The 101332-nt window shown below is 51.4% G+C and overlaps 3 protein-coding genes across 3 annotated transcripts in view; 2 read left to right on the forward strand and 1 right to left on the reverse strand.

Annotated features, from left to right (window-relative positions):
* PRR14L (proline rich 14 like) overlaps nt 1-852 on the reverse strand; it is a 19860-nt gene extending 19008 nt beyond the window's left edge. Inside the window, exon 1 of the mRNA XM_008142814.3 lies at nt 254-852. Coding sequence (XP_008141036.2) covers nt 254-724 — 471 coding nt within the window. The 5' untranslated portion in view covers nt 725-852. The remainder of the gene's footprint in view (nt 1-253) is intronic.
* A 10404-nt stretch (nt 853-11256) lies between these two features.
* Nucleotides 11257-77675, forward strand: DEPDC5 (DEP domain containing 5, GATOR1 subcomplex subunit). Its single transcript, XM_054712697.1, has 42 exons — nt 11257-11277; nt 12150-12267; nt 15878-15965; nt 16909-16955; nt 18050-18135; nt 19004-19087; nt 20423-20472; nt 22782-22851; nt 24488-24566; nt 25792-25853; nt 27692-27761; nt 28076-28148; nt 29229-29332; nt 29828-29902; nt 30879-31013; nt 32050-32111; nt 32374-32447; nt 33164-33233; nt 34718-34754; nt 35459-35579; nt 36267-36490; nt 37117-37320; nt 39018-39153; nt 40123-40220; nt 43870-43935; nt 46298-46454; nt 47136-47296; nt 49365-49482; nt 49903-50070; nt 51203-51422; nt 52016-52149; nt 56197-56305; nt 63170-63324; nt 64680-64757; nt 65267-65399; nt 66123-66231; nt 67366-67590; nt 70379-70548; nt 72368-72539; nt 74429-74489; nt 76292-76374; nt 76530-77675. Exons 2-42 carry the CDS (start codon nt 12210-12212, stop codon nt 76820-76822), a joined length of 4719 nt encoding a protein of 1572 aa, XP_054568672.1. The 5' UTR covers nt 11257-11277; nt 12150-12209; the 3' UTR covers nt 76823-77675.
* Nucleotides 77676-89469: 11794 nt separating this feature from the next.
* Nucleotides 89470-101077, forward strand: YWHAH (tyrosine 3-monooxygenase/tryptophan 5-monooxygenase activation protein eta). Its single transcript, XM_054712474.1, has 2 exons — nt 89470-89748; nt 99632-101077. Exons 1-2 carry the CDS (start codon nt 89662-89664, stop codon nt 100283-100285), a joined length of 741 nt encoding a protein of 246 aa, XP_054568449.1. The 5' UTR covers nt 89470-89661; the 3' UTR covers nt 100286-101077.
* Nucleotides 101078-101332: the final 255 nt, after the last annotated feature.

Genomic DNA, 101332 nt, shown 5'->3' on the forward strand with positions numbered 1-101332 from the left:
GACTCAGTATTTCATATACAATAGCTGCTTCAGAGAAGTGACACTTTTTCATTAAATAAACACTTCCTCTCTTCAAGGGTCTAACATCTTAAAAGATCATCCAAAAAAGTTAACACCAAAGTCAACATTTTGGAAATGTTTCAAGAATAAATCATAAGCTACCTGTCAGCACCTATACTTTAGCCTGGGAAATATGACTCTGGAAAACTGTCATTCATATTCAACTCATCTGAATCAAGATCTCATTTCTTACCTGACTTGGGCTGATCTTTTCGTCAGAGGCTGTGGAATGTTGACATGGGTCTTCCTTTGCTCCCTTACAGGGGTCTCTTATAATTTCCACCTGGTCCCCTCGATCTCTGAAGACCTTTAGCTCCATGCTCTTGGTTTTCTCTTCCCTATCCAAGATTCCAGAAGCCACAGAACCTCCTGTTGTGGAGTCCACCAGCCCACACCGCCCAGGCTCTCCCCCATGATCCAAGGTCTCAGAGGTTTCTTCACAACTTTCCGCATGAGTCCTCTGCAGCTCCAAGGGCACTGCCCTACTCTGACTTATAAGAGAGCTTGAGGCTCCAGGTTTTACATCTGGAATCACACTTGGCTCAGGGTCAGCATGAAGCTCTTTGGAGACGCTTACTGGGAGTTCAGAGTATAATTCCTGTACCACGGCAGACATGGAGGAATCAAGTGGAACTGGCTGAGTCTCTATTCCGGATGACAGCATTAGGGCAGATGTAGATTATGGAGTCAAGTCTTACATCAAATGTTTCACCCTGACACAAATCAAAGGAAGGGATAAAAGTTTAAAACTTTGCAGGGTTGAAGAAAGCTGTCTCAGCTCAAACTGGCAAAAATAAGGACAATAAATTCTAACTCAAATGCCAGCATTATCTGGCATAAAAAATTGTCCTTAATAGACAGAATTTGTGGAAAACAAATGATATAAATTAAAAGATCAAAACAGGCCTGGCTTGTGGGTCTCAGTGGTTGAGCATCGACCTTATGAACCAGGCAGTCATGGTTTAATTCCCGGTCAAGGAACATGCCTTGTTGTGGGCGTGCAGGAGGCAGCCAATCAATGATTCTCTCTTATCACTGATGTTTCGATCTCCCTCCCTCTCTGAAATCAATAAAAAAAAATATATTTTACAAAAAAAGGATCAAAAGTTTTGTACTTTGTTTTAAAGACATGAACTTTGCTCATTTTGTTCACTGCTATATCCCCACTGCTTGGAATACATACTTGACACAGAGTAGGTACTCAGTAAATATTTGCTGAATATATACCGAAGGACTCTGAAGAATATGAATCACTCACTGGTTTTTCTTTATTAAGATACAGGGTGTCCCAAAAAATGTACATACACTTTGAATAATTATTAATCCCAATGGGTTAAATATGAAAAAAAAAAAAGAAACATCAATTGAGCTATCAGCTGTTAAGTGTATATACATTTTTTGGGACACCCTGTACTTTCTGAAAGAAGATATAGAGAAAATGGAATTCTGTTCCTTCACTGCTTACCAAACACTTGAGCTGTACCTACCCAGGCTGGCACGCAAATGCTCTTTTTTTGGCACGAAATTTGACATTTTTAAGTGTAAAAATATCTATGATATTAACACCTTCAGCAAATTTGACATTTGAAGTTTTGAAGCTTACTGTCAATACAACAAAATAGCATACATATCAAATCACATATATATCAACTCCACCTATTGAGAAAAGTCCGCATTATTAACTGGTGCACCTAGTACATGGTTATCTGAAAGGAAGGAGGGGGATACCCAGGGGACTTCATTTGAAATGGGAATGTTTAATTTTTTGCATTGGGTAATGGAAACACAGTTTATTTGCTGAAATAATATTTATATCTATGTAGGTCATAATATTATATCATTAAAGTAGTCAACACACACACACACACACACACACACACACACACACACACACGTGTACACTCACAACCAGGGTTTCCTGATCGGTAAGTTTTCCATTTAGTCTACCAATAATGTGTGTAGTTTCCACAAAATCCACTGTGACCTGACCAACATAGAAACTGATTAACCAAATAAGATACTGCATGCTTTCCCTAACCCTAAACAAGGAGAGGAAAGATGAGAAATATTTGGCAACTCAGAGCTCGTTACAAGGATTTATTAGAGGTACTGATGGCACATCCCTTTGGCCCAAATGCACATGGGAAGAAGGGATGTTTAGAAAGCCAGCAATTTCTCCTCCCCACTTCCTAACGTCCAGCTTCCCCCCAAATAAACATACTACACACCCGTAAACTCCAGTGCTGGCTATTGAACTGTCTCACCTTCTCTTCACTGGCCATAACCAGGTTTCTGAGCAGCAGGGACTCCCAGCACACCATGTGAATCTGTACAGCTGCCTTTCCTTGGTCCCTGTCTCTACTCCCACCTTGACTATCTGGGGAGCCCACTGATGTCACTCAACAGACGTCCGTGCTCTGCCTCCACGGGAAGAAGCGCCCACTGGGAATACTCCTGTGCGGACAATCTTTCCTCCTGGCACAGAAGATCCCATCCTCCCCGCTGCGCTATCTGGACCGAAGCTGGGGGCTGAGGAAGGACAGAAGACGGTCCTCTCATTCTGGACCTTTCTGCCTTTCTCTTGGTTTCCTAAACTGGTGGATATTTTATTCATATTCCTGTGATTTCATCCACTGGGTGCTCTTAGTTGTTTTTTTTTTTGTGTGTGTTTTTTTTTTAATAACCCAGCATCTCAGTAACGACATCCCCGTTATCCTAGAGCTCAGACTTGAGCTTTATCAGACCTTCCACGTGCCTTCATGGACTCAGAGCCAGCGGTGTCTCTAACAAATGCCACTCCTTTCAACCCCCATGGTCCTAATTCAAGATTTTCTTCTGAACACAAACTTATCAAAAAAACATCTTTATCACAGAGAGGCAATATTGATTATCACATAAAATGGCTCAAAATATTCCTCAGAGAAAAGGGTATCTTTCCCTTTCTTATGGCTCCATATACACTGTAAGCTCGCATTGGCCAAAACTCAATTTTAAATGCTCTGGTCACCAAAAGATAATTTCCAATTTACAAAAACCAAACACTACATCATCATTTCTTGATGCTCTTATTTGGCAGAGACAAAATTCTTAGAATTTTCAGTCTGTAAAACAATGAGGCGCATTGGCTGTGGAAGCAAAAGACAATCCCTCCTTTCTCTCCTCGCCCAATTCTGGTCCTCCCCTTTCTCAGCAGTATTTGCAACCGAGTCACCAAGAACAGCTGAGTGCCTTGGCTGGAACCCTCAGAGATGGAGTAATATTTAGATGCAAGCCTAGAGTAGCAGTACAAAATTATTCTCAGCTCACTAGCTTGCATCACTAAACTCTTCTCTCAAATTTTGCCATCTATTAAGTTATTGGTAATGCCGCAAGACTGTGGGAAAGACCCCAAATTTTACCATTCAAGTTTTTAAAAATGAAATCTCTGAATACAATGGAGCAATTAAAAATGGTAAAGAAATATAGTTCTACACAGAAAGTTGCTTGAAATATTTTATCAAACTACATAAACATCAGGACTCCTTTATTTAGGGGAAATATATATGCATATAGGAAATGTTTGAAAGAATATAAGCCCAAGAGTGATGGAATGATGGGCGTTGGAATGATGGACGATGGAAACAGTGATGGGTGACGGAATCATGAATGACTTCATTATATGTTGTACTTTCTCCCTTTTTTACAATGAGTATGTATTACATATGTTGAATTTTTTCAACATTACTTCTCAAGACCCAAATATGTAGCAATAAATAACTGTAACTGTATTATGCCTTTAATTTATTAGTATCACCCCAAATGTCAGCTCTCTACTTCAACCATAAAAGTTTTTATATTAAATGTTCAATCAACTTCAAGTAAGAGGAAAGAATGTAGGTAGGGATTTAGGGTTTACCAACCTACTAGGTAAGGATACCAGATAATTACCTAATTTGAGGTATAAGCAAAAAATAACCTAGAGAATCAGGAACAACTCTTACCAGCTGCTACTGGCTTCGTCTTTACCATAACATAAATAAGATTTAGATTGTTTAAAGAATCGATTTTTTCCTAAAGGGGAAAAAAATGACTGATATTTATAGGGAGTATGCAGTAGAATTCTTCCAATAAAAGAAGAAATCCTTTTGAATTGAGAACAAATGCGCCCGGATCTTTGCGTTTCAAACGCAGCCGCAGTGCTGGGCGCAGTCTAGATGCCGGTTTTCCTGGGGGGCGACCAGGGGCCCTATCCTGCCATGCACTTGCTAGCAGCGAGGCTTGGAGTGAGTCCCTAACTTCCTTAGGCTGGTCTTTCACATGTAAAATTAACCAACTAAACAGCACGATCTCCAAGGTCCTGCCACCCATACCAAGCCCCTAACTCTAAATAAACTGCTCTATTTCACTGCTTCAGCAAAGCACACCCCAGGCATCCACAGCGGTGGTACAGGGCTCAGACGGATCCCCAGGCACCACTGGAGAGCACACAGAGGTAACTTAAGAGCGCTTGACTGCAAAAAGGATGAAGGCCTGTAAGGTGTCTCCGGGCAACCTGGCAGTGTTCATTCCTGTCCCACCAAATAACAACAGCTCGTGGTGGGGGGAAGACAACCGGGGAAAGGCAGCGTTGCCTCTCTCATTCCCAATACGTTCTATGGCACTAAAGACCTGACAAAGGGGCAATTTTTACTTCAGTCGTTCAGACAGTCCCCAAAACAAAAGTTCGGGGAGTACCAAGTTTGTAGCACTAAGAAAAGAAATGGGGGTGGGGAGGGGGAGAGATGGAATCTCACAAAGAAAACAGCAGAACAGAACACCATGTGCCCCAATAACCCCAAGTCTGAAGGTCTCCCCTCTCTCTATTTCCAGATGTGAAGGGGCTGCTCTGAAGGGAGAGAAGAGCAGTGAGTCACACGGGCACTCACACTGCCACAGTGACCAGGCCCTCCCCTCCCAAGTGCCCCAGCCTCCTCGCACCCTGAGAAACGGGCTTTCTCTGCCCAAGATCAGACACTGCAGCTAACCCCTTCCACCAGGAAATGCGGAGAAGCGGCCTCTGCTTGAGGGGTCAGAGAAAGAAGAAGCTTTTAACCAGATCTCCAGACACGCTGAGCAGTGGGGCAGGGAAGCCCACACGCCTGCCGAACAGGGCCCAGCTCTCCCGCACGGAGTGGGCAGGAACTCTCAAAAGCATCCAACACTGCTCCCCTTTTCCTCCCCTGATTAGCATGCAGAAAAAGAGCCCCCGTCTCCGCGCGGGGAGGGAAGGAGCGAAAAACGCTGCTGATCTCCAAAGGACAGACTCTCTGCATAAAAGACTGGGGTTTCTTTTTCAGGGGAAGAGAAAAGAAGCCACCACCCGTCGGTGCTGCTTTAAATAGACAGCAGAAAAGGGTCCTGCTCTCAGAGGTATTTATTTTCCTTGGAAGAGCAAGAGAAACAAGTTGGACTCTCCTTTTTTTTTTGGGGGGGGGGGGTGGGCACATAGCTAGAAGGAAGCTTTTTCTCACTAGAGCAAGTACAGGGAGTGGGAGAGGACATCTCCAACCAGGGAGGGAGGGATAGCTTCTGGGAACAAAGAAAAGGCTGGCCTCTGGACCAGGTCTCCCTGCCTCCCGGAGGACAGACTTGCTTCCAAAAACAAAGTCTCTTTTCCAGATCATTCTAACGGAGGCCCTCTCTGTTCCCTGGGGGGGAATAGAGCAGGATCTAAAAGGATTAGAAGCGCCTCTCTCTCCACCCCAGGGGGGGGGGAAAGCCTCCTTTCACGTGAGAAAGAGTGGGTTGAACATTTGCGATGGAGGGTGGGGGTGGGGGGCTGGGGCTGGGGAGGGATGGGTTGGGGGTGATGAGAGGAAAAATCCGTTTCTCTGTAGAGGAGATTAGTTTCCTTTTTAAAAGCAAGTTAAGTAACAGTTAATAGCAACAATGGACCCAAAAGGTTACAACTACCGTACTCAGCACTCACACACGGTCTCCTGGAGCCCTTGGGACAAGTCGACCCAAACCCGAGGTGGGCTGGGTGAGAAAGGTGAAGCCATCGGTCAAGGTCACGAGGATGGGAGGTGGCAGACAGGGGCTTGCAACTCTCTCACTCCAGACGCCAACTGTGCAAATGGAAGCAGCTCCGTGCACACCAGGAGCCGTGGGGGGTAGGGAAGCGAGGCGCCGAGCCTCCGTGGGCATGATCGGGGGAGGGGGGGAAAGGCTGGCTTCGAACACCATACGTTCTGGGTTCTCCTCCCTCTATGCCAGGGTAAAGGTGAGAAATAAAGGCGTAAAGTCTATCTTCCCCAGGGAAGGGAGATGCCCTCTGTCACTTTCAGGCAAGTTGAGGCTCGCTCTTCACTTGAGGGGCTGGCGCTGACCAAATCGGAGGAGTGTGTGTGTGGGGGGGAAGGTCTATTTTTTTGGGGGGGGGGTATCTTTTAAATACCCTCCTTAAAATAAATTCAGAATCGCCCTCCCGCACCCCGGGAGCGGGGCTTAGCTCCGCTGATAGACGCACTGGAGCCGGGGGAGAGCGTCCGCCTATGACCCGGGGCGTCGCTCTCCCTGAAGGAAGTTGGGGGGTCTCCGGCCGCAGCGAGGTCGAAGAGCAGTGTCTCTCCCCCGTCGGAGCCATGACTCGGGGAGGCCGTTTCCCCCTCGCGACGCGGGGGCCTGGTCTCCTCCCTCTCCCCGGGGCGTTCCGCCGCCCCGCAGCGCAGCTCCGGTTCCCTTCGGTACCCCGAGAGAGCGGGGGGCCGGGCTCCCCCTCCACCTGCACCTCACGGCGGAAGGTCCTCTCCGGGTGGAGTGGGGCGGGGCGGCTGCGCCCGAAGCCTTCCCGCCCCCGCCTCTTACCCTGAGGCCTGCTCCGCGGCCCGCACTCGCCCCGCCGGCCGGGCCTCGGCAGCCGCAGCCCCGCCGCCGCCAAGTCTACCTGAGCCTGCGGAGTGCCGAGAGCCCGGGGCGCTCCGGCCGCCGCCACCTCTTCGTCTCTATGATCCTCGCCCTCCTTTCCCGACCGCCCCCCCCCTCCCCGCCCCTCCTCGTACTTCCTCATCCGGGGCCGGAGACAGCCATGCGGGCTCGCCCAAGTCCCGCCCCCGCACGGTGCGCGCGCACGCCGAGGGGCGGCCCTTCCAGCGTCGGCCTCCCGCCCTCGGCTGACCCCCGTCGCTTTAGGCCCCGCCCCTGCGGCCTGTGCTCTTAAAGCGGAACGCGCCGTTTTACGCTACTTCTGCTGAGCCCCCCCCACCCCAGGGTCCAGTGTCTGTCTCGACTGAAAATACCCTGGTCCAGTCCACCATTTCTCTGGCCTGGCGCTGCAATACCAGGGACTTCCTGCCTTCCACTATGGCAGTCCTAGAGCTCTTTATAACTGGAATCAGTGTTTTAGGTCATGACACTCGCCTCCTCCTTCTAATTATGTTGATCGCTAAATCTAAATAGCACCTCTCTGCCTCCTCTCTGCAAGGCTTGTTTTAATTTATTCATACGTTTAACACCAGCTGAAATGGCCCCTTTTCATCTCTCTATTCACTATCATCTGTCCCTTCCCTCCCTTGTGTATTCTGTTCATCATTCTTTGCTGGGTACCTAATGGTGTCCGCTCAATAGATATTTGAAGGACGGTTTCAAGGTTTGGGGGAGACTTTATTTTCCCCTTTTCTGACCAAGATATCTTTGAGCCAGCCAACATGGCGGAGATAATAGTTTTCCCAGCTTTAGTTGGGGCTAGAGATAAATCCAAATCCAAATGCTGTGACAGGCTAGTAAGCCAGGACAAGTGGAATAGGGGAACAGTTAAATGGCCAAGCAGTTTACAGCCATCTAGTAAATTACAAAATCGTATTTTCTGTAACCAAGGACACTTAAGAGTAAATGGTTTGCCTGGCTGGTGTGGCTCAGTGGTTGAGCATCAATCAACCCATGAACCAGGAGCTCACGAGTTGATTCCTGGTCAGGGCACATGCCCAGGTTGCATGCTTGATGCCAATAGGGGGCATGCAGGAGGCAGCTGATAGATGTTTCTCTCTCAGCGATGTTTCTATCTCTCTTTCTCTCTCTCTCTCTAAATCAATAAATACATATATATTTTTAAAAGAGTAAATGGTTTAATTCTCCCCAACCAGAGGGTAAATAGCTTAAATCAGCCCTAACGGTTTGGCTCAGTGGATGGAGCTTCGGCCTGTGGACTGAAGGGTCCAGGTTCCATTCCGGTCAAGGGCATGTACCTTGGTTGCAGGCACATCCCCAGTAGGGGGTGTGCAGGAGGCAGCTGGTCGATGTTTCTCTCTCATCGATGTTTCTAATTCTATCCCTCTCCCTTCCTCTCTGTTAAAAAAATCAATAAAATATATATTTAAAAAAATAAAATAAAATAGCTTAAATCATCCTACTCGGGGAGATAGGTAGCAGAAATGCAATTAGTGCCATTTGCCAGCTACGTGGAAGGATAGATGAAGTTAGGGGAATAAATCTCATCTTAGCACATCAACATAAAACGGATGGATATTCTATTGAGATCCTTCCCTAAGACTTTCCCTAAAGTTGCTGCCTTTAAAAACCCTCAAAATGAAGGTTCCAGCGTGCTCTCTCCATCCCAGGAGCATGCCCATGCCTTTCCCTCCCCCCACTTCTTCCCCTGCAGGCAGGAATCTAAACTCTAAGGGACCCCATGAGACTTGCATCCAGGGTGAACCCCCCTGAACCCGTCTCCAAGGTGCCCTTTTCTCTGACTTCTTAGTGAGCCAAAGCAGTCCAGCCTGGGCTCATGCCCCTACCTAGTCTCTCTCCTGATGCTGCTTCTACTCTAGGCCCTTCCTTGTTTCACTGCCCCCAGCTGTAATAAACATCCTCTAAATTCCACCTGGATGTGCTGTCGTGAAATTGTTCCTGCAAGAACCCACACTGCTAGCTGGCCGTAGTCACACCCCCCTCAGGGCCAGATTCCCTTTCCCATAACAATGCCAACCCTATCGTTTATAGCCTGTGAGTCCACGTATCGTCTATATACATGTACAGTTCATGTATAGGCTACTATAGACGCTGTTGGGATGAATTAACTAGAAATTCGCTTTAAAACATTTCTACTTGTACAGAATCTGCTTCCTCAAGTACTTCCTCAGGCAACTATTCACCTATAGAAGGGGATCTGAGAAACCCGGAATTACTGGTTTGTCTGCCTCAGGCTCTAATACGACTCTGCAGAGCATCATTATTGATCTCATCTTTATGTAAATATGCGATTATTCTGTACATAATGAAATTTTGTATTAATTTTGACTTGGAAATATTGCACTAAAAATAATATTTATCTTGCTCACTGAATTTCTGGGTACATCCTGTAGGTGGTTGTAGCACAATGGTGGTAGAACCGAGGCAGTTGGATTCCCAGTCTGGGAGCGCCAGCCTCCCCTTACCTTGACCAGCTTTAGACAAGTGTTTTGTTTTCCCCAAAATATATTTTTATTGATTTCAGAGAGGAAGGAGAGGGAGAGATAGAAACATCAGTGATGAGAATCATTGATCGGCAGCCTCCTGCTCGCCCCCTACTGGGGACAGAGCCTGCAACCCAGGCATGTGCCCTTGAGCAGAATCGAACCCAGGACCCTTCAGTCCATAAGCCGATGCTCTATCCACTGAGCCAAACCGGCTAAGGCTAGACAAGTCTTTTAAAATCTCAAAACTTAAGGTGTGCCCTAACTGGCTTGGCTCAGTGGATAGAGCTTTGGCCTGCGGACTGAAGGGTCCCAGGTTCAATCCCAGTCAAGGGCATGTACCTTGGTCGCGGGCACATCCCCGGTGGGGGGTGTGCAGGAGGCAGCTGATTGATGTTTCTCTCTCATCGATGTTTCTAATTCTCCCTCTCCCTTCCTCTCTGTAAAAAATCAATAAAATGTATTTTAAAAAAACTTAAGGTGTTACCCAAGTTTATGCCAAATTAAAAAGTGGGATATTTTCATTTCTAAGATATGATACCAACCATGGACAGCTCTCAGGCGGTGGAATCAAATTCCCCCGAGAGCAAGGGAAAGAATCCCATTAGCCACCTCAGGGGAAGGACTTCCCATCAGCCATTGCTGTGAAGGATGGAAAACAGCCTGGGGGGTCTGGTGTGTCTCTGAATTGGCAACATAAAAAGTCTTCAACGTGTAACATTTTGTCCCTGAAAATTTTTGGAACTGTTGCAGTTCCCTTGGTTATATGTTTCCCTTAAATATATAAAAAAACAATTACAATGATTTAATATTTAACTTCTGAATCCTAAAGTAAAAGCATGGATGCTTAAGGAAGCTTACTTGTCTTGCTACTCCCAAGTCCCCTTGCAGGATGCAATGCTTTTTTTTTTTCTTTCAGCCTTCCGAATTCCCCCGAATATTATCATAGTCAATCAGAGAGAGCTGGCAACGTGTCCGGAGCCTTGGCCAGTTTCATGAGTTCAGATTTGCTCGTCGGGAGAGAACATGCTTTGAGCCCTTGGGTGTGACATGAAGAGGCTGGCTAAACGTTTGGCCTTCGGAGCCAAGTTGGACTCCACGGGGGTCAGGATGCGTCCTTGCTTTCTTCCGGGGCGTTTCGGGTCCCCAGCCTGTTTCCTGGGGCCTGAAACACGGTAGTATTTGCCACCTAATAAGGGATGTGACAATCAAGCAAGGGTGTCTGTGGAAGCCATGGCAGCTATCATTCATAACCAGACCAGGACACACGTTATTTGGGGTTTGGAAGAGGCTTTGAAAAGCCCCTCAAGACGGGTACTCTCCAGCAGGGGCGATCGCACCCTTTGTATTTTACGTAAGTTCCCCCAGAAACGATTTTCGGCCTCTCAGTAGCCCCCGGTGAGGCCAGAGGAGGGTCCCATACATTACATTCCCCTTAGAGATCCGGGAGACTCTGCTGAATTTGCCTTGTTGGGGGGGAATCACTACGTTGGAAACGAAGATCTCGGGCTGGTATTTGTTTAGAAATGACCAGAAGGTAAAGGCATTTCTCTCTAAGGGGCTTACTGAGCTCTTCAGGCCTGCAAAGCGGGAAGCGCGTGGGGCAGCGGGAGCAGGAGGCCGCGCGCGAGGCCCCGCCCCCCGGCGCGACGCCCCGCCTCCCCCGGCGCGAGGCCCGGATGAGGAAGTCGCGCGGACACCGAGAGGAGCGGAGGCTGGGCCGGAGCGGGCCAGAGCGGCCCGGGGCGGGTGGGCGGGAAGGGGGGCGTGGCCACGGGGGCGGAGCCACCGGCGCGGCGCGGGTTCTCAGGTGAGCGCTCCTCCGCTGGGGCGGGCGGGCCGGTCGGCGGCTGGAGCTCGGGCACGAAAGCTGCGCGGGGGGCGATCGAGGCGTAGGCAGGGGCGTCCCGAGGAGGCGCGAGGGACCTGGCGAAGGTCCGGTCCTCGGGGCCCCCCGGGCTGAAGCGGGAAGGGGGGGTCCGGCGCTGCGGGTGAGTGGAGCTGCCAGCCGGGGCCCGGGTTTGGGGAACAAGAGGGAGGCCCCACCCCCAACCCGCTGTGTGACCTTAGACCAGACTCTGTACCTCTCTGAATCTCAGCGGGCCTCCGCTGTGGAATGGGTGAACGTGCGGGGGACCCGCTGAGAGTTTGTACGGATGGAGAGGTTCGGGGAATGAACCCTTGCCTTCCTCCCATTTATACTCTTTTATTTGCCCAAGACATGGATGGCCAAACAGGAACTGTGGCAATGCCTCTCAGCCTCTGAGTGATTTTTGGCCAAGTCAGCTCGCCGCTCCGGCCCACGCTTCCCTCCCACGGAAGGAGTGTGCTTACCTTTTTTTAAAAGCTCTTTATTTTTGGGGTGTTATTGGTGGAGATCGAGACAAGGTAATGAGTGCCCCCTTCTCACTCCCAAGTTCCCCCTGTAGGAGTGTGATAGAGAGAGTGTCTTCTTCTTCTTGGAGGCAGGACGAGAGCGTGGCCCGGATTCTCTCGTTCCCCAAATTCTCTGGTTCTCCTTGCCCTCCATCCCTCCTTGTCCTTGGAGGCGTTCCTTTTTCATCCAGAGGTTCGGTGCCCCCTCTGAGCTGAGCAGCAGCAGCAGTGGGTGCCCGAGGTTCCAACCAAAGTGCCGTTTGCAAGGGCAAGTCTGACAGCCTTGTTTGTGTTTCTCCGTGGCAGGGAGGCAAGATGTCTTCTCTGCCCCAAGCCTGGAACAGCTGAAGGAAACCACCGCGCAAGATGAGAACAACCAAGGTCTACAAACTGGTCATCCACAAGAAGGGCTTTGGGGGCAGTGGTCAGTATCCACGGGGAGCTGTGTGAGTTGGCCGAGGTTCTGGTGTGTCCAGTGCCTTGAAAAGGACCCACGGGCTCGTGTGACTATGAAGGCGAGACAGGCGACTTGTCTGAGTAAAGCCGCAAGTCTAATGCAGTAGTGGAAGGGCAGTAGGAGCAGAGAGTACAGACCTTCTCTTTCTTTCTTTTCTTTCTTTAAAAAAATATTTTTGTTGATTTCAGAGAGGAAGGGAGAGAGAGAGAGATAGAAACATCAATGATGACAGGGAATCATTGATTGGCTGCCTCTTGCACGCCCCCTACTGGGGATCGAGCCCGAAACCCTGTCATGTGCCCTTGACCGGAATCAAACCTGGGGCCCTTCAGTCCGCAGGCAGGCGCTCTATCCACTGAGCCACACCAGCCAGGGCTCTTTCTTTGTTGTTGTTGTTAATCCTCACCTGAGGATATTTTTCCATTGATTTTTTTTAGGGGGAGTGGAAGAGAGAGGGAAAGACAGAGAGACACATCAATGTGAGAGAAACACATTAATTGGTTGCCTCCTGCAAGAGCCCCGACCCAGGAGAAGCCTGCAATCAAGGTACATGCCCTTGACCGGAATCAAACCTGGGACCCTTTGGTTCACAGGCCAGTGCTTTATCCACTGAGCCAAACCGGCTACGGCCAGGCCTTTTCTAAAAGCATTTGCACTCTTTTTTTAAAAAGTATTTTTTAAATTGATTTCAGAGAGGAAGGGAGTGAGAGCCAGATACATCCATGATGAGAGAGAATCAGTCATCAGCTGCCTCCTTCACGCCCCCTACTGGGGATGGAGCCCACAGCCAGGCTGACCGGGAATCGAACTGTGACCTACTGGTTTGTAGGTTAGTGCTCAACCACTGAGCCATCCCAGCCAGGCTGCACTCTGATTTTTAAGGAGCATTGTGAATATTGCCAGTTTAACACCCTTCATTTGTTTGTGGTTCTTATTACACATTTACTGTCTACGTTCCATACACTTCCAGTCTGCACTGGTTTGGCAGAAAAGAGAAACTTACATTCAATGAGAGAAATAGCAGATGTGCATGAGACAGGTATGATCCAAGCATGAAGCTTTGCATGGCTCTGAGGCCATGCGAGAAGGGGCAGGAAGACAGAGTGTTGCCCTGCGCTAACCAGAATCCAGAGTGTCCGCTCTGCCTCTGGCTTTCCCTGTGGCCCCTGGCTTATCTTATCTGCACATCCACGGGCCGGATGTCGCTTCTCTGAGCACTTGAGTCTATAAATCTGCAGCAGAGGATGATACTTCGTAATAGGATTTTTTTGCTAAATAAATAATTTTCTGTTTTAACAACCTTATTTGTTTCAGCAATTGGAATTAATAACACAATGAGTTGTTTTAAAATTGCATTTTAGTATGCATGTGCTCCAAAAGCAAGGACTGCCAAAAAGGAAAAACAAACTTTTTTTTTTAGTATAATTTTTATTGATTTCAGAGAGGAAGGGAGAGAGAGAGAGAGATAGATAGAAACACCAATGATGAGAGAGAACTATTGATCGCCTGCCTCCGGCACACTCCACACTGAGGATCAAGCCTGCAACCCTGGCATGTGCCCTGACCGGGAATCGAGTCATGACCTCCTGATTCACAGGTTGATGCTCAACCAATGAGCCACGTTGGCCGGGTGGAAAGACATTCGTTTCTCTGTCATAAGGTGTGGGGATCAAGTTAGGTGACGTATATAAAGTATTTAGCAAAACAGCAGGCTTGTTAGTGCAATTCCATAAACGCAGCCACTATCATGACCAGGACCAGGATATACCAGGCATTGCTATACTTAAAACAGGGTCTGCTAAAACTCACCCTCTGTGGTTAACATTATCCTTGGTTTGCAGCTGATGCTGCCTAAACATGGGTGAAGTAGAATTGAATAGCCAACACAAATCACTGTTGGTAGAGGGAAGGATACAACAGGGTGGGGCAAAAGTAGGTTTCTGGTCGTGAGTACACGAAACACAGAGTTTATGCTTGTATTATTATTTATTAATTATTGTACTATTTTCCATACGAACAACTGGAAACCTACTTTTGCCCCACCCTATGTAGTAGTAGATATGATGTGTACAAATCTGCCTTTTCATGTCGACGAGGCCAAGGTAGCTACGTGCTGTACCGTGTTTCCTGTAGGACTATCTACACTAATAAAAGAGTAAGATGCAAATTGACCATACCTTCGTGACACCCACAAGCCAATCAGGGGTGAGTATGCAAATGAACCCAACAAAGATGGCAGGTTAATTTGCATACACAGGCAGCAAGCTGCCAGGAGCAGGGTGGGACACTTGTGTCATCGCCATGGCGATGACGCAGGTGTTCCACATCGCCCCAGCCACTCTGGGCCTCTGGGCAGCGTGGGAAGGCGGAAAGGCAAAAAGGTGGCTCCGGCTGTAACGAAGGTGGTGCCAGCAGCCAGGGGAAGGAAGGCCCGTTCTTGCACGAATCTTCATGCATCGGGCCTCTAGTAAATAAATAAAAACAACCATTCTTAGGTGCATCCCTGTGCCAAACATAAAGGTTATGAGCATGATAAGGTCCTTTGTCTCTAAGGGGCATTCAGCTTGAAGAGACAGACGAGCAAAAAGGAAATGATAACATGAAGCAGAAGGAATATATGCTCAGGGAGCTTCATTCAGTCTGTGGAAGTTGGGATAAAACAGGATTTGGCATAAAACTATCAATGGAAACAATATGCCAAAGAAGCCCTGGCCGGTGTACTCAGTTGGTTGAGCATTGTCCCATGCACTGAAGGGCTGCTGGTTTGATTCCCCACCTGGGCACCTGCCCAGGTTGTGGGCTTGATGCCCCTGGTTGGGATGCATGTGGGAGGCGGCCAGTCGATGATTCTCTCTCACATAGATGTTTCTTCCTCTCTCAAATCAATAAAAAAATAACATATAAAAATATATATACATATATATGAAATAAAATTTGGGATTAACCCAGTGCTTTGGGTTCCCAGGCCAAATTTTGACTGGGTCTGATTATGTTTGCAATTTAGATATACTTATTTGTCATGATTTTAGCTTAGTTAAAGGCCATGTCTTTCCCGAAATACCAGAAGAGGAAAAAAAAAAATCACTCCCATCTTTATAGCTCTGAGTATGTTGTATTTGAAAGAATTCTCTCCCAAACAAAGCATGAAACCATGTCCTCCCTTTATTTTAAGGGTCTCTTTGGATCCTAATGTGAATGGTATCTGAAGTTTTTTCCCCTGATCAGATGCTGACCTGCAAAGCCCATTTTATTTGGCTTGATTTTAATGACCTATGAGAGGTGGTGGGCTTTAGGTAGAAGGAGCTCTGGGCTCGGCAGTCATCAGTCCAGGCTGTGCTGTTACTAGCTGTGTACCCTTAACCTATTCTAGGTTATATCCTCATGTCTGCTAGATCCAAAGATTTACTGTGAGGGTCGTATGAAGACAGTATCTTCGGGTCATTTTGGATAAATACAAGGGATTGTCCTGTCATTCCCGCCCGAGGGGGTGGCAAGGACCCAGTGTGAGAACACGCACCACGCCTGTCACCCACGTGTGTGTGTGTTTCCTGCTTGGGACTGCCGAATTGTCTTTCAGATGATGAGCTGGTCATGAACCCCAAAGTGTTTCCTCACATCAAGCTCGGAGACATTGTGGAGATTGCTCACCCCAACGATGAATACAGGTGAGTGCCTGGCTGGGGTCGAGGGAGCTAACTGGCGGCTGTTTCCAGATGAGATTTTGTTTAAGGGGCTTGACGGGCAGACAGCTCTTTGCCTTGGGATAAAAATGCTCCTGCCCTCTAGGATTCGGTAAGCCAATAATCTTTTAAAAAGTGGTGCATTCTTTCTTTTTATTTTATTTTAAATATATTTTTACTGATTTCAGAGAGGAAGGGATACAGAGAGAGAGAGATAGAAACATCAGTGATGAGAGAGAATCATCGATCAGCTGCCTCCTGCACACTCCCTACTGGGGATCATGCCCACAACCCCGGCATGTGCCGTTGACTGGAATCGAACCTGGGACCCTTCACTCCGCAGGCCGATGCTCTATCCACTGAGCCAAACCAGCTAGGGCTCTGTTTGTATTTTTTATTAATCCTCACCCGAGGACATTTTTTTACATTGATTTTTAGAGAGAGTGGAAGGGAAGAAGGGGTAGAGAGAGGCAGGCATTGATTGGTTATTGGTTACCTCCCGCACAAGCCCCAACTAGGACCAGGGATTGAACCTGCAACTCAGGTATGTGTCCTTAACTGGGAATTGAACCCTCGACACTTGGGAGCGCCAGCCAACATTCTAACCACTGAGCACACTGGCCAGAACCATTCTTTCTGTTTTTGAAGCCGGGTTGACAACTCTATGAAAAGTTCTGGCAGGCTGAAAAAGATTACTGGGGGGAGGACCTATGTAATACTTTCAACAATAAAGATTTTAAAAGGAGAGAGAAAAATTCTGTAGCGTTTTCCCATTTCCTTGAGCGCAGGTGCAGGATTACTTTGTTGTGCTGCAAGTTACAATATGTCCAGAGTGGTTAGTTTGCCTTTTGGAGGGGGGTTGCATGAAGAAAGCTAATTAGTTACTGCTTATAGCATCCCATCTTTTTCTTGCTTTTTTTCCCCCCAGCCCTCTGCTTTTGCAAGTCAAGTCACTAAAGGAAGATTTACAGAAAGGTAAGAAAAAATTCCATTTCTGTTCTCTAAGATTTTTATATTTTACTGTCCCAGAAACTGCAGGAAACTTTCTCTCTCTTTTTGTTAATTCTCACCAGAGGTTATTTTTTCCATTGATTTTTTTTTTTTTAGAGTGTAAGGGAGGGGGAGAGACCGAGAGAGAGAGAGAGAGAGAGAGAGAGAGAGAGAGAGAGAGAGAGAAAACATCAATGTGAAAGAGACACATTGATTGGTTGCCTCCCGCACCTGTCCTGAGGATTGAGCCTGCAACCCAGGTACACGCCCTTGACTGGAATCGAACCCTCAACCCTTCAGTCCCCGGGGCCAACGCTCTGAACACTGAGCCAAACCGGTTAGGGCAAGAAACCTCTCTTTACAACCTCAGGAGTGAGGGCACAGCACTTCTCTCCTTATTGCGTTATCTCTGAAGGAATGGTCCACTGTCAAAGCTGTCAGTGAATCTCACTTGTCTGCATCCGGCACGGAAGAAACTATCTTAATTTAGTGTCAGGAGGAAAATTAATCTGAAGAGGTGAAGCTTTACACTTAACTCCAAAGTAATTGCTGGCAAAGCATGCTTTCTTTTTTCTCTTTTAGTTTTTTAAAATATATTTTTTATTGATTTCAGAGAGGAAGGGAGAGAGAGAGAGAGAGAGAGAAACATCAATGATGGGAGAGAACCATTGATCGGCTGCCTCCTGCTCGCCCCAGGACTCATTGTAGAGTTGGTTCTTTCTACCATCACTACTTCTTCTTCTGAATTTTCATAGCTCTTTGAACTTCTTTTTTGTGTGTTTGTTTGTTTGTTTTTGAACTTTTTTATGTTGCTTCTTAAATTATTTTCTCTTTCTCTGTGTGTCTTGTCTTTTTCTCTCTCATTTTTTAATTGCTTGGGCTCAGGTCTTACTTTACCTGCTTGTGTCACCTGAAAAGCAGAGAATTCTAAATTTTAAGCCCCTGGAAGGCAGAGAACATGGCTCGTCCATGGCAAAGGGTCAGTTGTGTTGCTTCTTGAATGTCTGAGTATTTATAGATGAGAATATAGGTACCTGCTTTTTTTCAGACTGTATTATTAGATTTCTTTTTTGTTTCAGAAACTATCAGCGTGGACCAGACCGTGACCCAAGTGTTTCGTCTGAGACCTTATCAAGATGTCTATGTGAATGTCGTAGACCCTAAGGTATATCTTTGTTCTGGACTTGAATATATTTCAGAGACGATTAGCACCCTTCCTCAAGACTAGGCTTCTGAGGAAATAATGAGTTACTTACATATAGTGGTAGACTATGAAATATGCAGTCACATGTAGGATATTTAGATTATAGGTAGTATGTAAGTTGCATTTAAAATCCCCCCCCCTTTTTTTGCCCCTATTTCTATAAGGATGGAGTCTTTTAAATACACATTTATGTATGTATAGATATATTTTTGCTCCCCCCTTTTTAAAGAATTTGTGTATAGATATCTGTGTGTGTGTGTGTGTGTGTGTGTTTGTGAAGCTACAAGTAAAATTTTCTATTAAAATGCTCAATTTTCTTTATAGCCTCGCACTTCTAGAAACAATGCTATAACAGGTAAAAATCTTCTAGAAGATACTATTGACAATATCTAGGGAAATAAAGCACACACCTCAATGTCATATTTGTGTGTCAGAATTAAGACTAAAACAACGCAATAGAGTATGCAGGTGATGTATTGTGGAATTGTGCATCTGAAACCTGTGAAATTTTGTTGAGCAGTGTCACCCCAGTGCAGTCAATAAAAAGAGGAAAAGAACGAAACAAAAAGACTGAAGCCCAGAACCAGTACTCTGGTGCTCTTTGAACTTAACCATGACTCAGCTGCTATAGCCTCTGTTACAGACTCATCACCTGTTCCCAGAAACCGTTGTTGGCAGGATAAGCTCTGTTTGTCACGGTTCTGCTATTGGATGGTCCTCCCATAGTTTCTTTTTGGCCAAGAGGTGTCTCCATGTGACCGGGCATTACCTTATGCCAATGAAGTGAGGCAGAATGATGCAGAGGGATGTGTTTGATTGTCTTTTTTAGGATGTGACCCTGGATCTAGTGGAGTTAACCTTTAAGGATCAATATATTGGCCGTGGGGATATGTGGAGACTAAAGAAAAGTTTGGTAAGATATGATTTTTTTAAAAGTCTGTGCCTTTTTATATTTTATTAATAATCCATGTTCTCATAGAGATGAGAGGATCCAGTAAGGGAGAAGAGCTTACAGTCATTTCAAATTGCAGCATCACAGACAATGATTGGGAACATTTTCTGTATCTTCCTCCATTACTTTCATAGTGTTTTTTTTTTTTTTCTTCTTCTTCTGGGAATTGAATCTGCGACCTTCCAGTGCTGGGAAGAAGCTCCAACTAATGGAGCCACACCAGCCAGGGCTTTTTTCATAGTTCTTTTTTTTTTTTTTTTTCTTTTACTCTGCATTTTTGGTTTGAATGGGAAATTGTAATATTACTTGACATTTGAATAAAACTCTAGTTTTCAAATCTCCCCTTGATTTCATTTGCTCCTCACATGCCCTCCTTGTGGACAGGTGTTTATTACCGCTGATTGATAGATGTGAACACTGAGGTGGAGACGTTAGTGATTGGCCAGGACTAGGGGGCTAGGAAGCAGTCAGCGTGGAGCTAAAATCCAGACCTTACTGCTTCCGGGTTAGACTGCTTTTGCCGAACCCTCCTCCCATTTTCCTTATTTTATCTTTAATTTACGTTCTCCCCTTAAAATGATGAGTTCATCAAAATTGTGAGCTGGAGCTGAAAATTCTCCTTATTGAATTTTTTTTTAGTATTATGAAACAACAAATTATAGGTAGCATTTCCAGGCAGTGCATATTTTCAGAAAAAAAAATCTTTGCTCCTTTTATTTTTATTTTTTGTTTTGGTTAATCCTCACCTGAGGATATTTTTTCATTGATTTTCAGAGAGAGTGGAAGGGAGGGGGAGAGACAGAGAGAGAGAAACATCCATGTGAGAGAGACACAGCGATTGGTTGCCTCCTGCACATGCTCCAACCAGGGCCAGGGATCGAGCGTGCAACCAAGGTACTTGCCCTTGACCGGGATCGAACTGAACCAAACTGGCTAGGGCTCTTGGCTCATTTTCAATGAGAGAAGGAGGGTACTATTTTCCGAAGTAAGAGCTCACGTGAGAACGAAATGTTCTATCTTGAAGTGAGTATGTAAATTTAGGTATTCTTACAAATGTGAGGGTAAGTATATCAGTGAAGCTGGCTTCTTATCCACCTGGTCTTTACTATTGTCTATACTTGCCAAACTCTTAAGACCCTACTGTTAAACCTGCCCAGCAGGCTTTCCTATAAAGCTATCACTCCCACGTTAATTGAACTTGGGGTTGTTAGGAGAGATTAGACAGCCAGGAGCCTTTCTTTATGACCTTTCATGGCCTGGATGTATTGTTAAATCTCTCTCTCTCTCTTCCCTTAGGTCAGCACATGCGCCTACATCACTCAAAAGGTGGAATTTGCTGGCATCAGGTAGATAATACATGACTCTTGACTTCCCCGCTGGTCAGTGGGAGTAGGCTCTAAAGCAGCGAGGGGGCCGCAAACAGCATCTGGGGCATGTGGATGTCCCTGTAATAAAATGCACAATAGTTTAAAATGTTAGATTCTCTTCTGGCTAAACAAACCAAAAAACCCCAAAATGCACCAGAGTCCTGGCAGTTGCTGAAGCTACCTGGTGTTCTGTAACAAAGGAAGTCTAGAGTCGTAACTTTAGAATTGGAAGAACATACTTAAACCTTTTTTTAAAAAAAATACATATGTTTATTGATTTCAGAGAGGAAGGGAGAGGGAGAGAGAGAGAGATAGAAACATTAATGATGAGAGAGAATCATGGATCGGCTGCCTCCTGCACGCCCCACACTAGGGAATGAGCCCGCAACCCAGGCATATGCCCTTGACCGGAATCAAACTCGGAACCCTTCAGTCCACAGGCCAACGCTCTATCCACTGAGCCACACCGGCGAAGGCAAACTTTCTTGTTTTATAGATTGGGAAGCAAGTTTGGAGACGTAAAATGACTAGCACAATAGTTCTGCCTGTTTTTCTTAATATATTTTTATTGATTTCAGAGAGGAAGGGAGAGGGAGAGAGAGAGAAAAAAACACATCAATGATGAGAGAGAATCATTGATCAGCTGCCTCCTGTACGCCCCCTCCTGAGGGTTGAGCCTACAACCCGGGCATGTGCCCTGGATCAGAATCACACTCGGGACCCTTCAGTCTGCAGGCCAATGCTCTCTTCACTGAGCCAAACTGGCTAGGGCTAGTTCTGCCTTTTTAACTGTATTGAATTACTCTTGACTTATTAAAGTTATTTCTATATTTCAGTTTATTAAGAAGAGACCCACCCCCTTTAAATTAAAAAAGCATACTTCTACATAGTAAAGCTGTTGGTACAAAGATGTGTGCAATGAAATATGTAAATCCTTTTCTTTAGAAGACACTGTGTCTTTCCTGAAACTTGTTGCACATATACAACAAATTTGCATCGGTTGGCTCACTTAATGATGCTAAGATTGACAGGTGGGCTCCGGGGATGCAGTCTGAAGTTCCCCATCAGCTTTGTACCTAACGGTTTTATCCATTGACGATTGTAAGATGGTGGTCTTCTAATTCAGTCATTCTTTCTACTTTCATTAGCCAGGATCATTTTGAAAAGAACTTACACCAGCAACTGGAGTTGTTTGATTAGTCTGAACTACTTAATTGGGAAAGAAAAAAAGGATGAAGGAATTATTTTTTCCAAAAAGGGATGTTTTATGATTCATCCATGAAATGGATGCTCAACCACTGAGCACACTGGCTGGGCTGTCCTGGGTTTGTTTTGACTCATAAGACCTGAGGATATTTTCCACTGAATATTTTTTGAGAGAGAGAGAGAGAGAGAGAGAGAGAGAGAGAGAGAGAGAGAAGCATCGATGTGGGAGAGAAACATCGATTGGTTGCCCGCCGGGCTGGTCAGCTCCAAAGGCCTGTTTTCACTGTACTATCCATTTTACAACCTTAAGTTGCAGAGGAGAAAACAGCCAGCCCCCAAAACACAATAGCAAGTTGCCATGAAAATTACCCACTAGAATGACCCCCATTGAATAGGGCCTCTGTCCCTTCTGGCCTCCTAACTGCCAGTCTTCTAATCCCGACATGAACGTGGATTTTGTTTCTGTGGAGACTGACGGTGTTAAAACTGGGATTAGCAGAGTGGCTCATCCGTGCTTCTTAGTTGTTCTTTGTGACATGGACCCTTTTAAGATTTGACAAAAGCTGCATACTCTGCCCAGAAAAAAATGTGCATCACTTCAGAGGGTTCCTGGCTTCCCTGCAGCCCTTTCCTTAGACCCACGTGCTGTCTGTGGACGCTCCGATGAAGAGTTCCTGCCCTATCCGATTTGGCTCAGTGGATAGAGCGTCGGCCTGAAGACTGAAGGGTCCCAGGTTCCATGCCGGTCAGGGGCTCGATCCCCAGTGTGGGGCGTTGCAGGAGGCAACCGATCAATGATTCTCTCTCATCATTGATGTTTCTTTCTCTTCCCCCTCTCCCTTCCTCTCTGAAATCAATAAAAATCATATAAAAAAAAAGAGTTCCCGTTGTGCATATACTACATGCTCTAGGAATTCTTCACGTGGCGTAATCTGTCCACGGCACTATCTCTGGAAGTCTGCACCTGGCCAGGTCATTTGGGTAGAAGTGACAGGGTAGAGTGAGCCGCCCTGAAGTCCCCTCTGCGTCTTCACGGTTCATGTAAGACTTGCACTAACTCATGTGTGTGTTTCTTCTTTCAGAGCACAGGCCGGTGAGCTGTGGGTCAAGAATGAGAAGGTCATGTGTGGTTACATCAGTGAAGACACCAGGGTAAGATGCAGAAAATGCTTTTTTTAGTTGTTAGTTTCGTTTCCCCATATCATGATGTCTAAGTCCTGAAATAAGAAACAAAAACAGAGAAACAAGCAAAAACTTGATCATGAATGGCACAAGGCCCTCTGATGTTAGATAAGCTTTATAACCAGTTCAGGTACCTGGTTTTCCAGCCTCCAAATTTTTAGAAGCAGCAAACATAAAAAGAGAGGGAGTGTTAATGTCTGTAATTTATTTTTATGAAGAAAAAATCAGGTGGACTGATTGATAGATGGCGAGGCATGGCTAGATGGTGATAGGTGGTATGCTCAGTATAGCACTTAGGTGGTGGGTATGTGGGTGGTTGCTGTATGAGTTTAAAAAAACTTTTTTGTACGTTTGAAACTTTTAATAATAAAATAATAAAAAACACCCCAAATTCTAGATTAAGAATGGCAACGTTAATATGGCTACATTTCTACATAAATATTAAAATATGATAGAAAAAGTTATAATCGACATTAACTAGAATTTTTCTAAGTATCTTTGAAAGAGACTCAAATATAGTAAATGATTAATTCACTTTAAAAAAGGAAGCCAAACAGCCCAGTTGACCAATGAACACATGAGAAGATGCTCTATATCATTAGTCATAAGGGAAATGTCAATCGAAACCATACTGAGATACCACCTCAAACTCACTAGGACGGCGACGATAAAAATAAAGATGTTTAAAAAGGAAAATGACACGTGTTGGAGAGGATGTGGAGAAATTAGAACCTGCATACACTCCCGTGGTGAATTTACACGGTGCAGCCACTGTGGAACCATTCAGTGGTTCCTCAAAAGGTTAAATGTAGAATCACCAAATGACCCAGCCATTACACTCGTAGGTACATGCCTGATAGAATTGAAAATGTGTGTTCACACAAAAACTTGCATACAAATGTTTGTAGCAGAATTATTCACGTAGCAAAAAGTGGAACCAAGCAGGAATGCCCATCAGCTGATGAGTAGATAAACACAATGTGGTATAGCCATGCAATAGAAGGTTATTCAATAAAAAAAGAACGAGCCCTGGCCGGTTTGGCTCTAGGCTCAGTGGATAGAGCATTGGCCTGTGGACCAAAGGGTCCCGGGTTCGATCCCAGTCAAGAGCACGTACCTCAGTTGCAGGCTCTTCCCCAGCCTGGGCCCTGGTCAGGGCTCCTGCAGGAGGCAACCCATGGTGTGTTTCTCTCACATCGATGTTTCTCTCTGTCTCTCCCTCTCTCTTCCACTCTCTAAAAAATCAATGGAACAATATCCTCTAGTGAGAATTAAAAAAAAAAATAATGAAGTGATGATTCATGCTGAACCTTGAAAACATTATGCTAAGTGAGAGAAACCAGTTAGAAAAGGCCACAGATTGTATGATTCCATTTATGCGACGTGTTCACAAGAGACAAATCCATAGAGACACAGAAGAGGGTGGGAGGGAGTAACTGCTAGGGGGTATGTGTTTCTTTTCGGAGTGATAAAAATGTCCTGGCCTTAGTGCTGATGGTTGCATAACATCGTGACTCTGCTAAAAACCACTGAGTTCACGAAGAATGGTGAGCTGAAAGTCTACATCGTTGCTTTTTTAATGCGGTCATGCTTTCGTTTATTTCAGGTGGTGTTCCGCTCTACGTCGGCTATGGTTTACATATTTATTCAGATGAGCTGTGAAATGTGGGATTTTGATATTTATGGTACTGTTCCTAAATGCTGGCTGTCACTGCTCATGGGGAGAAGTTTCTGGTTTCTCCCAAGTTGTTGTCATTTACAGTAAGCCCTTGACCTTCTCTAACGATGTGTCCCTGGGATTTTTACAAATCCTCAAATGCTGAAACAGACAGACAGTTTGTACACTGAGTGGCCAGATTATGGTGATCTCTGAACGCATAATAATCTGGCCACTCAGTGTATAGCCAATATAATAAAAGGCTAATATGCAAATTGTCCCCTCGACCAGGAGTTCGACCAGCAGGCAGGCCAGCCAACCACCCATGTCCCCTCCCCCTGGCCAGGCTGGCCGGACCCCACCCATGCACGAATTCATGCACCGGGCCTCTAATACACACACACACACACACACACACACACACACACACACTGAGTGGCCAGATTATTATGCGTTCAGAGATCATAATAATCTGGCCACTCAGTGTATATTTTCCATATACTGAATGACATGACCTGTGGCAAAGCGTTAAAAGGTAAACAAAAAGATAAACTAAAGCACAAACACTCATAATGCCGATAGATCTTTAATTGTCCTTGACTACAGGGTCAAAATCAGAGAGAGAGAGACTCTGTGGAACCAACACTGTCTTTGCTATCTTTCATTTCTCGTCCTATCATCCCGGAAATCTCATTTTATTAGAATGACGACACAGTAAGTAGAGAACAGTGAAGGTGCTAGGCGGTGTGGATACTGTGTCCAACACACCAGCTTCATGGCGCACGCAATTTGGATTTGTGCTTTATAAAATGATCAGTTGCTTTTTTGCTGCGGGTCATCAAAATCCCTCAAAAACAGCAGGAACTGAAAATGGCAATGTAGCGGATGCCCAGGGTCCACCCGATCATCTTCTAACGAACTGCAAGCCTCGCTATGAAAAGGATCGTGTTTGGAAATTAGATGGTTCTCTCATTTTGAAGACCCACCGTGTTCTCCAGGGGCCAAAGCTCTTTCAATCTTGCATTTTGCCCCGAAGCCATGGCCTCTTACTGAGCGAGGTGAATGCTGAACTTGACCCCGTAGAAGGTCTAGGCTGAAACCCCTTTTGTATATCGGGCTGTTATGATCTCGTTTGAGGACACAGCCGAACCCACCTTCTCTCTGACTAGCCCCACTCCTGTGACTTTACTGAGGGAAGAAATTGTCCGCAGGGGTTACAGCTTGTCCTCACCCTCTTTTTTTTTCCCTTTCAGGGGATCTGTATTTTGAGAAAGCTGTGAATGGTTTCCTTGCCGATCTCTTTACCAAGTGGAAGGTATGTTTCCTCTTAGGCACTCAATCTCATCGGGCAACCGTGATGCAATGCAGATTTTAAAAAACCCACTGTTTCTAATAAGCTGCATTTCATTGAGGTATCTTAGCTACAGCCTAAGTTGATGAGACTCGACTTAAATTACTTCAATCACCTCAACATAGTAAAAAGCATTTATGAAAAACCCATAGTTAATATCAGACCCGACGTGGAAAGACGGATAACTTTCCCCCTTAAGATCAGGAACAGTACAAGGATGCCTGCTGTCACCACCAGTACCCAACATTGTCCTTCAAGTTCTAGCCAGAGCAGCAACGTAAGAAAAAGAAATAGTGGCCCTGGCCGGTAGCTGGGTTGGTTAGAGCGTCATCCCGAGATGCCATGGTTGTGGGCTTGATCACCGGTCAGGGCACATCCACGAAGAAACCAGTGAATGCACAACTAAGTGGAGCAACAAATCTACGTTTCTCTCTCTCTCTCTCTCTCTCTCTCTCTCTCTCTCTCTCTCAAATCAATAAATTAAAAAAATAGTTAAGTATTTGAGATCACACATGTGGCAGCAAGAGCATGGAGTCTAGATTCAAATAGACTGGGTTTCAAATTATGGTTCTGCTCTGATTAGCTTTTTTATATTTGAGAATGCAGTCTCTCTGAGCCTCCGCTTTCTTATCTATAGAATGGAGATACTAGTAGTCACTAACTCACAAGGTGTTTTAAATGACCTGCACATAGCCAGGTCTTAGTAGGGTCTGGGTCTCAAGTCTCATTCTCTTTCCTCAGCAACATAGGGAGAATGACCTCCCTCGGAAGGTTAAAGAAAACAGAAATAGGATGCTTGCCCTCAGAGAACTTACGGATCTGCTGGGGAGATCGGATATACGTATTTGAAACAACAGCTAACCATACATTTATTATTATTATTATTATTATTATTATTATTTTAACTACACATTTTAGGGGCTAGGATGTTATTTACTTTTGAGTTTGGACCTGGAAGGCGGGCTCCCTGTTGCAAGCCAAATGTCACGCCATCCGTAAACACTCCACTTCCAGAACATTGATCTCCAGGCTCCATGGGAGTGTTTCTTCTCACTAGGCCCTAGCCCAGTCCAAAGGGAATGCATCGCCTTGGCTTCACCCCCTGCCTCTCCAGCAGCCCCCAGTCCTCATCCTATGACAGTGATAGGATGTGGGAGTGTCTGTGAGTCTGACATCCACCACCTAGCAGTTCTGTTCCCGTTCCCTAAACTGCACGTATGTAGAAATTAGAAAACACTGCCTGGCCGGCGTGGCTCAGTGGTTGAGCATTGATCTATGAACCAGGAGGTCACGGTTCGATTCCAGGTCAGGGCACAGGCCCGGGTTGCGGGCTCGATCACCAGTAGGGGGCCTGCAGGAGGCAGCCGATGAATGAATCTCTCTTCTCATTGATGTTTCTCTCTCTTCCTCCCTGAAGTCAATAAAAATTATTTTTTAAAAAACAACAAGAACACTGACACAGATACAAACACCATGATCCTTAGACACCGGGCTGGTCTATTTCATGCCAAATCAAGAGCTTGGGAGACCTATACTTTTTTCGGTGATGTGCAGTTTTCAAAGCATTTACCACATGCCTGGAACTTTAAGTAACTTGCCCACGTAGCGGTAAGTTTCAGAGCCAGGACTGAATCCAGCAGTGCTCTCGTCATTGCCTTATGCAACCTGTGATTACCTGATGTTATCTGAGACTGCTACCCACCATGCCTCCTAGAACGGAGAATGCTGCCTTCATGCAGGCGGCTTCATGTGGAAGGAACTGGAATAAACTTGAGCCTTCTTTTTCCTCTACTCATGCCTAGGAGAAGAACTGTAGTCATGAAGTGACAGTGGTCCTATTTTCTAGAACTTTCTATGATGCAAAATCTCTTGGTGAGTACGTCTTTCTCCTAGTGCTTTTTTGTTAAGCTTCTCCCACCCCTACCCCATTCGTTCCTTACTATCTTCTTTCCCTTTGCACGGCTCCATCCTTCTCACCTGTCCTGTTCTGTGGACGGTACAGTAGCAGATAGCACGGTCCCTTAGCGGGCGCAAGAAGTCCGTGGGCTGTGATTCATCTTAAACCAACTTCATAGACACGTCACGCTATTTCTTTATTTTTGTGATGCCAGTGTTCAACCCAGAAGCGTGGGAGCAGAGAAACTGAGCCTCTCTTTTCAATCTGATGTTTGTTTTCTCTGTTGCAGATGAATTTCCCGAGGTAAACCGAGCCTCAATTCGTCAGGACCACAAGGGGCGATTCTATGAAGACTTCTATAAGTATGTTTTGGGTCCTTCACTAGAACCCCCTCTCCTTGTTTTTTGGTGGTTTTCTTTCCTAACTGTTTTTTTTTTAATTAACCTTTGTATTTTGGAATAATTTTAGGTTTACAGAGAAGTTGCAAACATAATCTAGAGAGTTCCCATAGACCCTTCACCCAGTTTTCCCTGTTAACATTTCATAACCAAGGTACATTTGTCAGAACTGCAGAAACATTACTATTCACTAAGTTTCAGGCTTTTCTCAGATTTCACCGGTTTTTCCATTTATGTACCCTGTTGTTCCAGGGTCCAGTCTAGGATACTACGTCACCTTACGACTTCCCAAGCTTTTCGTGGGAAATATTTCAAGCTTGCAGAAAAGAATGAGCAATATAATGAACCCATATACTAATGCCTGGTTTTAACAGTTGTTACCATGCCATATTTGCTTCATCTGTTCTTTTTGTGGCTAAATTATGATTGAGAGTAAATTATAGATATTATAACATTTTGCTCCTCTGCATAGCTCTAGAGTAAGGGCATTTCCATGTATAATCACAGTGTAATTACATACTTACCCACAATTTCTTTTTTTACCGTAATCACCTTCAACAAGATTAATAATAATTCTATAATATTGTTCAATATCTAGTACATATTCAGATTTCCTTAATTGTCTCCAAAACAACTTTTTTGTTTGGTCTGCTTAAGCAATTTCCCCTTTCTTCCCTCTCCTCCCCCACCACGTGTTGACTTCATGGAGAATCTGAGTCAGTAGTCAGGTACATGCCCTTGACTGGGAATCAAACCCACAGCCCTTAGGTGTGCGGGCTGACGCTGTAACCACTGAGCCACACCGGCCAGGGCAGGGCAATTTTAAAATACCTTCTTCGTTTCCGTCTATGTGACTATTGGTGTGGTTACATTTCTTCGTTAATATTTGTTAAATGGTCTTGACTTTATCACTTGTAACTGTGTGGTAAAGCTCCCCCTAACTTTGGGAATCCCTTCTATCTACTCCTTGCCACCCTCTGAGGGACCTGCTGTCCTTTGCGTAGTAGTTGACTGACACCCGTTTCATGATGACGCTCCTTTCAGAGTGGTGGTGCAGAATGAGAGGAGAGAAGAGTGGACTTCGCTCCTGGTGACCATTAAAAAACTCTTCATCCAGTACCCAGTGTTGGTGCGACTGGAACAGGCAGGTACTGCATCCACGGGCCAGAAGGTGCAGCAGGGAAGAGGTGTGGGACGAGGCTGGGAGAAGAAGAGGCTCATGCTTATTCCCCTTCCAGTGCTGTGTGTAGTTTCTGCTTCCATCAGCTTTCTTATCTTAAAAAAATATATTTTTTATTGATTTCAGAGAGGTAGGAAAAGGGAGAGAGAGATAGAAACACCAACGATGAGAAAGAATCATGGATCGGCTGCCTCTCACACGCCTCACCCTGGGGATCGAGCCCGCAACCCGGGCACGTGCCCTGACCGGGAATCGAACCGTGACCTCCTGGTTCCTAGGTTGACGCTCAACCACTGAGCCACACTGGCTGGGCTCAGGTTTCTGTTTCTGGTTGGGTCCAGGGGTTCATTACCTATGCAGTAATTTCCATAATGTCCCCACCACAGGGGAGCCAGGCCCCTTCCACTTGCTTCACAAGAGTTTCTCATGCGCTGTCTTCCTTCTCTTGTGTCTTTTGCTTCAGAGGGCTTTCCTCCAGGAGACAACTCTACCTCAGCACAAGGGAACTACCTAGAGGCCATCAACCTGTCGTTCAATGGTGAGTGAGGACAGCGGCCGCCAAGAGCAGGCATCCTGCTGACGGCCTGACTCTGGCCTTCCCTGTACCGATGCCGAAGACCCAGGCCTGGTTGGTGGTGGTCACACCCACCTCCCCCGCAAATGAACTGAGAGCATTAACTCCTGATGGCCAGAGTGTAGCTCTTAGGTCTTCTGTTGGGAACTTCACTTGCTGTTCTCATGTTTCTCAGGGTGACCTCAGAGTAAAGCGCTGGGGGGGGGGACGGGGTCCCCCTTGGGCTCTTGGTTTTACTAAACTGTATTCTTACTCTTTTTCATCCCAGCCCTCAGCTGCTCCTAGGCAATTTTTTCAATCAACTTTTTAAAAATATATATATTTTATTGAATTTTTACAGAGAGGAAGGGAGAGGGATAGAGAGCTAGAAACATCGATGAGAGAGAAACATCGACCAGCTGCCTCCTGCACACCCCCTACTGGGGACGTGCCCGCAACCAAGGTACATGCCCTTGACTGAAATTAGTATTTGATTCTTTTTAAAAAATATATATTTTTATTGATGTCAGAGAGGAAGGGAGAGGGAGAGAGAGAGAAACATCAATGATGGGAGAGAATCACTGACCGGCTGCCTCCTGCATGCCCCCTATTGGGAATCGAGCCTGCAACCCCCGGCATGTGCCCTTGACTGGAATCGAACCCTGGACCCTTCAGTCCTCAGGCTGACGCTCTATCCACTGAGCCACACCAGCTAGGGCAGTATTTTATTCCTACAAGTTTTAGTACCGCCTCATTTGTGGAAACTAATGGCATGACGTTTGAGCCTATAAGGCTGGCTGCACAAGGCAAGTATCAATGGAGAGAGATGAGCAAAGGCGACGCGGTGACATAGTCTTGTGTGAGGCAGTTCTTCATGTAAAAGGGGAAAGGCAGGCATCTGTGGCTGGTTTCTGAAAAGCTGCAACATCTCCATTGGAGGTTTTTTTTGCTTCGTTTCCAGTGTTTGACAAGCACTATATCAACCGCAACTTTGACCGAACTGGGCAGATGTCCGTGGTGATCACGCCTGGGGTGGGTGTGTTCGAAGTGGACCGTCTGCTCATGATCCTGACCAAGCAGCGGATGATAGATAACGGTAACGCTCCCTGGGTCCTGCTCACTTCCCCTGCTCTGTGCACCGGAGGTCGGGGAGTGTGGGTGATGTCAGGGGACAAAAAGTGGTTTGGGAGAAGTTGGGTCATACACAGTTAAGCCCTTTCCCTAATTTCAGATTTTTTTTTTAACTGTACATTTTTTTAAAATTGATTTCAGAGAGGAAGGGAGAGGGAGAGAGATAGAAATATCAATGATGAGGGAGAATCATTGATCAGCTGCCTCCTGCACGCCCCCTACTGGGGATGGAGCCCACAATCTGGGCGTGTGTCCTTGACTGTAATCGAACCTGGGACCATTCAGTCCGCAGGCCGATGCTGTATCCATTGAGCCAAACCAGACAGGGCCCTAATTTCAGATTTTAATATGTTAGTGTACCCTGCTTATCTCTGAAGGGCATAACTGGTACTCTGAGTTCCCCAAACATATTTGACACTGGGGAACCCTTTTGGGGGTGATGGTTTCAAGGAACCAGTGTCCATCAGCCCACACTGGGAAGTCCCATCGTATCGCCTAGTGCAGCCCTCCCTCTGTGGGGTGCCATGCTTCCCCAGCTCGCACCCCGGGCCCGCATTTAATCTGTGCTTCCACAACAGGATGGGCTGGGAAAGTAAATCCCAATTGCCAGGAAAGCCCTGCTAAGTGACGTGGATCTTTTGGCTTTTTACGGAGATGACAGGTTCCTTTCCCTGTCTGGCCTCGACCCTGGTCATGGAGGCCTGACTGTCTGTGTGACAAATCATGATCTGCAAGGCAGGCAGAGGCTGACTGTCGAGCACCGAGTAGTGGCAGGTGTGACAGACTTGGTCACAGGACAGAGAAAACAAAATACATCTGTGTTCTTCTTTGCTGCGTAGGCAGCACCGGCAGGCGTGGGGGGGTTGTAAATCGTAGCACGGGAAGTTGGCTCTGCCTCAGACCCTCACCCAGTGAGATAACCTCAATAGTAGATTGGCGCACTGATCTCCGCCTCTCCCTGCCTCACCTCTATCCATCCTCTTCTTGTCTTTTTTTTTTAGGGATTGGTGTAGACTTGGTGTGCATGGGGGAGCAGCCGTTACACGCTGTCCCGCTGTTCAAGGTAATTCGGCTTTGGATTGCTTACCGAAGGCCAGTTTCCAGGGCCGGGGCGGTCTTGATTATAGTTTTTATTAAAAACAAAAGTTGGGCTGGGGGGTGGGGGGAGGATGGGAGCAGGCTGGAGAGCCAATGGGGGGAAAAGGAGGGCCTAGGTAATACTTTCAGCAATGAAGACTAAGAGAAGGAAAAAAAGAAAGAGAAGGGGAGCAGTCGCCTGGCCTGCTTGTTTTCGTAGCTGATCTGCGCTGACCTCTCCCTTGCAGCTGCACAACCGGAGTGCTCCTTGCGATTCCCGTCTGGGCGACGACTATAATATTCCTCACTGGATAAACCACAGGTGGGCGTGGCGTGTGACAAGAATGTCAAATAACTTCCTTGCCATTTTCTCTATAAAGTCTCTTGTCAAGATGTGGAAACCAAAGTCTAACATTTGCTTAAAGCTTCTCTGTGTACATGCCCGACCGGCGTGGCTCCGTGGTTGAGCATCGACCTCTGAACCAGGCGGTCACAGTTTGATGCCCAGTCAGGGCCCAGCACCATGCCAAGCATCCGGGTGAAAAATTATTATGGTATAAATAGGTTTATCTCTGCCAAAAGAAGGAGAGTCTAGTCCAGTTAGGAATCAGAACTAGCACGAACACGATTGAAAGCATAATTAATGTTTGATAGTAATTACAAAAGAAGTCAGCATTGGCGAGACCAGGTAAGACTGAGACAGAGGCATTCAGGAGGCGGCTGATCCAGGGCCGCGATTTCAGCTGTGTCTTGAGGTTTAAAAAAGAAGGGGGTGTATGCCCTGGCCGGTGTGGCTCAGTAGATAGAGCGTCGGCTTGCAGACTGAAGGGTCCCGGGATCAATTCCAGTCAAGGGCACAGGCCCAGGTTGCGGGCTCGATCCCCAGTAGGGGGTGTGCAGGACGCAGCCGATCAATGATTCTCTGTCATCATCGATGTTTCTATCTCTCTCTCCCTCTCCCTTCCTCTCTGAAATCAATAGAATATATATTTTTAAAAAGGGTATTTGGATTGATGACCCTGTTTGTTTCTTCCACAGTTTCTACACCTCCAAAAGCCAGCTCTTTTGTAACAGTTTCACCCCCCGGATAAAACTGGCCGGAAAGAAGGTAGGTGTCACCCACCAGCAGAGCCTTGGGGACTGGCACACACCCGGGCGGTTATTTTGGTCCTGAGCTGCCCCCTTCCCCCAGGGGAATAAACAAGTTTAAGAAATTGCTTTTAGAACTTTTTACAATTTCCCACGTTAAATAAATAACAAGACTGATCCCCGTATGTAAGAAATATCTTTGGCAAAAATATGGCCAAAAACTATTTTTAGTTTTTAGTAATAAAAAGAATGATTTTTGTTATGATGCGACGGGTGTGTTCACCCACTGAGACCTCTCAGGTACTGGCAGGGACAACGACAGGGACACATGTTGCCGCAAAGGGGAAATATGTTAAAAAGATCACATCTTAGCAGGGCATTAAAGAAAGACACTTTCAGACAGGAGTGGGGACTCATCATTTTGCTTACCAAACCAAAGAGGTTTAAAACCTGTTAATAGCCGAAACCGGTTTGGCTCAGTGGATAGAGCGTCAGCCTGTGGACTCAAGGGTCCCGGGTTCGATTCCGGTCAAGGGCATGTGCCTTGGTTGCGGGTACATCCCCAGTGGGGGGTGTGCAGGAGGCAGCTGATCGATGTTTCTAACTCTCTATCCCTCTCTCTTCCTCTCTGTAAAAAAATCAATAAAATATATTTAAAAAACAAAACACCTGTTAATAATTATACCCAAAGCCTGTGAAATTGGTGCTTGAGTATCTGGTTCGTGTCCGATTCTTATGAGAAGCAGTTCAGCGTGTGTATGAAGAGCGGTGCAAAAGGTCATGCCATTTGACCACATCATTTTATTTCCGGCCACGTGGTCTAAGGAAATAATTGAGGACATTGTATCTGAAGAGACCTTGGTCTAGTGTTGTTGTTTTTTAAAAAATATATATTTTTATTGATTTCAGAGAGGAAGGGAGAGGGAGAGAGAGATAGAAACACCAGTGATGAGAGAGCATCATTGATCGGCTGCTTCTTGCACACCCCCTACTATGAACCGTGGTTCGTAGGTTGACGCTCAACCAGTGAGCCATGCCGGCAGGGCTAGTTTTATTCATAATAGTGACAAGTTGAAAAATAATAAGGAAATGGCTAAATAAACCATGAAATATCCACTCTATGGAATATATTTGCAGCCAATAAATGCCATTCTTAAGAGTCTGAAGAGCTGGTCTTGGACTTTGGCTCTGCCACCTGCCAATTGTGTGCCTTTGAACAAGTCCCTTATTCTTTCGAGAATTAAATAGCCTCTCCTGTGAAGTGGGGTCCGGGGGCCCACTGGGTGGAGTTGTGAGAGCAAACAGGATGTGAGGTGGGAGGAAAGGGCCTGGCAGGGCTGGAGGCCACGGTAGGTAGACGCCTGGCGTGCGCTCCTGCCTTTCCCTCAGTGTGAGAGGCGTGAGACGGCCTCCGCCCTGGGGAGCAGCCGCCGGCGTGCTGTGCCTTGTGGTCAGTCCTATTCCAGCGGGGAAGGGAGCGACTAATTCTCTCTATTTCCTCAGCCTGCCTCTGAGAGAGCGAAGAACGGCCGTGACACGTGTGAGTATTTTCCTCCTTTCATCTCTTTTAGAAAGAGTCAGCACCAAGAGGATGTGCGCTCACATAAAAAGTTCACAGCCAAGCTGGGAGGCCTGGGTTCCTAAGCCACCTTGTATATTTTTGTCCTGTCAACTGCAAGATGGATGATAATGCTAGGTCCATGGTAGGGGTCAGGGAGAACATTTGAAAGTACGAAACGTACACATGAAGATGATATTTTAAGAGTGGGATTACAGAAGAATGTGGTTCTGCCATCACCTTGCCTTTACTTAGCGTTATACTCTTTCCGCATCCTTTGACATATAAGTCATGTATCTCAACAACCTGATGAATGGTTATCATCCTTTTTAAAAACATATTTTTGTTAATTTTTAGAGAGAGAGAGGAAAGGAGAGGGAGAGAGAAAAACTTTGATGTGAGAGCAGAATATCTACCGGCTGCCTGCTGCCTGCCGAGGATCGAGCCTGCAACCCGGGCATGTGCCCTGACCGGGAATCGAACCAGCCACCTTTTGGTGCACAGCAGGATGCCCATCCAACTGACCCTCACCAGTCAGGGCCTCTCTCTCTTTTTTTTTTCTCCAGGGGGAGATGATGATGATGATCATCATCATCATTATGTCTTGCAGATTTTGATGAAGAGCCTCGGAAGGCATCTGGTTGAGAGGAGTTTTGACGACAGTTCATGTTATTTGTGTGTTTCAGCTCTTGGGACTCCGAAAGAAGCTGAGAATGCCCTTCCCATCCAAGTAGACTACGATGCCTACGACGCTCAGGTGTTCAGGCTGCCAGGCCCCTCCCGGGCTCAGCGCCTCGCCACCTGCAGGTCTTCTGCCCGATTCACTTGGGGGTGGATATAAAAACGGCTTGGGAAAATGGGAGGTCCGACGGGGACCTCTATGAGAGCAACCTCGAAAATGTTTTCAATTCAAATAGCGGGGGGCGGGCTGGAGGGCGTCAGTGGGGGAGAAAAGGAGACACATGTAATACTTTCAACAATAAAGAATTATTTTTTTAAAAATTAGCCAAATAGGAGGCATACCATAGAGATCATCAGGATTTTGTTTTCAGGTTCTCTGGGTCAGCCATGTGTTAGCTCTGTTTGCTGTGACATATTGTCCCTAATCGGAGCGCATTCTTCTGCTGTTTACTAGACACGCGGACATCTCATTGGGGATTTTTTAATATATATTTTTATTGATTTCCGAGAGGAAGGGAGGGGGGAGAGAGAGAGAGAGAAACATCCATGATGAGAGAGAATCATCGATCAGCTGCCTCCTGCAGGCCCCCCACTGGGGATCGAGCCCGCAACCCGGGCCTGTGCCCTGACCGGGAATCGAGCCGTGACCTCCTGGTTCATAGGTCGTCGCTCAACCCCTGAGCCACGCCGGCCACCGGCCAGGCTCATTGGGGATTGTTGTTATTGGCTTCCCAAGTGGCTTGGGCTAGTGACAGGTTTGAGGGCAGCGAGCGTCCCTTCCTTGGCGGTAACTTGTCCTCTCTCCCGGGCCAGGTCTGTGCGCGAGCAGGAGAGTCACAGTCGAAAGAGCGCCAGCTCCTGCGACGTCTCCTCCAGCCCTTCCGCACCCGGCCGGGCGCCGCCGCCCGCGGAGGAAGTGCGGAGCCAGGCCTCGGACGACAGCTCCCCGGGCAGGAGCGCCAACATCCTCATGGTCCCTCTCCCCCACCTGCACCAGTATGAAGTCAGCAGCTCCTTGGGCTACACCAGCACGCGAGGTCAGAGCCGAAGCCCGGGCCGAGCTGGGCCGAGCCGGGCACAGCTTCCTTCCTGCAGGGAGGGGTGGAGGAGTGGGGGGTCGTGGCCAGATGTGAGGCCACGTTTTAATGATTTTCATGCCAGTGCGATGAGTACAAACCACCTGAGCCGTCCGTGTGTGTGCCTACGAGGAAAAGCAAGCAGGTTTAGCGAACACCTTGACTCTCTGCCAGGGTCTGGCCCTCTGATCATCCATATACATATGTCTTATTGTTCCTCTCACATGCAGAACATACCCACCCCCATCTCCACGGGAGGCAATTCAAGTCCTGCCTTGGACGTATACCGGCTTCAAGGCCCGGGTCTGTCAGTCTAGGCGATGTGTGGTCCTCCCCATCGCAGTGTGGATGTGGCTTCACTGGGCCAGTCGTTTGGGGACCAAGACGAAGCATTTAAAGAGTAAACACGCCCACATCCAAGTAGACTTTCATTTCTCCCTGGTTTGGTGATTTCACGCGTTTCCCTCACTGCTTGGCAAGCATAACGTCCCAGATTCTTGTCAGCCTCGGCAGATCGGACTGCCTGGTTCTGGTTCCGTGTGGCTCTGTGCTCTGTCTCCGTGTCTCATCTCTACCATCACCGGCAGATGTCCTGGAGAACATGATGGAGCCGCCGCAGCGGGACTCCAGCGCGCCAGGGCGGTTCCACGTGGGGAGCGCGGAATCCATGCTGCACGTCCGACCTGGGGGCTACACGCCCCAGCGGGCGCTGATCAACCCCTTCGCCCCCTCACGGATGCCCATGAAGCTCACGTCCAACAGGAGGCGCTGGATGCACACCTTTCCTGTGGGTGAGTCGGTGGCTCAGGAGAGAGCCGTGGGCCGGGCCCTCCCAGGCCTGGTCCGCAGCACCAACCAACCCCGTGGCCTCGGTCAAGTATCCAAACTCCTCTGCGTCCCTCGCGCCCCGCCCGTAAGATGGGGTAGCCACGCCCACACTGCCTACCCCGAGGGTTCTTGGATAGACCCCGAGGGCACACCTGGGAATGGGCTTTGTCACTGTAGTGAGCCGTGTCGGGCTGAGGGCTTCTGTTCTGTTGGAAAGAGACTGTGCTTTGCCACCTGCTTTCTTTCCTAAGACTGATGGCCCTCGTTCTCGTTCATTCCTTCCTCCCTGCCTTTCTCTGGGTATTGATATTACTGTTGGTTGGTTTGTTTAAAGATTTTTTTAATTGATTTTTAGAGAGAGAGGAAGGGATAGAGAGAGGGAGAGAGAAACATCGATGTGTAAAGCAACACGTAGGTCGGCTGACTCTTGCAGGCCCCCCACCAGGGATTGAGCCTGCACCCCAGGCATGTGCCCCGATTGGAACTCAAACCAGCAACCCCTTGGTGACCAGGACGACGCTCAACCAACTGAGCCACACTGGCCAGGGCGCTATTACTGTTTTGGTTACTTAGTTATGTTCCCTTGTTGTTGTTTTTCCTTTGGGATCTCTGACAACTGCAAAACGAAATGTTTTTCCTCCAAATTCAGTTCTTCCGAGTCTGTCCTGTTCGATGTGTGCCTGTCCTGAAGGTGACCGTAGGTTTTAGGCAGCTGTGGCTGGAACGCACCTGCGGCTTCCTGGGCACGTGCCGGGCTGGGAAGGGACAGGTGCACGGAACGCCAGGGTTTCTCATGGGAGCCATCCTGCTGAGTGCCTAGAAATGCCTGGTTATTATTACTTATTATTATTATTTCCTTGCTTTAGTGTTACATAAGCCAGCAATGGCTCTGGTTGCTCCGGCTGTAATTGGGAGTCATTCTTTGCCCTCCTGTTCGCTGTCATAATCAGTCACGTGACCTGTTTCTTCCTGGGTCTCTTTCTTCCCATTGCTACCCCCGCTGGCTCCCTTCGCGTTCTCTTGGGAGAACTATTGGTGTTTCTCCCGTGACTCTTCGCTCTTCTTGCTTCGGTGCTTTTGCTCCAAACACGCGACCCGCAGCCCTTGACCGAAACAGTATCTCCAAAGCTGCATCCTCCTGCCCGCCCGGGCCTCTCATCGCCCAGGCGCCCCCTGGCCGGGCTCCCCAACCGTCGCCATCCTCGGAGGTTCCTTTCTTTCCCACGCTCGTCTGGCGGTCTCCTGCAACTGTCTTGCCTCTTGCACGCCTGGGGTCTCACACGGATCCCCTCTTCCACCCAGACATCCTCTCCTGCGGCCCCTGCTGACTTGAATGCTCTGAAACTTCTTTCTCTAGGAAGAATTTTTTAGCCGACTTGACTAATTCTGATGATCTCCTACTCGTCTTTATTGCGCTTATGTATCTTCTGCTTCTTCGAGTCACAGCTGTTGCTATCTTATATCTTAGTCAAGTCGTTGGTGTTTCTTTTTAAAAAATACGTTTTTATTGATTTCAGAGAGGAAGGGAGAGGGGGAGAGAGAGAAACATCAATGATGAGAGAGAACCATTGATTGGCTGCCTCCTGCACACCCCACACTGGGGATCGAGCCCACGAGCTGTCAGGTGGGGATGATGCTCAGTGGGTCTTTGTCTGGGTAGGACCATCCGGAGAGGCCATCCAGATCCATCACCAGACCCGACAGAATATGGCGGAGCTGCAGGGCAGCAGGCAGAGGGACCCCGCCCACTCCTCTGCAGAGCTGCTGGAGTTAGCCTATCATGAAGCTGCCGGAAGGTGAGAACGTGCGCAGGGCTCCGGACGGTACCCCGAGACCACCCTTCGGCATCCAAGATGCGCAGAACAGACCGCTGGCACAGCGTCACGTTGATGAGACTGGAAGAGCCAGTGTGAGATCGGGGTCAGCGTCACTCCCTTCAGCGGGCCACGTTCAAAGCAAACAGCCTGACGTTTTTGCCAGAAACGTTGCCCAGGCCCTGCTTTAGCTGGAGGTGTAATTCAGAGCACCGTTTGTAAACCTCAGACGTGAATGTCTTCTCGTCCTCGGTCAAGAGTGACAGGAGGTGCCGAGACCGGTGGTGCTTGCTGTGTGTGTTGGGCGGGCAGGCTCTGACTTTTGTCATTTTGGTCACTGAGAAATTTCCCTGCCGAGTTTAGGATAAATCAATGCTGAAAACAGTGGAAATCGAGGTCTGTGCTTTTTAAAAACAAGCCTTTTTGAACCAGAATTCTGAACGTGTTACAGGTGCCCAAAGAGACTCGGTCCAGGAAGAAAGCCATTTCAGCCTTGGCAAGCTTGAGTCCGGGGTACGCCTGGACTCACTGTGGTGCTTTAGGCAACACTTTGCAAAGAGCGGAGTTCGACCCCATTCACTCACCTCAGCATCCCCCGGGGTGGATGAGGGATGCAGATGGGATGTGACCATCTCTACCAGATCAGCTGGCTGCCCCACGTCCTCCTGTTGGTGTGAGCAGGGGAGGCTTAGAGCAGAAGGGGCAGGCGGTCTAGCCTGGCAACAGCAGGGAAGGTGCCTGGGCAGGAGGGGCTGGTCACAGGAGGCGGGACCTGGCACACAGGCCACGCGCCGCGGCCTGGGAGCCTGGGATACGGATCCCAGCGGTTGCCAGCCTGTGTGGCTGAGTACCCAGTCCTGCTTTTGATGACGACCCCGGGATGCAGGGTGAGCAGGATACAGGAGGCCGCGATGTGCACTAAGCCCGGTGGCTGGGCTCTGTTCCCTGCAGGCACAGCTCCTCCCGCCAGCCTGGCGACGGCACGTCCTTCTTGAACTTCAGCGGGACGGAAGCGCTGGCTGCCAGCCTGCTTAGCAGCGGCGGTGCAGGTAACCAACCGAGGCGGCGCCAGAGCCGGGGTGCTCGGAGCGGGCTCACCCGGGGACCAGAAAGGAAGGGCCGCGTCTATTTTGGGATCATGTCAGCCGCCATTTGGGGTGACCTATTTGGAAGCAGTGCTTTAGAATGCATGGAATTATAAATGGGCCGCACGTTACATTTTTAGCCGGGAACAGGCTGGTCAAGCCGCATTTATCACCGGTCTGTCAGTGCGTCGTGACCGAGGACGACTTACGAGCTTGGCGTTAAGGGCGGCACCAGGGCCGGGGCAAGAGAGAGCTCTGCTCCCGAGAGAGCTTTCCATTGTGTGTGTGTGTGTGTTGGGGGGCTGGGGGCGAGCCCCCCTCCATAAAAACAACTGGGAGAGGCCCCGAGGGGAACAGTGTGGTGTATTTTGTCCTCTTACTTCTTTGCATTTCTCGTGCGGCCCGTGTGGCACGGTGGTTGAACGTCGACCCCTGAACCAGGAGGTCGCGGTTCAATCCTGGGTCAGGGCCCATGCCCAGGGGGTGGGCTTGCCTCTGTCCGGAACATGCTTTTTCTCTTCCTTCAACCCTTGGTTCTGCTTGGGAAATGGCAGCTTCGTCTTGACGAATCAGCTCCAGCAACGCCCCTCCCGTTGCAGCCCTCTGGTGCCCCTGCCTCCTCCCCAGGCCTTCCCCGGAGCTGTGAGGCATGTTCCCACAGCGCTTCACACGCATGACCCCGTCGTCCCACTTGGCGCGTTCTGATCCCATCGCTTCCGTGTTTGTCTCTCTACTAGCCCGGAAGAGCTTGTCTCTGCTCGTCCCCACGTTGTCCCCACACCCGCACACGTATCGACAGGTGAACGTACACTTCCAAGGCCAAGCTGCCATATGTGAGAAGCATCTGAATGACCCACAGAGTCATTCACATTTGTCTGCGAGTGTTCAATTACCTAAATGTGTTCTAGAATGTTTAGCGTCATAGAGAAGGCGTGGGCACCTCGGCGGGTAATATAGTCTGGGTGATGTATGGGTAATGTAGTGAAGTAGGGTCATCCTTACTCTTGCCCTGTCCCTTTATGTCCAATAGCATGTGTTTTCAAAGGGGTCAGGGGTCAACAGGAGGTGGTCTGTAGCAATGGCCTCACATGGGACTTGAACTCCCACCTTTGATTTTGTGTTTCCCGGTCAATCGTGTCAGCCAGCCACGGAAAGGAATGCGATAAAATCGTTCTGTGTTGCCATGTGCAATAACCAGTTCATGTCAGATTTACCTTCAGGATTGATCTAGAATCTCACCATCTCTCATCACCTCCACCACTCCTCGCTCGGTCCAACGTACCCCCCATCATCTTTCGCCTGAATTAGCTCAGAAGCCTGCTCACTGCCCTTCCATATAGAAACGTCAATGATGAGAGCGAGTCATGGATCGGCTCCCTCCTGTACAACCCACATGGGGGATCGAGCCCGCAACCCGGGCATGTGCCAACCCCGGGAATCGAAGCGTGACATAGGTCGACGCTCAGCCTATGAGCCACGCCGCTGGGCTGGATCTTTCCTTTTTGGTGTTGTTTATGATTGTATCTCTAGAGTGTAAAACGGTTCCTGGCACATATCCGGTAGCTGAATGAAGGCTGAAAGCCTTCTGAGGTCAGCTTTCTCTCTACTGAAGGTTTTTCTTCTCTCTCTTAAAACCTTTAGCATTCGTTCTGGAACAATGAACTGGATTCCTCTCCTCACAGCATCGGACAGCCTTTTTCTGCCTTGCTTGGTTTGGAATCGACTCCTTTCAGCCATCCTCAATCCCCATAGATTGCTCTCTTCATACCCACTAAACTCTCACCCGTTCCAGAAGTGTTTCTTGAACGCTAGGCACTATGCTAAGGCCTGAGAAGAAGCCAAATGATTCGGGCACCGATTCTTCTCCCCTCAGGGAGCTCTGGCTTGGGATTCTGTTTGAAGCAGTTCCATGGGGGGTAGCAATCATGAAAGTAAAGCCCTCGTCCTGGGCAGTTTGGCTCCGTGAATAGAGTGTCAGCCCATGGGCTGAAAGGTCCTGGGTTCGATTCGGGTCAAGGGCACATATCTCAGTTGCAGACTCGATCCCCGGCCCTGGTCAGGGCGCATTTGGAAGACAACCAATCGATGTGTCTCTCACATCAATGTTTCTCTCTCTCTGTCTCTCCCCCTCCCTTCCACACTCTAAAAAAAAAGAGAAATTAAAGCCTTCTTCCTTATCTCTGCTCATCCCCACATTGTCCCCACACCCGCACGAGTGGTTCCAGTGGTACCGTGTGGTTTGAACACGTGACCTACGACCAGAACCAAGTTCCCAGCCCGACTCCTCATGGCCTTTGGCGTTTGGCCCTCAGCCTGGGCTGAGCCTCACCTGTGTAATGGGCATAAAGGCTTTCGCCTCCTCCCCGCCTGCCCACCTGCCTCGCCAAGTTGCAGCGATCAAAAGTAGATCAGGTTCCTTGAAGGCAAAATGTCACATTGGGTTCTCTTTTGGGGACAAGGTGGGGTCTCAACAAACCGCTAGTTAACATTTCATTCATTAAAACACAGACGACCTCATCTGTGACCTCCCCCTCCCCCGCTGGGCTTGACAGTCTGCACCACCTGCAGGCACGCAGGCGTGACTCAGATTTTCTCCGGCACTTGGACTGAATTCCTAGCGAGTCATGGTTCCCAGGAGGTGTCTCTGTGGGTCTCCCTCCCGGCCCCGTCGGGTTTCATTCTGAGCTTTGCTGGCTGGAGCCTGGCACCTGGGCCATTCCTTTGTTTTTCACACGCGGCCCAGCAGGGACCATGTTGGTGGGACTGGGCAGATAGTTTTCAGCTCTCTGCTTCCTTTTTTTTAAATATATTTGCCCTGGCCGGTTTGGCTCAGTGGATAGAGGGTCGGCCTGCAAACTGAAAGGTCCCAGGTTCGATTCCGGCCAAGGGCACATGCTCGGGTTGTGGGCTCGATCCCCAGTGGGGGACTTGCAGGAGGCAGCCGATCCATGATTCTCTCTCATCATGGATGTTTCTATCTCTCTCCCCTCTTCCTTCCTCTCTGAAATCAATAAAAGTATATTTTAACTATATTTTTTTATTGATTTCATGTTTTTAAAGGGACATTTAAATATTTACATGTGTGTCTTAAAATGAGTTCTATTACATTTCAGTTGAAATGCAAATAAGTTGCATTCAAAGAATCTGTTTTTCTTTCAGCCTGGTTATAGGTGAAATCATGTGTGTTTTCTCCTCAGGTAGTAAGCTTTGATGTCTTACTTCAAACAGCCATGATTTGGGGAAGGACGAAATTTAAATAGGTCATTTTATGCTTGCTAAAGATTACTTTTATGCTTGCTAAAGATGGCTTTACTTCGTTTAAAATGACTTTGAAATACGTCCCTTTTCTTACTATAAGTGGTAAACTGCCTTTTGCAAGGTCTCAGTGGGCAAAGAATAGTATTGATGACCTCAGAGCCGCGTTCTGGCTCATTCCCAGGTTTTAGAGTGATCCTTTTCCTTCGATTGACTCCTTTGTGCTGTTGGAAATCCTCAGCACTTGGTTTACATCTTTATTTTTAGCTCTAGTTTTGGGCTTTTAAAACCACGACTGGTGAGAACTTTTTTGGAAGAATGAGCCTCATTGAAACCAGCTGTTTTCCTCTTTCCATAGGGATGAACCCCAGGACCCAGAATAAGGATTCTCTGGAGGACAGTGTCTCTACCTCTCCAGACCCAAGTAAGAGGGGCGGCTGGCTGGGGAAGGTGGAAAGGAGGTGGGGCTGTGGGGTGGCCGGGGCACGAGGAAGCAAGAGGGGGCCCTGTGGGAAGAGAATGGCCTGGAACCCCACATGGCTCCTGGGTACCAGGAGGCAGTGTGGTGAGGGAGGACTCTGTAGCCTCTCGGATGGAAAGTGGGAAGGGCGTGGCCAAACGACCTGTTCTGAAAGGTGGTTCAGAGGAACGTGGGAAGGTAACAGAACTTTCATGAGGCTGTTGGGCCGGTCTAGAGCTGGCCTTAGCCCTTAGGTACCTAGTGATGGCTTGGGGGGAGAGCTGGGACTCTGTACACACCTGGAGCTGGAAACGTCTGACTGGGTTGCATTTGTTCTGATCATCCTTTTCTCCTGAAGTAGCTGAACCACTTACCATAGCCGACCCTTGACCACCATGGGGCTTGGGGCCCTGACCCCTGTGTGCTGACAATCCACATATAACTTAAACAGTTTTTTTATTGAGTGATTGATTTTAGAGAGAGGAAGAGAGGGAGGGAGAAAGAAAAAGAGAAGAGAGAGCGAGTGAGCGAGAGAGAGAGAGAGAGAGAAACATTGATCTGTTATTCCACCCGTCCCACAACCTTGGTGGATCTGGGCAGCCCTCCAGCCAACTGAGCTACCCGGCCAGGGCTCTGTTTTGAATTCTTGAAATGTGAACGAGTTAACAAGATTGTGCATAGTCCAACTCGTAGACTCAGAGAGTGGCATGGTAGTTACCAGGCGCTTAGGCAGGAGGTGGAAATGGGGTGTTGCTAGTCCGTGGACATGGAAGTTTCAGTCACGCAAGATGAGTAAGTTCTAGAGCTCCGCAGTACGGCATTGTGCCCAGTTACTAATACTGTGTGGTACACTTAAAAATGCATAAGAGGGTGAATCTCGTGTTAAGTGTTCTTACCATAATAATAAAGTAAAATTGAAACAAACAAGCTACACATCAGCCCGAGACCTGTGTGGCTCATGGAGTTGGGCCGATTGTAGGTCAGATGCGATTCCCCAAGGCAGCGGTGCTGCGTGGGGCATGTTTCCTGCTCGGACTGAGCACGCGGCCCTCCTGTCCTGCAGCCCCGGGGTCAGTGGGATCCCCTGCGCTGGTCAGGGTGTGTCTGCATGCTGGAAAGGCGCCTGAGCAGAGGGTTGTGGTCCTGTCGCCGCTGGGAGGTCAGGCTTGGCCAGCTGTGTAAAGGGGTTGGTGGACACGTCCAGCTGCCCCGAGGAGGCAGGGTGAGGGCTGCTCAGGAGCAGGTAAACCGCGCCGAAGGACACGGTACCGTGCAAAGAAGCTGGATTAGGGTCTCGCCCGGGGTTCAGGGGCAAAGGCGTGGGGTGTTTCTGTTTCATATCGCTCCTTCGTACAGAGACTTGGAAGATAGTCTTCACTTCAGTGACTTAAAGAAATAGCCACTCTGTTCACCTTAACTCACTGATGCTCCACTGGGGGAGGGGGATGCTGTCCTGGGGGGACACGTGGCCATGTCTGCAGACATGTTTGGTTTTCACAACCAGGAGATGCCATTGGCGTCTAGTGAGTAGCGTCCATGGTGCTGCTCCACATCCCACAATGCACAGGGCAGCCCCCCCCCCTCCCCCGATCCCCGCAACACAGAATTATCCAATGTGAACACCTCAGTCGTGCCGAGGTGGAGAAACCCCGCTTTAACAAAGAGCAGGCAATTTGGGGGCAGACCCCTGTGGTCAGGCCCACGCTACCTACCCATTGAAGCTTTCCTTTCTAGGTTGTTCAGCTCAGTCTCGTACACTTCCGGCCTTATAACGGTCCCAAGCACCCTTGACTTCTCTTCCTGCCCTTTTGGATCTGTGACTTATTTTTGCAATTCCGAAAGAATTCCTAAATTCTGCTACCGTGTGCCGCTTGCTCCCAAACCCAGCTGAGCTCTCCTCCTCGCTCCGCCAGCCCCTCTGCCGGCTCAGGAGGCTCGGCCTCGAGCCCTCTCCTGCTCTGGGGACGCGATTCGCTTGGTTCGATGTGGCCCCCCTGCCTGCCCCGCAGTAACCTCCTTGCCATCACAGCTTAGAGCTCACAATCAGCAGAAAACGAAGAATCAGCTCTGAATCCCATTTGCATGAGGGGATTGAAGAAGCAGCACGCGCACTGCATTGTCTAACAAACTGTTTCTCTCTTTCTCTTTCTCCCTCCCCATCCCCATGCCTGGAAATTTTGTCACCTTTCACCGTGAACTCCCCTCCTCCCCTCCCCGCTCCTCTGGCTCCCCTCCCTGCCCGCCACTGTCCACGCTTGCCGTGGCGACCACACGTGCCTCCCCCGTTGACACGAGGCAGTTCTGACGCTGTCTGCCCCCCCTGTAGTGCCAGGCTTCTGTTGCACAGTTGGAGTGGACTGGAAGTCTCTCACGACTCCGGCGTGCCTCCCCCTCACCACCGACTACTTCCCCGACCGCCAGGGCCTGCAGAACGACTACACCGAGGGCTGCTACGACCTCCTCCCGGAGGCCGACATGGACAGGTGCGTGTCAGGGGCGGGTGTTGGCGGGCAGTCCGGGCATGGCCAGGTGTGCGTCAAAACACTGAAGTTTCAAACCCGTGTCATCTTACACTTAGGAAACGTTACGATGCAAGAACTGTTCATTTTTCTTTTTTAAAAGAAAATACTTTTATTGATTTCAGAGAGGAAGGGAGAGGGAGAGAGAGAGAGAAACATCCATGATGAGAGAGAATCACGGATCGGCTGCCTCCTGCACGCCCCCCTACTGGGGATCAAGCCCACAACCCGGGCAAGTGCCCGGACCAGGAATTGAATGAACCCTGACCTCCTGGTTCATAGGTCGATGCTCAACCACTGAGCCACACCAGCTGGGCTCTTTTTCTTTGGAGTTCTGTTGACCCGCCTCCTTTAACCATTTCCCCTCATTGATCCCTTCTCATGTTTTCTGTGACAGTTGTTGTGATTTTCTTTTCTAAGATTACTCACTTGGGCATCCAATTACCTGCCTTCTTCTTCCACCTCTGGAACTGATCGTTTCTCCCAGAACGGCTTTATAGACTGTTGGTTTTCGGAACCACCGTGGACTGGTTATCGGGGCTGGCTTGTGGGGCTGAAGCGGAGGAGCGGATGGGAGTGTGGACTCCGAGCGTCGCTCCGCCCTGGGCTAAGCATAGGCGTGCGAGCAAGCGTTTGCTTTTTCAGGAGGGACGAGGAGGGTGTGCAGATGACGGCCCAGCAGGTGTTTGAGGAGTTCATTTGCCAGCGACTCATGCAGGGCTACCAGATCATCGTGCAGCCCAAGGCGCCGAAACCCACCCCCGCCGCCCCACCCCCACTGAGCAGCAGCCCCCTGTACAGCCGAGGTGAGTTCTTCTCCTGGGACTTACATTTTTTCTTTTTCTTAAAAAAACACACACACATGCCAAAACCGGTTTGGCTCAGTGGATAGAGCGTCGGCCTGCGGACTGAAAGGTCCCAGGTTCGATTCCGGTCAAGGGCATGTATCTCGGTTGCGGGCACATCCCCGGTAGGGGGTGTGCAGGAGGCAGCTGGTCGATGTTTCTCTATCATCGATGTTTCTAGCTCTCTATCCCTCTCCCTTCCTCTCTGTAAAAAATCAATAAAATATATTTTTAAAAAAATAAAAAAAAAAACACACACACACAAAAAATTATATATATATACTAGTATGTAAATTTTTTTTAATACATTTTTATTGGAGGGTCCAGGACTCTTTAGTTCACAGACCGATGCTCTATCCACTGAGCCAGACCGGCTAGGGCTGTATTTTTCCTTTTCTACTAAATTTGTGCAAGTAGACTCTCAAGATGGTAGGGAATAGATACATTTAGGAGTAATTATTTTTCTTTTCTCTTTTTCAAATATATCTTTATTGATTTCAGAGAGGAAGGAAGAGGAAGAGAGAGATACAAACAGCAGTGATGAGAGAGAATCATGGATGGGCTGCCTCCTGCTCGCCCCACACTGGGGATGGAGCCTGCAACCCGGGCATGTGCCCTTGACCAGGAATTGAACAGTAACCTCCGGGTTCATAGGTTAACGCTCAACCCCTGAGCCACACCAGCAGGGCTAGGAGTAATTGTTTTTCAACACAAAAATATTTCCCCTAAATTTTACTTAACAGGGGGAATAGAGTCTCCACTAGGCACAGACTTACCCTAAAACTCTCATCTATAGCTCTCCTTTGAAGGACGAGAATGGCCAAGTTCAGGAAGGGCACAGCCTGGCTCGCGCAGCACCTCAGCTGAGCCGTGACCGAGATGGCCAAGTGCGCAGTGACTATTCTAGACCCAGACACTTGCATTTGTTTCTGACACGGGCCCTGACACACAGCAGGTTCTCAAATGTCACCTAACCCTGAAGTTTATACTTCCTTTTTTTTTTTTCTCTTCTGGATTCATATCTTGTTTATCACTGATGCTTACTGACTTGGAGCAAGAATGGGAGGGCCATCCGTGAGTGACAGGGGCTAATCAGTGGCAGAGACTGGGTGACGCCGGCCGAGTTGGAGCCAGGCGCTGGAGGGCCCTTCTAAAGTAACACAGGCAGAGAAGATCAGTGCGGGTGCCGGAATCAGAAAGCAGCGGTCACTTCCTGGAACAATCGATGAGCAGCCATTAATCTTCTGCTCCCTCCGGAGAGCTAATGAGACCCCCTGTTCCCCGAACCACCAGCTCAAAATCTCCGCCCGTCTTTGGCTCCATTAAGCCGCCCCTGGCCAGAGGATCAGAGAAGTGTGGTTTGGTTAGAGGGGGCTCAGAGGTCACCCGGGCCAGGCCCCGTTGTTGATGGCGAAGCCTCAGACTCCCTCTGGATTTTCCTTGCAAGCCCCCTGTGATATCTATCACGTGGTGCCTTCTTTTCCTATTCTGGACTCTGCTGAATAGGAACCTTTCTGAGTGCCGGGACTATTTTACCTTCATTTCTTAAAAAATATAGGTTTTTATTGATTACAGAGAGGAAGGGAGGGGGAGAGATAGAAACACCAGTGGTGAGAGAGAATCATGGATCAGATGCCTCCTGCAGGCCCCACACTGGGGATCAAGCCCCGAACCCAGGCATGTGCCCTGACCGGGAATCGAACCCTGACCTCCTTGGTTCCTAGGTTGATGCTCAGCCACTGAGCTACACCAGCTGTTCGGCTTTGAGTGTGTCATCCAGGTGCTATCAGCAGCCCCAGGCTCTCATCTGCAGCGGGTTGGTTCATAACAGAAAAATCTGCTAACTTCAGGACTTTAAATGTATTTTTTTTTTTTTACCAAAGGATAACGCTTTTCCATGAAACTCCCCCTCCAAAGAAAGTGTCTCTTTTGTCTCTCCTTTTCTGAATCTCTACGGGAGAGAAGCAATTGCCTGTTAATGGGATGACCTGCATCCGAATGTAGAGAATGATTTCTCCCCCCCTCTCAGGCCTGGTGTCCCGGAACCACCCTGAGGAGGAGGACCAGTACTGGCTGAGCATGGGCCGCACGTTCCACAAAGTGACCCTGAAGGACAAGATGATCACAGTGACGCGCTACCTGCCCAAGTGAGTGCTGGGACGGGTCAGGCTTCCGGCTCCCGTCCTGCATTGCGCCCCCCTGCTGCCCGCGTGCTCAGTTACGTGTGTCACACGCGGTGCACACGGAGGCGTCGGAGCGAGTGTCGTTGTCTTCTTCTGGAGCTGCTGTTTCGTTTCCCAGGCTTATGTTAGGGTTTTAGCTCCCAGACTCCCAAAAGGGATTGGATTCCGCTTATAACGTTTCGCCTGATTCTTAACAAGCCCAGTGAAAATGAAGAACGTGAGGAGAGAGGAAGGAGAACGTGGAGATCTGAGAAATCTCCTCCACCAGCCCCCGGGGATGAGGTGGTTGAATACCGAGGGGGGTGCTAAGTGTTTTGGAAAAGGTAGGGAGGAATCGGGGAGGGTTCTCTTTTGGACTTGCGGCCGTGCCTGGTTTTTTTTCAGGTACCCGTACGAATCGGCCCAGATCCACTACACCTACAGCCTGTGCCCCTCGCACTCAGACTCGGAGTTCGTGTCCTGCTGGGTGGAATTCTCCCACGAGCGGCTGGAGGAGTACAAGTGGAACTACTTAGATCAGTACATCTGCTCCGCCGGCTCGGAGGACTTCAGGTCGGAGGGCGCTTCGGCTCTCCATTGGGCCGCCTTGGGCGTAGCCATATGTTTTTGTTTGTTTTTTGTCTAAACAATATTTATTCGTTTATTATTTGATTATTATTATTATTTTTAAAATCTTTATTGTTGAAAGTGTTACATATGTCCCCCTTCTTCCCCCCATTGAGCCTTCCAGTCTGCCCCCGCCCCCCACCCCAGGCCTTCACCACGTATTGTCTGTGTCCGTGGGTTAGGCACGTGTGCAGACAAGTTCTGTGGGTGTGTCCATATTTGAGCGCTTCCGGCCTTTGATTACAACATGATGTCAGTTTTAGAAGAAGCTGGAAGAACAAAAGCACATCTGCATTTGGGTTAAAAACGCACCGATGGGGTGGATGGTGGTGATGGCTGCACCACGGCGGCAGTGTGCTGATGCCACTGACATGTACACCTAACCATCGTTAAAGTGGTCAACTTGGCTACGTCGATTTTGCCACCTAAAAACAAACAGCCAGAAAACTTGGGGGCGGGATGTCGGGGCAGGCCATGTTCGCTTAACGTTTTCCTGACGGCTCGTGGTGCTTCGCTGTTAATTTTTCTGGGTGATTTATGACTGCGGGGGTTAAAAAGCCACCACGCCCCGGGGCCGGGCACACAGAAGCGTTCTGGCATCTCTGGGATAGAAAGCAAATGCAACCTTCCAGTCCTTCCTTCTGAGCTTGTGTTTTTGTGTCTTTTTTTAACATTTTTATTTTGTTATTATTTTAAAATATATTTTCATGGGTTTCAGAGAGGAAGGGGGAGGGAGAGAGAGATAGAAACATCAATGATGAGAGAGATTCATTGATCGGCTGCCTCCTGCACACTCCACACTGGGGGTGGAGCCCGCTACCCCGGCATGTGCCCTGACCAGGAATCGAACTGTGACCTTAAGGTAGATTTTTTTGTGTTTTTTTTTCCCCCCAGAATTTATTTTTTAATTATCTTCAGCATACAATGAGCTTGTGTTGTGAGTGAAGCCCCCTGAATGGTGGCACATCATAGGGAGAGGGACCCTCACTCCCCTACATCAGGGAGAGGGTTGAGACGGTGCTTTCCTGATCCACGCTTTCTCACCACCACCCCCCGCTCTTCGTTGGCTCCTCCACAGCTTAATCGAGTCTCTGAAGTTCTGGAGGACCCGCTTCCTGCTGCTGCCCGCCTGTGTCACCGCCACCAAGCGCATCACGGAGGGCGAGGCCCACTGCGACATCTACGGGGACCGGCCCCGGGCCGACGAGGAGGAGTGGCAGCTGCTGGACGGCTTTATCCGCTTCGTGGAGGGCCTGAACCGCATCCGCAGGCGCCACCGCTCAGATCGCATGATGCGGGTGAGGGCTCCTCGGCCCGCTTGGGGACGGCGCTTGGTCTGGGATTCGGGAACCGTCTCCTCCTATCTCAGGGACCGCTCCAGGAGATTCCAGGAGATGGAATAGTTTCCATCACTCAAAAAAAAAATCTCCCTCGTGCCACCCTGTGTAACGGGTGGGGAACGTCCGGCCCACGGGCAGTATAAGGCCCTCGAAACCATTTGGTCTGGCCCTGCCCAGGCGTTAGAAGCTCATTAAATGTTCGGCCAAACAGAGCGGGCTAATTTTTAAGTTGCTCCTTTTGTGTGGCCCTCGAATGAGGTTATAAATATCCACATGGCCCTCAGCAGAAGAAAGGTCCCCCAGCCTGCCTTACAGCCACCTTCTCCCCTCATCTCTCCCCCCTGCCAGCCAGTGGCCTGTTCTCCGTCCTTCCCAAATGTCATAGGAATGGCATCCTCCCCTATGTGACCTTTCGGGGCTGCCTGCTCTCACTCAGCATCAGGCCTCCGCTGAGGGGCTCCCGGGGCAGGCTGACGGGGAGCAAAGGAGAGGAAGGGAGTGGGGGTAGGCTGGGCTCCTGACTGAGGGGTCCTCTCCTTTCTCTGCCTCAGAAAGGGGCCGCCATGAAAGGCTTACAGATGACGGGGCCCATTTCCACGCACTCCCTCGAGGCGTCCGGCCCCCCGGTTGGGAAGAAGGGGACGTCGGCCCTGTCTGCCCTGTTGGAGATGGAGGCCAGCCAGAAGTAAGTGCCTGGGCGGAGAGAGGCCGCAGCGACATGTAGTGGCCCAGAGAGTGGTTTTTGTTTTGTTTTATTGGTTGGTTGTGTTTTGTTTGTTTGTTTGTTTTTGTTTTGTTTTTAGTAGAATTTATTTTGTAAGAACAGTTTTAGGTTCAAAGCCAAATTGAGTGCAAGGTACAGGGATTTCCCATACACACAAATGAGACATCTCTGTACCCACATGTACATATCTTCCCCCATGTATCAGCATCCCCCACCAGAGTGGTACAGTTATTACAACTGATGAAGCTACAAGGACACATAGTCACCCAAAGCCCATAGTTCATTGACCCCAGGGTTCTCTCTTGGTGGTGTACCTTCTGTGGGTTTAGACAGATGCAGGCTTACATGTCATCGCCATAGCAGAGTCGTTTCTGTGCTGCCCTTGACTCTCCCAGCCACGCCCGGGAGCCTCGGTGCTCCCCGGCGGCCTGGGCCTGTGTCCGTCAGTGTTCTTCCAGGCCGCACGCGGTTAGCTCATCTTCTCCCGACTTGTCTGTGCGCTGAGGACAGAGGCTGTGTGCTGTGCCTGGCACGTAGTAGGTGGACGATAGACGTGAAAGATGGAGAAAGGGATGCCAGGGTCCCTGGACGAGATGTTATAGGGGACTGGACCGTGCGTGTCGGTGTGAGGGTCCCAGCAGGAGCCTGCATCCATTCAGCGTTCAGAAAGTGATACGGAGTAAGGAGGAGGCCGAGGGGGAGATGCCACTACAGAGACTGCGTGGGAAGCTGGGTTCAGGCTGTCCTTACCTTAGCAAGAGCGATCCTTGGAAAGGCCTTTTCTTTTCATGGAAAATTCCCATCAGATTAAAGAAGTAGACAGGCTGGTATAATATCTCCCCACTTACCCATCACCCAGCGTCACTGGTTATCACCTCATGGCCAATCTCGTTTCTTTTATATCCCACTTGTTCTCATCTTCCAGTTTTATTTCTTTTTTTTTCTTTAATATATTTATTGATTCTTCACAGAGAGGAAGGGGGAGAGAGAGAGAGTTAGAAAATCGATGAGAGAGAAACATCGATCAGCTGCCTTCTGCACACCTCCCACTGGGGATGTGCCCGCAACCAAGGTACATGCCCCCGACCGGAATCGAACCCGGGACCTTTCAGTCCGCAGGCCGACACTCCATCCACCGAGCCAAACCGGCCAGGGCCTTTTTTTATTTCTTATTCAATCCCACACATGTATCCCCTCCTCTGTAACATTTCAGTATGTCTCTGAAAAATAAGTACTCTTTCCTAAACAAAGCAAAACGAAACCACGATACCATCATTTACCTAGAAAGTTACAGCAATCCCTTAACATCACGAAATAGCCCTTCCGTGTCTCTGCCAGAAGTGGTGTTTTCAGAGCCGAGCCCCACGTGCAGGAAGGCCCGGTGGGTGGGCCCAGGAGGCAGGGGCCCCCGGGTGGGCTCTCGCTGGTGCAGGGGAGAATGCAGAGGTGGAGGGAGGGCGATGGTGACACGGGAAGGAAGGGACCCAGGTGGGGACACGGAGAGCATAGCAGGCTGACGGGGAGCAAATGAGAGGAAGAGAGTGGGATAGGCTGGGTTCATGACTGAGGGGTCCTCTTCCAAAAATACTCCTGTGCTCGAGGAGAGACCCCAGGACCCGCCTGGCAGGTTCTCCCTGTAACTAGTCCCGGGCCTTCCCTGCTGGAAAAAAGCACAAGGAGCATATGTTGCTGGGAAGGGTGTGAAGCTGGGGGTGGGGGGATCTTATTTTAATTCATCGGTGAGTCATCATTCAGGATGCTCCGAAGAGCCTGCTGCTGCTCAGCCTGGAAGAGGAGGGATGGCTTGGGGTGGGGGTCCCCGTGTGAGGGGCGAGACTCAGCTAGCCCCAGAGCAAGAGGCAGGACAGAGAGGCGAGATCCGCACTCCCTGGGGGACTGTTCCGTGACATGGTGCGTTCTCTCAGTGCTGGAGGCAGAGCAGAGGGAACAGACCTTCGTATAGTGTTTGCTCACACAGCGGTTTCCATTTGTGTGCTTTTTAATTATATTAAAAGAATTTTTTAATATAATTTTTAAATTGATTTCAGAGAGGAAGGGAGAGGGAGAGAGAGACAGAAACACCAATAATGAGAGAGAACCATGGATCTGCAGCCTCCTGCACACCCCACACTGGGGATGGAGCCCACAACCCGGGCATGTGCCCTGACCGGGAATGGAACCATGACCTCCTGGTTCATAGGTCGATGCTCAATCACTGAGCCACCACGGCCAGGCATGAAAATTAACTTTTATTTATTTATTTTTTAAAATATATTTTATTGATTTTTTTACAGAGAGGAAGGGAGAGGGATAAAGAGCTGGAAACATCGATGAGAGAGAAACATCGATCAGCTGCCTCTTGCACACCCCCTACTGGGGATGTGCCCGAAACCAAGGTACATGCCCTTGACCGGAATCGAACCTGAGACCCTTCACTCCGCAGGCCGACGCTCTATCCACTGAGCCACACCGGCCAGGCATGAAAATTAACTTTTAAATGTCCCCTGTAGTCCTGCCATCCCAGCATAACTGTTTATTTCTTCCACTTCGCTCCCGTCTTTCTTGGAGGCGTGTCGTTCAGTCAGGCCCTCCTGGAGGGCGGCGGCCCCTGGGATCTGGGCCTTGGGCCGATGAGCAGCGTGGCCGTGAGCTGTCTGGGCAGCAGGTACCAAGCAGCAGGCTTTGCTGCTCCTGGTAGATGAGGACCATGATGACAGCTGAGTCCGAGCAGAGACCCCCCGCCCCCCCGCCCCATGGCGGCTGTTACTGCCTTGGTGCCACCCTCCCAGCAGAAGGCCGTGTGCCCCTGTGCATGTTCTCACGTGTGTACGTGTACCATACGTATGACTGGTCATTTTGTGGCAGCCCCATCCCCTGAGCCTTAGACAAGGGTCCCTGGATCCCCGATGGCTAGTCCACGGGCCGGACGGCAGCTCAGTAGGTGGGGGTTGACGTGGGCATCAGTGAGGCCGCTGGGGGTAGCCAGGCCTTCCTGGCCCTGCTCTCCGGCCGCGGCCACCCAAGGGAATGGCACGGTGTGCGACCGAGCGTGAGGCTCAGAGGAAACACACGGCGAGGGGGGCGGGGGGAGGCAGACAGTGATGCGAGGGGACAAGGGAAGGAACCAGCCCTGGCTCCGCGTTTCCCGCATGAACTGCACCCCAGAGCAGCCAAGTCGCTGGTGGGGGAACGTTCCTTTCCTCGGTGTTCCAGCGAATAGGTGGGGACGACGATAGAACATCGCTGTGCATGGGCTCTGATGACGCGTAGACCCGGCAGAGATGATCAGCGGCAGCTGCCGTCGCCAGAGAGGGGCCGAGGGGCCTCCAGACATAGATCTGCGCCGCTCAGCATCCTCTCCGGCCGCAGGCAGCGCAGGCCCCGAGGAGCGGGATGGCAGGGAAGGGACGCCGTCGGCTCTCCCAGGCTGTCCGTTCACAGGACACACAGCTGCTTTCAGCAGATCAACTGCAGGGATCAGGAGCGATACGAAGGCGTTTATAGCTTAAAGAGACTTAAGAGGCACAACGTATTGCAATGTAGGGACCTTAGTTGAATCCTGTTTTGAACAAACAAACTGCCAAGAAATGTTTGAAGGTGATTGGCGAAATATTTGATATTAGAAAACTTTAAAGAAAGGTTTTTGAGCCCTGACTGGTGTTGCTCAGTGGTTAGAGCATCGGCCTGCGCACCAGAGGGTCACGGGATCGATTCCTGGTCAAGGGCGCGTACCTGGGTTGAAGGTTTGATCACCTCAGTCGGGGTGTGTCGGGGAGGCAACCAGTCGATGTGTCTATCTCACATCGATGTTTCTCTCTGTCTCTCCCTCTCTCTTCCACTCCCTCTAAAAATCAATGGAAAAAATATCCTCGGGTGAGGATTAAAAAAACAACAACAACAAAGATGACAGCAACAGCTCTGTCTTCACGTCACCTTGTCTACCGCGGGGCCTTCCTGGGGGTGGGGGGGGACTCCGCACGAGCCACGGGCATGTGTGTGTCCTTCCAGGTGCCTGGGAGAGCAGCAGGCAGCCGTGCACGGGGCCAAGAGCTCCGCCCAGCCAGCCGACAGCAGCAGCGTTGCCATGACTCCCACCTACGTGGACAGCCCGAGAAAGGTAAAGGGGGCCACTCCAGCGGGGACCGGGGAACGTGCCCCCAGGGGCCCGATGGGGAGGGCGGGGTCTAGGACCGGCGTGCTGAGGATTCGGAGGAGTTCTGCCCTGCGCCCTTTGCAGCGTGACTACTGTTACTGAGGGACTTGCCTACTCTGAACTGTCAGGAGGCTGACTGCTCGGTAGATGCAGATAGAAAGCAGCCGGGCTAAACGGTATTGGGCAAGGCCCAGGATCTGGTTTGAGCCTTGGCATTGGCCATCTGGTTGTCCTTTAGCCACATCTCTGGCTCTCCTGAAGCATCTGCCATGAGAGTTCACTTTTTTCCTTTTTCTTTGTGTTTAATGATCTACAAGCAAAAGTCCAGGGTCAGAGAGCTCTCTCTTTGCTAATGAAATTCCCGTCTGTTTGCTTAGACTTCTGAAAACGACAACAACCACAAAAATCACAGCCCTGAGGCTGGGGGCCTCTGTGCAGAATAGGAGGGACAGCAGAGGGGCGGGAGCTGTAGGTCAGGCTTCTTACACCTTTAAGACCAGTGGCCTGGGCTCTGTCAGCGCCTCTGGGAAATCCAGAACCTGAGATCGTCCTGGCGGTAGTTGAGCTGATCAGATGTCCTTTTATCTGATCTCTATTAAGAAGAAACGAAGGAGATTTAATAGATGTATTTTCTTTTCAAAATTGTGGTCAAATTGTCTATCCACCTTGGTATTTATTTCTTTTACTTTCATGTCATGAACATTTGCCCATATATCATTATTTTTCAATAGAATGACTTTTAAAAATAATGATATAATATTTCATCATATGGATGGCCCTTCATTTATAATTTATAAATTATAATTCTTTCATCTGGTTTTATGAACAACTTTGGAAAATTCTTCCATAAATCTTTCCTAGTATAATTATCCTACAGTGATCGATAATACTGCCAATAACATCTTTGCAGATAATTATTTGACCACATCGCTGGTTATTTTTTCAGGATAAGTTACTAGCATTAGACTACAAGGATGGAGGGATTAAAATCTGCGGGAAAGTATCACTGAGGCTGTAGGCAGCTTGTGTAATCTGCAGGTCAGGGGTTGGCAAACCTTGAGGAATACAGGCTTTGTGGGCCAAGAGGCAAGATCAAGGCTTTTGTGCAGGGACTTCCATACGCAGTTACAGCCCTCTCCTCGCTCCACAGGCCGTGATAGGCCAGTGGCTGGATTTGGCCTGCAGGCTGTAGTTTGCTGTGGCTTCAGGTGCGGTTCTAAGGACAGTCTGTGCGTAAGGAATGATCTGTTGGTCAAGGAAGAGGCTCTTCACCCATCCTCACTTGCATGCACATACATCTCAGCAGTATCAGCGCCTCTGCTTCTGTCTGTTCTGGCAGAGAAGGGACCCGGATGGAACAATGAGAATCCCTATGTACCCTCACTTTGACCTCTGCTCATTGCCATCTGTGAGGATTAGAAACAGGGCCAGGGCCAGGCCTGAAAAGCAGAGAAATTACAGAGCCACAAGCATCCTGGCTAAAATGTGGCCACAACCAGATATTCGATTGCCATTCAGAACACTCTCCTAATCTTCCCACTGAACACTAACATCCAGATGGATGGCCGTCCGCCGTGCCGGGTGTGGATTCCCGTGGAGGCAAGGAGAATGAAAGGTGTGATGCGATGGCCAGCGTGAAGAACCCTGGCTAACATGCTCAGAACCGCCTGGCGATGTCTCCAGGCAACATCTGGGCTGGGATGCGTGGAAGGGTACCCGAGTTTGCATCCCCACAGCCGCGCGTTTTCATGGTTGGTTACCCGAGTGTCCAGTGGCTTGTGGGAAATGGCAGCAGTATTGATCAAACACACAGCCAAGCGGTTCAGTGATTCTGCGGACAGGATTGAAGGAAGGGGGTAGGAAAGCAGAGGCCTTCAGATCTATCGAGTGTCGGTTCTGAATTTCAGTGATAATGCATCCAAAGTAAAATCATTTTGACAGAACAAGGGAGGCCTTCTGAGCTACAAGAAAGGTGGAAGGAGAGGTCATTGGAAAAGTCCTCTATGCCATTTTTAAAAAATATATTTTTATTGATTTCAGAGAGGGAGGAGAGATAGAAACATCAATGATGAGAGAGAACCATTGGTTGGCTGCCTCCTGTACGCCCCGCACTAGGGATGGAGCCCGCAACCCGGGCATGTGCCCTGCCCGGGAACTGAACCGTGACCTCCTGGTTCATAGGTTGATGCTCAACCACTGAGCCACACTGCCTGGGCTTCTATGTCATTTTTGTTTCAAATACATGGCAACTTGAGGCCCACAGGACAGGCTGGGAGAGGAAGGCAGTTTCAGAAGCTCCCACCAGGGCCTGTGCGTCCGACATTCTGACATTGTCACACAGACTGTGGAGGAGAAGGGATCGCTGCCTCTTTATCCCCCGTTTGCTCAGAACATAGAGCAAGAACTTGTCCTGCATGGAACCCTCTTCTCCCGTCTGGCTGCCATGCTTAGGGACCGACAGAATTGAAAGCCGCTGGGCATCTCTCCGAGAGGCCTGCTGGTCACCCAGGCTGGTGGGAGGCCAGGCAGTGACCTCGGAAGCATCTTCCCTACCACCCCCTCCAAGCTGCTCTCCGGCTCTCCCTCCCCCTTGGCACAGGCCTGGGAGGGCACGAGCATCCGAGCCGGGCTCCGAGGAGGCCCGGGGGAGCTTGGACCCGCCTTCTACGCCCGGTGCTCCCTCCCACGCCATGGGGTGCTTTGCCCACGAAGGTGCGAGTCCTGCCTGTGCTTTGCGTTTGGATGTTGTCTCCCCTGTGGCTCTCTCTTCCCCCATCCTCTTCATGAGCCATTGTTTCTCTCCTTCCCTCCCTGTTTTTGTTTTTTTGTTTTTCTTTCGTGCCCTCCCTCGGCCCCCTGATGGCTCACCACCGGCCCACATTCCGTTCCTTCGCTCTCTTGCACCTGCCGCCGCCACTGCCTCCTCCTCCTCCTCCTCTGACTCCAGGACGGGGCCTTCTCTATGGAGTCTGTCCGCAGTCCCCGCACAGCGTCGTCTGCCTTCTACTCGCAGGTCAGTCAAACCCTGCAGCCCACGCACGCCTGCCCGGTCCGCAGGAGCCTTCTGCTCGGCTTGGGACAGATGGGATGGGACCTCGGCTGAGACTCAAGGGCAGCTGACATTGACTTTGGTATCCGAGGCGTCCGTTCCCGCCCGTGGTTTTGGCCGTGGCAGAGGGGGATGGAAATGATGGATGCGAGAGACCAAATGGTCGCATCAGTGCGGACTCGCGCTTCCTGTCTCTGCCTCGGAGTTGCCGCTGGTTCTTCGCCAAGTGGCAGCATCTTCCCTTTTCGGTGTTTTTGTCCACGTAATACAAGCAGCACGGAGGAGGCCCGCTTAAGGATTGAATGCTTCCTTTTCCCCCCTCCTAATACAACCAGAGAAGTTTGTAACCGTGGGGTGAGAAGCGGGAAGTGGTAGAAACCAGCACACGTTTACTAACGGGCATGTGCTGTCGGAGGCTAACGTGTGCGGCCCCGGGCAGCTCGTACGGCCACTGGACATCCCTGAACACATGTGTCAAAGGAAGGGTTTGGGCCAGATCACCAAGGGCCTTGCACGCCTTGCCATCCTTCAGTTGCTGTCTGCCGCGCACGTAGTACCGTCTCACTCTGTCCTCACGCCGTCACCTGTGCGTTAGGTGGGAGTGTTAGGGCCAGTTGACAAATGGAAAAATTGAGAGGCAAAGAAGCTGTGCTTTACACAGCGTGGTGCCCGCCTGGGGTTTAAATCCAGGACCAACAGGCTTGACCTGTGACCCCCCCCTGCTCTGTAGTCAACATTAGCAATGACTGTCCCGACAGGTCCTAGTGGACGATAAACGGGACTTCCAGTCCTTTACCAAGGCCCCTGAGTGCGTGACATTGGCCTTGTTACAGGGACTTGGGAGAGCTGAGGTTTATGCGGAGCAGGGCAAGCTAAGGAGGATGGGACTTGGGAGTTTAAGGGTGGGGTTAAGGGACCCTTACTGGGTAGAAGTCAGAAAACCAGCGTTCAGTACCTCTCTGCCACCCACTATGCAGTGGGCTCTGCAAGTATGATCTTCCCAGCAGGGTGTGAGGGGGAGGGATTATCGCCCCACTTTCCAGATGAGGAAACTGAGGCTTGAAGATGTTAGCTGGTCAAGTGGCATCCAGCTGGCGAGGGGCTGAGCCCCTGCACCATTCTGCCCACCTGTCTGTGCGGCCCGCACCTACCTCTTCCCAGGGAGCTGCTCGACTCGGGGCGGATCCCTGCTGGGGCCTCTGAGTCCAAGCCAAACCTGTGATCTCTGAGTGGGGGCGGCGCGCTGCATCTTTGGTTTAAAACGGACTCAGGTCGGACTTTTTAAACTTTTGCTTTCTAACAAGAGAGACCCCCTTGGACTTAGATTAGAATTTAACATAAGGAAAAACAATCCCTAGCCTGTTTGGCTCCGTGGCTAGAGCGTCGGCCTTCGGACTGAAGGGTCCCGGGTTTGATTCCCGTCAAGGGCACATGCCTGGGTTGCAGGCTTGATCCCCAGTGGGGGGCGTGCAGGAGGCAGCCGATCAATGGTTCTCTCTCGTCATTGATGTTTATCTCTCCCTCTCCCTCTCCATTCCTCTCTGAAATCAATAAAAAAAATATTTTAAAAAGATCAACAGATCTGGAATAAGAGAATTGTGTTAAATATCCCGTAATAGTCCATTCACGTGGTAGAATTCACCAGTAGAACTAAAGTGAATGAGTTCCCACAATTGGAAATAACAGTTGAGATCTTAGGAGGACACGTGAAAATATTTATATCTCCCACGAGGTGTGTTGTTAAGAAGACATATAACATTTTAGAAAATTAACTCTACTCAAATCAGATACAGTAAGGGAGTTCCCTATACTCACACAAAATGAAATTGCACTTTATTTCTATGTTAAATATGCATAACATTAAATCTGCTTGCTTTGTTTTCTTTAGAAATTTGTTATTTTTATTGATTTCAGAGAGAAAGGGAGAGGAGAGAGAGAGAGATAGAAACATCAATGCTGAGAGAGAATCATGGATCAGCTGCCTCCTGCATGCCCTCACCTCCCCGGGGATCGAGCCCACAATCCGGGCATGGGCCCTGACCAGGAATCAAACCGTGATCTCCTGGTTATAGGTCGATGCTCAACCACTGAGCCTCGCCGGCTGGGCTGCTTGCTTTGTTTTTTGACACATAGCGTGGAGAGGGGCCACAGGGCCCATACATCACTGGTGACAGAAGTCATCACGCGGTGATGTCGCATCTGCCAGCTGTCTCCTCTGTGACGTTACGGTTTCCCTTTCCATGCTCATCCAGCCCACTCGGAAGAGGATGGGGAGATGAAACTCCACCTCCTGGGAGAGGGAGTGCCTGCAGTCCTCTGCGACGAAGACTGCACACGGTTTCTAAGAAGAAATGCCTTCTAGACCAGCGGTCACCAACCCTTTGGGACCTCACGGACCACCAGTGGTCTGCGGACCACCGGTTGGCGACCGCTGCCCTAGACCCAGCACCCCGTCCGCGAGGCCCTTTCCAGGCCTCTGTGCGAGAAGACAGCCATTCTGTCCATCGTCGGTTTTCCACTGGCCTTGGTCCAAAAAACTACTTCCGGTGGACAATGGAAATAAACATACCTCCAGAATAAACACGTGACTGCATTTTCAGATTTGGGGGAAGTTCAGGAAAAGGAAAAGTCCGATAGGACATCGTGTGAGGTCTTCTAAAGTCCCTCGAGTTTCTTGCTACGTTCAGCCCCGACCCTCCTGGCAGCCAGAGAACGGTGGTTGTGAGATGAAGGCAAGCCAGTTTCCCGGGGGAAGCATGGCTTTTCCTGGAATGAAGAGCTGAGCAACACGCCTTTCTGTGCAGCCTCTTGAAAGATGAACGTAGAGCAGGGGTCAGGGAATGGGCAAACCTGGCCCACCGTCTGCTCTTATGAATAAAGTTTTATTGGAACAAAGCCATGTCCATTTGTTTACATTGTCTACGGCTGCTTCTGTGGCTCTCCGTGCAGAGTTGAGTAGTTGCCGCAAGCCCTATAGGGCCCACAAAGCCTAAAACGGTTAGTCTGGTCCTTTCCAGAAAATGTTTGCCAATTTCTGATGAAGAGGATAACTCCTTAACCACATCGCCACTGAAATGAAACGGCAGGAATTGGGCAAATTTTGGAGACATCCTTCAGTTTAGGCTGGTGGGGCAGTTCTCAGGGGCAATAGATGAGAGAGAACCCATTACCAGGATCCAGGAGGCGTCACCGAAGAGCTGGGTCGAGTCCTCCATTTGCTTCTAATTTAGAAGGACAGTGCGGTACCTGTTCCTAAGTCTTGCTGGTTAGAAGCAGATGGGGATTGGTAATTGCAAGTTGCCTCTTGCTGCCTTTCTCCGTGCACTTACGGTGCTGGCAGAGTCTACGTGTTTTTGGTGTGTTCTTTCCACCCCCCAACCAAGAGCCAAATGGTTCTTTCAGAATCAGAGGCAATTTTGCCTCCCAAGGTACATTTGGTACTATCTGGAGACATTTTTATTCGTTACAACTGGGCTGGGGGAGATCATGAGAATAGTGTTACTGGCATCTCGTGGGTAGAAGCTGGGGATGCTGCTCTATGTCCCACACAGGACAGCCCCCACAGCAGACTGATCTGTCCCCAAGTGGCAGTCGTGTCCAGGTTGAGACGCCCTGACTTAGCAGGAGTGATTTGTGCGGCATCTAACAGCATAGCTGACCATGTAAGGCTTCATTTTAGAAGTGCTCGAGTCCTCCTAGTCCCCTTTAAAGAAAAAGGAAAAGGACCATAAATGCAAATAGCCTTAAAGAATTTTTATTTTTATTTTTTTAACGTACAGGTGTCCGTGGACCAGACGGCCGTCCCGGGGTTGGACGGCACCAGCTTGGGGGTAAGCGCAGGCCAGTCCGTGGACAGAGGCAACAGCCAGACCTTCGGGAGCTCCCAGAACTCGGGGGAGCCGGGCTTCACCTCCGCGAACCCCAGTGACAGCAGGTGAGACGCCTCCTGGGCGGTGGGGATGGTCCGCCCGTGGAGGCTGGGAGTCTGGGAGGCCCGAGTCCGTTCTCACCAGCACCTGTGCTGGGGCTGATGACCGGCGCCCTGCCTTGCTCACTGGAGAGCTCAGAGGTCCCCGCGGAGGATCAGACGTGCAGGGTGGGCTTTGGGGAGGGAGCCTTGACCCAGTCCATCCTGTCCATGTGGCTCCCGTGGCAGAGGCCTCGCATGTGGTAGCGTGCAGCGGGTCTACGCCGCTGGAGGAAATGCACGGATAGTGAATGGGTCCCTCTGTGGCCAGACAGGGCCATGCCGGGAAATGGGAAATTCCCGAGCATCCAGAGGGAGCAGAAGCCGCTCGGACCTCATTTGCTTGAGGAAGTGCCCACACCCCAGCTTATTACACCGCTGGCAGATCAGAGGAACTTCTTCTTGATTTCCTTTGTTGCGTAATGGCTCCCTAGCCATCTGCCCAGGCTGTTCCTGCCGCCTCCCTGGGCTGACGGAGCAGCCCTGGACTGCGTGGCCTGAGAAACCTGACTCTGGCACCCGCTCCCCGAGAGAGAGGGGCCCCGGGCAGCCTGCCTGGCCGGCGCTGTCGGAAGCACTCGGGTGCCTTCACATCGCACGGGCAGGGCTGGCCTCCCATGTCCCACGCACGCAGCCGTTCCCTGGGGCCAGTGGAGGACCAGTTCAGAGGCGCAGGCAGGCCTGGGCGGCTCTCGTCCCTGGCGTCTCCCAGGCGCATCCCCATCAGGCCTGGCTCTGGCCGGGAGGGACGGAGTGCATGTCCCTGCTTCCTCATTGCTTGCCAGACCAGGGGCGCAGGTTTTCTTCTGCTTTTGAAAGAAAAGAGGAACTGGGGGTGTCTAGGCTGGAGACAAGGAGACCAACATTGACAGGAATCGGGACCAGCGACCGAAAATTAGAACAGGTTGCATTTCGTGGTAAAGAACTTGCTAGCGGCCGGCTGCCTCGGAGGAGCTGAGTTCTGTGCCGCTGACGGCGCTCACGCGGGTGGGACCGCCTCCTGTCCGAGCCTGGGAGTGGGGACTCGGGGTGCTTGGTTCAGTCCCCATTCAGCGTGGGTGTGGGAGGGACCCCTTCTCCCCTCTCTAAAATCAACAAAACCTATTTTTTTTTAAAAAATAAGCAAGTGTGGACATAAAATCACCTGGAATTCTTTTTGTTTTTTAATGTACGTACTTTGGAAGTAGGAAACCCCCCTCCCTCCCATAAGATAACCCCAGGATGTAGCGATCCAGAATTTTCTGGGGCGCCTTTAACGTCAGTGCTGTCCAGGCTCCTAAGGCCCCTGCCCTGGCCCTGCTGACCAGGCCCTCTGTGTCCAGTTCTCAGCAGGTGGTGGCGAGCGCCTTGACGTCGGCCTCCACGCTGGCCGAGATCCTGGAAGCCATGAAGCACCCCTCGTAAGTGCTGGGCGCGTGTGTGAGCGCCGGGGCGGGAGGGTCCGGAGGGTCCGGCAGGCCCAAGCCGGGCCAGGCTCGGGCAGTGCAGTTGGGCGGAGTCCTACCTGACTTGGTTGCTCACTAGCTGTGAGGCCTTGGGCGAGTTACTTGACCTCTCTGGTCCCTGAGACTTACCTTGTTTGCAAAATGGGTAATAGAAGTCACAGGTTTGATGTAAGGATTACATAAAATAGTTACGTAACTCACCTGGTCTGATACCTGACGAGTACAGGTGTTCTCTGAATGTCAGGTCCTTTTTGCTTTCTCTTCTCCTTCCCCCACTTTCACACCATTTTTTGTTCTGTCTGGGGGTTTCTCGGGGTCTAGAAATAGTGGCGAGCAATCGCACTCGGGGGATCCTCCCGTCAGATAGTAAGCGCTTTAGCACGAGCCCCTTCTTCACCGTCTTCTCTTTCCGCTGCTGCCGTGGTGCGCACGCCCCGCTCCCTGCCCGCCGCGATGGAACGCAGGACAGGCGTCCAGCTGCTCTCGGAGCAGAAGGGCCTCTCGCCCTCCTGCTTCATCAGCGCCGAGGTGGTGCACTGGCTGGTGAACAACGTGGAGGGCATCCAGACGCCGGCCATGGCCATCGACATCATGCAGGTGAGACAGCCGGGCGGGGCCCGCGGCACCGTCTCTGAAGGAGCCGCCCTTTCCAGCAGCGGGGTCTGGAGGTGGGGGGAGGGTCTGTTTTAATAAGTGTGAGAACTGTCCGGAGTCGAGGAAGGAGCTTGTCTTGCTTTGAAAGACACGACTTAAAAATCTGGCTGAGCCCGGCCAGCGTGGCTCGGTGGTTGAGCGTTGACCTAGGAACCAGGCGGTCACGGTTCAATTCCTGATCAGGCCACACGCCTGGATTGTGGGCTCCATCCCCAGTGGGGGGCATGGAGGAGGCAGCCGATCAATGATTCTTTCTTATCATTGATGTTTCTATTTCTCTCTCCCTCTCCCTTCCTCTCGGAAATCAATAAAAAATATATTTAGAAGTCCAATGCACTATCCATTGCGCACAGAGCTCGCTAATAAAAATGTATTTTAAAAAGATCTGATGTCATTATAGTAAAATATTAAATTGGTTGAAGTCAGATTTTCTTTATACTTTTTTGTATGTTTGAAATATTTGATGATGTTAAAATATGCATTTGTACTTTATAGCATTGTCTGCACCAGGCACAGCACTTAGCGGGGTGCAGCTATGGCTGATGGGGGTGCAGGGTATGGTCGCCTGGGGGCCCTGTCATTCCCTCCACTCCGTCCTGTACTGGGGGCTGCGCCTCTCACATGTCCCTCTGCAGGAATTTCAGAGTCTCACTGTCTCTCCCTCAGAAAATGCTGGAGGAGCAGCTCATCACGCACGCATCCGGCGAGGTCTGGCGGACCTTCATCTACGGCTTCTATTTCTACAAGATAGTCGTGGACAGGGAGCCCGACCGAGGTCAGAGGCGTGGCACGCTGGTGCCCCGGGGGCTGGTGCTTTGCCCGGGTGACTTGCTCTCTCGGATGGCGCTGCTGCTTGAGCTTCTTGGGTCACTTTGTTTTCCAAGTCGTGCCGGGCCTGTCAGCTCCCGTGAGCGTTTGTGTTTAATTTAAGCATAGCTGGAGCAACACAGGTTTCTTAAAGCCACAGGACGTTCTTGTGAGAGCAGTGTGAATGGGAGATAACCCTAAAGGAGGGCAAGGGACCTGGTGTGAGCAAATTCCCCGCGGGTCATGTTTCGGTGGCTGGCTTTGCTTAGAGCGCCCCCACCCGGTGCAGGTGGTCCTGAGTATGACAGGATGGGCTCTAACCTGCATGTCTAACAGCACTTGCTCCTCGCTGGGCCTGCAGATCCATTTCTTCCCCCAGGAAGACTATCAAGACCTAACATATTTCCCAAGATACGTTTTATGGGTTTGTTTGCGGGTTGTTTTAATGAGGAAAAGGGATCCCCAAGAGGGGAGCAATCCCAGCTGGTCAGAGCTGGCTCGCACAGCTCCGGAGGCAGCCAGGACGCAGGCAGGCCGCTCCGGTCCCCTGGCGCGCAGGGCTGTGTGCCTTCCGTCCTGCAGACGCAGGGCGTCAGCCGCCGGGTCTCAGGAATCGTGCAGCCGATAAGGCGGCCTGTGCCGCTCTTCCCCAAGGATCGGGCAGGTCGTCTCCCTTGTGGCCGCTAGTGTGTCCCTGCCCCCTCTCCCCTTCATTTCTGAGTGTGACCCGTTGTACCTTCAAGTTGAAGAAATGCCGGGCAGCGTGAACGATGCAGTGGCATCTGCTACCTTCACGATGTCATGCATCCACCTCTGTCTCTAGTTCCGGATCATTCCATCCCCCAGCAGGGAACCCTGGGCCCATCGCAGCCGGTCCCAGACTCCTCCCCGCCCGGCCCTGGCCACCACCAGTCTGCTGTCCGTCTCCAAAGATTGGTCTTTTCTGGACATTTTATTAAGGGGACTCTTACAGGGTGGCCTTTTGTGTCTGGCTTCTTCTGCTTAGCATGATGTGCTTATGTCTCACCCATGTTGGAGCGTGCGTCCGTAAGAAAACAAGCCTTCGTGCCCAAGGCGCTCTCTCTCCCTTCCGCTTCCCCAGTGGCCATGCAGCAGCCCACCACCTGGCACACGCCCGCGGTGGACGACTTCGCCAGCTTCCAGCGCAAGTGGTTTGAGGTGGCCTTCGTGGCCGAAGAGCTCCTGCACTCGGAGATCCCGGCCTTCCTCCTGCCCTGGCTGCCCAGCCGGCCGGCCTCCTACGCCAGCAGGCACAGCTCCTTCAGCCGCAGCTTCGGAGGACGGAGCCAGGCCGCGGCGCTTTTAGGTAGGTGCCCGGCCCGCGTAGGGCCTGGCGGCGCGCTGGCGGGTGGCTGAGGCCGAGTGGCCGCCAGCCGAGGGGACAAGGCCACTGACCCGACTAACAAACAGTGTTCATCGGCGTCCCACTCTCCCCAAGGTCACTTTCAGAGACAGAGGCACAATGGGTTGCTTTAAATAAATATCGGAGGGTGTGCGGTGGTACTTGATTTTCCTGAGCGCTGAAGGAAGCAAGAGAGATTTCCGAAGAACCCGATCCCAGGGCCAGAAGTCCAGGCGTCGCCTCTCACCGGGCGCGCCCCGCAGGCCAGCACAGAGCGCTCTTTGCTCTTACGGGCTTGGCTACCGGTCGTTCAGCATCGCCCAGGTCAGAGGCAGAGGATCAGGGGCACTGATGGCGGCAAGTGCACAAACACGTTGTAGGAAAATGTTTTGCAAAACATATCTGTTAGATTGGGCTCTTTTCAGGTGCGGGGTAGCTAGCAGTTATTTGAAGAACATCCTTTCCTTTAAAGTGTTCGATAGAAGGGCTTCTTCTGAGGTGAGTCCCTCGTGCAAAACCAGAGAGCAGGGGCCCTTGACCTCGGCACTGTGGATATTGGGGTCCAGATCATCCTGTGTGGTGGGGCGCTGTCCTGCGCCTCGTAGCATGCTTAGCCTCTTCAGACCTCTACCCACTAGATGCCAGTGGCACCGCCCACTGGCAAAATGTCTCCAGACATTGCCCGGCGTCCCCCGGGGAGTGCCAACCTGCCCCCAGTTGGGAGCGGCTGCCTGGGAGGGAATTGAAGATTCCAGGAAGGAGCCAAGATCGGGGAGCTCAGCACCCCGGGGAGGCCCTGAAGCTGTTGGTCGCCTCCCTCAGCCGGTGTCAGGCCGAGCGAGGTGTTTTCAGAGCTGGTGGGAGGAGTGAGCTGCAGCCGAAGCAAGCGCTGTCCTCTGCCCTCCCGGCCCCGGGCTCCTCCAGTGCTTTCCGTGAGCGGGCGATGCGGCTCTCTAGCCCTGCCCCGGGCGGTGCCGTGCGGACGACAGCCTTCTTGGCCTGGTTTCTGGATCACTCATGAGCCGGCACTGCAGCAAGTAGAGTCACCTCATTTTCTCCTCCTCCCTCCCGTGCCGGAGCCATGCTGGGATGTATGTTGCAGAGCTCGTGACACTGAGGCTCCGGAGGGCAAGGAATTCCCCAAGGCGCTGCTTCCATGCGGTGTTAGGACTGGCGTGTTTTCTCGACTGTCTGAGCCCGGACCCTACTGCACTGCGGCCTCAGGAAGACAGGAGTCAGAGCTGGGCAGGGCTGGAGGGGTTTGTGTGCCAGTTTCAATGAAACTTTAGCATCAGAGCCACCGAATTATTTTGCCTTAAGTATCGTAGCCGGCCAAGCAGTGTCCGTGGGATCCTGGCCAGGCCTCGGGTGAGCATGGGTGAGCGCATGGCTTACACTGGGAGGAAGGTTACCGGGAACAGGAGGAAAGGGGACGATTACAAGCGAGAGTGGCCAGAGGAGAAGGCACGCGGGAGGCTGTGACTCATCCACGTTTCATTGATCAGAGCGCTCCTCTGTGGCTGCGTAGGATTTCTGAGCAGGAGGCCCAGGGAGGATGAGCTAGTTTGATACCGACCTGGAACTTTTGAGCAGTACACGGTTGTGAAACAGGGCATTAGGCCTCATGATGAGGTCTCTTGAGGCAAGATTATCGAACTGTTGCCTTCCGGGGTCGAGACCAGAAAAGGGAGACGTCCCCCGGAGTGTGATGTGGTTGGATGGCTGGTCCAGTTGTGTCCCTTCGTGGGTCCCTGGGATCGGAAGATCAGGGATTCAGCTGGCGGAGGTTCTGACGCTGTGATCTTGACCGGTGCATTTCCCCTCCTTGGCTGCTGTTTCCTCAGCTGTAAATGAAGGGGCGGGGTTAGATCGGGGGAGGTAAACTAGGGCTTACCTGGTCACATTTGTTGGTTTATTTGTTTGCTTTATAATAAATTTTTTCTTTTTAAAAAATATATTTTTATTGATTACAGAGAGGAAGGGAGAGGGAGAGAGATAGAAACATCAATGATGAGAGAACCATTGATCAGCTGCCTCCTGCATGCCCCCTACTGGGTATCGAGCCCACAACCGAGGCATGTGCCCTTGACCCTTCAGTCCACAGGCCGACACTCTATCCACTGAGCCAAACCAGACAGGGCGTAAGTTTTCTTTTTAAAGCACTTTCAGGCTCAAAGCAAAATTGAGCGCAAAGTAGACTTTCTATATGCTCCCTGTCCCAACACACACTCAGCCTCCTCCGCTATCAACATCTCTCACCAGAGTGGGATGGTTGTTATAATCGATGAACCTACATTGACATTATCATTATCATCACCCAAAGTCTGTGGTTTGCATTAGAGTTCACTCTTGGTGGTGTACATTTTATGGGTTTTGACAAATGTATGATGACATGTATCCACCACTGTAGTATCACACAGAGCAGTTTCACCGCCCTAAAAATCCATCTGTTTTTGTAAATAAAATGCCTGTGGCTGCTTTTGCACTATAATGGCAGATCTGAGCCATTGAAACGGTCTCTGTATGAGACCACATAGCCTGCAAAACCTATTTATTATCTGGACCTTGACAGAAGTTTGCAACCCCTGCACTAGATGATTTCCAGGAAGCTTCTGGAATCTTCCCAGAAGCTTCTAGAATCTGTGATTTTCCTCTTCGGTGATGCTGCAGTTTCCTTTCTGGGTGTTTATTCTTCCTCCTCATCCCCTCCTCCTTCTCCCTCTCTTGGGGCCCCTCCTCTGCGCGGACATAGCTGCCACTGTCCCGGAGCAGAGGACTGTGACGCTGGACGTGGACGTGAACAACCGAACAGACCGGCTGGAGTGGTGCAGCTGCTATTACCATGGCAACTTCTCCCTGAACGCGGCCTTCGAGATCAAGCTCCACTGGATGGCGGTGACCGCCGCGGTCCTCTTCGAGATGGTGAGCGCCTCCTCACGTTGTGGATGGGGCCCTGGCTCGCCTTGCAGGGGGCTCAGTGGGTGCTTAGTAGCAAATCGTGTCACTTTAAAAAATATATCCTTTTATTGATTTCAGAGAGGAAGGGAGAGGGAGAGAGAGAAACATCAGTGATGAGAGAGAATCGTGGATCGGCTGCCTCCTGCACTTCCCACAACCCGGGCATGAGCCCTGACTGGGAATCGAACTGCGACCTCCTGGTTCATAAGTCAATGCTCAACCACTGAGCCATGCCGGCCGGGCTCACTTGTTTTATATATATATATATAGTTTTATATATATATCTCACCTGGATTATTGAAATAGCCTCTTCAAAAGTATTTAAGCACAGTAAAAAATTCAAGCAGTCACAAAGGGTGTAGATCAGAATTGCTCAACCTTGGACCATATAACGCTCTGCCGGGGGGGCTGTCCTATGCTTTATAGCATGTTCCACAGTGTCCCTGGCCTCCAGGAGCACGCTTGCCTTGTGGCAGCCAAACATGTGTCCAGATACCGCCACGTGTCCCCGGGGACGGGGGGCATTAGCACCTCCGAGCACCCTCCCCCGGAGAGAGTCGCATCAGGGGAGCCTTTGTAAGTCCAGGTTTTAAAAGATGGCCCGAAGTCTCTAGTGCATGTGAATTATCATTCTGAGGCAATGCCCCGCCTGGTTCTGAATCAGATTTCATTAGGATGAGTGTCACATCAAATGAAAAAAGCCACTGACTAAGCCTTGGAGAGTGTTTTGGTCAAACAGAGGGCTTGGTTTTGGCGGTGTGGTTGTGCTGTTGTTGATCTGAGCGTTCCTGGGAAAACGGAAGAGTGGTCCCGGCCGTTTTAAACATAATTGTATCGGTTTAAATCGAGGTGTGGCCCAAACTGTAGTTTTTTTAAATAGTATTTGACACAAATCTCATCTGTATGCCAGAGCCACATGCAGCAGTTTATATATATATATGTATCAGTTTTCTGGTTTAAAGAAATATCTTAAGACCAACAACACGGCCACTGTTAATGTTTTATAAGAAAACATTATAACGGGAAGGTGTGTCTCCACGGCCCAGTAGCTTTGTTCGCGGGCCAGTCTCCAGACAGACATCTCTGGGAGTCTGCCGAGAGCAGCGCTCACTCCGCAGGCAGGCAGCTCGCACCCTGCGCCACGTCCCGCTCAGCCAGCTGGAGCGAATCGTGTTCCCATTCGATGCTTTGGACTTAGTAGAGTTGTGATAAAGGACAAAATTAGGACTTAACCTATATCCTGTGACCTTCCTCCAACACCCTATAGAATGAGAAGGGTTTTTTAAAAAGTATATTTTTATTGGTTTTTAGAGAGAGAGGAATAGAGAGATAGAAACATTGATGAGACAGGAACATCATCCTCAGTCGGCTGCCTCCTGCACCCCCCCCTACTGGGGATCGAGCCCACAACCCAGGCATGTGCCCTGACGGGGAATCAAACCAGCAACCTCTTGGTTCCTGGGTTGATGCTCAACCACTGAGCCACACCGGCCAGGCGAGAAAGGTTTTTAGAGGCAAGAAATAGCTCTCTCCAGTCTCCTCCTCCCAAAAGAAACACTGGCCTTGCAGACACGTGGGCTGCGGGAGGAACTGCTTAGCTCACAGGTTTCGAGTATTCGTCAGGAGGTGAGACTGCGTTTTCCGGCCCGGGACTGGTTGGGAGCGGCGATCACTAACGGTGCCAGCCAACGTGCGTGACGCCACCTGGCCGCTTCGCTCCCCGGGCAGTGCTTCCTCTCGCCTGCACCAGGTTGGGGGTGACCCTGTGTGTGTTTCCCACCAGGTCCAAGGGTGGCACCGCAAAGCCACCTCCTGCGGCTTCTTGCTGGTCCCGGTTCTGGAGGGTCCCTTTGCGCTGCCCAGTTACCTGTATGGCGACCCGCTTCGCGCCCAGCTCTTCATCCCGCTCAGCGTCAGCTGTCTGCTCAAGGAGGGCAGCGAGCACCTGTTCGACAGTAAGAGAGGCTCCCCTCGGGGCCATGGGCTCCTGCGCAGACAGAGCCTTCGGACAAGGGGCCACAGGGTCTGGGTTTTAATCCTCCTTCTTCACTTAGTGACTGACAAGTCACTTAATGTCTCTGAGCCTCAAAATCCTTTCTATTTATTTTTCTACATATTTTTATTGATTTCAGAGAGGAAGGGAGAGGGAGAGAGAGATAGAAACATCAATGATAAGAGAGAAATCATGGATCGGCTGCCTCCTGCACACCCCACACCGGGGATCGAGCCCAAAACCTGGGCTTGTGCCCTGACCGGGAGTGGAACCTGACCTCCTGGTTCATAGGTCGATGCTCAACCACGGAGCCACGCCAGCGGAGCTATAAAGCACTCTACACACACACACACACACACACACACACACACACACACACACGTGTGACCTCACAGTGTGGCTGTGGCTGAGCAGGACCATCTTTGCAGTTCGGAAATGCCTGATGATTGTGGGAATCTGATGATGTTAAGCCAGGCGCCGCCTTATAGTGCTGTTTTTCACATGTTGGGGGGACAGAGAGAGGGTCCCCCGCACCGTCCGAGCCTCCTCTGGGGTTTTCCACCTTCACGGTGATAGCACAGGACAGCGCGAGGGGCTGGCGTCGGGGGCCATTTTTTTGTGTGAGCTGATGGTTTTCTCTGCCACTCATAACCCCGTCATCAAGACCAGCAGCCTCTGTGGGTTGCCATGGTTACAGCTGAACGCAAGGAGTCCTAGCTTCAAGGAATAAGGGCTGGAATCTAAAATTCGATTTTCTTGCTTCCGTGCTGCTTCTCTTCCAGTTATCGCCCCTTCTGATGACAGTGAATTCAAACCCTTACACACCCGACTAGCATCTGCTGTGTGTGTGTTTTCCCATTGAAGCCAAAGCCTTTTTCTCCCTTGCTCTCCCGTTGCCCAGGATCCTCAGGTCTGTCCTAGAGAGAAGATGTCAAGTGCGGAAGGAGGAGTGACGAGGCCACTGCAGGCCCCCGGGCCTTGGGGATGCCTCCTGCAGTGGCTGCTCCGTCCCGAGAGCGGCCCTGGCCCCCCCCTGGCCCGCTGCTGTGGGTCAGGCTGCCCAGCCCCCGCCGCAAAGTGGGCCATGGGGGAGGGGGTGTCCCCGCCCCTCCCCAGCCGATCACTTTTCCAAAATTATTTTTATATTTATTTGCTTCCATTTCCCCACCCAGCTTATAATATTGCCTTTCCTCATAGGGAAATGGAAGACGATAACATGCATTTCTTTATTTTTTTACCTTTTTGTTCATCCTCACCCAAGGATGTTTTCCCATTTTTATTAAGGGAGAGTGGAAGAGAGAGGGAAAGACAGAGGAGACATTGATGTGAGAGAAACACATCGATTGATTGCCTCCTGCACGAGCCCCGACCAGGGCCCGGGCTGGGGAGGAGCCTGCAACCAAGGTACATGCCCTTGACCGGGATCGAACCCGGGACCCTTTGGTCTGCAGGCTGACGCTCTATCCATTGAGTCACACCGGCCAGGGCCAGATGACTTGCCCTTAAAGCTCCTCTCCTGTTTGCACTGGGACATCATGCTCCTTTCCGCTGCTGACACAGGAGGTCATAGGGATGAGTCCTGGCAGCTCACAGGACTCGCGTTCGTCCCCTCTCTAGATCCTGATGGAACGCAGAGGCGGGGAGGGTGAGAATGTGTGGCTGTCACTTGCTTTGGCACGTCCCCGCTTGGGATGGAGGCCGGTCTTTCCGGAGGCGGGTCGTGTGGAAAAGCTGAGCCTGTGACCCAGGGGGAGGCACTGCCAAGAGCAGAGAAGGGCTCAGAAGGCCAGACCCCGGGCCAGTCACGTACCTTCACGTCACAGCCGAGCATCTGTTCCTTCTCCCTTTCAGGCTTCGAACCGGAAACCTACTGGGACCGCATGCACCTCTTCCAGGAGGCCATCGCGCACAGGTTCGTCCCTTCGCAAGAGAGAATGGCAGGGGGGCCCTCGCATTCGTCTGGCATAGCAGTTCCCAGAGCGAAGCCCCGTTTGTTCCATTTCCGGGGAAGCAGGTCTAGCCCCCCAATGTCACGTGCGCTGCTCATCTCCGATAGGACCCGGCCTTGGTTCCTACGGCTGTTGTTTCTCAGACCTGATTTCCATCGCCTTCCAGTTGAGGGGAGAACAGAGCTCCCTCCTTAGCCTCCAGCAAGACCTGAGACAGGCTATCCGGGAGGTGACAGGAGACGGAAAACTGGAATTTGTCAAGTCCCTGGACACATGCTGAAAAGACAGCCAGTGCTTAAGCAGCGGTAGGGGAGTCAGTAGGCATTTCCTGGAGCTTCACATGTGTTCCCGGCAAGCCTTCCCCAGCCTCGGCTGTCCATCAGGGATAGTGAGGGGGCCAAGGACCATGTGGTTAAATTGCCTTTTAAAATATGTATGTGTATATATATGTGTGTGTGTGTGTGTGTGTGTGTGTATGTATGTATATGTTTATGGATTTCAGAGAGGAAGGGAGAGGGAGAGAGAGATAGAAACGTCAATGATGAGCGAGAATCAGGGATCCAGGCTGCCTCCTGCACATCCCACACTGGGGATCGAGCCCGAAACCCGGCATGTGCCCTGACCGGGAATCGAACTGTGACCTCCAGGCTCATAGGTTGATGCTCAGCCACTGAGCCACGCATTTTTTTTTTTCCGTTTAGCAATAATGGCGCCTCGGGTAAACCTCATTGGTTACAATACTGCCAGTGCGCAGAGCTTAAGTTGCCTTTTTAAAATGGACGGTCCTTCCTTCCTGGTGACTAAGGAAGAGATGAGGCAAGAATCTGGCTCAGGCTGATCCACGCCGAGGAAATGAAGGACTTGATTAGAAGTGGAGAGGAAGAGGGGCAAACCCAGGCCGCCCCTGCACCTGATGGAGGCCGCCTGCGGGCGATGGATGGGGCTGGCAGGCCTGTTAGCCTGTCGGTGTGATTTGCACACCTGACTGATGTAGAGGCGGCCACACAGCACCACCCGAGGAGCTTGGTCCAGGAGGAGCGGGGCCTTTTACCTCCTGGAGTCCTGCCCGTGTCCCCGCCCGCGTTACATAAGCCGTCGGGCTCAGGGCGGCAGCCACATCCATTACCGTGTCCTCTGCGGCACTTAGCAGGTAGAGCTGTGACAAATGGGCCTCACGAAATAGAAAAACCAGGAATAGAACCAGCCGGAGCCGAGGAGCCGGAAGGAACAGCCGTGCGTGAAAACGGCCCCTCCTGCCCGTTCCAGACCGCGGCGAAGCCGAGAGCCCAGGCGGGTCCTCGCTTCTAAGAACAGAATTTCAATTAAGATACTTCGTTTCCCTTCAGAGCCTTTAATGAGAACCTACTATGTGCTTAGTGTGGGAGGCGAAAGGGAGGGAGGTGTGGCTGTGGTAAATAAAGACCAGGACCGTTTCCTGGAGGGCCTGACAGTCCCGAGGATGTGCTGGGCACCGTGGGAAGGTCTGATGGGACGGCCGGGGGTGCCAGGAGCAGGGGGTGAGGAAGAGGGCGGCGGGGAGGGGGCTTTCAGCCACCCGGAGGTGAACGGAGGCCGGGCGGGAGGAGGTCCGGTGAGCCATCGGAGAGGCAGAGGCCGAGACGCAGCGGGGACAGACGGAAGCAGCCTGCACGTTCCATCTTGAAGGAGACCTTTCCAGGCCCTGTTAGCCCAGCCTGTCGGAGTCCTGTTAGCCCCTGGACCCTTGAGAGGCCCTACTCAGTGCGTGTTCCTGTCTTTCCCTTAGGTTTGGGTTTGTGCAAGATAAATATTCCGCGTCTGCTTTTAACTTCCCAGCTGAGAACAAGCCTCAGTACATCCACGTCACAGGTGAGGCGCTCTGGACAGAAGTGGGGCGGGGGCGGGGGGGCAGGGACCATGCACAGGGTCTGCACCCCGCCTGTGGTTGCAGAACTGCCCAGCCAACCCCGACCCGACCCCGGGCGCCTCTTGTGGCTGCAACCCAGCCCCCTCCCTCCTTCCAGGCACCGTGTTCCTGCAGCTGCCCTACTCCAAGCGCAAGTTCTCGGGGCAGCAGCGCCGGCGGCGCAACTCCACCAGCTCCGCCAACCAGAACATGTTCTGCGAGGAGCGGATCGGCTACAACTGGGCCTACAACACCATGCTGACCAAGACCTGGCGCTCCAGCGCCACGGGCGACGAGAAGTTCGCCGACCGGCTGCTGAGGGACTTCACCGACTTCTGCGTCAACCGCGACAACCGGCTGGTCGCTTTCTGGGCGAGCTGCCTGGAGAAGATGCACGCCAGCGCCCCCTGAGGCCGGCGTGGGGTCAGAGGGTGGGAGGGCGCCCGGCGGCCCTTGTGTTCAATAGGATCAGCCAGGCTCTGGGCACCGGTGGCAGTTTGCCACCCTCAGTGGGCGGGGGCCGCCGCCGCTGCTTCCCCCCAGTGTTCTTCCGCTCGAGGAGGAGGATTCTGGAAGCAGCTAGCGCCCCCCCCCAGAGCAGGTGGGAGGCCCAGATGGCCCGTGGGAAGGGGACAGGCAGCCCCCAGGAGTGTCCTCAGAGGGGGCGGCTCCCCTGAGAGTCCCCTCCTGCACCCCCCGTGGGCTCCTGGAGCAGGATGTGCACTTCCCACTAGGAGTGCGCACAGGATGTAAGATAATGTTGTGAAATAGTGTACATAGGCTCACCCCGGCTGTACATACCTGTACATAGCGGCAGTGGAGTAAAGTGCCACGGGCGGCATCCCTGTCCCCAGCCTGGTTTCTGTGCCGTCTTACACCCCCCACCTTCCCAGGCCCCTGGTACATGCTGGGGGAGCACCAGGGGCTGGCCAGGAATCTCACTGGGGGTGACGTTGACCCCCGTTTGAGAAACATTTGGCAATATCTGGAGACACTCGGTGTCATAACAGTCAGCAGTGTTACTGGCATCTGATGGGTGCTTCCCAACACCCTGCATTGCCCAGGGTGGCTCCTACAGCAAAGAATTGCCCGGCCCTAGCCCCTGGCCCGGCCGCCGTGGCTCAGTGGTTGAGCAACGACCTATGAACCAGGAGGCAACGGTTCGATTCCCAATCAGGGCACATGCCCGGGTTGCAGGCTCGATCCCCAGTGGAGGGCATGCAGGAGGCAGCCCATTGATGATTCTCTCTCATCATTGACATTTCTGTCTCCCTCTCCCTTTCTCTGAAATCAATAAAAATATATTTTTTGTAAAAAAGGAGTGGGAGGAAGAAGCCCACTGTGAGTGGTTTCCCGCATCGGGAAGGAGGGAGGGCAGGCTGGGGGCCTGGCTCCCTGCACAGCGATGAGGCCAAGGCCACAGGCCCTCCGGTCCCCAGTCACCACACTGGCCTCCGTGGGCGGCTGGCACGGGAGGACAGGAGCGCTCCCAGGCTGGTCTGACACAGGAAGTGTCTCGCCTCAAAGCAGAAGCGAAACGGGGCACACTTCCCCTTGCAGGAGGCGAGTCGGACCCGTCCCCTCGCCACCGTCTCCTGCTGGGGTCTGAGGTTGGGGGGTGACAGAGAGAAGCCGGCCTGGTCTGGGGACCCACCCATGTCCGCCTCCCACCACACACATCCTGGGCAGCATCTGGTCACACGCCTCCTTGGCCGGCAACCCTGTGATTGGAAGATACCGTTGCTGTCGGGTTTTGTGACTTAGACTCAGGGAGATGGCCCTTTATCCATCCCCTGCTCCCAGTGGAGTCGCAGCCAGCCCGTCACTACAGGAGGGAGGGAGGTTCATTTATGGTTTATGCGCTCATTCACTGTTCTCCCATCAACAGTACATTCAGAGCAATCTGTGTACAGGTCCATGAGGAGAAGGGCTATAAACACCCGTGTACACAGGTCACTATTGTTATGGTGGTGAAGTCATGCAGTCGTGGGCTGGGATTTGAAGGCTGTGTACGAGTTCTGGCCTTCAAGGCGCAGCGGGACGGGGAGGGATTCTGGAGGGCTAAAGGGCTCTGGCACTAAAACCAAGCAAGAGAAGGCAGCCCGGCCACGGGGGCTCAGTGGTTGAGCGTCGACCTATGAACCAGGAGGTCCCGTTTCATTCCAGGTCAGGGCCCAGGCCCAGGTTGTGGGCTCGATCACCGGTCAGGGCGTGCAGGAGGCAGCCGATCCATGATTCTCATCATTGATGTTTCAGTCTCTCCCTCTCCCTTCCTCTCTGACATCAATACAAATATATTTTAAAAAAATAAGCCCTAGCCCATTTGGCTCAGTGGATAGAGTGTCGGCCTGTGGACCAAAGGGTCCCGAGTTCGATTCCGGTCAAGGGCTCATACCTCGGTTGCAGGCTCCTCCCCGGCCCGGGCCCTGGTCGGGGTGTGTGCAGGAGGCAACCCATCGATGTGTTTCTCTCACATCAATATTTCTCTCTGTCTCTCCCTCTCCCTTCCACTCTCCCTAAACATCCATGGGAAAATATCCTCGGGGGAGGATTATAGAAGAAAATGACTAGTCCTCTTAAGAAGAAGATGCAGTTTGTTAAGTCAGACCAATAGCGTGTGAGCTTCCTGACAGCGTGGCAGAGGGCGAGAGACTCCGGAGAACGAACAGCCTCCGTGGGCAGCTGATGAGCAAAGGCCCAGACTTTGTGCTGGGACACTTCTGAGGATGGCAGACCGGGGACTGAGAAGTACAGACGGGTTGTGACCGGAGTCCCGGGCGTGGAGAGTACCACACAGGGGACATGGTCAATGACGCTTCAGGAGCCATGGTGGTGCCGGGTGGGTCCTGGGAACAGCGGGGGGCGCTTCGGGAAGCGTATGGTTCTCTGGCCCCTGGGCTGTCCACCTGAACCCATACAGAATAACATTGAATGTGAGCTGTGATAGGCCATTTTTGTTTGTTTTTAAAGATGGAGCTATCCTTTACTTTTTTTAATTTTTAAAATATATTTTATTGATTTTTTACAGAGAAGAAGGGAGAGGGATAGAGAGTTAGAAACATCGATGAGAGAGAAACATCGATCAGCTGCCTCCTGCACACCCCCCGCTGGGCATGTGCCCACAACCAAGGTACATGCCCTTGACCGGAATCAAACCTGGGACCCTTCAGTCCGCAGGCCGACACTCTATCCACTGAGCCAAACCGGCTGGGGCTCCTTTATTTTTTTTTTTTTAAATAGATATATTTTTACTGATCTCAGAGAGGAAGGGAGAGAGAGAGAGAGAGAGAGAGAAACATCGGTGATGAGAGAGAATCATGGATCGGCTGCCTCCTGTACGCCTCCCACTGGGGATCGAGCCTGCAACCCGGGCATGTACCCTGACCGGGAATCGAACCCTCAACCACTGAGCATCTTTGAGGTTGATGCTCAACCACTGAGCCACACTGGCCAGGCATAAAACATTTTTTTGGTTTTTATCATTAAAGCTTCTGAGCCAGCACCAGGTGACACGATCAGGTTTGGGTTTTTAACAGCCTGTCTGGCTGTGGTTGTACAGAATGGAAGCCGGGGGCGGGGGCGGGGGAGGTCGGGGGATGAGCGAGTGTAAAAGCAGGAAGCCTCGGAGAGGCCAGTGTGCTTGTCCAGGAAATCTGTGATGGAACCTCAGACGGGGGACGCGGCGGGGGAGGGGAGGCGTGGGTGACTCGCCGGCCATTTAGGAGATAAAAGGGATATGACTGGGCGATGGGTTTGGTGGGAAGGATGCGGACCAGACCTTTGTTTAGGATGACATCTAGGTTTCTGGAAAGAACTGTTGCCAGGCAACGGAGTGAAAGCCAGGGCGGAGCTGGGAAGGGGTGGGACGCACTTTCCCCTGCAGTTGCGATGATGCCCGTGTTTGCGAAATACGGGGTGTTGAGAGCCTGGGCATGCACAGCTCCCCGACTGCCTGCGGGCGGGGGGGTGGGGAGGGTGAGGAGGCTGGTTGAAGGAGGTTGCACGGGGCCGGCTGGAGGGCTGGGCCTGGGAGCTAGGGCTTAGCTGGGTGGCATCGAGGGGCAGCTTTGCCGCTCTGGGCCTCAGCTCTAGAATGGATGGCCCTGCTGGCCTGGCATTTTAAGGGCAACCTGAGTCCTATCTGTGTCCCCTGGCACTACTGCCAGGGCTCCCGCTTGGACATGTATTCCTTGTAGGCGCACCTGATCCAGAGCCTGGAGGCGAAGACAGCAATGAATTCTGGGATGTGAGATCTGAGAGGCATCCCAGAGCCCGTTGGCTCCATCTTTGAGTTTCGCAGAGGGGCTAGCACCTGTCCGACCCTCACCTCCGTCCTCCTGCAGTTCCCTGCTCGCGGGAGAAGAGGCGGAGCGTTGGTGCAAAGCCACCAAGCTGGAGGGTGGAAGGGTACCCTTGGGGGTGGGCTCCATGTTCCTTCCCCTGGGGGTGGGCACTTTCCTGCAGCCCACAGCCATTTCTCAGGACAGAGGGGGCTGGGAGAGCTGTGGGGAAGGACTGAGGTCATAGGCCAGGGGAGGGTGCGCATCTGAGGGGCGGGGGAGGATGATGAGGGGACGTCTGAAGCTGAGCCCTGTGAGGCTGGGTCCTCGGTGACTCTGCAGAGGCCTCTCGTCACGCACCCTGGCTGTGGCTCCTGAATGTCCTCCCTGGACTGCAAGATGCTCTTTGCAAGAAAAGGAATGCAGGAAACCCTTCCCCCCTGCAGGCAGCAAAAACCTGGTTGGAACAGAATCTCAGGCCTGAGGTTTCCATGGTGGCTCCACTCGGCCGCCCTTCCCATTGGCCAGGCATCCTGCTTCGGCTTTAGCAACAGAGGCTCCGGCACCCACCTCCTTCCTGATTGGCCCGGTGGTGCTGCAGTGCCATGGCAACAGGAGCAGAGGGACCAGTGGCTGCAGGATGACTTGAGTCACCATCGACCTGGGGTGGAGCTGAGAGTCTCCTTATGGGGAAGGGAGGGGGGGTGCAAAGAGGAACAGGTAACCCCACCTCCTCTCACAGTCAGGTGGGGGGCCCTCCTCCTCAGTCGCCCGGGTTGGTGGGCTTCCCCTCATTTATCAAATCTCGTAGCATCTTCCCAGCCCCTCTTTCGCCCCAGGGTTCCTGCCTCTGCAGAAGAAAAGCCAGACCTGACAGAGGTTAACTGATTTGCCCAAAGTCATGGAAATTGCAAGCCAGCATTTGAACCCGTATTGTATTGCCTGACTTAAAGGCTTTACAGGGTCTTGCTAGAGGTCCTTAAAGAAAGAAAGAAAGAAAGAAAGAAAGAAAGAAAGAAAGAAAGAAAGAAAGAAAGAAAGAAAGAAAGACTACTGTAAGAGCCATTTTAGGTTCATAGCAAAACTGAGCAGAAAGAGGTTTCCGGTCGATTGTTTTCAGGTTTAGCAAACCCCCCCCCCCCCCGTTATTTACCAAACAGCTCATTTTTTCCAAAGCACTCTCCCATCGGACTTGCTATCTGATCCTCCCCAACAACCCTATGGGTTTGGAAAGTCAGGGAGGAGTGACCTGTTTTATAGATGAGGACACCGGAGTCCAGAGAGGGCAAGTAGTTGGTTCCATGCCACACAGCATCCTGATGCCACAGCTGGGCTGGTCGGATTTACATTTTGGGGAGCACCCAGGATTTGTGGGAGACATACTGGAGAGAGACAGGAAGGGGTGGGAGATGAGGGGCCTGCTTTGTCCAGGCCAGAGAAGCAGAGGTCCCCTCCCCCCGGGGAATGGGGGCACCTCATCATGTCACCGGCCTCCCCGACCCGATGGGCAGGCTTGAGTAACTCCCTCAGCTGAGGCAGTCTCTACAGGTGACTGCAGTCCGGGTCAGGCCCCAGCTCTGCTTGTGTGAGCTTCTGGGCTGGTCTGAGCCCTCAGCAGCCTCATCTGTTGAAGGAAGGGGTCAGACGATGAGAAGAGATGATGGTCCGAAGGGCCGTTCTGTTCCTGCCGTCCTGGGCTCTCTGCCCATCCTCTCTCTGACATCGCTCCTAGTGTTGCCCCACCATGATGCCAAGTCCAAACTCGAGATGTTTGGCTTCAAGGTCACCCTTCCTATGCCCCCTCGTCACTCTGGCTAATGAATATGTGCCCTCCTCCTCCCTCTCCCCCCCCCCCCCGCCCCATCTCTTCTCTCCAACCTCAGGACACGTGCCTGGTTTGGGAGAAGAAACTCAGCATTTTCTGAGGTCCTACTATGTGCTGAGCTGGGTCCTCTACATCACTTCTCTCATTTAAGCCTCATAACAGCCCCTCAAGGAAGGTATTTTATTATACCCATTTCAGAGGTCAGAAAACCGAGGCTCAGTGGTACCGTTGCTGCTCAGGCCACACGGTGGAGTCCCGGTCTGGCTGGCGCCGCTGCTCCGCCCTCCCACTGTCTCCGGGAAATGTCCCCGGGGAGCCCCTGATCCCCCAAACAGTCATCGCTTGGGCTCAGTCAGCAGTCTCTTTGTCCCGCTGCGGGCACACGCTGCCCTGGCCGTTTCTGAGTTAAGCCGGGGGCTCAGATGGATGTGTTGAGTGCTCGTCTGCTGGGGGCTTCCTGGTTTCTGAAGCCCTTTCCCAGCTGCGCCCTCCTCACAGCCCCACGGAGACTCTGTGCGCCCCCCTCCCACTCCTCTGACCCGCAGCTCTGCCGCAGCGCCGGCCACATTAAATATTAACCGGCAGCTCCTGGCACCGCTGGCTACTGGGCTGCTTGGTGGGGGCCCAGGCTGCCTTTCCAAGGGGAAGCCGTGCCGGGAACTCAGTCCGGCTGGCTCAGACGGCGTCCCCGGGGGCCGGCTGTCAGGAGCGGAGAAGATGCGCTAATGGAAGGCGTGGCAGGAGCTCTGGGGCTGTCTTCCTGTCTCGCTCCCTCAGGCCCCCGCTTCCTGCTGCTGCCACAGTGCACTCAGCCGTTTGGGGAGTGTTTGCTGAGCACCTGCTGAGTGCCAGGCACGGTGCTAGGCTCTGGGGGCGCGGCTGCGAGGGTGATGAGACCCCTGCGTCCTGGGACTCCTTGTCTGGTGGAGGAGATGGAGAAACAGCCTCATTGCAGAGGAGAAAGCCCAGCCCTGTGCCCGCCCCGCCCCGCCCCGCCCCGACCCGCCCTGCCTGAGGCTGAGGGGTCCCTCCAAAGAGGCTAGGGTGGTGCTGAAAACGGAGGGAGAAGCTCGAGTTAGGTCTGCAGAGAGGCAGGGGACCTGTTTCAGGCAGAGGGAACCGGATCAGAGCGCGGATCCTGGTTCCACCCCTTCCTAGTCATTTATCTGCAGACTGGGTCCCCCTTCCCCCTCCCAGGGTTGCTAGGAGGACTGAGTGAAGCCATGGCTAGCAATAGCACAGGGCTTGGTGCACAGGGCGAGCTGGGGCGGCGGGGGAGGAGAGGGGGGGCTGTTAATAAAAGAGCCCTATAGCCTGGCTGGCGGGGCTCAGTGGTTGAGCATCAACCTATGAACCAGGAGGTCATAGTTCGGTTCCCAGTCAGGGCACCTGCCCGGGTTGTGGGCTCGATCCCCAGTGTGGGGCGTGCAGGAGGCAGCCGATCCATGATTCCCTCGCATCACTGATGTTTCTCTCTCTCTCTCCCTCTCCCTCCCTCTCTGAAAGAAAAGATTTCAGTTGGGCATTAAAGGGCGTGAGGAACCGAGAGATGGAAGAATCAGAAAGGACATTCTACGTTCCCACATTGGAAGACACTCATGGCAGCGTCTGGGGACCTGGTGGACCTAGGATGTGCAGGGGTGGGGGACGAGCTTGGAAAGGTGGGCCAGGTCTGGTTCTGAAGGGCCAGGGGAGGAGCCTGTACCTTTAAGCGGTCCTACCTCTGACCCCGGCGGCGGCAGGCAGCTCAGAGCTGTCTGCAGGGGCCAGGCCCCTGGAGTCAGCCTTCCCCCCGTGGCTTTGGTCCCCCCAGACCCCTTATTTCCAGAGTTGGGGCCAGCCTGGCACTGCTGTCTGGAAGAAGGCACGAGGCTCTAGCCATCTGCTCGCCTCCTACTAACATCCTGGGAGGAAAAAGACGTTTCCAGCGCAGAGGCCTGGCAGGGAACCTGGGGAGAACTCAGCGGCCCTCCCCCTGGCTTCCCAGGGTACCGCTGCTTCAGCAGAAAAAGAAGGCTCTCAGGCTCCGGAAGGGCAGGGGCAGGGGCAGCCGTGGGAACGTGGTGATGGTGGAGCGGGTCTGCACTCTGCGACCTGCCCCCGACCTCTGTGCTGCGGCTGAGCTCACTGGGACTCAGTTTCCTCGCCTATAAAATGGGAACATGACCACTGTCTGACCTTTACTTAAGTGGGAGCTCCCGGGCCATCTGCTGCCCCGGGGCCTGCTATGGGCTAGGCGCGTGTTCCCTTCCCCCACTCCGTGGACTGGCCTGGTCCCAACACGGGGCCTCTGATGCATCCTTGGCTCACCCTCTTGGGTTTGCTGAACTGCCGATGGCGAGCTACCTAGCCCTCCGGAGCTGGGAAAAAGAAAGAACTCTGTCACTCACCAGTGCGGTCTCCCATTTCACAGACAGGAACTCCAAGGCTCAGAGAGGGGAAGTCCCAGCCATCTCAGGCCCTGTCCTCCAGCTTTCCTGGACCACACGGCCCCTCCCACCTCGGCCTCACCTTGTGGGAATCACACAGAAGCCTGAGGCGATTATCCAGATGGTTCCAGGCAAAGGGTCTAGAAAATTCTGGCTAAGGGACACAAGCTCCTTGACCCTCTGCAGGGCTGAAGCAAAAGCCTTTTCCCCCTGATTTTAACCAGATCCCACAGCCTCGCCTTCTCCCCCGGAGCTGAGCTTGAGGGGGCGGGGGACAGGGAGCGGGGGACGGGGGGCGGGTGCTGGGAATGGGGCTCTGAGCTCCTCCAGCGCACAGATTGCAGCTCCCAGGACGTTTTCACACGTCTTAATGCCAACAGCTGCCTCGGGAGCCAATCTGCTTCGGAAGTGGGCTTTGAACGAGGGGCGGAAGGCTCTGGACGGTCCTGGAATCTGTGGGCGCAGGCTGAGCTCAGACACAGCGGGGGGATTCGGTAGCAGCACAAGGACAGGAAGTGGGCATGAATGGGGGGCCGCGGTGACCGCCTTGAACACTGAGCAAGTGAGCGCCTGACCCTTCCAGGCCTCATTTTCCTCGTCCGTATCATGGGGATAACCACCTCCCTCCGGGAGTTGTAAGGATGTGGGGAGACAGCCTATGGGGGTAAAGTACCCTCAAGCCAGGCAGAGAGCCAGCCAGGGATTCACCAACTAAGATGCTGTTGATGATGCCCTAACCGGTTTGGCTCAGTGGATAGAGCGTCGGCCTGAGGACTCAAGGGTCCCAGGTTCGATTCTGGTCAAGGGCAGGTACCTTGGTTGAGGGCACATCCCCAGTAGGAGGTGTGCAGGGGGCAGCTGATCGATGTTTCTCTCTCATCGATGTTTCTAACTCTCTATCCCTCTCCCTTCCTCTCTGTAAAAAATCATTAAAATATATTTTTTTAAAAATAAGATGCTGTTGATGGTGGGGTCACCTGGGGCAGCAGGAGACCTGTATTTGAGGGGGCACAATTAACATCGTATCTGGGTGACACCGATCTGTGGGCGGGTGGCCCCTCCTGCTCAAGACGGTAACCATGCCAACGCGGTGAACACCGCCGTCTCTTCCAGAACAATGCCAGGGCTTCTTTTTAATATGTCCCTTGGTGTCCAGACTTGTCGGGGAGCTAGAGTGTCCCAGAGCGCCCGCGAGGGAAGCAGGACGCGCCTTTTCTGGGTCACCCATTCACCGGGCTCCGGCAGCAGGTGCTGGCAACGCTTGGCAGATCCGGTCCTGAGTGAGGAGCTGTGGGTACCACTGGCTCCGGGTGGGAGCGCAAGGGCGCATGACCGGCGGTGACGGCCGGCACTTCCTGTTGCTGGCACTGGGCTGGCCCGGGACCCACTCGGTCTTGCTGATCCCCAATCCGAAGGGACAGGTGTGCCTCGTCCCCTTTGGCAAGTGGCTTGCGCAAGGGCACTCAGCTGGGACCGGGCAGAGAGGGTTCTAACCCAAGTCCGGACCCTTCTCCCGCATCACACCACAGGCACGTCCTCGGGGAGCCGCGGGGTTCGCTCTGTTCCCTGCGGAGACCTGAACCAGGGGGAGACACAGCAGACCTGGCCCCCGAACGGGGACCTGCTCTGTCTGACCTTAATCATCGGCCCCCCTACACCTGGCTCAGGAGCGCTCTTTGGAGGTGTTCAAAGGCCACATTTCTTTTCTTTTTAAAAATGTTTATTGATTTGAGAGAGAGAGAGAGAGAGAGAGAGAGAGAGAGGAGAGGGGGGAGGGGGGCAGGCGGAAAGAGAGAGAGAGAGAGAAAAACATTGATTTGCTGTTCCACTTATACATGCATCCATTGGTTGATTCTCCTATGTGCCCTGACTGGGGATTGAACCCACAACCTTGGCATGCATATTGGGACGATGCTCTAACTAACTGGGCCACATTGGCCAGGGCCAGGCCATGTTTCTTGATGAGACTTGGAACCGTGGGACGAGGTGAGCTGTCTGAGGTGGCTGTCCTGGTCTTTGTTTGGGAGGAATGGGGATATTAGCCGCTCTCCCCATTGCTGAGGAACCCCTGCATTTCCGGGTAGGCTGGGAAGATCAGCCCACACAGGAGGCAGGAGTGGCCAGAGCAGCAGAGGGAAGCCGGGAGAGTGCAGGGTCAGGAAAGCTGAAAGGGCCAAGGAGGGGAGGACTAGGAGTGACCTTGGATTCGACAGCAGGAGCCGCGGGTGGCCACAGTGGAGCAGTGGCAGAGTCCGCGGAGCTGAGGGCTGGGTGGAAGGCACGGAAGTGGAGACTGAAGTTTGGTGAGAAGGAAAGAAAGCTCTGTGGGCGAACCAACGTGTCCCTGTGCATGTCAAAATCAGTTAGGACGGGGATTGACTTCGATTAGAAGGCTGCCGTCTACCTAACGCTCACTGGGTTGAAATCCACCTCAGTCCAACATGATCAGAAAAGCTAGAGGGGCTCTAACCCCTCTAAGAGTTGGAGGAAACTGGGGTCCCCTCCGGTGCTGGGGACCCTGGCCTCATGGAGGGCAGGGCCGGCGGGTGACAGTTATTATCTACCGGGCTCTTTAAAGATATTCACTAGGGGAAACGTGAGCCTGGTTTGTGAACCTCGGTTCCGTGTGCAGTTAGCAAAGATGACTCTTCAAAGCCGGGTGAAGCCTGGGGTGGGGCCTCCTCCCACACCCACGGGGCAAATCCTACTCCACGGGGCCTGCGTTCCTCATTTTAGCATCACAGCGAAGGGGAGGAGGCCCGGGGGGCGGGAGACTGTGCAAACTGCGGCCAGCCTCTTCGCCCCCTCAAATCTCAGTTTCCTCTCATGCTAGATAAAGGGTCAGACAGTGGTTGACTTTTTTAAAAAATATATATATTTTATTGATTTTTTTACAGAGAGGAAGGGAGAGGGATAGAGAGTTAGAAACACCGATGAGAGAGAAACATCGATCAGCTGCCTCCTGCTCACCTCCCACTGGGGATGTGCCCGCAACCAAGGTACATGACCTTGACCGGAATCGAACCTGGGACCCTTCAGTCCGCAGGCAGACGCTCTATCCACTGAGCCAAACCAGTTAGGGCAGTGGTTGACTATATATATATATATATATATATATATATATATATATTTATATTTTTAGAGAGAGAGAGAGAGAGAGAGAGAGAGGGAAGGGAGAGGGATAGAGAGGTAGAAACATCCATGAGTGGGGAAGTCATTGATTGGCTGCCTCCTGCAGGGTCCCCACTGGGAATCGAGGCTCAACCGCTGAGCCACACCAGCCGGGCCACTTTCAAGTGCCCTGCCAGCCTTCCTTTGACATCCCGCGATTGCTCTTCTGCAGTTGCTGTTAGCGGTCCTTCCCGTCCAAGTTCCAGAGGGTAACACTCAGGTCCCGAAAAGACCCACTTTCCAGTGAACCCCCTTCTCCCTTCTGACGCAGGGCTGTAGGACTGACTCTGTAGGAGCTCCCCCTCCCAGGGCTGAGCACGCAGTAGGTGCTCAGTTAAATTCTCAGGGCCCCGAAGGCCCTGTGTCCCCGAGCTGCTCTTTGCATGTTGTACTTTCTCCTTAGCGCCTGTGTTAGTCACTGGGAATTTTCCTGGTTTGTCCAGGGCGGGCCCAGCCCAGGGCCTGGCACGGGCACCCTCAGCATCTCAGCGTCGAATGGCAGGACCGGGAGGGGCTTAGTGACCGGCCAGCCTTTCACCCCTCTGTCTCTTTGGCACAGGAGTGAACCCCCTGTGGGGTTGAACTCAGATCCTGGTCCCACCACTTGCAGGCTGTGTAACCACCTTGAGCGAGTCACTAACCCGGCTCAGAAAGAATGGAGAGCCCAGCCGTGCCCACGGGCCCGGTGGGTTGTGGGGGTGACACAGGATGATACCCCTAAAGGCATGTCCTCACGCCCTGGATCAGGGTGGGGCAGGTGGCGCACTGATCTGGGGGGGTGTGTGTGCGGGGGTGGGGGGGTAGAGGGACTGTCCCCAAAGGCCCGACGCGGTCTCGCCCGGGCCGGTGCAGGGTGTGGCCCAGCGGCGCCCAGCGGCTGCCGGGGCTCGGGGCGGGCGAGAGGGCTGGGCGGGTTCGACCCGCCCCTCCGGGCACACGGCCTCCCGGATGCTCCAAGCACCAGGTTTATTTGCGTTTCGGGTCCTTCTCAGGCCAGACCTCTCGCCCGGATTCGGGGGCGCTGTGCTGGGTGGGGTTCGCCGTCGCGCTGCCTGCGCACGAGCCACCCCCGCGCCCCCTCCTCCAGCCCGCAGTGCGCCCCGCGTCCCGCTCCCACCTCTCGCTGCGGCGGCAGACTGCAGCACGCGCAGGGCGCATGCGCGGCTCGGGGGGCGGGGCCGCGGCGGCAGCTATTTATAGTAGGTGACGTCACCTTGAAATAGACCGTTAGGGCCGGCCCGCCCTTCCCCCCTCCCACTCCCGCCGCTCCCCGCCGCCCGCCCCGGCGGCTCCCACTGCGCAGGCGCCCTCCGGCCCGCCCCGCCCCCTCGGCAGCAGCCTCTCCTCCCTCGGCGGCGGCGGCGGCGGCGGCGGGCACTGCGCGCGGGGCGAGCCAGCGAGAGGGCGCGAGCGGCGCTGCTGCAGCGGAGCCTCGGGCGGCCGGCGAGCCAGTGCGCGTGCGCGGCGGCGGCCTCCTCGGCGACCGGGCGAGCGAGTCAGCGAGCGAGCGGTGCGGGGCGCGAGGCGAGGCCGAGCCACAGCGACATGGGGGACCGGGAGCAGCTGCTGCAGCGGGCGCGACTGGCCGAGCAGGCGGAGCGCTACGACGACATGGCCTCCGCCATGAAGGCGGTGAGCGCGCCGAGAGCCCGGGCGGCCGGCCGGGGGGGGGGGGGCCCGGCGTGGGGGGCGGGAGGGAAGGCCTGGCGGCGGCGCCCTCCGGGCCACAGGCGACCCCGCGACCCCGTGGGGCGCGGCCGCCCGCCCGTAAGCCCGTGCTTCCCGCGCCCGCCGGGCGCCCCGCCATTTCCTGCGGCCGGACTCGGGTGGGGTCTCCGGGGAGGGAGCCAGTCGGGGTCGCGCGTGCAGCCCTGATGGACGGGCGGGTGATGGGGGTCCCCCCGCGGGCGGGCGTCGCCGCCTCCCAGCTCGGAGCCCCGCCTGGGGGGCGGGGGTGGCCCGAGGGATCGCGAGGCAGACACAGTCCTCCTTCTAGAGCGTTCTTCCAGACCTGGGGCTCACTCCCCCCGCTTGCCTTCCTCCGTACCCCAACTTGCAATAAAGAGGCACCTAGCTAGTGGCGCCCCGTCTCTCCTGTTTTTTGCTGCCACGACCTGAGGTCTGTCATTCCGGTCTGTTGGGCTCTGCTTTGCTCGGATCGTGCTCGTCCCAGCTCCCCACGCCCGGGGTCTGGCTTTGTGTGCGGGAGACCCCCATCCTGCAGGCGAGGCGCGGGCTCGGGCGGGAGGGCGGCGGGCGTGGGGCCCCACTCCCGGGTTTGATGCTGCCGCCCATCTGCCTGGGGATGGAAACGAGGCGTGACTCCTAAGAGAGAGGAGCCTGTATGTGCCTTTGCATTCTGAGACCCTCGCAGATCGATTCTGCAGCCTGATTTCCGGTGGAGGATGCGGGGAGGGGGAGGGTTTGGGGGGGGCAGCCACACCCTAACCGTGCATTAGACACCCACCACCTGCGTTTCTGGGAGTTCCAGTTATCCCGTTACTGTCCCTGTCTCCTAACCTGATCGGAACGTTTTCTCTAAATGCACATTGCTTCTCTCTGCCTCAAGGTCACACAGGGGTAGAGCTACACCTGCGGCCACCAGCCTAGCTGTGTGCATCCCATGTGCAACCTCCTGAGACCTGGAAGGATTCGCCTGGGCCCCACTTTAGACCTTAAAGAGTCTCAAACTATGGGGGGTGGGCCCCCAGAAATCTGCATTCTTACCAGCTCTCATGGCAAATGTTAGTGGGCTTAAGTTTGAGAATTACTTCCCTGGGTTTTGCCGGCCTTTGTGCGGGGATTTCTTAGGGAAAAAGCCACAAATCCAGAGGTGCCATAACATTTCTGAATCATCTGAAAAGCTCCTTTGAAGGCTTTGATATTAATACGATATGAGGTACGTTGCTGAGGTCAGTGTTTGGGACTCTCCAGGTAAGGAACATGCTTGAAGCGTGGTGTTTCCGGGAGCGTCCTTATTGCACACGAACAAGGCGTGTTTGGAAACCACAGCCACAGCCCATGTGTTGATTCAATGGCGACATGGCGGGGTGTGGGTTAGATAAGGGCTTTCCACCCAAACCTGGGCCATCTGGGTTTGGAACTGAAGTCTGTGCGATTCTGGAGGCCCCGTTTAAGAAAATAAATGGAAAAGATAATTCATTTTGGAAAATTTTTCACAGACAGGACTGGCCGTGTGGCCCTCATTTCCTTGGAAGAGGTCCTGCGCTTTCATTTCTTTGCGATAAAGCCACTTCTGTCCACACAGCAAGTCACACTTAAGTGACCTCTTCTCCCCAGTAACCGAGTGGTGCTGGGAGTAGGGCGGGGGGGTGGGGTGGGGGTGGGGAGCTCTCTGGACATTTTAGGGAGGCCCTGGCCTCACCCTGAGAGTGTTGGAGCCTTTTGGGGAATGAAGGCATGAAGCCTGAAAGAAGGTGAGTTGAGGTTACGGCAAAGCGACTAGAAGGTGTGTTCTGAGCGCCAGGGAACCTGAGGCCCCCTCCAGCGGGAAGGAAGAGAAGAGGAGAGAGAAGCAGCATAAGAAATAGTTGGGGGCGAGACGACATTGGCTTTCTGTTCTTCATATCCAGGCTTGAAAAAATGCTTCCCTGCAGCTCCTGTGTCCAGTTTCCCTCTGAGGCTTGTAAGGTAGTATTTCACAAACCCACGGCCCCTCCCTGTGCTGGCAATCTGATAGCTGAACTGAGCTGATGGATGGGTTGGATAAGCCATCCAGCATCAAAAATTCAATCCAAGCTGTAATCATGTCATCTCAGAATTGGGATAAACCACTTCCTCAAGGTAACTCCTGTAAAAAAAAAAAAAAAAAAGAACTTGTGTGTCAGTATGCCTGTTTTGTCTATTAAAAATATGTTTGTCATTGAAATTAACGGAATATGTTTATTGGAAAGGACTTGGCAGGGGTCAGTGGGAAGCCTAAGCTGATGTTTGTACGTCCCATTCTTAATGTCATTGAGAAGACTCAGTCTCCGTTTTATTAATGTCACAGGCCTTAAGAGCTTTGGGGAAGAGTGGATTCTAGAAGCCCTCTGGCTTTCTGAGGGTTTTCTCCGGGCAGGTAAGTGGACTGCTGTGAGGAGGACGGAGCAGCTCTGTGACCTTGAAACTTACAGCTGGGCTTGGGGTCCTCTGCAGTGTAAAACTAATGGTGGTGTAACTATCCAGCTGAGTTCAGTCTTCATTCTTCTAGCTTTTCTTTTTTCCTTTATCATATAAATGGTCATCGAATAATACTGCCTGCTTGTAGTGATCCATGTTTTAATGATCCCAGCGCCACCTGGAGGAGGCTGTGGGTAAGCTCTAAGAAAAGCCATGGGCATCGGAATCCGGGGTGTCTCACTCAGCTGAGAACTGCCATTCCCGCTCGCTCCATAATTTGAAGAGGCAAGAAATGGCTCAGGCGAAATACAGGAGTGCCTTCAAGCTCTCCTCATCTCAGACCTAGTAGAGCTAGGAGTATGAGAGTGGGAAGAAACACGGAAAGATTCTAGAACCCCACGTGTTTCTCAGCACTGACAAAGGATGGGCAGAAACACATCGGCGGGACTTGAGTATCTGTAGTGCAGGAAACAAAGCTGCAGTTAAGGAAACAGGAGTCGGAGAGGAAGAGGCACTTGGCTCAGGCGGGGGCAAAGGGCTCTTATTCCGACAGCTGTGAGATTATGGAAAACGGGGACGCGAGCAGGTGCCGTGTAAAAGGAGAGCGCTGCCGAGTGGCCGGGGTGCGAGAGCCCGTGCTGCAGAGTGTAGAACGAACGATGATCTGAGGTGTACCAGCACCGTGGTTAGTGTGAAACCTTAAAACCACACGGGTGCTACAGTCTGACATAGAGATATAAACACGAGTCCTGTTCCCACTAGCCAGGCATTGGAAATGTAATTACTGCTTTGTCCTCTATTGTCTGAGGAAGGAAGAAGGCTCTGGATCCTTGCAGTATCCGCGTTAAAAGGCACTTCAGATAGCGAACAGGTCACAGCTTTGCTGCACGAAGTGAGAGCTGTGGCCCCTGTCTGGGTCTGTGGTTCCTGAAATGTCTCCAGAAGAGCTCCCACCATCTAGGAACCCACCACTGCCTTAAAGGAACCCAAAATGTGTTTTCTCCTTTCTGTCTGGAATTTTATATTAGTGGTAGGCTGTGTTCCAGAATATGGGTTGTAAGGGGGTACCCCAAATGTATTTTCCATGTTACAGTTCATCAAGTTTGTGGAATTTATCATTTGACTAATTAGGCACTCAGTAAATTGGGTCTGTTATTCCATGTGTTCGTTCTTAGTTAATCTTTATAGCCACTCTGGATTGATACTGTTATTAACTTTATTTTTCAAATGGAATTTAGAGTTTAATTTTCTCCTGGTCAAGTTGTAAAGCCAGGATTCGAACTCGTAAATTTAAAACTCTCACTTTAACCACCATACGATAGTGCCCCGTGAGGCTAAGGGATAATATTTCTAATATACGTTCTGGTATATTAGCTGTTGTCATTATCGGCGATGAAATTCCAAGCCTTTTACATCAGTGGGCTTCCTGAACACATAAGTTCATCTATTACAGTGGTCGGCAAACTCATTAGTCAACAGAGCCAAATATCAACAGGACAACGATTGAAATTTCTTTCGAGAGCCACATTTTTTAAATTTAAACTTCTTCTAACGCCACTTCTTCAAAATAGACTCACCCAGGCTGTGGTATTTCGTGGAAGAGCCACACTCAAGTGGCCAAAGAGCCACATGTGGCTCGCGAGCCGCAGTTTGCCGACCACGGATCTATTAGATGTAAGTTATTTTTGCCAACTTTGATTAGGACTGGAATCTACTGGCCCTGGCCGGATAGCTCGGTTGGTTGGAGCATCATCCCGATATGTTGAGGTTTCAGGTTCTAGCCCCAGCCAGGGCACATACAAGAATCAACTAATGAACGCATAAACAAGTGGGACAGCAGATCTGCCTGCCTTTCCCTCCCTCCTTTCCTTTCTCTCAAATCAATTAAAAACATAAAACCAGAATCTACTACTTAACATCTTAGCTGCAGCAGAGGAGCATAAAAGGCAAAATCACACATTTGGATTTTGCTTATTCTCTTGTTTTTTAAATATATTGATTTGAGAGAGAAGAATATCGATGATTAGAATCATTGATCGGCTGCCTCCTGCATGCCCCCTATTGGGGATTGAGCCTGCAACTTGGGCATGTGCCCTGACCTGGGATGGAACCGTGATCACCTGGTTCATCAACCACTGAGCCACACCAACCGAGTTATTTTATTTTTTTATTCTCACCCGAGGATATTTTTTCCATTGATTCTAGAGAGAGTGTTGGGGGGTGGGGGGTGGGGAGACAACGAGAGAGTGACATTGATTGGTTGCCTCCTACACGTGCCTCTACTGGGGCTGGCGAGCCTGCAACTGAAGTACCTGCCCTTGACGGGGCATCAAACACAAGACCCTTTGGTCTGCAGGCTGATGCTCTAACCACTGAGAAAACTGGTCAGGACGGGATTTTGCTTATTCTCTTGAAGACCAAGATTTTTTTTTCAGCTTAATCGAAATAATGGGCTTTGAGTCCCTGCTATAAATGAAGTGCAGGACTATGTTAAATTATACATGTGGTATTTTAAGAAACGGATATACTTGGCACCAATTGTTTTTCTATATTGCCTTTAGTATAAGTTATAAGCCCATAGACCCCCAGATTTCAGGCTTTAGGTTGTTGGTAAAATGGTTAATGTCCAAGTGGAGGCCACCTATTTTCTGTCCCCTCTCCTCGTTGCCATGGCATTCCTCGCTGGTGATGGGTGTTGGCACTTTCCTGTGATCAGAGTCTGGCACAGCTTCTGGAACCTTCAGTCTGGTGCTTCCAGGGGAAGGAGCATGCAGTGTGCCATTCAGATGGGGTTGTATTTCACTCCTGCCAGTGCCTACGGAAACGTCCAGTCATGTCAAGAGCAAGACCCAGGCAGTCTCTCAGTGATGTAAGGGTGGCTGTTTTCATTAATATTAACTAATATTAATTGAGTGGATATTAATAACTACCTGAACTCATCTGCTCTGAGCTTGCAGTTGAGCCTCTCTGGTGGCTTACAGACCTGCAGCCTCACCCTGTGAGGACAGGGCGCCGTCTTTCCAGGCAAGTGGTGACTGATGGTGATTTGCCAGCTTGGAACCAGGCGGAATCCTTACTTTGAGGGCTTTGCCTTGAGGAAGAGTCAGCCAAGAAAGCTTGCATCCCTCTAACTCAGTTTGAAAAATAAAACATGGACAGATGTATAGAATTCTGCCACTGAAGCTTAAAGGTTTTTTGATGTGGTTATGTTTATCTGATTGTTTATGAAAATGGTTTTTTCTTCTGTTATAAACTCTAGTATCGGAAGCAAACTAGCTGGCGGTGTGTGGTTGGGGTAAGTATGAAAGGGGGTGGCAGTGTGTGGAGTAGCTGTGAAGCGGGGAGTGCCGTTCGGGGGAAGTAACAGCCCCAGCTGTGGCCTGGCGCTCAGGGATGGCATTTTTGTTTGCTCAGTATTACTTCTGAGGCCGCTGTTTCCCAGAATAAGAACTTTAAGTTTTCCCAAATACTCCCTGTGCTATTTTTAGCAGTGGGTCTATTTTTACTCACAAACGAATAGTTTATTGCCTGGCGAGTTAGTGGGAGGAGGCCCTGAGGGATTTTTGAGTAAGCCAGTAGTGTCACAGGAAGAGGAGTGGATTCTTGGTAGGCCAGGTTATTGGTGACTTTTCGTAATGCTGTGTAATGCTGAGGCAGAGAGGAGGGGGACGTGAGTGCCAGGCTGGGAGTTGGTGTGTGTGGTAAGGATGTCAGTCCAGTGGCTGACAGGAGCCAGTCCTAACGGAAGTGGGGAGCAGGGCCTTTATGAATGGCAAGGGCCCACCAATTCAAGATTTACAGGAAGAGTGTAAGCAGGATGAAACGAGGTGGGGAGAGGGCAGGAGGAGAAGGCAGGGGGCTGTGAGCAGAGGTGGGGGAGCCCTCACAGATGGGGTTGCCAGGCGAAGGCTTGGTGCCTTGCCCTGTGACGGCGGGATGAGTGCTGAAACCGGCATCAGAGCGGAAGGAAGGCTGAGAGCCATTGTCTAGGTCTCTTCTATCGTGACAGTTCTCGGTCTTGCCTTCATGTTCCTAATTGGGAACCTTTGGGAAACATGATTGTAGAGGCGCAGTAAATCATCCCCAGAGAACCCCCAGATGGTCATGCTGGTTCCGTGTCCGTGTGGTTGGGACCAGCAGTTGGTGCTTTCCTTTCTTTCCATCAGGCCACGTCGCCTCCCCGCGTCTGCCTCCCGTCGTGGAGGACTAGACTTCTCTCTGGATCTCCTGGCTCCAGTGTTTTGGAATTTGCAGTGTTGGGAACTGGGGCTAACTGATGTTATGGAGGTTCTTTACAATAAGTATCTCCAGTCAACACCGGCTATGAATCTGTTTTGTTTTAACGGGCCATCTGATTTTCCTTTGACATAATTTTTCTTCCCATCTGGGAACACGCCCAGTTTTCTTTAGTTATTTGATCAAGTAATAAGCCTATCTTCATTCCATAAGTTTCTCTTTACTAACTGAATTGTAACCCAGGATGATAAAAAAAACAAATACCATATTTAAATGTATCCAGTTAGGTCCTGGCCGGGGTTCTCGGAACAATGCTTGCCTGGTGATGTTAGTCACCCTCAGCTGATGCTGACAGTGATTCATTCAGACTGGCAGGCAACCAGGTGATTGTTACGTAAACACGCATACTCCTGGTAAATTATTTTCCTTGTGGAGGTGTCATTAAGAATACTGCCCAGTAGCCTTTTCTGGCAGTTTATTCCTGATGGGGAAAGGGAATGCTACGTGAATTCCTGAAATCCACAGACACACCCACCTTTCATTTACATGAAGAACATCAGCCTCATGCCTTAACCATGCCTCTTTATCAGGAAAAATGGAATCCTAGGATTTGGGAGCCGCAGTCCTTGGAGATCATTCGGGCTGATCCCCCTTTTACTTTTGATGCAAGGTGGTGATAGATGCCAGTTCACACAGCGAGCTCAGGCTAAACTCCCGATGGCTTAGGTTTTTTGTTAAAGTACTGATACTGCCCCTGGTACAAACATCCTATGTGATGTGTAATGTATCTCGGATGTGCACTGGGCTTGATGGTGTGCTGTGGAGAGTTACCTTTGTGTATCTTTGCAGCAGGCTAACACAGCAGCTTCATCTGTCAAGGATGAAGGGTACAGGGACCCCGTTGGATACATTTGCATTTTCACGTCAAGTGGCTTTCGTCAGATTTACTTACTGCAAGATCTAAGGGGCTCTCCAAATTCTGTCATTGCCTCAGTTATGTTTTATTGGCTCTTGGCCCTAGAAAAGAGCTATTCCAGAGGATTCAAGCGTTTTGAGACTTTTCCGAGTATTTGAGACAGAATTTTAATTTATAAGGGTTTCTTCCTTAAAAGACCAAATTATCAAACAAGAGTCTACAAAGACTATATTTCTGATAAACAGATGAGTGACTAAAGGTACTCACTGTCGGAGAAAACTAGTCGGGTTACAGGTCTCCAGCTGGAGTTGAAGGGAGCATGGATGTGGGTTAGTAGAGAGAAGATCGGCAGATCCTAGAGACCACAGAGCTAAGACACCCACTCTGCCAGTGTGAGGAGGAATGAGGAAACTGGCTTGCAGGCATCGGCCTGGGGAATGGGCAGGGGCCGGCTTGTAGGCAAAGACAACGCTGAAGAAAGAAGGGTTGGATTCATTGAGTATGCAGAGGAGGAGGAAATCCAGGCTAAGGATCATGGCAAAAGAATAGGGGGACTGGGGACAGGGAAATAAATCGACTAGTAGAGGGAGCTGGTATTTTACTTTGTCTGGGCTTTGTTGAAGAGTTGGGGGTAGTGGATAATTGCTTGTTTCACTTTTTAAGAACTTGGCACAAGTTTCCTAATTTTACACAAAATGATTGTTTGTTTTTAAAATTTTGGATTCTTACTGCTGTCTTCTCAGTCCGTGTTAAGCATGTCTGTTTTTAATATGCTGTTAATAGCTTTCTCCATTGAACTTGGCATTTCCCCTCCACTGGAGGAGGTTCTGTCCTTATTTGGTTTGATTTACACTAATACCTTTGTGTTGTTGATTATTTTATGGCTTCCCAAGTGCTTCCCTTGACCAGCAGGTCATATAATTAAGGAATCGCCCTACTTTATAGAAGATACAGGCCAGTTTAGCAACTTACTGGCTTTGCCGAGGCCTAGACCGAGGTGTTTTACTCCAAGTTGGCATTAGTTTCCTAGTGCTGCCCCCCAAAGTACCACAAATTGGTGGCTTACAGCCCCAGAGCTGTGCTCCCTCCGACGCTTTGGGGAAGAACTCGGCCTCGCCTCTCCTAGCTTCTGGTTGTCATGGATGTTCCTGGGCTTGTAGGCATGGCACTCGGTTCTGCCTCCGCCATCACAGGGTGTTCTCTCTGTGTGTGTGTGTCTCCGAACCTCCTTTTCCTTGTAAGGACAGCGGGCATTGGCTGTGGGATCCACCCTAACGCAGAATGACTTCATCTGAACTGATTACATCTGCAAAGGCCTGTTTCCAAATAAGGTCACATAGCCAGGTACTAGAGATTAGGACTTCAACATACCTTTTTGGGGGACACGGTTCAACAACAACACAGTCCATTGTTCTTTGCACCAATGACATAGCGCTTGGAGGTGGCATCATGGAGAACTGAGTAATGGAAGTTCCAGCTTGTGACATTGAACAGGACCAGGTAACAGGTGGTGCTTCCATCCTTGGGGCCAGTCAGGGTTCCTGGCAGGCGGTGGAGTGAAGCTTGCTGTGGAGTAGCTCTGCTTCCTTTCAGCGGAGGCCAGGGCACTTCACTGTCCCTAATGCATCCGCTGTGGCTTAGGGGAGGGAGGGCCGGGTGTCCCAGTGGGATTCCATGGAACCACACAGGCCGACACTCTGGCCACTAGATCTGTGTGGTGTGTGATCTCATCTGTGGAGCGTTTACCTATTAAGTGCATGAGGGAGGTTCCATTGCTTCTTTCTAGAATATAAAGTTGGAAGTAGAATCTGGAACAGACTTCTAGTCTGTAAGTTTTGAACATTTGACAAAGGAATCGCATGATCTTTTTGTCGAGAGTATCTTATGCAGAACGGCTGAACTTTCGGGGCTTTCCCACCCACCTTTATGTGCCATCACCTACGACCTTCCCCTGGTTCCCTTCCCCCTTACCTCTGCCCAGGCGAAGGCAACAGCTTATAAGGTCTGAATTAGGGATTTCTCAAAGCCCTTACCATTTAACACTTTGAGTTTCAAGTAGTAGTTTCTCTGGTGAGATTGCAGTCTTCCTTCAGCTAGGATCCGTGTCTGATTGGCTTTCCTCCAGACTGGCTTGTCCATAATCTTGCTTTCGAGAAGGGTTGTTGGTTAGAATGAAGGGAAGGTTCCTTTCCAAGGTTGTCGGACCTGGGTCTCAGTGTTAATATCTTCGGCATTTTGCAGGTGACAGAGCTCAACGAACCTCTCTCCAATGAAGATCGGAACCTCCTCTCTGTGGCCTACAAGAACGTGGTTGGTGCCCGGCGATCTTCCTGGAGGGTCATCAGCAGCATCGAGCAGAAGACCATGGCTGACGGGAACGAGAAGAAGCTGGAGAAGGTGAAAGCTTACCGGGAGAAGATCGAGAAGGAGCTGGAGACCGTGTGCAACGACGTCCTGGCCCTGCTGGACAAGTTCCTCATCAAGAACTGCAATGATTTCCAGTACGAGAGCAAGGTGTTCTACCTGAAAATGAAGGGCGACTACTACCGCTACCTGGCGGAGGTGGCTTCCGGGGAGAAGAAGAACAGTGTGGTCGAAGCGTCCGAGGCGGCCTACAAGGAGGCCTTTGAAATCAGCAAAGAGCACATGCAGCCGACGCACCCCATCCGGCTGGGCCTCGCCCTCAACTTCTCCGTGTTCTACTACGAGATCCAGAACGCGCCCGAGCAGGCCTGCCTCTTAGCCAAACAAGCCTTCGATGACGCCATCGCTGAGCTGGACACGCTAAACGAGGATTCCTATAAGGACTCCACGCTCATCATGCAGCTGCTGCGAGACAACCTCACCCTCTGGACGAGCGACCAGCAGGATGAAGACGCAGGAGAAGGCAACTGAAGAGCCTTCAGGTCCCGGCCCTTCCTTCACCCACCACCCCCTCCATCACTGATTCTTCCTGGCCACAATCACTAAGTATCTAGTGCTACACCTATCTGTATTGGCAGCACCGCTACTCAGATCTGCTCCCCCGCCCCCCGGGAAGCAGGTTCAGATCCGTCATGGGCATTGCTGGATCGATGGTTGCTTGGAGCCCACGGGAGCTTTCTTTTGAGTTGTGTAGACAAGTGTGTTCTGAACGAGGCATTTTACGATGCCTGTTGGTAGTTGTGGAAGCAATGGGGAAGTTTAGGAAGGAGAATTAGCCCAAACCGGCTACGATGATATTTAAATGACCCATTTAAAATGAGCTGATAGTGTTTTGTTAATAAGCAGTACATCTTGTGCATGCAAAAAAATTCATCCCTTCCACCTCTTCTTCCTTCAACTAATGGAAAACTGTTAAGGGAAGCTGATACAAAGAGAACACTTGCTTCTTTCCATCAGCTTTCTAGAAACTGTTAACGTGAGGTTTCAGTAGCGCCTTGTTTTGCCTCTTTAAATTATGATGTGCACAAACCTTTTACATGCAATGCATCTAAAGTTTTGATACCTGTAACTTTTTTTTGGTTGCGATTGTTTAAGAATCATGGATTTATTTTTTGTAACCCTTCGGCTATTGTCCTTGTGTATCCTGACAGCGCTGTGTGTCAGCCCATGTCAATCAAGATGGGTAATTATTGAAATGCCAGACTTCTAAATTAAATGTTTTGGAATTCAGTGGGTAAATAAATGCTGCTTTGGGGACATCTCTATAGGTGTATGGTCTTCATTTCCCCTCCCCAAGGAGCTGTGGGACAGCTCGCCACATTGAGTCCTGGTTTGTGTCTCAAACATGAAGCATTTTTCATCCAGTACGTTTTTTTGCCTTCTGATTCCATTACACATTTTGTAATACACACATAAGACCCCTGCATTTTAAATAGTTTTCTGTGAGCCAGCCAGCATAGCCTCTCTTATCCGCTCACTCTCCCTGATAACTGGTGCTTATGTGGGAGCCTCTGTGAA

Source organism: Eptesicus fuscus, chromosome 23 (genome assembly GCF_027574615.1).
Source record: "Eptesicus fuscus isolate TK198812 chromosome 23, DD_ASM_mEF_20220401, whole genome shotgun sequence".
NCBI classification, from domain to species: Eukaryota; Metazoa; Chordata; class Mammalia; order Chiroptera; family Vespertilionidae; genus Eptesicus; species Eptesicus fuscus.

Excerpts from the sequence above, each read along its gene's own strand:
- DEPDC5 (XM_054712697.1), top strand. The coding sequence starts at position 12,210 with ATGAGAACAACCAAGGTCTACAAACTGGTCATCCACAAGAAGGGCTTT. Across the intron at positions 51,423-52,015 it reads GCTCAGATCGCATGATGCGG|AAAGGGGCCGCCATGAAAGG; the intron begins GTGAGGGCTCCT and ends TCTCTGCCTCAG. Across the intron at positions 63,325-64,679 it reads GCGAACCCCAGTGACAGCAG|TTCTCAGCAGGTGGTGGCGA; the intron begins GTGAGACGCCTC and ends CTCTGTGTCCAG.
- YWHAH (XM_054712474.1), top strand. The coding sequence starts at position 89,662 with ATGGGGGACCGGGAGCAGCTGCTGCAGCGGGCGCGACTGGCCGAGCAG. Across the intron at positions 89,749-99,631 it reads TGGCCTCCGCCATGAAGGCG|GTGACAGAGCTCAACGAACC; the intron begins GTGAGCGCGCCG and ends GGCATTTTGCAG.